The 144,179-nt window shown below is 38.5% G+C and overlaps 4 protein-coding genes across 6 annotated transcripts; 3 read left to right on the top strand and 1 right to left on the bottom strand.

The window, feature by feature from the left end:
* Window positions 1-6,153: 6,153 nt before the first annotated feature.
* LOC116267652 (disease resistance protein RUN1-like) lies at window positions 6,154-11,154 on the top strand. The gene is made up of 4 exons (XM_050075256.1): window positions 6,154-6,877; window positions 7,957-9,087; window positions 9,226-9,448; window positions 9,557-11,154. The coding sequence occupies exons 1-4, from the start codon at window positions 6,399-6,401 to the stop codon at window positions 10,892-10,894; spliced, it is 3,171 nt and encodes a 1,056-aa protein (XP_049931213.1). The 5' UTR covers window positions 6,154-6,398; the 3' UTR covers window positions 10,895-11,154.
* Window positions 11,155-29,355: 18,201 nt separating this feature from the next.
* LOC116267533 (disease resistance protein RUN1-like) lies at window positions 29,356-36,046 on the top strand. Its single transcript, XM_031649306.2, has 4 exons — window positions 29,356-29,962; window positions 32,286-33,390; window positions 33,482-33,775; window positions 34,475-36,046. Exons 1-4 carry the CDS (start codon window positions 29,511-29,513, stop codon window positions 35,798-35,800), a joined length of 3,177 nt encoding a protein of 1,058 aa, XP_031505166.1. The 5' UTR covers window positions 29,356-29,510; the 3' UTR covers window positions 35,801-36,046.
* Window positions 36,047-47,810: 11,764 nt separating this feature from the next.
* On the top strand, window positions 47,811-102,026 carry LOC116267556 (peroxisome biogenesis protein 1). 3 transcript variants are annotated; one of them, XM_031649353.1, is made up of 19 exons: window positions 47,811-48,069; window positions 48,224-48,397; window positions 50,817-50,916; window positions 61,320-61,805; window positions 63,348-63,704; window positions 63,849-64,073; window positions 64,190-64,281; window positions 65,602-65,675; window positions 65,781-66,003; window positions 66,167-66,260; window positions 66,363-66,517; window positions 92,716-92,943; window positions 93,756-93,956; window positions 94,505-94,630; window positions 94,716-94,777; window positions 100,455-100,572; window positions 101,198-101,482; window positions 101,563-101,680; window positions 101,841-102,026. In XM_031649353.1, exons 1-18 carry the CDS (start codon window positions 47,866-47,868, stop codon window positions 101,599-101,601), a joined length of 3,243 nt encoding a protein of 1,080 aa, XP_031505213.1. In that variant the 5' UTR covers window positions 47,811-47,865; the 3' UTR covers window positions 101,602-101,680; window positions 101,841-102,026. The 3 variants fall into 3 exon arrangements, with proteins under 3 accessions (XP_031505213.1, XP_031505212.1, XP_031505215.1); XM_031649352.1 differs by having other exon boundaries at window positions 63,348-64,073; XM_031649355.1 differs by lacking the exon at window positions 61,320-61,805 and having other exon boundaries at window positions 63,348-64,073.
* A 14,578-nt stretch (window positions 102,027-116,604) lies between these two features.
* Window positions 116,605-120,266, bottom strand: LOC116267437 (LOB domain-containing protein 4). Its single transcript, XM_031649151.2, has 2 exons — window positions 119,701-120,266; window positions 116,605-117,151 (listed from the first exon to the last, which is right to left on the bottom strand). The coding sequence occupies exons 1-2, from the start codon at window positions 119,875-119,877 to the stop codon at window positions 116,825-116,827; spliced, it is 504 nt and encodes a 167-aa protein (XP_031505011.1). The 5' UTR covers window positions 119,878-120,266; the 3' UTR covers window positions 116,605-116,824.
* Window positions 120,267-144,179: the final 23,913 nt, after the last annotated feature.

Genomic DNA, 144,179 nt, shown 5'->3' with positions numbered 1-144,179 from the left:
TTGTTAGAAATGGGTAGTCAACTCAGTTTTGAGTACTCCAAACTTGTTTTAAATTCAGATGGGGTCCAATTGGTGGGCAACGCCTTCTAGTGCACGATTTAGGCTTAAAAGCACATTTTGGCATGAGGAAGAAACATAACAAATGGGAAGGTCCATAAGCGCTCATAAATTCAAATTTTGTTGTCTTCATTTCAGTTTGGATTTTGAGCTTGAAATGATCAATTTGGATCTAGATTTGGATTTTAGATCTTATTTGGATTCGATAGTTGGATTTTGGATTTAAATCTCACGTCCAAAGTTGAGTTTCCAATTTGTATTTGGGTAAAAAAGAAATTACAATCTTTTAAAAAAATTTGAGGTGATAACGAAAATAAGAATTTCAATATCAATATTTCCATCAGTTCCATAAGGAGAGTAGCTAGGGATGGAAATGGTTTGGGATTTGTGTTGTATCCAATCTATACCAAATTTGAATAACAATACCAGTTCTTTTTTTTTTTTTTTTTTTTGTAATTCTATTTGAACTTTGCTTTTAAACATCCAACATTTTTTGGAAATTGAATCTGCATCTGACTTCTAAGTCGAATCTAAAACCAACTTTCAAAATATATGGATATTAGATGTAAAACGCTTATTTGAAACTAAATTGAATATGAATCTCATCTAAATCCAATCAGATGTCATTTCTTAAATCCGATGGATATTGATTTAAATCTTAAGTTTACTGCCCAATATCCAATTTTAATAGGGCTTATTGACATACCTAAACATGTTGTCGTTAATGTTAACAATAAAATTGCCAAGACAGACGACCGTTGTTTCTTCGAAGAGCCATGACGACCATATCTTCAGCATAGTTCTATTTGTTCTATTTTTTAGCACCTTGGATAAAAAAAATTTCTCTACATTCCAATTCTTTTTTGCAGAAACAGATCTGCATCCTTTCCATTGAACATTCTCTTCTATTAACTTTGCCTCTCTCTTCATGAATTAATGCATTTCTTAATTTCCATGTATTCCATATGATCATCGAGAAAGACAAACACCAGCATTTTTTGATCCAGCATTGCTTCAATGGTTTCTGCCACCACCAAATCCAGGCATTTCTGAGTGAATCCATTTTCTCAGCTTAACATTGAATTTTCTAGCAATGCAATTCCAGGCTAAGACCACCACTTTCAATTTGACAAACAAATGATTTATAAGATGCTTCCTCCCTTTTACACATAATGCAATGCATCTATTTGCCAAACAAAGAATTTGAATAATACATCGAAAGATGCTATATGCTGTATTCATAGTAAGAGTATTAACCACTTCTCCTTCCTTTACAGGGTTACAAAGCACTGAGATGGCATTTCTTTTTGTTATCTGAGTCACTCCATATAAAACTAGAGCATACTTTCCTAATAAAATCAAGAATGCATGAAGGCAATTTGAAAAACATAGACTAGCAGCCAACTAATTGTTGAATGACATGTCTAACGGGACAAATTATGCCAGTAAATGAGAGTAATTTAGTCTTTTAGAGATTTTCAAGTTCGGTCTTCATGTCTCACAAGTAATTTTGGGAGGGAAAATATTTTTCTGCATCACTTTTCATATATGCCTTCTAAACAACAATTCTACCACACAAATGAATAAAAGAGGGGATAAAGGGTCGCCCTGGCGAATACCTTTTCCACACGGGAATTGTTGTCCCTTACGCCCAGTAGTCAACATGGCAAATGATATAGAAGATACAACTTTCATAACTCTTGAGATCCAAAAGTCTGCAAAACCCAAAGAATTTAGAGACCACTCCAAGAATTTTCAATCTACATTGTTGTGTGCTTTTGAAATATCAAGTTTCATAATGAAGTGTCTTTTCTTTTGTAATTTCTAAACATTTCAAGTTTTAACGCTGCATTAATTTTCATCGGCCGCAAAAGAGGGTTTTGACTGGTTGAGCCCCTTTGACCTCTTCTCCAATTTGAATTAAAAAAGAGAAAAACCTTGCCTGTTTTGTTCATTTGAACCAAAAAATTCTCCTGTTGTCTCTCTCCCTCTCATGCTCTCTAGACAACGACTAAGCTGCCGGCACTCCTCTGAGTCTGCGATGAACGCCGGCTAGTGTTTTCCGGCTGCATACGCGAGTGCTTTCTATTTTAGTTTTGAACATCTCTCAACCGGTCTCTCTCTCTCTCTCTAACTTCAGTTCTCTCTTTATGTGCTGCAAGCCGAAAATATGAGGCTGGCCTGTTATTGGTTCATGCTGGTATCTCTTTTCATTTTTTTAAATTTCTTTTGCAATGTGAGTACTATTAAATTTTGCAATTTCATAAAGCTGATCAGTTTTTTTTTTTCATGTTTTGCAGGCAGTGGTCATTCCCTCTCCCTTTCTCTATCTATCCCTCTCAGCTTTATGAATTATTGGTTGTGTAAATTCTTCATTAGAGTGGCTGCCCGTTCCATAATCCTCAAGTTTTAAAATGAAAATCTTAGGACATTGCTTTAGAATGGGGACTTTTAGTTAGAAGAAACCAAAATCATGTCCTCATGAGCATTCTGCCATTGTAATTCCTCTAGCACAGTTGGTCCTTTAGAATTAACTCCATTTTAGAAAGCATGTAGTTGATAACATGTTTCAACTTTACTCTTTATACATGTTGATGATATTGAGAACTGAAAAGTAACTATATCGTTTCCCTAATCCTTTCACTCACATACACACACACATTTATGTATGTGTTTGTGTGTGTGTGTATATATCACATGCCCAGCTCTACTTTTCATTAGTTATCGCAATGTGGTTTCCATTTTGTTTGTCTACCATGCCTACTTTTGGTTCATATATCCAAACATGAATATGATTTTCTTTCCCGAGGGCATAAATCTAAACAAACCACATATCTAAACATGGATATACATATACGATGTTATGAACGATGATTAATACGAGCAAACATGTTTTTTATCTTGGTCTTTACTAACATATTTGTTATTTTAACAGTTATTTTCAATTTTACATTATTTTTATAGATACTATGTACTTGAAGATTTTGGTCCTCATACTTACACTTCACCTCACCTCACCTCAGGTTGTTCTGCTTCACTTCATAGGCATTATGCGCTTTATGCTTCGCTTTGCCTCATCGCATTTAACAACATTGCTCATAAGTTTTAGAAAAACCTTCATTTATGAAAACTTATCATCTTTATCAAGATGCAAGACATATCCAGAAAGAATCTCTCCATCCTTCCAAATGATCCTAACACAAAATCCTCTTTTACCCTTGAAGTCTGATGTGATTTAAATGGCATAGCCATTTACAGATTTCCTCCACCAATATGGGCTAAAAATTCCAGATACTAGTCAAATTGAGATTATGAACATGGACAGACCAACCCTGTTTGAGGAACAACTCCACAAATGTAGACCAAATTTCAGTTTTAGCATCACCAAATACTTAGATGTATCATTATGAACCAAGAAATTTCTGAAAGTACATAATTTACATATGATAATGCTGAAGCAAATATTTCGACAATGTTTGAAATCCTTGTAGGGAAATTTCCTTTTGAACCACCAAGTAAGGCAAGAACAAAAGATTGCGTAACACAAGGTTGATACCAAACTTGGATGCTACATCATTCCAAATGCTAACGGAATAAGGGCATGAAAACAATAGGTGGTGTTGGTCCTCACCATTATGTCTGCAAGTTCTACATATGAAGGCCAAAAGAATACCAATCCTTTGGAGTTTGGAATCAATAAGGAGCTGATTATGGCCATTGATATATACAAACCAGAAAGCTCTTGGTATGGATTTATTAATCCAAACCATCTCATCCATTTTACAACAAGTCCTTTAATGTGTAAGTGTTTCCATATCTGTCATTTGGAATGAATGGGTACTTTGGAGTCTTTCCAACAAAGTGAATCATAACAAGAACTCAAGTTAATGACATTACCATTAGAGAGATGCGATCATTTGGGCCAGACCTAGAGTACATCTGACCCATGGATTAGACCAAAATCTAGTGAGATCTCAACTATTAACATTTCCAGCTGAAAATCAACATGAATCCACAATCCAACTTCCTCTATAGGCAATGATAACACTTTTGTGGAAATAAGGTGAAGTTTATGACTCATTTCTACCTATGAAGTTTACGGCTTATTCTGTGTATCCCAATTGAAATTTGATCATGACATTCTCCATTTTTTTTTACATAAACGAAGAAGGCCATTTCAAAATCAAGAGTCAATAGTAGGGAAGAGCAGCCAAAACAGATTTAGTTAGACACAATTTGCCTGCAAAAGACATCATCTTACATTTCCAATGAGAAAGCTTATTCTGCATCTTACGCAAAACCACATCCCAATATGAAACCAGAAGTTGATTTAGAGATAGAGGAAGTCTCAAATATTTCTTTGGAAAGACTCCTCTAGTCCAACCAAATTGATTGGAGATGTTGTTCACAAGGCCAAAGGAAAGAAACTAGTTTTAGGCATATTAATTTTCATACATGCACATGATTGAAACTCAGCCAGGACAATCATAAGCTTGGAAAGAAATTTCTGGGAAGCTTTAACAAATAGGCAAATATCATCTACATGTATTTCTGCAGGGACCCCATGAATTCCTCTACCCAAGCTAGGAATATCAATCATCTTCCTCATATTCTCAACCTGGAATCACCTTGAAAAAATCTCCTTGATGATCAAAAAGAGGTGAAGGGACAGAGGGTCCCCTTGCCTTAATTCGCTCTCACTAGGAAAAAAGTTCACATCCTCACCTATTTATAAACATGGCATAAGAAAACCTAGTGACGCAACACATGATTCTATCAATCCAAGTTTTGGTGAAAACCCAAACATTTTAATGTAGTCTCAAGAAAATCCCAATCCACTTGATCATAAGCCTTTGTTAGATCGATTTTAGCACTAATAGAACCAGTCCTGTTGTTAGACATAACAAAGCTAATCTCATGTATAGTAAGAAATGTCTGTTGGACACTTTTGCTGGACAAGGAAGCCCCTGGCTGCTATGAAATTAAACGATCTAAGATTTATCTTGCTCTTAAAACCATCACATGAAATATAAGTTTGAACACACTGTTGAGCAATGTAATGAGTCTATAATCCGTTATGTGATCTGAATTCTTCTTTTTAGTAATCAAAATCAGATGATTCTATCTCAATTTCTGCAACATTTTTCCGTTTGAATAAGATTTTTTAGTTGCATTAGAAATATCCAGCTTGACTATATCCCAATAACATTTGAAAGAAATAGCAAGAAAATCCATCCAAACCTGAAGAACCATCTGAATTGGATTCCATGGCAGCCCACTTTATCTCGGCATCATAGATAGGACAAAGTAAAAATTCATTTTCAGCTACAGTAACAAGGTTCCTAGGACACAAATCCCCCAAAAGAATACCAGAAGTGTGTCCTTTTGCAAAAAGCTTCTTGAAGTGTCTAGCACTGGCCTCAATAGTGGATGAATTCCGATCCTTAAGCCATTTAGCCCTGGCCATTTGCTTCAGCATAACTTCTTCTTCTAAAGGCTGAATTAATGAGCAGCGAATTTGTCTTTCTCTGACCTCCCATTCGAAAGTCTGGTCTCAAAGAACTGTTCCAATCTGAACTGGAAAACACTTTTTATTCTACACTGAAATTATTGTGAAGGTCCTTTTAGTTAGCTATTTTTCATGTTCCTAGTTATTTCAAGTTTGAAACTTTCACCTTTAGCTTCTTCAAGAAATGCACTAAAAAAGGGCGAGCAACTAATGTTCCGCAAAAAAGAACAAAGGTAAGCAGATAGCATTTCAGGCTGGCCTAAGCGAGCTAGCCAGTTCTCATATTTAAATTTTTTTGTTTTATCTTAAATCTTCATTGCAGGAAATCTATTTTCACAATAATCGTTTAAGCAAATCTAATTTAAAATCTAAAGGACCCTTAAATAGAGTGGCAAATTCAAGATTTGGAGACAGTTGACAAGAAGAGTTTTTTTTTTTTTCTCGTTTGTTTTAGCACGGATATTTGTGAGTGTTTTATAAATTTGTCTTAATAAATTTTACCAAATGATTAGACAAATTTGAAACACTAGTAGTCTGTTTTAATATTTCATGAACCATTCGTGAAAACCAAGTATCCCTGCCACCAAACAGCTCCTTAATAATTTTTCTGAGACGGAAAGTGGACGAACAGCGTTCCACATAACGACGACGATCCTGTTCCAACGTTTCTCGGCGATACAAATACGGCGCGTTCCACCACCAAAGTTCTGGCTTCCTGATTTGGAATAGAAACATCAATTGGGTCCTTTTATGGGCTCCATCTGCTTCATTCTTGCGCATATTCCGGTTCCCTCCTGCTTCTACATGTAGAGCTTCTCTGTTGCTCTATGTAATGGCGATGGCATCCCCATCCTCTTCTTCTTCTCCTAGGTGGGAGTTCAAGGTGTTCCTCAGCTTCAGGGGAGAGGACACCCGCAGTCGTTTCACAAGCCACCTCTATCAAGCCCTGGACCTCAAGGGCATCCACACGTTCATGGATGAGGAGGAGTTGAGGCTCGGAGAGAAGATAGGAGAGAATCTCTGGAGGGCGATCGAGAGATCGGGCATCTGCATACCGATCTTGTCTGAGAACTATGCCGAGTCCAGGTGGTGCTTGATGGAACTGGCTATGATGTTCCGGTGCAAGAAGAAGGTCATCCCCGTCTTCTACCACGTCGTTCCTTCTGATGTGCGCCATCAAAAGGGGCCCTTCGAGAAGGCGTTTCGAGACCATGAGTCGCGCTTCGGTAAGGAAAAGGTGCAGGAATGGAGGGAGTCATTCCGAAATGTAGCCGAATTGAAGGGATATGATCTCAAGAACATTGATAATGGGTAAACATCTTCCTCTCTCTTGGCAACGGGGAAAGTTTTTCTCTGTTTTTCCTGTAAGTCAACAAAAAGGGGGTAGTGAGTTCCCTCTCTTCTTTTTCTTTTGTTGTCGAAGTAGGCAAGTCTATTCATTTATTAATATTATATAAATGTTATTCAATTATGGTTATTTGGTAATATAGTATGTTGGCCAGATTTTTCGCTTTTTATTACCTTCGTATAATCGCCATTTTTAATTTGTAATTTTTAGTTTGTTACTATTGATAAATGCTTACTGGCCTTGGTTCTACTCTTACTATTGATGTTATGGAATTTATTGATTGTATAATATGCGTCTGTTTTTCCCTTAAATTAATTCTTTTTCTTTTTTAAACTAGACTACCATGTGTTGGGTTCTTAGACCATTTCTTAGATTTCCTGAATTTATTATGTTTGATCTGTGGATTTTAATATTTTAATCACGATTTTATTTTGGACCGCTTAGAGCTGCCTTGTGCCAGCCATGCTTAGCGCCTTGGCAAACATGAAACATCTCCTTGTTCTCTTGAAAAATTAAAATTAATAAAATGAAAAAATTATGAAAAATTGAGCTTTGTGCTATTTTCTGACAAAAACATTTATAAAGATTCAAATAGTTGTTAAACATATTAAAGAAACTTCAAAAATTTTAAAGAAAACAAGATAAATATGTAATATTTTTATGTTGGCTTTTTTTCAAAAAGATCACGGTTTTTTAGATTTTTTTTCCGGTTTCCCCTTTTTGCATATTTTGTTTCGGAAAAACGCCAACGTTTGTGATTCACTCGCGCGCTATGTTCTTGAGCGATGACTTTTCCCTGTTGCAGCGTCAAAAAAAGAGTTTCATCCACATCGATTGTCGAAACACTTTCACCGACTTGTTGTAGAGCATGACCTCCAAGTCTCCAACTGGAGTGTGCCTAGCAAACTTCTGTTGGTTGTGTGGTGGTAGAACTGGAGTTAATGAATTTGATCATTTTTTCTGGAAATGATAATGAGACTAACGGCAAGCCTGTGCACCTTTTTTGTTGTTGTTGTTCTGACTTCTGATGCAAAACAAGCAGTAACGAGGCCAAGTTGATCCAGTTAATAGTTAAGGAGGTCTTGAGGCAGTTTGACAGTGCACCATTGGATGTAGTTGAGTACTTAGTCGGGATTGATTCTCGAGCAGAAGATGTGATGAAATTATTGTCTCTTGAAGTTAAGGATGTTAAGATGGTAGGGATCCATGGAATGGGCGGTATAGGAAAGACAACGCTGTCCAGAGTAATTTATAACAGGCTATTTGATAGCTTTGATGCATGTAGCTTTATTCCCAATATTAGAGAAGCAGCTGCGCAACACAGGTTGGTCAATTTGCAGGAAAAACTTATTGCTAATATTTTAGGAGGTAAAGAAATTAAAATCGATGACACTAGTCGAGGGGCTGTCATAATCAAAGAACGTTTTCATACAAAACGAGTTCTTGTTGTCCTTGATGATGTTGATCATGAAGAACAGATAAAAGCACTGGCTGTCAGGGAAGAATGGCTTGGTAAGGGGAGTAGAGTTATTGTTACAACAAGAAATGAGCATGTATTAAATGTTCAGAACATACAGGAGCGGTACCAGCCTGATTACTTGAATAATGTTGAATCCCTTCAGCTCTTTAGTCACCATGCCTTTGGAAGGGTCTATCCAACGGAAAAATATGTGCGGCTATCTAAAAAAATTGTATCTGCTACTGGGGGGCTTCCTTTGGCACTAGAAGTATTTGGCTGTTTTTTGTTTGATAAGAACGACGTAAAAGAATGGCAAGATTTTCTGGAGAAGTTGAAGCGCATCCCTTTTAATGATGTCCAGAAAAGATTGAGAATAAGCTATGATGGACTTGATCATAACGAACAGAAAATTTTTCTTGACATCGCATGTCTTTTGGTCGGTATGGATAAGGATGATGCAATTTATGTCTGGAATACTTGTGACCTATATGCCAATTTAACTGTCAAAGTACTATTGCATAAGTCTCTTATTAAGGTTGACAAAAGCAAGAAGTTGGAGATGCATGACCAGCTTAGGGACATGGGCAGATGGATAGTCAGAGAATGCCATCCTTATGAACCTAGCCTGCATAGTAGGTTATGGCTTCATGAGGAGGTACTGGACGTACTGGGAGAAAACAAAGTATGTACTAATGAAATGATACATGTTTTTTAGCTATTTCTGCCTTTGGAACTTACACAAAATCTGCTGAGTTGTTTTGACTTGTTTATGAGCACAGGGAACAGCTTTTATTGAAGGCATTAGCTTAGACCTCGAAGGACTTTTGCCGATGAAGTACTTCAAATGTGAAGTTTTCAGAAGTTGCCTAATCTAAGGCTGCTTCGTGCAAATTTTGCACGCTTTAAGGGATATGAGCACATGCCCAAGGAGCTGAGATGGTTAGAATGGCATGGGTGTCCGCTAAGATCATTGCCAGATTATGCTACTCTTGATAAAGTTGCAGTTCTCGACTTATCTAAGAGTAAGATTGAACGACTTTGGCATACAAAGTGGTGGTGGTGGTCAAGGAAGAAGGTTGGTAAAGCTTATCCGAAGTGTATGATTTTTTGGTTGTAACTTGTTTTCCTAATTCTTCGCCCACCTCCCTCCCAACCCCCACCCCCACTCTTCTGTTTCTGACAGGTGTTTGCTTCACTAAGGGTGCTCCATTTGAGTGATTGCCTGCACCTCGAAACGACCCCTGATTTCTCTACCATGCCATTGTTAGAAAAGCTGTCACTGGATGGCTGCGAAAATTTGAGGGAGGTGCATGAATCAATTGGTGACCTTCAGAGATTGGTAGTCTTGAACATGAGTTCATGTTCAAAATTAATAAGACTGCCTGACAGTTTCTGCAGGTTGAGTTCCCTAGAAGAACTTTCTCTTATGCACCTACGTGTTAAATTGCTTCCCAGCAAAATAGGCCTTTTGAAGAACCTTCACCGGCTTTACTTGTATGGGTGTTCCGACCTAGAAGAGCTGCCAGATTCTATTGGGAACATGACCAAACTTGAGGAGTTAGATTTAAATGGCTGCGAAAGATTAGGAACATTGCCTGCTTCTCTCGGCAATATGGAAGATCTTACTGAACTTGACCTCAACGGGTGTGGAATTGAATCTCTTCCTAGTTCTATATCATCTCTCAAGAAGTTAAAGGAACTCAAGTTATGGTGCTGCAGACAATTAAGCAGTCTACCAGCTTCAGTCCAAAGCATGACCTGGCTTGAGAAGTTGGACGTGAGAAGCTGTTCTAAGTTAAAAAGTTTGCCTGACTGTATTGGTCGAATTGAGAACCTAGTTGAGCTTAACTTTGATGGCCAAAACATGAAAGAGCTTCCTGACTCCATAGTATATCTTAAGAACATGAAAAAATTGCGACTATACTGGTGCAGCATGCTTGAGCGGCTGCCAGATCAAATTGGTCGTATGACGAAGCTTGAGAAGTTAGACCTGAGGTTCTGCAAGTCCTTAAGGACATTGCCTGATTCTATTGGCAATATGACAAACTTAGTTGAGCTTGATATCTCATTCACTGGCATTGAACACCTTCCTGGTTCCATTGTGTACCTTGAGAAGCTGACAACACTCAGAATGTTGAGATGCACAAAACCGAGAGGCCTTCCATTGGGGAGGATGAAGGGCTTGCAGCATTTGCTAGTCATGGGGAATGGAGAAAAGGAATTTAAACATGAGCCCTACTACGAAGTTTCAGAAACAATTTCACAAAAGAGTGGGTACTGCCAACAAACCCAAGAATTCAGGATGATCCAATTTACTAGTTGTAAGGAAGAGCATTCTGTTTGGGAAGTTCAGTGGAAGTTGTTCATTAGGTTGGGTAATCAGGAAAAAGTGATCCAAGTGGAGGAAACCCACATGAAAGATTGGGGTTGGAACAGGGGCATGCAATGGTTGGGACTTCTTTTTACTGAGGATTTTGTGCTTGATGATGAGCCTAGTCGCAAGAAACAGCGAACCCACTGAGACACGCTTTTGTTTATCTGCTGAATTGGCTCAACTCAGCATGGCTGCTATAATCCATTCCATTATCTTTATCCTACTTGCATCAGGACTTTACCATGTATAACAGAAAAAGAAGCAGCAAATGGGAACTCGGTAAGATCCAGGCTCCTCTTCCATGCAGGATTCGTTTGTTACAGCCAATAGTATTCTCCTTCCTTTTCTAAAAGCAAGGACCTTCATTTTCTAACACAGTTCCGTTGGTAAATGAATTTTTTTTCCCACTTGAATAAGTGAATGGACGACTGTTGGAAATAATGCCTTGCATGTGGTAGCCAATAATGTGGAAATTCTGTCGCTTTATTTTAAAAGTTAGTACCACATTAATCCAACCGATCTCCAGCCCTCCAATTTCCGTTTCTTTTATTTGTTATAGCGTGTCAAAGTTACAGAGCATGAGACCATCAGGCACCATAATTCGGTTGCAAGGATGTGCAATCCAATTTTATCAGATCTCTGAGCAAGGACGTTGCAGTCAGGAGGATTGAGTCCCAGTCGCTCTCTTCTTCAGCACTAAAGGCTATTGACAGAGCCACGCAGCAACCCAACTGAGGATGATTCTTAGCAGAACTGTGAGGAGCTTGAGCTTGTTTATGCATTGAATCACATGACCAACCGCCCATCTCTTCCTAGGATTGAATTATGCCAGACGTCCAGCACCTTCATTGCCACCAATCCCAAGACAGGGTCATTTACAGGAACATGTGAAATTGTGGATGCCCTTGCCTTTTCTGGTTCCCTTTGTGGGTATATCTCAACCATAATGTCTCGAGTTGTAAATGGCGATGGTTTTATCGAGTATAATATGGCGAGCTTTAAAAAAATGTGAAAAATATAGTAAATCTTTAAAAATTTTAAAAAACTAGAAATAAAGGAAAAATAAAATAAGTGAGAAATTAATAGCAGAAACATTGAAAGAGAAAGATAAGTACATTTGAAACAAATAAAAAAAACTGTTTGACATTAAAAAATTAAAAAAAAAAGATTCATTATTAATGTTTTTCTTTTAAAAACGTGTTTTTTTTTAGTTTTAAATGGCCAGTTAATTTATCATATTTTTTTTAAAAAAAAAAACACGTTTTCTGTAACTATGGACTCTGAACCCAACTTAAAGCCTCAACAATTAGCCACCCTGAGATGAGTCTTGAAGTTCCCATATCTGGTTGATTATGCAAAATGCTGATCTTGCGCATATTTGCCAAAGATGCATGTTGCTGATTCTTAGGGGCTGTAGGCCTACGGATCATGGCTTCTTTAGTCTGTAGCAGAGCCACATGTGGGTTGGTGTGGCATTTACCCCATATCAGTCCCACAAAATCCTCGGTGGGGGTGTGTGTGTGTTTGTCTATATGTATGTACATATCCAAGTAGCTACCAGATTTTCATATGCTAGATGTGATGAAAATTTTTTGGTCTGTTGATTTTGTGATGAAAATTTTTTGGTCTGTTGATTTTGTGAAGATCGAATGATAAAGTTTATAGTAATATTTTCAAGTGACTGAAATATTCCTCAAAGGAGGCAAGAGGTATCAATTAAGGAAACACATTTGTTTCCTCCCTCAAGGGGTTCAGTTTCTTGAAAATGCATTTGGGTTTTTATTTCTTTTCAACTTCAATTATATGATCTTCTTAAAACAACAGTCGAAGCAATTCACATCTGGCATAGTTCATTAGCTTATATATATATGTGTGTGTGTGTGTGTGTGAGAGAGAGAGAGAGAGAGAGAGAAATTGGAAGGTATTAGACACTTAAATGCTCAAAAGATAAAGGAACAATGCACATACCATTTTTTTTCCTCTCTCTTTCTCTCTCTCTCTCTCTCTCTCTCTATATATATATATATATATATATATATATATATATATATATTGGGGAGAGAGAGCCTACCTACATTTCCAATCCTATGATGCACATTTCAAAAGATGGGAAATACATAGATGCAGCTTGTGAGAAATGAATAGAAAACTAAACAAATGCTTCAGGATATTATACTTTTTCCTATAAGATACTATTTATTTCCCACATACATTAAATTGAGATGCATATACATACAGCCAAGACATTCTTGGGGAGAAAGCAAAAACATCACGGAAATAACTTTTCTTTGGAAAAAGGAAACAAAGAACTTGATCAAATGCCTGCAAAGATTTCCTCCTAGTGCAAAGTTACTTAAATTGTTGTGCAGACCTGAGAGGCAAATAATGGACTGTAATTGTTCCCTAGATTATCTAGGAACTGGATTTAATTCCAGAGAAATGAATGAATAAGTCTTTCCATTTCTCGTATAATCTCAAAGCATCACCTAGCCATTTTGATGCAATATGAAAGCCTAACCAAATCTTGTATAGATGTTCAGTATTTGTAAATGGATCCAAATCTGCAATCTATCCCTTTCTCTATATAAAGGGACGTTGGTTCATTTTGTAAGTCAGTCAATAAGTTGAAAAAAATGAAATGCATAGCCCTACTCGACGACGAGCATTCACTTACTCGTCCCCGCGTGACTCTACGCGATTGTGGACGCAACGTATGTGTCCACCGGAGGAATTGCCCTTAACCCACGTGCACTCTCGTACTCATTCAAATGCCACGTATGGGGAACCCTACTAATTCCCCGATGACGGACTTGCACGTTTCAAGAGACTAATGACCATGATGAACTTATACGTCTTGTCTTTGCTCTACCGCACTGCACATTTCAAGTGCATTGCTTTCTGTTCGACTCAGCGTTCGATTGGATCCCACATGCTTCCCAAGCAATACCCAAGCTGGCCAAGCAGCATTTCATACTGCTGAATCAGCCCCTTGAAACGTGCAAGTTCATCATTGGGGAATTGGTAGGGTTCCCCACGCGTAGCGTTTGGATGCACATAGGGGTGCGTGTGGGCAATTCTCTTGGTGGATGCATATGCTGCATCCACAACTGCGTAGAGTCACGCAGGGACGAGTAAGTGAATGTTCGTCATTGAGTAGGGCGCCTTTCTTAGTGACATATAGTCGGCAACTGGCTTTGGGTGGGGACTTCCTCCCAATGAAAGTCTACCTTACCTAGATTTTGTATGGAAGTAGATAGGCACTTGGAGGAATGGCGATGTTTTGATAGGGCCTCATAGCCACGGCTTGCCGATGGTCTACTGTGTGATATTCCTCATCTAGTCCACGGTCCCAGAAAATTGATGAAAGCTTTCGCTACCTTAAGATGGAGATAAAGATGGTCAAAGACTTGGGGAAACCTTCGATGTTGCACGGGCCAAATAGGCTTGAAAAAATCAACACCTCCTTTTAGTTTTCTCTCTTCCAATTAGTAGAGTCGTTTGCTTAAAGAAGTAGTTTGCTGTTTTTCTCTCCTGTTCTTCCCTTTCTTCAGTTATAATTAGTGTTAAGCATAGTTTTAGCTTAGTCTTGAATGCAATTGGATTAAGATCCGTTAATCTTGATCCTTCATGCATCAATTGGTATTAGAGCGAGGTTTTAAGAGGAGCAAAATTCTACTGTTAATGGAGGAACAAGTACAACAGATCTTAGCAAGGTGTGTGCCTCTTTTGACTTGTAATGTTGCTGATATGAACAAGAACTTAGATCTCATCGATCAAAAGTTTGATGAGTTCAGGGACGAGATTAGAGGAATGTTCTACTCTATTTTGTAGAACACACAAAATCTTCATGGACATCCTTTGACATTGGGTCGATCGCCCTCTTTTTCAACCCAAGATTAGGCACCTCTTGTAACCTACAAATGGGTGTCGTCCTCAACCTACGAGCAAAGGGCTCCCCCCATGCACGACTGGTCGACATTGGAACTTGCCGCTGTCGCGAGTGACCGCTTGGAGAAGAGGAAGTCAGCCGCCCTGTTGTTGTTCGTCGGAGGAACCAAACCCATAGCCGGCAACGACGGAACGACTGTCGCCCCAACTGTTGTTCATGAACAAAAGCAGGGGCAGTGTTGCGCTCGATCCAATAGACATTGCCTCCAGCAGCCAACCTCGTCGTCCCCGTGGGTAGCCGACTGGTAGTGTGGCAGATGCCGGCGGCTTCATCTTCTGTCGGAGGTAGTGCGGGAATCGTAGCCAGCAACAACAGTACCTTCACCCTTCCGCCTCCTGCTTGTGTGAAAGTCCTGGTGTCCCTGCCTCTCGAATGGACTCCGCCCATGGATTCGCTGGCCGCTGACAAATCGGAGGCGATAGGTAGCCGCCTTCCGCCTCCTTTTCCACTCAAACAAGATGGGGTGGCGGCAGTGGGCGCCCCGCTTCCACCCTCTGGTTTGCCCCTACAGCCTTTGTTTGGGGCAGAAAGGAGGAAACTCGAGCGGTGCTCCGAGGGCTTGGGCCAATCCCTTTTGGGACCGATTCAAGCCGAATCGAGTTTTGGACTCAATTCGGGTCCGTATCGTCCTGGATCCAAACAAGTTCTTTCCATCATTTGGGACTGGATCTGATTCGGGGATGCCCTTAGATCATATTCAAGCTTGTGTTCCTTCTCCAAAGCCACCACGTAAACCGCCACCTTGATCATCATCAGAAGAAGTGAGTGGACAGCCACTTTAACATACGTAGGCGAGCGGTGGGACCTTTTGTTTAGTAGATCCAAACCCTCTAAGGTGAAAAATCATTTTGGCAAAATAAAAGATTTAAACTCGTCGAGGACGACTCTTCTCCAACTAAGGGAGTTTGATGCAAGACGAAAGCATTACCAAATCTTGTAATTGGTTAGTTAGATGTTTAGTACTTGTAAATAGATCCAGATCCACAATCCATCCCTTTCTCTATATAAAGGGTCATTGGTTCATTTTGTAAGTCAGTCAATCAATTGAAAAAAATGAAATGCAATCTTATTTTAGTTTTCTCTGTTCTTCCAATTAGTATAGTCGTTTGCTTAAAGAAGTAGTTTGCTGTTTTTATCTCTTGTTCTTCCCTTTCCTAAGGCCCCGTTTGATGACAGGGAAGAATTTAACGTGATAAATTTACCATGAAAAAAATGCTAGGAAAAAATACTGGATGAAATTTTTCCTTCTTCCATCTGAGGCCCTGTTTGATGACAGGGTAGTTTTTTACAGGGTAAAATTAACTGTGTTTGATGCACATGATAGTTTTTTGCAGGGTAAAATTAACTACTCTTTCTCCTCTCCTCATGGATGTTTTAGAAACAACATTCTTCAGTTATACATGATTGCAAGAAGGGGCTAGGTCCATAAGTATAATAAGAATGATTGATTCCAAAATGATGCAAATGTTGTGGGAGCGATCTTGACAGCCCTACAATAAAAACACAAGTACCAAATCTGACCACTTCATACGCCAATCCACAAATAACCGCTCCTAAGTTCAGTTCAGCCATGTAACTAGAGGAATTATGAACATAAAACTACATTCTCAAGAACATGTAAATTTGGAAACATAGCTAAGTTCTAAATCATCATAGAAACCTGTCATTCCCCTGTTAGGTGTAGCTGACTGAGATGAGATCATGCAATTTTGCAATCCAAGTAGCCATTGTAATTGAATAGAACCAATCAAACAAACTAGAATTCATAGTTGTGCAGAAGGTTCATTTCAAATTCAATTGGAAAATTGTAAAACATAACCAAAACAAATCCTTTCACTGGAACCAAATCAGCCCCGGTGAACCTAGCATTGTGAATAAAAACTTCATACACTTTCTAGGGGAATTGACTTCGTAGACCAAATTAAATTGCCCCAGTATCAGAGTCAATTGCAAGCTGAAACTGGATAACCTAGTTCCCAATTTGTGTGGTCATGCAACTGTACTAAATTTCTGATTTCAAACTCGACGGATAATTCAGGGAAATTGAAAGGAAAAAAGACAATGAAGCATGCCCACGGAAGGAATAGTGGTGGAGTCTCCGCGGTATCATCGGCATGATAAACCAAGCAATCGCCGTGGCAATCCCCATGCCACCAACTGGTACCGCCACATCACTGAGAAACGGGGAAGAATCGATCAATTGCTGACTATGAGATGCGAGAGAGCAAGAGAGGAGAGGAAGGAGAGAGCGAGAGAGGAGAGGCAGCGAGAGAGCGACAGAGGAGAGGAAGGAGAGAGCGATAGAGGAGAGGAAGGAGAGAGTGAGAGAGGAGAGAAAGGAGAGAGCGACAGAGGAGAGGCAGCGAGAGAGGAGAGATGAGACAAAGTGTGCAAGTTGAATAAATCGTTGTACAGATTGAAGCAGTCGCCTAGACAGTGGTATTTTACTTTCCACAAAGCAATTACAAAACTTGGGTTCGTTGCAAACCAACTAGACCACTGTGTATATATTTGACTGTTGATATTCAAAACGAAGACTTGGCTGAACAAGAACTTCGAAATGAAGGACTTGGGTGAAGCATCCTATATATTAGGAATAAAGATCACTCGAGATAGAAACTCAAGAATCCTGAGTTTAAGCCAAGAATGATATATTGATTATATCTTAAAGAAATTTCGTATATTATACTCCAAACCAATTGAGACTCCTATAGCTAAAGGAACAAATTTGAGTAAGAGTGATTGTCCTAGTGAATGACAACAAAAATTAAATGTTCCATATGCACAAGCTGTTGGTAGTCTGATGTATTTAATGCTTTGTACCAGACCAGACATAAGGTTTCTCATCGGTCTAGTGAGTCGTTATCAAAATAATCTTGGCTTTACTGGCAAGCAGTCAAATGGATTTTTCGATACATTAAAGGAACGAAAGGACTGAATTATCCTACCAAACCGATGAGCTAACTTTAGTTGGCTATTCCGATACAGATTTTGCATGATGCAAAGATGACAGTAAGTCTACTTCATGGTATGTTTTCCTCTTTGGAAGTGGAGTGATAGCCTGGTTCTGTAAGAAACAATGATGTGTTGCTCAACACACTCAAGAAGCAAAGCATGTAGCATGTAATGTTGCAATTACCTTTGCTGTCTGGATAAATCGGTTCTTGAAAGACTTGAAATTAGATCTTGATCATGAACCGGTTCAACTGTACTGTGATAATCAGGCAGCGATATCTCTTATGAAGAATAGAGCTATTAGCTCAAAGAGTAAACATATAATGGTGAAATACCATTATGTTCATGAAATAATCAAGAAAAATAAAATCTCATTTGATTACTTGCCTACTAATGATATGGTAGCTGATCCCTTAACTAAAGGAATATCTGAAGACTTGTTTTCAAAACATGTAACCCATATGGGGTTAAGATATATTTGAAAAGTTGCGAAGGAAAAACCATTGAATGGAAAACCTCACTATAAACCTTGGATAAAGTTTTGATTATGATGGATAAACCAATTATGGAAAACCACGTAACTAGTTAAATGAAGAAAACCTACATATAGTGAAAGCAAACTGGTGGTCTCATGATCAAGTGGGAGATGTTGAATAGTGGTCATTGAGTACGAGATTAATTCAAAAACTTCTCATGAGATAAAGTTCATCTTTATCTAAACCTTTTTCCTAAAAAATCTCTCAAACTAACCGCCGCTGGGATTTGGGGAAAACCTAAGGGACTGACTATTTATACCTAGCAATACTTAGTGTTTTGGCTTATCTCTAGAAGATTACCCGAGAGGAGCCCCTTAGCAGGAAACCCCCAAATCTGACAGTATCCACTTGCTCTTTTACTTCTTCTTTCTCCTTTGCCTCTGTCTATTACATCTCTGTTGTTAGTCACTTGAAGCCTAAGTCTGGAGCATCTGATGGTGAACCAGTTGAGGAGCTTGAGACGCCATTCCGCTGCCTTCACTTCAACAGTGACTACTATTGTTTTGCTTCTGTGATGATTTTTTGCAGTAAAACAGAATTTGGAGTTAAGTTTGTTTGTCTGTCTCTAGCTGAATCTTATGGACCTGTTTTTGTTCATGGGGTTTCAAGTTCTTCTGTTACTAGACAAATCTGTTAATCAAATTTACATGTTTTTGGATTGAAACTAGAGTCTATCAATTTGTGACAATTCTGTTTCATTCATAGAACTCATTTTTTGAGCTTTTTCTCTTGGGACCTTTACTAAATGAAATGTCAAGAGGTCTTTCATGTAAGATTACTGCATGCTTTCTTCTTTTAATACGTTGCTGCTGTTGGTTCGATGATGGTTACATGTTTTTGGATTGAAAGTAGAGTCATTTAATAGCAAATGTTTTCTCTTTCTCTTGTCTCGTTCATTGTATAGACATTCTTCTCATGAAAAAGTGATTTCTACGTGAAAAATAACACTATTTGTGACAATTCTGTTTCATTCCTAAGTTAAATTTTTAGAGCTTTTTCTCTTGGGACCTTACTAAATGAAATGCCGTGAGGTCTTTTATCTGTAAGATTACTGCATGCCTTCTTCTTTTAATAGGTTGCTGCTTTTGGTTGGACGATGGTGCTGTGCTTCCCTGTGAAATTTGGTTTCTCCAAGACTCTACATGTGTTCAATCTGCAAGCGGACCATCTTTTTTTTTTTTTACAATTTTCTTTTCTTCTGTACTTAGCGTGGACATGCTAAAGTTTTAAGCTGTTCTAGTTAAAAACTTGTTTGGTGTTTCACAGGCAGCTAATTACCTTGACGTTCAAAGCAATATGCCTAAAGTTTTTTCAGTCACTCACTGCATAGCAGCAGAAAGAAAAGGTTTGCTGCTGCCTGCCGTGGATATGTTATTCTTACTAACAGTCTAGGAATGACTGACATGCTGTATTTATATTCTTACTAACAGTCTTCATCCATGTCATGGAAGAATTTCCAATCTTATAAATATGCATGTTTTTTTCACTGCTGATCATAAAATTATCTATGTTTTTTTGCTTTTACTTATTTTTATTAAAGCTAATCCCTGCTAGTTTCATGACAACTAGACCGTGCTTATTAGCGCATAGGTAGAGGCATTACCCAGTGTCTTATAAATCTGCAGCCCGCTTAACAACTATCCCCTTCCAATATTTATCTTTCAGGTAGTGAATCATTGTACGAACCATTGTACCAGCGAAATCACAATCTTTCTTTTGTTTGGATTTGGCAACAAAATAATTTCACAAAGCGAAGAATGCTTACATATCTTTATTTCATCATAAAAGAATCATTTACAAAAAGGTTGCAAAAAGAACATGTAATTAAATCGATGACCCCTCAATAAAACCGTATGAGAATTGAAACATGTTGACACAACAACGTAATGAAATAATGTGTGACCAGGAAAACAGAAATACAACAACGTGATAAAAGATTATGAGTGACCCGGGAAAGTAAAAACCACTGAAGCCAAGAACTTGAGAATAGGGGCTTCTTCTTATGACAATTAGCCTCAGAATGAGGAGAAGAAAGTCGACGACATGATGGCATCTTCCTCTGCGCTCATCTCCAAGAAATCCAAATCGTTGTTCCACTTCAATGAGGATGACTATGGCGAAAACAAAGCCTCAATCGATGGCAATGGAGGTGGAAAAGGCCAAGAATAACAACAATTATTGGTACTCACAAGATCGACAGAACCACAGCTGCTTGAGTCAACCAGGCCTTCCTCCACTGGTTGGGCACGGGCCAGCTCCAAGAGAGCCGCCTCCATCTCGTGCATGCTTTGCAACTGAGGTCGCAGCCTCATTTCTTGCTGCTTTCCTTCCCCCCAACTTGAGATAGGCATAATTCCGTGGCATTTCGGGCCAGGAGCATCAATGCTACTGGCATACAACAGCTCTATTGACACCCACGTCCTCTCATCGTCAGATGCTAATTGTAAGAGGTCCATTGCCCTATTTTGATATTCCCAATCGATTTGGGTTCACCCACAGGTGCTGATTGGAAAGGAGCAGCAGTGATGGTGCAGCCACCCAGTAGTACTGCTTCATGATGGAGAGGAATCGTTGGTGGTCATCATAACCTTTGGCAGAAGGAGGACGGCAGAAAGTAAAAGGCTTCCCTGCTTTACTGAAGCATATGATGACAATGGTGGCACCAGTAAGAGAGCAAAGCTCAGGCCATTCCTCCTCTTGAAAAAGGTGACGTGCCTTTTTTGCTTATCAACTATCATTTCCATGTTGATCCTCTTTTTTTCCATCTTCGATGTCCAAGGCTGGCTATGGCTGCCGATTGAACTTGGAGGGGGAAGGGGAGAGAGAGAGATTGTTAATTTGGTTGGGGTGGAGAGCCCGACTAGTTCCTTTAAAAGGTTGTTACTTCATCTGCACACGCAAAGAAGAGAGGGAGAGCAACCGCCATATCTTCCCTCCAATGCTAACGGATAGTTGTCAAAGTAGAAAGCGTGTTCAAATTTTTTTGAAATCGCTGAGAACTCTCGTGCGTTATTCTCAGACGTGTTTGGATTTAGATGACACTCCAAAACGTGGTTTTGTATCTTTAAAACTGGGTTTTGGTTTGTCGTGAAAATATTATTTTGTGAAAACCCGGTTTTCCTAAAACAGTGTTTTTATATGTAGATCAAAAACCTGGCCGTCCCCCAAATTTTTCATCCAAACCTCATCTTTGGTGCTGGGGACAGTTAAAACGAAATAAAAAACAAATGAAGATGCCCTTAATTACCGAATGCTTTCTTGGTGGATGGTGGCCTGCCTAGATCACACTGCGGACCCCTCCATCGTTGTAAGAATATTGAACAAACATGAAGCAAATCACTGTGAGAAGTAGTAGAAACCTGATGAGGCCACAAGGCTGGCTCTCTTTACTTTCTTTCAAGCGACAAGGTTTTCTACAACCACCATCAAAAACTAGGTTTATGTCATCCAAACAAAAACCTGGCTTTCGAAAGGTGAAAACCTGGTTTTTATCTTGTCATCCAAACTGATAAACCTGGTTTTCAAAACTTGTTAAAAAACCAGGTTTTTGCAAAACCAAGTTTTCAGAAAACCAAGTTTCTAAGGGTGTCATGCAAACACCCCCGAACAGGATTTTCAACCACCATCATACATCTGCTAATATTATTTTAAGACGATAATTTGAGGAAGGTAGGATGTCTTACCCTATTCAGTTCTTGCCTGGATCATCTTTACACAAACTCAAATTTGATGGAGAAAATACAAATCAATCCCAGCAGCTGCCCAGAAGATAATAGTTTGTTATGAGATTTAATCGTGTTCATTTCCTATTCATTTGATTAACCAAATTCCATTAGGAAAATACAAACTCAGAGTAGTATATATATCTTTCAATTTGGTTTAGACCATAATCAACTCATTTCTACTACTTGGTGCCCTTGCATATGTCTGACATATATTGCTTGATTTTTCTCAAAGCTACCTTTTAATTCAAATGGACATTGTGCAAAATCAGGTTCGATGGATTTGTATATATATTTAGTCCTGGTTTTCATTCATAAATTTGGATGTAAATGTTAGAAAAATTTAATAAATTGGACCAATCTAATTCGATTTGAATAGGATATCTGATACTATATGGACAATTCATAATGTCTCAGTGCAAGAACTTCAGGGGAGGAGCCAAGTGGGGGGCGCATGGGCCTTGCCCCACCTCAATTTTTTTTTAAAAAAAATTGTATGTAAATTTTAGAAAATTTTACTTGTCCTAAATAAAAATTTTAAAAAATGATATTTGAGCCCATGTCAAAATTTAAAAACTTTAATTCGGCCACCTTCATGAAAAATTTCTGGTTCCGCCCCTAACAAGAAGTTGTAGCTTTCTCCTCCCTTTCCTACATTCTTTGTGGTTGCTGTCAAGTTTATAGCTTTCATGCCTTCGTTTCCTTTATTGACAAAGAAATTAGGTTTACCATCTATTTGTTTTAATCCAGCTTGTAAAACTTGGCCCTTTAATAAAATGTTGCAAGCTAAAGCAACTTTTTTTGCACCATTAATTTTTTGGTAGATACCACTAATTTATGAGTCACAAAATATAGTGTCCTTTCTTTTCAACTATAATTCAGAGCCATAACCAAGAATGCAAATTTACTTTCAAAATTCTCATCCTGAGCCTAGCGCTAAGATTACTTTGCCTCATTACATCTCTTATTAAGAAAAACACATGATGTGGTCCCTTTTTACAATTATAGGCAAATGAAGTCTCAAAATGAAAATTTCCTAAAATTTGAACCATTCATATGCTTTTTTTCTCCTACCCATCTTTGCCCTAGCTCGGCGTTCTTATAGTCCAAAATGACGCAACCAATCTCCTTAATATAATAGTTTATAGCATAATCCATATTGCATCAACCAGTATTGACATTCCAAGGAAGTTGCTGCAACGATTTGAGTAGGAAGTTAGTAGGTGGCTAGTCTCTGGTTCATGCCTTGGTGACCTCTATACCCAAATAAGAGGCTACCAATGCGCAAGTTAAAGTGCATTAGAGACGGTATCTCAAAGCATCAAAAGCAAATTTGGTACCATACATAGATAGAAGGATGAGTGGAGGCTTAGGCCTAATGTTCTATTGTTTTAGGTAAGTCTGGGTATCGGGGCGGCCCAGCCCGATAAGGAACCGGGCTCGGGACGGCCCGACACCTAAAACTCGAGCTCAGGCCCAACCCGACTATTAAAACCTGAACTCGAGCCCGACCCAATTAAATTAAAAAATATTTTTGTTAATATAAAATAATATATATTTATTAATAAAATAAAATTAATATTTAAAAGTTATTGGACCTGATCGGGCCCCCGTCGGGCCGACCCGAACCAGCTCGGCACATTATCAGGTCGGGTACCGGGTACCTGATGGGTACCCGGCCCGACGCACAGGTCTAGATCCACCCAGAAGCGAGTCAAAACCTTGTAAACATATAAAAAGATTGAGTAATAACCCACGTACCTTACCTTCAGCCGTGTAATAAGTTGCTAAGATACTATTTCAAAAGATGCACATATATACGAAGGGGCCGTGCACATTGTGTGGGCAACTGTCCATAGAGACCTACAAAAAGTACTTATTTTTATATTGATACCTCACAATAATTTTCTCATTTACATATTAATGTCACTTAAAAATTTAACGTTTATTATTAGTGCCTTTAACCAAAAATTTTTTGTTTTGTCCTTATCAATGGCATCTAGCAGCTTGCATTAATAAGTGGCAGGTCCCTAAGGTTGGAGCGAAGGCCAGCATGATGGACAGCACCTTAAGAGACAAAAAACAGACCATATACCTGAGGGAGATAAGGGGTTGAGTGGAAGCTTTGGCCTTATGCACAGGGTGGTGGGAAACCACGCACACCCGAGCAGAACCACGTTCAAGGGTGCGCAACCTAAAACAAAATTTCAGATTGTCTTATCACTAGAGGATTGGCGATCTTGAGTGCCTAGTCTTTGTGAAAATGAAAAAAGCCAAACCTCAAATGACCAAAGGCAAATTTGAACTACCATGGACGTGATGCATGTTCGTTTATGTCAAGGTTAGGGAGGACGTGCTCTCACTTCTCCTTGCTGTAGGGAGAAAGGTTGGTGGAGTCAAAAGATTTTTACAAAAGTGAGGGTTGTTATATAATTTGTAAAAATTCATGGGCATAAAATATAATTTTTTTAAACATTTAGTAGTAAATTATTAAATTTTCAAAAGTTGAGGGGGCGCCTGCTGGGCCCTGGCTCAGCCGCTTGCCTACGATCTCATCCCATCCGCCCATAGACACAGCATGTACATAAATAGAACTCATAATATTGGTGCACGAAGTTTGTTGGTGCATGAAGTTTCGTGTGCCAACTGCCAACACGGTTAATGTTGAAACTATTATTTAAATGAAAAAATTTTGTAAAGACAAAATAAGAAATTGAAAAAAGTGAAAAAAACACAAAAGCACATTTTTTTCAATAATTCCAAAATTGTATCCTTTTTTCATGTGGCATGTGTATTCTATAGGACTTAGGAGTGACTACTGTTTGCGACTTGTGTGCCAATTAGTAGGCCTGGGCGTCGGGCAGGAAGCCCGGGCTCGGCTTTTACCCGATCGATACCCTCGATTCTGGCTCAGGCCCGACCCGGCCCGGCCCGTTTGACCCTTCATCCGAGCGATGGTGTCCAGAATCTTCTCCTCCCGACGACCTCCCCTTCTCCTTCTCCGGTTCTCCCATCGCCACATACGGCTGCTCCTCCTCCTCAATATTCTCTCTCTTCCTCCACCTCCTCACCACCACTGCAACCCCAACCAGTGCCCTCCTTGCCTGAGTGCCCTCCTCCTCCCTCACCACCTGTTATCGAGTGCCTTCCTCCCCCTCCACCTCCTCACCTCCTGTTTGACGACGGCGATTTCGACGCCGATGCCGACGGCTCGATTTAGACAACGGTGACCGCGCGAAAACCTTGACCCTGGGTCCGCTGCTCCTCCTCCTCCATATTCTCTCTCTTCCTCCGCCTCCTCACCTCCTCTGAGGTCGCCGCCTCCGTCTCCCTCCTCTCTGATTCCCCTCTCCTCGGAAACGCCGATGGCTCGATTTTGACGACGATATCCCCAACCCATCCACTCAATGCCATCCTCGACGAGAAAGCCCTAAAAGTCGAGATGGAGTCTGTGAGTTAACGGGCCGGATCGGGTCGGGCCTGACCGACCCGAGCTGCATCATCTGGCCCGGGCCCGGCCCGAGACCCGGTTTTCTCAACCCAAGACCTGGTTTTCTCAGCCAGGACCCGGGCCCGACCTGAGACCCGGTTTTCTCAGCCCGGACTCGGGCCAGATACCGGGTACCCGATGGCAGCTCGGCCCACACCCAGGCCTACCAATTAGTGGAACACTTTATCCTCAATTAATGTATGTATAATAGGGGTCTGGTTCATTAATATATGGATATAACATTTATGGAAATCTAACTGACAATGTATAATTTCAGGAGAAGCAACCGATACTGTAATCCATAAATAAAAAAACGTGAACAGCAGAGTGTCTGTTGCGAGAGTGAGCAGGACACCTTTTGGCTTGCAGTCCTTTGGTTGGCTCACAAGCAGTATGGTCCTTTGGGGTTGTTTGGAAGTATCAACCCAAAAAAAAATGAACAGATTCATGAAACATTTTTTAAAGTATATAATGAATTTAGCTAATATTTGAGGTTGATGAGTAACATAAAGAGCTGTTTAGGAATAGTAATAGGATGTTACTGTCCATGTATCTGCTCTAAAACTTGGGGCAACTTCATGGAACTTCAAAAAGAATGCAACACCAGCCATTCCACCAAGCAGCCATGGGACGTTGTGGAATATATAATACTTTTATACTCTTGTTCCCCATATTGGGCGTTCCTACTGTTGCATGTCCAACGTTTGTTTCATTTTTTCATAAACAGAATGCCTCTGTTCCATTTTCATGTGCTGCTGCGCAATCAAACAGCTTCTAAAGTTATTGTACATGCCCAAATAGTTTCTTGGGGGTTGTTTGGTGACAGTAACACATTGTTATTATCCCATAAATCTATCACAAAAACGAGAATAGTTGTTTGTTGTAGTGTTTCATGAATCTATCTAATTCATCTAATTCATTTCAAAGATTCACAAGACAGTAATCATGTTTTACTGCTGTGAAGCGACCCTTTGAGTTCTTTAGCAAATGGAACACTCTCACAACGTTCTATTTGCCAAACGACCCCTGGTGTCCCAATTGGTAAGCCAAATGGGTGAACACCAAACTGCATTGTTGTCTGAAAACTCTCTTCATTGATACCCAATAAGCTTTCTAAATATTAGGGCATGACAGTAACTAATTTGTTTTCTTTTTTAATTCGAAATCAATTATCAAATACTGCTGGTGCTGTAATAGTTGGTGACTGATAATGTTGGTGTCATATTAATTGTTGACAGTTCAATGATCCACAAGAGAACACTGTGATATAAGAATGCATGTATTTGTAGAGAGAGAGAGAGAGAGAGCCGATAAAATGGGAATATATAACAAAATTTGGGGACAAGAAGTCCCCTAAATACAAAACAATCCGCAAAGAACAAAATTAAGCAAAAAACACAAGCAGGAGGAAGAGAGAGACAAAGAGAGAGAGAGGGAGAATGAGTTTAAATTGATCAAGAGTTATCTGAATTAGTACATAGATGTTCTTCTCTAATTAGCTGATATTTTAGAGCTGATTTAAAAATAAAAAATATTTTTGTTAGTAATTGGGGTAGAATAATTTTCAGAAAAAGGGTAAACTAATATTTTCGAAAACATTTGATAATAAGAACTTTTTCTCCTGTTTTATGGAGGTTTAACATAATTGGTCGGATAGGTACGTACACAAATTACCATAAACTTTTGGCCTTTAGGAGCAAGTTGGCCCTCTCTCTCTCCCCCTCTCTTTTTTCTTTCTCCGGCCTTAGAAAACAAAAAAGAAAAGGCACAAATGTTTATTTATGGATTAAATTGCCTTGATTTAAGTTAAGCAATCAAGTAGACTTATACCAACACGGATGCCCATCAAATTCATGAAGAAAAGTGTTCAAATAAATTAATATGTTTCCTCTGAAAAGCGTTTACTTGCTTGCTGCCTTTCTCCTTCTTTATTATGAGTTATCCATCTTACGGCACTAAATCTTAAAAGACATTGGAACCCTTGAAGGCGTCGACCAATGTTGTCTCAATTGGCCCAATCGAATCAAATCAATTAGCAGCAAACCCATTTAATTAATTGGTTGATACCGAGATGTCATGTGTTACCCATCGTTTAACTGTGTCATTCGTTGAAATATTTTATGTTTTCTAAATTTAATTTTTTTTAAAGAATAAACATGCTAATATTAATTAATATTACATATTCACAATTTATTCAATTTCTAACTATTGTTTGAATTTATTTTTTTTTTTTAAATGAATGTCATATTTTGTTTATCTATTCGCAATCGAATCAGCTAAAATGTTGAGTCAAATCAACAGCCTGCGAGATTCTCAATTTATTTTTCAAATTTTTGTGACACTGGCCTGGACGGCCACTGTGGCTTTGAGGCCAGAACCAGTTAAATTTTCTATTGCTTCTGTTTACTAAAAAAAAAAAAAAAAAGAAATTTCTGGTTAAACTCCAACCAAAGGCGTTACCAACATGTAGCTGTAAAAGAAAGCTCTAGAGTGAAACTGGTTATGTTCTTTTCATTATGAACAAAAAAAACTGTTCACAGACATGTGTAATGACCAAAGCACCCATGAATATGAAAAAGAAGGCCTTTTTTAGGACAAAAAGAGTTATAAAAAAAGTTAAAAATTTAAAATCTGCATTTCTTTATATATATATTTTTTTAAAATACTGTAACCCTCCTTCCTTTTTCATTCTATGTATATTTGTTTGACGAGACAAGTGAGCAGCAGAGCAAAGCTGCTTGGCCAAAGATGTATGAAGAACAATTCTCTGTCACATATATCCATCTCTCACAAGGCAACTTGCCCTACAACCAATTTATATTTAATTGAAAATAAAATCAATCATGTAATAGACTTTTTATGGTGTGCCTAAAACCATAATGATTATATAAACGCTAAAACAACGTATCCGGCCACCGGTCCAGCTTTATATTGATATTATATTTTAAGTTTATTACTTAAACCAATGGTTATCGAGTAACAAGAGAACCTGAAGAAAAAGAACTTCCTTCCTTCATCCATTGGCAAGCCATCTGACCATATTGTTTTGAATAATTTGGATGTGAAAAAATTAGCATCTAAGTAAGAATTTGGATTGGATTCAGTTTGAAAAAAGTTATATGAGATCGAATTTAGGTTCGGGTTTAGTGATAAATAAATATCTAATGAGATAATAAACATCAATATGGTCAGGTAAAGTTTCCTATATCTAATATCAATACGGTTGGAAAGTCAGTTTTTAAGGTATTAGCATCCAAATTGGGTGTTGGGTTGCATTCTTTTATGAATCTAAAGATGTATTCCAAATTGGATTCAATTGTGAAAATAGTAATTGTATTTTAGATAAAATATATAAATTTTTCTTTATTTGCATTAGAACATGGATATGTATTTGTTCAGTTGACATTCCTACTACAAAGAGTGTGTATATATATATATATATATAGTGGTTTAATCATCTAAGCAGGGTGCATATGAAATAGATAATGATTGAGAGAAAAGATTGATAACAACTTGTGAACTAATATGAGATGACATCTTTTTTTTTTTTGTCTATTAAACGTCCATCATTTGGATCACATGTTCCTCGTTAAATGGTTGAGTGATTAGAATTATCATTTTTTATATAAAAATTATTTTAAAATTTTAAAACAAAAGTCTCTACACAAAATAATTTTTCGATTAAATAAAATTTAAAAACTTATTATTAAAAAGATAATAAATTATTATTATTAAAACCACGATACATGTTACGCATGATAAATCGAAGCTGATATAAATTTAGTGACGGTTTTTGGAAAGAAATCTTTTTAATTTAAATAGTCATGGCAGCATTCAACTCTTCGAATATAATAAATATTCCTTTTACTGATGTGTGAGATGGGCTTCACATATTCGGCAAGTTATAAAGGGCAAAAGGCTGCATTTATTCTGATACCATTCCCTCTTCGCACGAAAATGGCCTCACAACCTTTCCCTCCCTCTGAATCTTCTTTCCTTCCATCCCCACCTCTACGTAAACTCTCTTTCTTGTGACTCCTTTAATAATGCATTAGTAGCATTCACTCCATTCTCTCCCACTCTCTCTCCCTCTGTTTGATCTTCGCGATTCATGACATCTTCTTCCGCTGCCGCCGTCGAATTCGATGTCTTATTGAGTTTCGGCAGGGGAGATAAGGGGAGCGGGATCTTTGCAGAGCAGCTCATTGAGGCGCTCCATGAAAGAGACGTCCGGGTGAGGCCTGCCGGCAGGGATGGTGGCGCCGATGAGGCCAATGCGATCGAGGCGTCGTCCGTTTGCATACCCATTTTCTGCAGCAGCTATGCATACTCCAGGCGGTGCCTCAGGGAGCTATCCGAGTTCGTTGCCAGAAAGAAGATCATCCTCCCTGTCTTCTATGGCGTCGATCCCTCCGACGTGCGGCGGCAGAGGGGGCCCTTCGAACCGGCGTTTCGTGACCACAAACTGCGTTTGGACGGGAGGACAGTGGAGGGGTGGAGGGAGGCGATGGAGGAAGTGGGCGAGATTGTTGGGTATGTCGTCGCTGATGTTGCCGGAGATGGGTAAGCTCTCTTTCTCCCCTCTTTTGTGCTCTAAATCGGTTTCGAGTTACGATGACCAGGGTCGAGTTTTCGGAACCTGGTTATATACTAAAATTTTGTGTCATGGTTAATGGTAAAAATACGGTCTTCCGTTTTGATAGAAAGAAATTTTTTTGTAAAGACAAAAAGAGAGAATTGAAAAAAAGTGGAAAGATTAAAAAGGACATTTCTTTCTACAATTTTAATAGTATTTCTCTTTTTCTTTTGGTGTGTTGGCTACTCAAACTCCGAGTTTTGAGGAGCTTCTGTCGAAGTCGATGCTTAAAATCGAAAACTTCTCTCACTTAACCCATGCATAGGGGTGATATCAAAATATGTTTATTAAAATATAATATATATATATATATATATATATTAAAGGTAGAAAGGGATTATAAAGAAAGTGAAAACGTTTAAACTATCCACTTTTTTTATAAAAAATTCAAAAACACTTCCACCCTCCTTTGTTTGGTGCATATTTGTTGGGTGCGCCATCTTTCTGCGCCAACTTTATTAGGAAGATCGGGAAATTGGCTTAGTGAGAGACTGATTTTTTTATTCTTGTAGATTTTTTTGTTGAGTTTGATGTCCTTGGATCTTAAATCCAAATCGAATAAAAAAATGTGTTCAAAAGATCTTCAGTTTAAACAAATTGATCATCTGGATTTACTATATGTCAAATTGATGAAAGAAATTTGTGCCTTTTAGCATAAGGTATGTTTGTTATTAACTTACTTTACATCAAAAATTAATGCACAGTTCTTTACTAATTTGTCTCTAAAGTTAAGCACTTGTTTGTTAATTTAATAAATTGAGTGGTGATTTTTTTCGCATGCCCAAATTTTTCCGCAATTTATTTTCCAAGAAAAAGAAAATGATCTCACTTTTCTCTCTCACGGCAACATTTTTTTTTTTTTGTAAGAAAAGTGCTTTAATGTGGGGCCGATTCAGCTCCATACTAGCTGATATTTCAATAAAGTAACCAATATTTTTTTCTTTTTTTATTTAGAAATATCCCCATGGCAAGTATTTTTTATGCGAGTTGGCAACCAATATTTCGCCAGAAGGTCGCCAGAGGGTCAGGCCCTGTATTCTGCAAGGTGTTGTCCATAGCCTGATATTGCCACCTTAACGATGACATTTGTGGAAGCAATTTTTATTCTTGGTTTTAGGTTATAACACTGTGGATATGTACATAAACTCATTTATTTTGTGGTTATAATTTTGAATTTAGTTATTAAGTTTCGGTATAATACAATTTCGAACTTCGAACAAATAACATATATATATATATATATATCTTTGCTTAGTTTAGTTTTGGACATGTAACTTAGATGGTTTTATTGTAAGTAGGTATATTTTTTGCAGATATATTTCTGATTTTCGAAACTAATTTTAATCATCAATTAGAAAAATGTTACACATCTTCACCGACACGTGGAAATGTGTTGATGAAGATTATTGCTGACATTAAAGAGAACATCGGTCAAAGATTTACCGATGCTAAAAGCAAACGTCTATCTATTTTTTACCGACATCCAGACGAGTGTCATAAAAATCTTTACTTTCATCCACCGTCAGTCAAAATTATCACCGAATTAGAATAAGCATCGCTAAAACTATTATCGACATTCAACCGACATTGTTAAAAGTTTATTTAACTATGTTAGCCACGTGTTGGTAAAGATATCTACACCGATGGGTGCAATGAAAATGTCGATGATAGGTGCAATGAAAATGTCGACGATAGAGTCCATTGTAAACGTCAGTAAAAGTTTTACCTATGTTCTTTCCTCCTTTACCGATGTTTTTGGTCGTTCATAAAGTACTAATTTTTTTGAAGTGGAATGCAGTTCTGCTGAAATTTTGAAAACTTAAGTGTATGTTTCATGTTGATCTGCTGAAATTTGGGCACATTCTTGAAAACAGACTGAATTAAGTCTGGCCTTCGTCATTCTACTGTTATAATTTATTGTAATATTGAAAAGAAAAAACTAGAAACTTATCAAGAAGAAAATTTAAATCTCATTTCAAATATCAGAGTCGCAATTCACTGAGCTTGTTTGGACGATTATCAACCAACATTTCTAATGGTCTTCTTCAGTGCATTGCATATTTTTTTCTTCGTTTTGCAGGCTTGGAGTTCTGTTGAATCGTCAACCAAGTTTACGAACTCGGAGATGAACTTTATTTTATTACTCTTGATGCGATCAACCATTTACGGACAGAAGCACACAGACACACGCACAAAAGAAGACTACTTTTTGTCAGTTCTTCCACACTGAATTTTTGATTTCCCTTGCAGGGATAAGGCCAAGTTGATCCAGTTAATCGTTAAGAGGGTATTAAGGGCAATGAAGCATGCCACCATGGATGTTGTTGAACACCTTGTTGGAATTCAGTCACGAGTGGAAGATGTCATGAAATTATTATCTCTTGAAACAGAAGACGTTAAAATGATTGGGATCCATGGCATGGGAGGGATCGGCAAGACCACGCTGGCAAAAGTAGTGTATAACCAAATGTTTAAAAGCTTTGATGCAAGTTGCTTCCTTTCAGATATTAGAGAGACATCAAAGCAATACAAGGGCTTGATCTTGTTGCAGGAGAAACTTATTTCTGAGATACTAAACTTTGAGAAATTTGAGATAACTGATGTCAGTCAAGGGATTGCAACAATCAAGAGTAGGTTCCACATTAAGCGTCTTCTCATAGTTCTGGACGATGTTGACCATAACAATCAACTTGATGCCTTGGTTGGTTCTCGAGATTGGTTTTGTGGGGGGAGTAGAATCATCATTACAACCAGATATAAACATGTTCTAAATGTACAGAAATTGAACAAGGATGAGTTTTACCAGCCAGGCGAATTGAATCGCGTTGAATCTCTTGAACTGTTTTCCTTGCATGCCTTTGAAAAGAGTCAACCGGCAAATGATTACATAGAACTCTCTGATAAAATTATAAAAGCTGCTGGTGGACTTCCCTTGGCACTTGAAGTCCTTGGTTCATTTCTATTTGGTAAGAAGGATGTAAAAGAGTGGGAAGATCTGTTGGAGGGATTACAGCATATCCCATTTGATGACGTACAGAGGAGGCTAAAACTAAGTTATGATAGTCTTGATCCTGAAGAGAAAAAAATATTTCTTGATCTTGCTTGTTTTTTCATTAGCCCGACTAAGGATCGGGTAACTGATATATTGAAGAGCTGTGGCTTCTATGCATCTCTAGCGATAACAGTATTGCAGCACAGGTCACTTGTCAAAATTGATAAGAACAGGTTGGAAATGCATGACCAACTTCGAGAACTGGGGAAAGGTATTGTTCGAGAAAATAGCTCTTTCAATCCAGGCTTGTGTAGCAGGCTGTGGGTTACAGATGAAGTGCTTGATGTATTGGATAATCAAAAGGTAAGGGATCAGTAAAACACAGTTAACTTGGTCTTTCACTTTTCGTATGTTGACAAACTTTTTGTCAAGCAAACTAGCTTTTTACTGCCAGGGAACAGGAAATATTGAAGGCATTGTAGTTGACCTTAGAGGATTACTCAGCAAAAGACGTGTGAAAACTAAATCCTTTGCCAGAATGATGAACCTGAGGCTGCTTCGTGCCAACTTTGCAGAATTTGAAGGCAATTTCAAACATATGCCTACAGGATTGAGATGGTTAGAGTGGCATGGGTGTCCACTAAAATCACTCCCCAATGGCTTCAGCCTTGAAAAGGTTGCAGTTCTTGACCTGTCACTTAGCAGCGTTGTTCAGCTTTGGAGCTCAAGATGCTATTTCAGAAAGAAGGTTAGGCTACCTTTCACTGCATCTTCATGTTGAATGTTCTGTTTATCTTGATATCAGGGTGTGTTGGCGTGTGTGTATGTGTGTTCATATGTATGTATATACCCAACCACTAAAACATAATCATTTGTCATGAATGAACCCTTTATTCATTTTCTCTGGGACAAAAAGAGTGGCCTTCTAAGGTGAAAATTGGTTGTTTATAATTTCTCAACTCCATATTATGTGTTGAAACATGATGATCTAATAATGGATTCCTTCTCATTCAATTATCCAGATCACTTCCATATTATGTGTTTGAATATCTCTCTTTCTCTCTCTCCCTTTCTCTATATTCAGTGTTGTTAAAATCAATTTGAATAAGCACATATAGGCCTACCAAAATTGAACCTATGAATAAAGTGTCCATGATAAAGGTCATTTTTGTTTAAAGATATATTTTGTTTATTTTATATTATTTAATTAGTCCTTTTCAGTTGCTTGAGGCTTGCATGTTATTGTTTATTTTATTTTATTATGTTCAACATCTATTTTCAGTTTTTGCTGAAAACTTTTATCGTTTTTTTATTGGTTGCATTGAAGGTATTCAAACCTTTGACTTTCTTATTTAAAAGCAATCCAATTCAATACAATTTGGTTATTTGCTGAATCATTTTGAAACATGCTTCTTTGTGATTGTCTTCGTCTGCTTTTTTTGCTCAGGTCTTCAATGAGTTGAAAGTTCTTATTCTTAGTGGCTGCTCACATCTCAAGAAGACACCTGACTTTTCAAGCTCACCCAGATTAGAAAAATTGATTCTTAAGGGTTGTCAAGAGCTGGTCCAAGTGGATGAATCCATTGGGAAGCTTGATAGATTGGCAGTGCTAGACTTGTCTTTATGCTCTAAACTAGAGAGGCTGCCTAATGCCATATGCAGCTTAAGTTCTCTTAAGAACCTTGACCTCTCCAGATGCACTGATCTGCAGATGTTGCCAATGCAGTGGGGTGTAATGGGTTCTTTCAGAAGTCTTCGTCAATTATCTTTGTTTAGGTGTAGCAATCTGCAAGAGCTGCCAGATTCATTTGGAGTAATGCCTAGACTTGAAAAGCTAAACTTGAGATACTGTCAATCATTGAAAACATTGCCTGACTCCATTGGAGATATGAAGAGACTATCCGAGCTTTACCTAACTAATGTTGCTCTTGTACAACTTCCCTCTTCAATAGGCTCTCTTGTGGAGCTAAAGGGATTATGGATGTTTGGGTGCAACAAGCTGAAAAGCTTGCCAGATACTCTTGGCCACTTGATGAAACTTGAGAAGTTGGACCTGAGCTATTGCAAGTCCTTAAAAATGTTACCTCCTTCAGTTGGTAGTATAAAAAATCTAGTTGAACTTTACTTCAACTTTGTTGATATTAAAGAGCTCCCTAAATCAATGGGATCACTTGGTTCCCTACAGAAGTTATCCTTGCAAGGATGCAACAAGTTGGTAGTATTACCAGATGGATTTGACAACCTGACCAATCTTGAGAAGTTGGACCTAAGAGGTTGTTCATCATTTAAAAAACTACCTGATTCCATTGGAAATATGAAAAGCCTGACTGAGATTCTTCTAGCTCGCACCAGCATTGAGTTACTTCCTGATTCATTGGCATCTATCAGGAAGCTCAAGAAATTGAATATACAGAGCTGCACAAAACTAAGAAGCCTTCCCTTGGGGATGATGAGAAGTTTGAGATATTTGTATGTCAAGGGAAGAGGTGAAGAGGAATACAAAGATGATGATTGCTTTGAAGTACCTGAAAGCATGGCATCAAAGAGTTGGCATTCTCACAATTCACAAGAATATCGGAGATTGGAATTCACAAGTTGTGAGGAAGCATATGGCCATTTTAAGATCCAGTGGAAGTTGATTATGAGGGTGGAAAATCAGGAATGGGTGGTTCTTGTGAGAGATGAGCACAAGAAAGAATGGGGCATGCATAGAGGCATGCAGTGGTTGCGGCTTATTTTCCCTACAGGTTTTGTTCTGGTCAATGATAGCTGATGTGAAGGATGAAGGTAGGAAAGGAGGCACTTAGTGGCTAATCTCTTCTGATGAACTTTGTTTTCAGACATGATCCCTAACTCAGATGGTGCAGATACCATAGACCTATACTTATATCTCATTTGAATGCACTTAAGTAGCTACGTCCTTGGGTCTACACAAAAAAATGTTATTAACTAAGTGTTTTTTTGTTGAAAGTTGAACGTATGTGTTTCTCATTCTTTAATTGATGAAAATTATGAACTAGATTTGGTAGTTTTTGATTTTCTTGTCTTCTAATGAAGTAAAAGATGAATGGTCTTGAATAAATTTAATATGGAAAATGGAGTTTCTTCATAACCTTACCCAAACCTGTCATGTAAAGGACCTCAAGACAAGGAAGGTGATTCTAACTAGTGGGCATGAACATGAGCTCTACATGGTCACTTGGAAGTAGAAGAACAAAGTAAAGCCAATGCATTCATTAGAAAACATATTGTGATTCAACAATGGCATGACTGGAAGGGTCGCCTTTTATTCAAAAATGTATAACATGTCATAAATAAAGATGGGTTACCTGCATACTTTGAAAATGCTGCTGATTAATTTTTGTGAAGCTAGCCAGGTAGGAAAAAGTCATTATTAATATTTGCTTCTTCATCTCAAGAAATCCATGGATCATTCAATGTGATTTTTGCAAATGTATGTGGGCCAGCCCGATCCAATTCCTATGATGCATGGCCATTTTTTATTGTACTAATTTTGTTGATGATTTTTTTTTTCATGGGAATTTATTAATAAACATATTAATTTTGATGTATTGCCTACTTCTGAAGACTTTCATAAGTTGATCAAGTAGTAACTAGGAAGACAAATCAAAGGCTTCCAAGGTGACTAGGGGGTGATTATTGAATTATGTAGAAACACGAACCACAAAGAGAGAGAGTGGAGAACGAACACACAATCTACGTGGAAAACCTCAGAAAGAGGTGAAAAACCACGGGGAGGCTCTGACCTAGGGGCTCACCGCAACCGTAGGAGAGAGAAAATATATTTCACTTAATTCAACACTAAACACAAGTGACAATATAAAGAGGAGGGAGAGAGGAGAAGCCGCCTAGGGTACCGAGCCCGCCTCGGTACCCACGCCCCATAGAACCGGGTCCAGGAATGGATCCGGTTCCCACAGCAACATATTCTAACACTCCCCCTCAAGCTTGGCATACATGTCAAACATGCCAAGCTTGCTAACATTCTTTTCGAATGAAGAAGTACAAAGCCCTTTAGTTAGGACGTCTGCAACTTGATCTTCAGACTTCATATATGGCAGAATCAGCTCCTTTGAGTCAATGCGTTCCTGGATAAAATGACGGTCAATCTCCACATCTTTGGTCCTGTCATGCAGAACTGGATTATTGGCAAGATTAATCGCAGACTTGTTGTCACAGTACATCTTCATTTTATCCCCCAGTTCCACACCAATATCAGTCAAAAGAATCTTCAGCCACAGCATCTCTGTAACCCCCATTGCAACAGCCCTGTACTCAGCCTCAGCACTAGACCTCGAACATACTTCTTGTCTCTTACTTCTCCAAACAACTAGGTTACCTCCAAGAAAGATACAATACCCTGTAGTAGACCTCCTTGTGTCAGTGCAACCTGCCCAATCTGCATCTGAGTAGCCCTCAATAGTAAGTTTGTCTTGTCGAGTATACAGCAGTCCTTTTTCTGGGTCATTCTTTAGATATCCCAACACTCTTTCTGCACTCTTCCAGTGACAATCCGTGGGAGCATGCATAAATTGACTTAGCACATTTACCGCATACGTGATATCAGGGCGAGTTAGAGTAAGATAGATAAGCTTACCTACTAGCCTCTGATATCGCCCTTTTCCTTCCTCATCCAGAATAGTGCCCGTCTTGATACTTATCTTAGTTCCCGACTCTATAGGAGTAAGATAGGGCCTACAACCAAGTTTGCCTGTCTCCTTTAGTAAGTCAAGAGTGTACTTCCTTTGATTCATAACCAGCCCTGTCTCTGATCGAGCAATCTCTATCCCCAGAAAGTATCTCAGCTTACCCAGATCCTTGAGGTCGAATTCTTTAGCTAATCTCTCCTTCATCTTTCTGTTTTCTTCTTCATCACTGCCAGTGACAATCATATCATCAACGTAGACAAGGAGAAGACTCACCAGACCATCTCTCTGCTTTATGAATAGGGTATGATCTCCATTTCCTTGCTTGTACCCAGTAGACTTCATAACGATCCTTAGTCTCTCAAACCAAGCTCTAGGCGACTGCTTCAAGCCATACAAAGCTTTCTTGAGGTGACAACATTTTCCCTCTTGAACATACCCGGGAGGCATGCTCATATAGACTTCTTCCTCCAGATGGCCGTTCAAGAACGCATTTTTAACATCAAGCTGGTCCATACGCCACTTCCTGTGCACAGCAAGAGCAAGAATAACCCTCACGGTCTTCAACTTTGCAACAAGGGCAAAGGTCTCAAGATAGTTGATCCCATACTTTTGGCTGAACCCCTTTGCAACCAGACGAGCTTTATATCGATCTACAGTGCCATCAGGTTTGTACTTCACGTTGTAAACCCACTTAGAGCCAACTAAGTGTGTCCCTTTAGGGATATCAACAACTTCCCATGTTTTGTTCTTAGCTAACGCACCCATATCCTCCGTCATTGCATGTAACCACTTGGGATCATCCTTAGCATCATCCACCGACCTGGGAATAACAACTTTGGATAAGGTTGTGATAAAGCACTTGTAATTTGTACTGAGCTTAGCATAAGAAACAAATCTCTGAATAGGGTGAGAAGTACATGACCTGGTGCCTTTGCGCAAAGCAATGGGGAGCTCTTCATTCGATGGACTTGGGTCATCCGGGGAGATCACAGGATTGGGATTGGTTCTATCCTCATCACCACCATCTTCCACTGTAGCTTTCTCCTTTCTGACATAAACCTGGCCAAACAAGTGATCCCGGGCAACAGTGGGCTGAGCATCCACCGTGACCCCTTCCATATGACTGCCCTTCTCATTACTGACCGTGACCGTGTCAATCACACTGGGACTAACCTTGTAATCCAAAAACTCCATAAACTGAATCAGCTGATTAGAAGAATACTCTTCCCCTTTATTCCCAAGACACTCCCCCCTGAAGAGGATTCACCGGAAAATACGACTCATGTTCATGAAATGTGACATCCCTCGAAACATACACTTTGGAAGTAATGGGATCCACACATTTGTATCCCTTCTGAGTGGAAGAGTACCCCAAGAAAACTCCTTTAATAGACCGGGGATCGAGTTTTTTGAGAGTAGGGCTATGATTATGCACAAAACAACTGCACCCAAAGACACGAGGAGTAAGAGACCACGGATTCTGAGTAGGCCACAGGGTAGAATAAGGAGACTGACCATCCAACACCCTAGTAGGCATACGGTTAATAAGATGTGCACTAGTGAGAAGTGCATCACCCCAATACCGCTTAGGGACATGATGTTGGAACATAATGGCCCGGGTAACATTCAAAAGATAGACGATTTTTTCGTTCAGCTATACCATTTTGAGGAGGGGTATAACTACAAGACGTTTCATGAACAATACCCTTGCCTTTTAAGAAATCATCAAGAGATTGGGAGACATATTCCCTTGCATTATCCGTACGGAAAGCTTGAACAGTAGTATGGAATTGAGTCTCAACAAAGGCAACAAAGTTTTTCACAACTGCTGGAACCTCACTACGTTCTCGCAACAAGTACACGAACGTACATCTAGAGTAATCATCAATAAGCGTCAAAAAATAGTGACAACCACCACACGTGGGTACTCCAGATGGACCCCAAACATCGGAATGAACTAAGGCAAACAGATGAGTGGTTTTATTCAAAGAAATAGGGTACGAAGCCCTGACATGTTTAGCCAATTGACACACTTCACAAGCGAAGGAGTCAATGGAGACAGAAGCAAACAAATGAGGAAACAACTTCTTTATTAACTGGAAAGGGAGATGTCCAAGACGCTCGTGCCATCGCAGAACAGTAGATCTATCGTTCACACCAGACAAGTGACCACTCGTGGCAGAAATCAATGCTGAAGCAACTTGTACCGGCAACCTGTAGAGCCCATCAGTAACCGAACCAATCCCAATCTTCCTCCCCGTCACCAAGTCCTGCAGGGAACAATGATCAGCAGAGAAAATCAGATTACAGTTTAGTTCTTTAGTAATACTGCTGACAGAGAGTAAGTTCACAGGAATATTTGGAACATGCAGGGCATTGTGGAGACGGTATTTGTTCAACAGGGACAAGCTCCCTTTCCCAGCCACAGAGATAGAAGACCCATCTGCCATAGACACGCGTTGCTTGCCAGAGGAAAGTTGATATTCTTGAAAGAGTTTAGAGTCCCCTGTCATGTGGTGAGTGGCTCCACTATCAACAATCAAATCACCAAGAGAAGGGTTACCTTGATCAGTCGAGGCAACGAGAGCTTGGGCTAGCTGAGCCCCTTCAGACGTGGAGGACTCCTCAGGGGTAGTAGATAGACGGCTGATGTACGCCTGTAGCTCCTTGAGTTGAGCAGGGGACAACTTGGACTTTGCACCACTAGAAGAATTGCTCTGACTGGAATCAGACACAGAAGGGCTACGCTTGCCAGAGGGAGGACGACCTCTGACCAGTCTCTTCTCGGGATGAAGATCCCAACAGAAATCCACCGAATGCCCCAACTTGTGGCAATGAGTGCAATGTCGGGCAGGACGCTGCCCAGTCCTTGAGGCACGGCTGACAAAGGCAGAAGGGCCATGACCGGTGTCAAGATGCATCACCTGGCGACGTTGTTCTTCAGACTCAACACGAGCATATACTTCCTCTATCCCCGGAATCTCATCACCATTAAGAATCTGGCTACGAATAGACTCAAATTCATCCCGCAGGCCTCCCAGAAACAGAAACGTACGGTCCATCCATTCCTTTTCCCAGTAGAGGGAATGATCTGAACCGCACGTCCACTCATCAGTCACATGATAATCTAGCTTCTCCCATTTGGTCTTCAGGGCAGCATAGAAGGCAGCAACAGACAAATCACCCTATGTCAGAGAGTAAATACTGCGTTTAATCTGATAGGTGCGCAAATGTCTCTTCTTGCGACCATACATCTTTGCAAGCACAGTCCACATATCAAAAGAGGTCGGCTTCCGCAGAATGAGGGGCTGGATATCGGATGACACGGAGCTGATAATCCACACCTTCACTTGGCTGTCCTCCAACGCCCACGTCGCCCATTGAGGATCAGATTTGATGGGCGCAGGTTTGTCGCCAGTGATGTAAGAGAGACGCCCACGGCTAGTAATCCCAATCTCGAGAGCGGCAGACCAAGATAGGTAATTGTCCTTGGTCAGACGGATGGAGGTGACCTGGATCGGCACGTTCTCAGTCTTGGAGGCGCTGCCCGTGTCAAGAACGGCATCTTTTTGAGTCCCCATCGCGTCTGCCATCACAAACAAGCACACAGCAACAAGAGGCACAACAGCGGGACAGAGGCAACGGCGACGGGAAGGAGGCAGCGGCGACGGCGGCGGGAATGAGGCAGCGGCAACGGAAAGCAGGCGACGGCGCAACACAGAGGCCACCCACGGTGGCAGAAACAAAGAACGGGCCGAACAGAGGACGGCGGCGGCGGAACAAAGGACGGCGGCGGCAGAGCAGGGCGACGTCACAAGGGCAGCAGCGGCGCCGGAACTTCAACGGCGTCGGGCGACAAAAAAACTTGACGATCCTCGGAAAAAACGCTTCTCCAACTCCGCTGGCTCTGATACCATGTAGAAACACGAACCACAAAGAGAGAGAGTGGAGAACGAACACACAATCTACATGGAAAACCTCAGAAAGAGGTGAAAAACCACGGGGAGGCTCTGACCTAGGGGCTCACCGCAACCCTAGGAGAGAGAAAATATATTTCACTTAATTCAACACTAAACACAAGTGACAATATAAAGAGGAGGGAGAGAGGAGAAGCCGCCTAGGGTACCGAGCCCGCCTCGGTACCCGCGCCCCATAGAACCGGGTCCAGGAATGGATCCGGTTCCCACAGCAACATATTCTAACAAATTATATCTACTTTTCTAGAGTTACTTGAAATTGAATGGCACATTACTTGTTCTCACACCAATCAAATAGTCTTATTGAATATGAGGTATGTTGTGGCAATCACAAACCGAATGTGTAATGATCAGCAAGCTCATGATGTATGTTGACAGATCCACTTCTACTACTCCTTGATTTGTTAATGATGATTAGTCTAAACTTCCCTACTGTGCAAAAAAAAAAAAAACTATTACCAGTGTCCAAGTTCACTTAGAGACAACTTTGACAATTTCAAATTCACCCAGTGATTTCTCTATTTAGAACTTGTAGATGGGGGAAGCACTTCTGTCTAGATCAAATAAAGATGGACTACATGTCTGGTCTCCCATTTCAAGTCGAGTAATGGAGAATGGAGTTGTTGGTGTGTTTCTTTCTAGCCATCAATAAATGTCAATAGAAACACACCAATATCAAATAAACAACATTATAATGTCTTCATAATGTATAGTCCTTTAGCTAGTTTATGATATTATTGTCTTGGCCATGCTCATTTTTATATGCTTTGTAAGTTTGAACACTAGAACTAAACTAACTTTTGTTGATGAAACATTTGTGCTTGATTTTTGTTCTACTTGTACATTAGCAAAAATGCTTCATTTTCCATTCCAAGAATCAATTTTTCAAGCTAGTGCTCCCCTAGAATTCCTTCATGCTGACATTTGGCATCCAGCAACATGCTTGCCATATGATGATCAAGTTTATTATTTGCTCATTGTGGATCAATACTCATTGTTTACCTAGAGTTTGTTTTGTTGATAAAGAAAGAAAATATGTTTGCTTGTTTCAAATGTTTTATAATATTGTTTAATGATAGATGCAACACAAAGTTAAATTTTTTCATAGTGGTAGTGAAAGGCAAGTTCATGAGCAAACAATTTTCAGATTTTGTTAATGCTAATGAAGTTCGAAGTTGGCTGTTTTATCTTCATACATTCCCAACAAAATAGGAATGTAGAGAAAATACATCACATGCTTATTCATGCAAGTTTGTCATTATGTTTTTGGGTCGATGCTTCCTAAACAACTGCTAAATTAACAAATCAATTGTTGTGATTGAATTGAATATACATGTTCGATTGCAGCTAGTTTCAATTTTTTTGAAAAAAGCATCTCATTGACAAACTCCAAAGCTTCAAGCAGGCTATTTTCAAGATTTTATGCATATCCAATTTGGGAATTATATGGTGTACCTGTGAGAATCAGGTCTATGTTGGTAAGTTTTTTGAATCAGGAGATTCTACTAAAATAACAAATCAACTGCCTTTGAAATCCACCAACTTCATTCTCTTACCCTTAAGACTCATCCCATAAATGCAATGTCACAAAAGAGAACAAGAAAGCTACAAAACACCCAATAATTTTCTATGATTGAATTGAATATACATGTTCAGCTGCAGCTAGTTTTAAATTTTTTGAAAAGAGTATTTCATTGAAAAACTCCAAACCTTCAAGCAGGGTAATTCAAGATCTTGTGCATATCTAGTTTGGGAATTATATGGTGTACCTTTGAGAATCAGGTCTATGCTGGTAAGTTTTTTGAATTAGGAGTTTCTGCTAAAATAACAAATCAATTGCCTTTGGTACCCACCAACCTCATTGCCAAACCCTTAAGACTCGTCCCATAAATGCAATGTCACAAAAGAGAACAAAAAAACTACAAAATACCCAATAACTTTCTATGAATGAATTGAATATACATGTTCAACTGCAGCTAGTTTCAAATTTATCGAAAAGAGCATCTCATTGACAAACTCCAAACCTTCAAGCGGGACATTTCAAGATTTTGTGCATATCCAGTTTGGGAATTATATGGTGTACCTTTGAGAATAAGGTTTATGTTGGTAAGTTTTTTGAATAAGGAGATTATGCTAAAATAACAAATCATTTGCCTTTGGAACCTACCAACCTCATTCTCAAACCCTCAAACCCATCCCATGAATGCAAGTTCACAAAGGAGAACAAGAAAAACTACAAAAACACCCAATAACTTGCTGCGATTGAATTGAATATACATGTTCAACAGCAGCTAGTTGCAAATTTTTTGAAAAGAGCATCTCATTAAAAAATTTTGTTAAAATAACAAATCAATTGCCTTTGAACCTACCAACCTCATTCTCAAACCCTTAAGACTCGTCCCATGAATGCAATGTCACAAATGAGAACAAGAAAAACTAGAAAACACCCAATAACTTGTGTGATGGAATTGAATATACATGTTCAACAGTAGCTAGTTGCAAATTTTTTGAAAATAGCATCTCATTGACAAACTCCAAACCTTCAAGCAGGGTATTTCAAGATTTTGTGCATATCCAATTTGGGAATTATATGATGTACCTTTGAGAATAAGGTCTATGTTGGTAAGTTTTTTGAATAAGGAGATTATGCTAAAATAACAAATCATTTTTGTTTGGAACCTACCAACCTCATTCTCAAACCCTTAAACTCATCCCATGAATGCAAGGTCACAAAGGAGAACAAGAAAAGCTACAAAACACCCAATAACTTGTTGCGATTGAATTGAATATACATGTTCAACTGCAGCTAGTTTCAAATTTTTTGAAAAGAATATCTCATTGGCAAACTCCAAACCTTCAAGCATGGTATTTCAAGATTTTGGCATATCCAATTTGGGAAGTATATGATATACCTGTGAGAATCAGATGCAGTAAGTTTTTTTAATCAGAAAATTTTGTTAAAATAACAAACCAATTGCCTTTGAACCTACCAACCTCATTCTCAAACCCTTAAGACTCGTCCCATGAATGCAATGTCACAAATGAGAACAAGAAAAACTATAGAACACCCAATAACTTGTGTGATTGAATTGAATATACATGTTCAACTGCAGCTAGTTGCAAATTTTTTGAAAAGAGCATCTCATTGACAAACTCCAAACCTTCAAGCAGGGTATTTCAAGATTTTGTGCATATCCAATTTAGGAATTATATGGTGTACCTTTGAGAATAAGGTCTATGTTGGTAAGTTTTTTGAATAAGGAGATTATGCTAAAATAACAAATCATTTGTGTTTGGAACCTACCAACCTCATTCTCAAACCCTTAAACCTATCCCATGAATGCAAGGTCACAAAGGAGAACAAGAAAAACTACAAAACACCCAATAACTTGCTACGATTGAATTGAATATACATGTTCAACTGCAGCTAGTTTCAAAAACCTATCCCATGAATGCAAGGTCACAAAGGAGAACAAGAAAAACTACAAAACACCCAATAACTTGCTACGATTGAATTGAATATACATGTTCAACAGCAGCTAGTTGCAAATTTTTTGAAAATAACATCTCATTGACAAACTCCAAACCTTCAAGCAGGGTGTTTCAAGATTTTGTGCATATCCAATTTGGGAATTATATGATGTACCTTTGAGAATAAGGTCTGTGTTGGTAAGTTTTTTGAATAAGGAGATTATGCTAAAATAACAAATCATTTGCGTTTGGAACCTACCAACCTCATTCTCAAACCCTTAAACCCATCCCATGAATGCAAGGTCACAAAGGAGAACAAGAAAAGCTACAAAACACCCAATAACTTGTTGCGATTGAATTGAATATACATTTTCAACTGCAGCTAGTTTCAAATTTTTTGAAAAGAATATCTCATTGGCAAACTCCAAACCTTCAAGCATGGTATTTCAAGATTTTGGCATATCCAATTTGGGAAGTATATGATAAACCTGTGAGAATCAGATGCTAGTAAGTTTTTTTAATCAGAAAATTTTGTTAAAATAACAAACCAATTGCCTTTGAACCTACCAACCTCATTCTCAAACCCTTAAGACTCGTCCCATGAATGCAATGTCACAAATGAGAACAAGAAAAACTATAAAACACCCAATAACTTGTGTGATTGAATTGAATATACATGTTCAACTGCAGCAGCTAGTTGCAAATTTTTTGAAAAGAGCATCTCATTGACAAACTCCAAACCTTCAAGCAGGGTATTTCAAGATTTTGTGCATATCCAATTTAGGAATTATATAGTGTACCTTTGAAAATAAGGTCTATGTTGGTAAGTTTTTTGAATAAGTAGATTATGCTAAAATAACAAATCATTTGTGTTTGGAACCTACCAACCTCATTCTCAAACCCTTAAACCTATCCCATGAATGCAAGGTCACAAAGGAGAACAAGAAAAACTACAAAACACCCAATAACTTGCTACGATTGAATTGAATATACATGTTCAACTGCGCTAGTTTCAAATTTTTTGAAAAGAACTTCTCATTGGCAAACTCTAAACCTTCAAGCAGGCTATTTCAAGATTTTGTGCATATTCAGTTTGGGAATTATATGGTGTATATGTGAGGATCAGGTCTATGTTGGTAAGGTTTTCGAATCAGGAGATTCCATCAATTTTTCTAGTCTTCCATTGAATTGTTCAATTCCTTCCTCTCCCTAGTGCATTTATATTCTACAATCTAGTTTACATGCATTCTATCACCTTCTTTTGCATGTTCATTGTCCACAATAACATGTTTCTAGAATAATTTCATGTCCTTTCCAAACATAGTATTTTTTTCTACTAAAAAGCTTTCTCATTCTCAGTTTATATCAGGTAAAATCTTCTTGGATTAAAGTTCCAGAGAAACTTCTTCCTTACCATCAAATGTCCCCTTGGGAAAACCGTCCTCTTTTTTCCATCAAATAAATCAAAACTCATTGCTTGTGGTACACCCTCTTGACAGGTTCTAGAAGGCAAAATTTCTTTAGACCCAAATTATTACTGAATAATCAGTAAGACAAACCTCACATTTTCAAAATTTTAATAATGGAGCATTGTTTTTTCAGAGCAGGTTGTTTGTTACGACCTTTTATCTATAATGCTTAAGAGCCCTCACCACTTGATGACACATGGCAAACCATACTGCATGTCATCAGGTGGTTAAGCCGTTTCACCATCGCATGAAAAGGCACAACACCCAAGTCACTCATAATTTTCCTTCATAGCAAAAAATTAACTTATTGTCTCCGGAAAGAAGCAACCGTTCTTTTGTTTCTCATGGTTCATGAAGAAGAAAGGGTTGCCTTGTATAAGGAAATGCACCAACTTTCTATGGACAACAAAGAAGTGTTACTTATCGTTTGCCTTGGGCATTATTCATGCACTAAATAGATGAGGAGAATGAATAGGCCACCCATTCTATTATGATATCATATCCAAAAATGAATTTATTGTTCTCAGCTCTACTGCCCGTTGAGGTCACATTCCTTGTTATGGCTGCAAGAGAGGCCGAAGTGAAAGCGGCCCCTCTTTGTTGGCAAACAAATAAAATAGGCTCTGACTATTGTGAACCGACTATGTCTCGCCCGGCCAAGCCAGCATCCTATAAGAAGTCAGCCTGTGACACTAACAATGGGTCCGCTCGCCCGGCCAAGCCAGCATCCCATAAGAAGTCAGCCTGTGACACTAACAATGGGTCCGCCGTCAGTAGGGGCGAACTTTCACGCTTGTTCCTGCAGGCCATAACATATAACTTGCTTTCCAATCAAAATAGCAGAACAACCAAAATGTACTTTGATTATGGTTGGATGAGTGCTTGAAATTAAATCAGTTGCAGCTGATAAATCAAATCCATATCCAAAAGCAAATGTCAAGATGTAAAAGGTCCTGCTATTAAAGCCTTTATGTCATCAGATCCAAAATAGACACGGATCCAAAGTCAAACTGGATACCTGGTAATGATCTCATGCAGAATTAGGATTCTGGACCCTGAAAGTGTAAATATTTCAAAATTATAAGAACATAAGAAGAAATTTGATACTTGGGGATCCTTCTGATGTAATTATTGACAAGACATTGGTTCACTAGCAATTTTCCGAAAACTAAAACCGCTACTTCTCTTTCGCGCACGGGGAAATAAGCACCAGAGGAGAGAGAGGGAGAGCTTGAGCTTGTTATCAAAGCCATGGAGGTGGAGGTAAGGCCGGTGGGAGGTTTGGAGACGTGCTTCGTCTCACTGCCTCTCCCCTTAATTCACACCCTCCAATCCACCACCAGCTCCGGCTTCCTACCACCAATCCTTGCTCTTGAGCTCCGGCCACTTAACAAGAGCGACCGTCGCTGGCACGTCGCCTGGTCCGGCTCCGCTTCTCAATCTGCTGCCATCGAGGTATCCATCCCAATCCATCTTCTTGTTCTCTTCCTTCTCCTAAGTAGACCTTATTCTCGTAATCTACTGGGTGTCTCTTAGCCTTCGTTAGGATCCCAAAATCTGGCACCATCTTTGTTTGGTATATGATCTATCGTTGTGCTTTTCGGTTTAGGTGGCACAGCAATTGGCAGAGTCCATTGGTTTACCAAGCCATGCTAAAGTTCAGGTGAGGGCGATCGCTACTCTGCCGCGAGCTACTGGGGTGACTATAGAGCCTGTTAGTGAGGATGATTGGGAGGTACTTGAATTGAATTCAGAGTTCGCCGAGGAGACAATATTGAAACAGGCAAGCGCAATAAATTTGCGAACAGTTTATTTTTTCTTAATGCGTTGGAACTGTTTGTTAATTCTTTGATGCAACAATCCGAAGGCAAAACTTATTTTTGGCCAACTTCTTTTGGTAGTAGATTTCTGATCAGGAGCATAATTGTCATGCCTTGCTCGGCTGAAGTTCAGAAGTCGCTTCCGAGTTCAAATATAATGGCTAGACTTTAAACACCACAGATTACATCTCAAAATTCAAAATTTACTTTTCAATTCCCTGTGTGAATGCATCAGTTGAAAAGCTGTACAATTATACTTGCACTAGATTCTTACATCGACATGCACACACAGAGACAGACTAAGTTGGGGGATGAAGAAGCTGCCCTCCCCCAGCACCTTTCCGAGCGGAGTTTAATCCCGGTCTGGCAGAAACCAAGGTTTTCCGAAACTGTTTTGTGTCATCCAAACAGGCACAAAACCTAGTTTTACTTTTTAAACTGGGTGTTGCCACCAAAACCAGCATCTAACCTGGTTTTACTGTAGGGCGTATTTCCATGGAGACTCAGACTACTTTATGTAAGCTGATACAACGCAGCTGCTTTGACCAATGACTGTTTGATACCTTACCTGTAAAAGTAAAATTTTAGAACAAATATGAGCCTTGATGACCAAGTGAGTTTAATTGAAACCATTTGAGAGAAAAAAATGCTTAGTTTCCGTCCAAAAATTTAAGATAAATGCAGTGACGTGAAATTTGAACATTAATTTGAAATATATACATATATATACTTTGGAGTCCTTTTTTTACTACGACATCCTTATCAAAATCTTGAACTTCCTCTATCACCTTGTGAATGGAAGAGTTTCACCCCCATAGTCATAGTTCCATTAATAGAAGAGTTGCTCCCCCATCCTCGAATTTTTGTCGCAGATGACCGAGAATTTTTCACTAGGTTATCAAAAGGGTCAAGAACATTGCCTCACTGAGAGCCTTCCGTTTGAGCTCATTGAGCATCCAAGCTTGGCAGATTTTTAAACTAGCTTGTAAACGTTGTCAGGGGCATCTGTTCTTGCTCCTTAGCTTTTATACAAGTCATTGCTCATGTTCGTGGCACTTGCGGATACTAATCAATAGCCACTTGATTTGCTATTTGTTACTGTTTTCTGAGTTCAACTTCTTTTGAAAGCTTTTCTATAAAGAGTATTTCTCAGTTATAAGTAATACTAATAGCCAAACATAGTTGAAACCGTGGCTCTCCAGACCAATAATTCAGTTGAATTAAGGAAAAACTATATTAATCATGCAAAACTTAATGTACAAAAAAAACATGCTCATAAGTCAACTTCTTTCCAATGCTTTCAAACTCACACTATAATGACAACAAATTTATGTAGTAACTACTTTATCTTAAATAGCAGTCCACCTATAGCCATAAATGCTCCAATTTTCAGTTTTAGAAAAGAACATGACCACGATGTTTACATGCTATTCAAAGTAAATCAACTGATCTAATACCTTAATGTGCTAATTAGAAGAGAAATTGCTAGAATGTCATAAAATATCATATTATGCTCACTTAGAAAAGAAATCCTTACTCATCATTATCTCTGGGTGCATTGGAACATGTGCCGTCATGTTCACAACCACATATTAACAGATGGACATATATGAATTTCAATTTAATCTGCAATTTACCTATAAATTTAATTAATAAACCCCTATCCTTGTACTAATCCAATCTTAAGAGAGCATTTCTTAGCAACAACCTAGGTACAGTTCGAATAGGGTTTTCCCTAAAAACCTAAATAAAAGAGGAACTTAAATGTCCTTTCCCTTAATATTTCTCCAAAGAGAAGTGTTACTAGACTCATCCATAAGTTATTTCATACGCGACTATGGGTTGTACTAAAATTAAATATTTTAAACACCTCCAGTAAAGATAAGTAATCAGGTTGAGGAATGAAGCAACTCCTCTTCTACCCTTTCTTCTTCTTCTCCTCTCTCTCCCCTCCCCCAACCTTGTGTCTCTTTTTTGCTCACAGTTTGTCAAAAGGAAAAGAGGGTGGACTAGGAAAATAGCAATAACTTCCCCCTCCCCTCATAAACATATACTCCATGTTTCATTTCTGGGCAAGAATAGAGTTGGTCAAATTTGAATGACTCCAATTTTTGGATGAAAATAGTCATGGCAGCTCTGACTGGCCTATATATTTGGAGCTACACAAGTGCCTGGTCGTTCCATCACTGGTGTAGGACCCAAATTGAAGTGCCCTGTGATGTTGGGATTTTTATTTCCCTATTTTTATCATGAGCTTGATCTATGTACTAATAAAAAATGCATCACACCGTTTTTTTTTTAAATGGTGGAGATGTGTCTGTGGCACATTTGCTACATCTGTTCTTTTAGAAATTTTATGTTTGTTCATCTTCCCTGATGCAGGTTGGAGTCGTGTATGAAGGAATGAAATTTCCATTGTGGCTACACTCTCACACAGTCGTTCTCTTTGTGGTAATTTCAGCCTTACCTAAGCAATCTATAGGTAAGTTGTATTATATGTACACATTTTTTTTTCTTTCTTAAATAAATAGAAGTCAATGAGCATAATTACCTGTTTCCTTGGTGTTAATCTCCTGTTATTTTTTTTTATTTATTTTTTTGGGTGTATGCATTGGGGAAGAAGGGGAGGGCCGAGGGGGTGGTTCTGGTTTGAAGATATGGAACTATCCAGGAGGAAAAGCCTAGGTGCAAGTTGTGTCTACTTAATGAAGAACATGGATGTGGTTTCATCCTTTATATACTGGGTCAAATTTTCAAATGAGCTTCTTACTAAAAAATATCATTTGCAACTTTATATACATTTTCATGACAAATTTCAGATGATTTCTTACTTTGACAGTCACTCAGACACACCTACATCCTCGTTTTGTGTTAAAGACATCATGTATATTACTTTTATACAATTTAGTCTACAAAAGTTTGAAGTTTTGAACACAAACGAAAATTGATGTTTATGCATTTTTTACTTCCAAAAAATTTTGTATCGATAAAAGTTTTGCCTATTGCAAAACTATAGTAATAAACATCTTTGTTAGGTTTTTCTGGAAAATTTTCTGAAAAGGTTTTGTTCTTCCCAGGAAATTCTTGAGAATTAAATTAGAAGTATATATAAACAATAGAAAAATTGATGGAAGTATGAGTTTTCTACCATTTCTATGAAAAATAATGCCAAATATTTGAAATAAGTTTTAAAATTCCAAATTAGACCAAATCATGGAAAATATATATTGAAGACGCACACACACAAATGCTACTGTTATATTATCTCAATATTTTTTTGCAATATTTTGAATATATCATCATATTCTTCCCGATGAAGTCATTTTCCTTGCTTTTAGCATTAAGAACCACAAATTTTTCAAAAGGTCATTGGTATTTGTGACTGTTTTAGACTTTGGCCAACATTTGAACATCCCCTTATTATTAAATGAACTATAAGGAATAATATGTAGGATCTGATGATGGGGAAAATATTGCAAAAGAACATTTTATTGTGTCATGATTGGTTCTGCATGTTGTACTATGTAAGTATAAAGAAACAAACACATAATATACATATATATATATATATATATATATATATATATATATATATATATATATATATATATATATATATATATGTAAGCAAACAAACAAATAAATAAGAAAAGGAGGAGGGGCTTGTGAGAGAGCAAGAAAACCAGTCCGATACCCACTCCCCATAATATCCATATGCTGTATATATCTTATGAGTTTTAAAATTTATTTCTTTTTTTCTATTTCTGATAATTGGAAATAACTAGCTAGCCAACCGGCAGTGAGATTTCTATATGGTGGACTAGTTCAATGGCTAGCCTCTTGCTACCCCTGCATACATTTAGGGGTTGATGCTGCTTGTTAACTTCATTGCGCTATTTTAAGTGCTTGAGATTAATGAAGTGTTTGACCTTTTTATTTGTGTTATGAGGTACATTGTTCTAAAGTGATTATTGTTTGTGAACTCTTATATTGTTGAGATTATGACAGACTAAGACCATTACTCAGTTGTGCTGTAGTGTGATTAAAATATTTAAACACCATTTGATTTCACAGATTAGGTGGGAGACGGTTGTTTTCTACATGACTGCAAATGCAATGGCTCGAGTGAAACCCAAGTATGGGGAAACAGTTGGGTGTTGTAAATTGCACAACAAATGTGGAATTCTTGAACTTTATTTTGACACAAGTCACATCAACTGGTTGCACAGACCTGTGGCAAGTCCATGTAACAGGGATCACAATTAATATTACCTTATTGACCTAAAACAAAATGAATCAATTCTAACAAAAGAAGGAAGCGTGCTTTTTAATTGTAAAGAATTAAGGAAACAAAAGACGAAGCAGATTAAAGAAAATAGGCTTGGAGATCTAAAATGCTACTAAAACTTACCATTCTAGAAGAACTAATATGGGATATTGACATGGACATGCTTTATGAAGATAAATAAACTGCTCCAAGAACTTATTTCTGTTGACCACAGAGGTTCAAAATGTAAACTTATAAGGGAAAAATTTTACCTTTGTAAGTAATTTTCGACTTGTTTTAGAATAGGGATCTTTTTAAGGTTCAAAATGTAATAAGGGAAAAATCGTGCTTTAGCAAGCAGTTTTTTACTTGTTTTAGAACAAGGATATTCTTGAAGAAACTAGAATATGAACCAATATCAGTTGTCACAAATGTCATTATTGAGTTTTATACTTTTATTGGCAAGGGATTTATTAGGTATTAATTTGGAAGTTTGTATTTCTTGGAAAATCTTGGCAATTGCAAGACATTAAAAACTATAAAGATTTTAACAGCATTCAGCACAAATTGTCTACGAATGTCCTTGCAAAATCACTGATAGAATAGTTATTAAAATATTAACATAAAACAAAAAAAAATGTATTAAGACATTTTTTTCTGAAAGGTGCTTGGAAGGATGGAAGAAAACACAATATTCTCACTTTGTCTTGGTTCCAAGAAATTGCAAATTCTTCACATTTTTTTTTCTTTTCCTTGTTTTCCTGTTTTTGATGTGATAATTTAGTAAAACTGGTGATATTTGTGACAATGGTAAGAACACAATTTAATTGTAGAAACCAACACACAAAAGACAATCTTGCCCTTTGTACCATAGGTGACCATTCTATAGCATGGAAAAATTATAAATAACAAGATTTGAGTAAAATTAACAGGACATGTACGTTTCTCATTAAATATGAAATTTTTAGAAACTTTAAACTATATCTATCCAGCTTAAGGATTCTTTACGAGGCTTTATCCATAACCTCTTGATTGCAATTAATTTTTTAAAATGCAGTTTGTAGATGAAATTCTTTAAGGCTTCTTGGTAGCCACTCAAGCCTTAGGGAAAAAATGTCATAAAACCTATGTTGTCAAGGTGGCAAGGCGCTACCTGGGTGCAAGACAGCGCTTAGCGCCTAGGCATGCCTAAGCAAAGACGGCGACCAAACTTTTTTTTTTAAATTTTTTTAGTTATGTTAATATGTCAAGTTATATTGATTAACTATTACTAATATTTGATAACTATTACTAATATTAGAAATGTGGAGAGTAGTAATATAACAAGCATAATCAACTTAAACAATCAAACATTAATTGTTGCCTTCATTGAATATGCGAAATCAATAGAAGAAGTATAATGCATATTACATATTGCAGTATGTAACTGTATACATATTACTAAAGCAGTACATAACAATATATACGTATTACATATTACAGAATGTAACAGAATCATAAACAGAATAAATATAACAGTCTAAACAGTAAACAGCTATACTATAACATATTACAGCATATTACAGTATACATATTACTAGAAAATTAGAAATCAGAAGCAGTCATATATACTACTAGTATATAACAGAAATCATTTTAGAGACAGTCATATAACAGGAAGAGAAACATTACAAATTAACAAGTCAAACTGAAATAAAAAATAAAAAACAGAAACATATATAAAGCAGATAGACTAGTTACACATTATATTTATGTAGAAGTTATATAATATCACAATAGTACCACTGTACCTAAAGGAGATGTAGTATAATAAAAAAACTAACAGTACATATAAGTACCTTACAGTAACAATACATATGAGTACATCACCATACTAACATATACATATAACAGGTATCACAATACTACATATTATATAACAGGGCTAACATTATATACATATGACGCTATGACAATATGCATATAATAGCATAATCAACATAACAATATATAAAAATACGTAATCAATACAAAATAAAGTACATAACAATATATACTCACACAGCACAACATATAACAAAATAAATCGTTTAACAGTTTCCAAAATTCTGTTTCATAACCAATTAAGAAACGTTAATTGAAAGGGAAGGTGACTTTCACTTTTCCATGGACTAGGCATGCTGGCGCCTAGGCCAGCCTAGGCGCATGTAGGAGCCAGCACATATCCCATTGCCTAAGTGGTGGACTTAGGTGATGGGTGTGGACTCACGTGTAGTCCATGCCTAGGCATCGCATAGGCGACACTTTGACAACATAGCATAAAACCATTTTCATGTTTATTATATAATGTCGAGATTGATCTCCAAGAATCACCACTGGCAACCTGTTTATCACATATATGGCAGTATAGAAAGCCTCTTTCGATAGGGAGATAGGGGGATTTCTTCATGCGTTATACTCATCGATCCACTCTCGACAATATATTGATGCTTTTGTTCAACAATCTGACTTTGTTGAGGTGTTTGCAGGCAAAACACCCTTTCTCCTTGTTCAATGACCTTGAAGGTGACATGGAGTCACTAGATGTAAACTCACTCCATCCATCAGATTGGATGCATTAGACGAATTTGAAAAATTGGTTAAACTAAGATAAAAACGCTAAAAAAGGAAAAAAAATGGGTTTATGTTTTCATGAAATATGTACATGTATAAATAGAATAATTATCAACATAAAAAGATAATCTTGACTGTTAGAACTAAAAGCAGTGGGAGGAGGTCCCCACGCATCAGAACACAAAATTTTGGAAGACCTTGAATCTCTTTAATTTGTTGAGTAATAGATGGCACTTTGCATAAGTGGCAACTAGAACACGTTTCATCTTTCATTCTGTCACAAGGACTATCTGGATGGTCAAGTTTATTTGATACAAGTTCCTTAGGAAAATGAGATCTACAATGACCTAATCAATAATGCCAAAGACTAGAGAAGGCACACAGAAACATTGACAACAAACTTTTCTAGAGCAAGATGTGCAACATGAGGCTTCAAGGCAGAGGAATTGCTGGGAGCTTCTTGAAAGATGTATATATTGCTGTCTTATGCCCTTATTGTATGTCTTCTTTGTGTGAAGGTCCTTGACTTGCACATAAGGTGTAAATTCTACTAAAGTACAATGGTCATCAACTGATTTGGGGACAGAGGCAACATTTTTCATGTTATTGGGTGCATGGAGGGCATTAGAGATTTTAAGAGCGGAATGAAACATGGGGATGATTGAGTTTCCAACGTGAGTGGCTGTGACAGGGTGATGGGTTCCACTACTATTGACAACACTACTCATACTAGAGTAAGAGATGATATTAATGAGCTTACTTACATTACCTATCACACAAGTTGCACCAGAGTCAGCATACCACTTTCCATCAGGTTCAATTCAGCATGGGCAGATAATAACAAGTCTTTAACCTTTGTCATATCCTTATTGTTGTTATTGTGCTTTTTCATCTTTTGTCTAGGACTCTAGGGAGCTTTTCACCTGGTCCATGCATATCGTTCTTTCCAAGAGTTTGGCCATCTATCCTAGATCTTAATTTGCCTCCTTTTCTTGCAAAGAAAGCAGTTGACACCCTCCTTTATTCTTGAGTGCTCAAGGACATGTTAGGGATGGGGAGGATACCTTGGCGCTTTTGTCTGCTGCATTCCTGGCCTCTTCTACAACATATTCTAAAACTGTATTGTTCACACCTTTAGGATTTGTGTGGGTATGAGAGGTCATAGAAAAGCCCTTCAATGTCATCTCATATTGTAGCAGCTTTGCTCTAAACTCTTCATAGGTAGTTAGGACTAGGAGTTATGACAGGAAGACATAATAAACATGTAATACTCCTATTATATTCTGGTCCAAGCCTACTCAAATCTGTTGCGCCTTATCAGTGTCACTAATGAGACACCCCACAACAACAAATTGATCTGTGATCATCTTCATCGTGTATAGATCATAGCCACAAATATCGTGATATTGGCGAAATAAATAAAGAAAATGAAGAAAGGGAAAATATCGTGATATATTAAAAAATATTAAAAATGAATTTATCACGATTTTTTATTTATTTTTATTTCATTTTCTGTTTTTATTTGTTTCAATTTTTGTTTCATTGTTTTATTTCCTCTTCCGAAACAAACCCTGTTGGAGGATTGGCCTCCTACCTTTTATTAAACAAAACCAATATAAAAAAAATGCCATACAACTTGAGGCAAGAGCAGTGACATCAACTTGAAGGGTTGGATGGGAGAACAGTAAGTCTACTATGGAGTAGGACAACCAAAATGGGGAAAAGGTTTAGCTTCAAGGAAATGAACCAGCCGACTTCACCATGCCTTGTTGTCAGAGATAATAGGAAAGTTCAGGTCAGTAGAGGCTGAAGCTTGCAAAACAGTGTCCAACATAATCAATTTTGCATTGGCTTCAGTACTTGGGAAAGAACTGCTGAGAGAGCCAACATTATCGTGATGGCCGACCTTCCAAGAAGCCACAATTAATTTGTCAGAGCCCTTAAGCCTAGCTGATAATCAGAGATTTGAATGCAAAGGTCCTTGTCTCACAAATAAGGCCAGTCATCTACAAAAAAACCCCACTCAAATCCACCACATAAAGTCCTCATGCTCCTTACTAGACATTTTAATTGAAGAGTGGAAGCATTCAAAACAGCTAGCCTACACCTAGGTTGCCAAATCTTTAAGATGGGAGGGTTCACCTTTGTGGTATCCCTTATTCCTAGTTGACCAAAGTTTCCATATTACAGTATGAAACACACTTTCCAGCTGCGCATAATCCAACTTCGCTTAAAGCTAGATGTCAACCACCATTGCAATTCCGAAATGAAGTTCCTATGAGGTATTCTCTTTTTGCCGAATTTGTTAGAGATGAATCTCCATATTTTGGCTGCAACATGGCAAGTGAAGAGTTGGTGATTACCCTCTTCTTCATGTCTGTAGTATAAATGACATCTGTTAGCTAGATGGAGGCCCTTAGACTTTAAGCGGTCTTGAGTTTGGAGTCCTCCATGACTCGCAACGTAACAAAACCATTGTGAGCAGGGAATGCAATCACTGTGCCAGATCTAGCGTCTCCAACCATCAATGAAATGCTTAATCCTGATGTCTTCCCGGAACTCTAGCCTTGCAAGGTAAGGCTTGTTTGCCTTGGTATATAAGCTGATCACTATAATCATGAAGAAAGGGGAGCTCCACGTGCATTGTATCAAGGAAGTTATGAATCATACCATTCGCACTCCCTTGCATGGAGGCTATCTCAAGGATGGAGTGATTAATGAGGTACCTAAGAGCACAAAATTCCTCCACATTAAGCAGATCACAGAGGCAAGGGTTTGACCACCTAGCTGTCCAGAGCTCAATCCGACCTTCACCCACTATACAACTTACATCTTCATGAACGATCTTCCAGCCAGAGTGAATCCCTTTCATGAACCACAAACCATTGGCCACTTTCTTGTTTGTCCTGAGAGAGGGATGCTTAAGGTATTTTTTATGTAGGCTGTAGCCCATACACGCTCTCTGTGATAAAGGTGGAGAGCCGCGGCAGCTGTTTGAACATCATTGATAGATCCCCAAACTGCCTTCATCCAGGGGCCTACAACGGGTCTTCCAAGCAATCAGATGAGAGCCTTTAATCCATTGTCACAAAAAACGGCGTTATATTAAAAAAAAACGCGTATTTAACGCCAAAAAAGTTCCAGCCGAAAAAAACGGGAAAAAGACGCGTTTTTTTGAAAAAAACGGCAAATTTTAAAAAACGCGTATAAAACGATTTTTTGCGCTTTCTTTTAACGTGCGACTGTAAATGGCATAGCTTGTAATATTGTTTAAGACGTTGGCTTTTTTTTAAACTTGTTCGACCTTTTAGTGGCAAAAAAGTATTTTCACACAGGAAAAGAGGGCTTAGGGTTAAAAACTTGAAATCGAAAGAGGCGTAAGCGTAACAGGCGTTCGAAGGAAGTTTCGAACTTCTTCTTCGAGTGAGGTGAGAACTTCTTCCTTCGTCCGTTCCTCGACCTCATCTCTCAATCGGCTGAAGAGGGGCGTTTTTCGGCTGAAGAGGGGCGTTTTCATCCAGCTGAAGAGGAGGGCATTCATTCGACTTCCTTCGTCTCCGTCTCTTTTTCATTTGAGCGGTGACAGGTTCTCTTTCCAAGTTTCCATTTCGTTTTTTAATTTTTTTACAACGTATAGACTATAGACTATTAAGTATTAACTATAGTATACATGTGTTGTTCGATTTTTCTTTTTTCTTTTTGTCGTATGCATCAATGCATGCCTTCGTCTCCATCTCGCCTTCTTAACTATACTATAATGTTATGAGAGCATTTTGGAATCCTAACAAACCTGGACGTACAAAAAAATTGTAGATAATCAGTATGTGCAACTTCTGTTTCTCATTGTTAGCTCAGATAGTGGTTGGATTGCAGGGTTTTATTAATCTTGTGTGTATGATTCCTAGTGTGATGGGCACGTAGATACTGTTTTCATTGACTGTTTGTGCAACACAGTAATTGCTCTTATTCATTTATCCCGTAGCTACATATAAATGCTTTTAGACTGATATGTAGTATCTTACGATTTTGATGAATTAAGGCCGTAATTAGTTGATAGGCCATCATGGCTTTAGTGGGTATTCTTGCAAAGGAATCTATTGCTATGGAGTATGGTGGACCGTGACAAGGCTTCAATGGGAGCTTTGTTAGTTATGTATTTGTCATTTCATTATCTAATTTTAATGTGTTGCTTATCTAGTCATTTTTCATTGTTTCTTTTAATTTCTCATTTACTTTCTTTTTATATAATTATCAGGATTATTTATTTATTTTTTAAAAATTTGCCGTTCTTTTCCCGTTTTATTCCCGAGATTTTCGGCTTCGCCGTATTATACCCGTTTTTTTCATCGCCGTATTATACCCGTCCACGTCTTTTGTGACAATGCTAAGGATCACATGAAGCACAAATTTTGATTTCTAGAAAGCAGGTTTTCCGTGGTTCATAACAAAGGGAATGTTAAGCACCCATGCATTTGTATATATAAGTTGGATTTGGATTTGAGTCCAATCTAACCTGTAAACTGGTCTTTGTTATTACTCATGTAAATACTCATTATTTATAAGGGTATTACTGTTCGGTGACAGAATTTTCTCATTAGGGCTCACTCCAATCAGTCAAACAGATCACTGGCTCCCTCATGGGGACGTGTGACTTTTCTACATTTTCTTCCTTTTCTATATTTTCTTCCTTACAACAGATTTTGGAGAATTTTTACAAGCCTAAGTTTGTCACACAAACTGATCAGAACCATTTAACAGCTGATCATACAAGTCTTCGTAGAGCAAATCAATAGGTGTCAGATCAGAACCAAGCTGATTGACAAAGGAGAGAAAATAAACTATTGCATGACAGGAGAGAAGAGAAGACAGTCTAATCAGAGATATTAGGATTTGATTTTCAACAGAAATGGGGCTGAGTAATGTCTATTATCACGTGAGAGCCAAACTTGAACATCCACGTTTATTTGTTTTTTGATGATGGATTTCATTTGAAAGGGACAAGACAATAAGGATAGCCTAACCCCATGTTTCATATTCAGATTTCGAGAATAAAAAAAATTGAGACTTTGGGTAAGAAGGACAGTCTCAAACTGCTGTAGGTCTGGGGTTTTAGGGTTGTGAAAGAAACAAAACAGCAAACTTTTAAATCAGAGAAAAGGATCAGGGAAAAGATTTTAGAAGTGACCAAAGGAAATTTGGGGAAAGAAGAAATAATATTCAGGAGAAGGAAACTGTAAGAAGAAAAAATAAGATTTAGGGGAAAAATCCTGATGGATGACATAATTTCTTTGGCCTAGAAATACGATTCGAGTCTCCATGGGCATTCCTTAGCAATCACAATCTTGGGTCCAGCCTGTCCTCTGATGCCAGAGATTGTAATTCAGTCACTACAATTTCTTGTTGCAGGAAGAACATAAGGAGAAGTTGGGATGCCAATGATACAGTTCCAATATGAGAGCCATGCCCTAACTTCTTTCATTTCTACACTCTTTTATGATTACAAAATGACACAATGATCCCTGGTTAAATGAAAGTTTTATATCTGCATCCCGTATAAGTACGGCCTCTACATACTGTTGTTAATATGGTACAAATCTCTTCCAGGTCCAAGCGGTCTTTATTAATGCATCTTTAAACATTCCCCATCCTCATATTAATGGACACTTTAGTTTGTTTTCCCTATTCTTATTGCTCGGCGCTATATTGAGAACTGAGCAATATCTATTCCTGAGAAAATGTAGAATAATATAGTAAATTAAAAAATAATTTATAGGTAAAACTTATGTTTTCTATTATTAACGTTCTAGAATATATTTACTTTGAAAGTGAGTCTGTTCTAGAACTTTCAAATTGAACTTTAGTCTGCAAATTCTGTTCATGCTATAAGTTGGCTTTGTATTTGTTGCTATTTTTCTTCCTTTTGCAACCTCTATTTGGTTTTTCCTTCCAATCTATTTAGTACATTATTACATTGTGAACTGCTTTGGTTACCAGTCCATCTTATTATGTTTGGGGAAATTTTCTAGTGCAACTTGTGCCAGGAACTGAAGTTGTAGTTGCACCAAAGACACGTAAAAAGAACACCTCTTTACCGACAGATCTAGTGACCTGTTCCTTGAAAGATCATCTTGCAAGGAGAGCACTCATGCGTGTTCAAGAACTAGACCAAAATTTGATTAAGCAACAAGAAGTCAATGGATTTAAGTTGAGGGTGGTTCCAACTTCTCTTGCTTTCATTCATCCAGAAACTGCCAGAACTATAGAATTTTGTAATTCAGAGAAAGTTATTTTAACGTCTAGAGTATTGAGGGATAAGAACATTCAGAACAAGAGAGGGAACATCTCAGGGAAAAAGAGTAGTTACAAAGAGGCAAATGGCGGTTCTTCATCTTCCAGAAAGAAAACCTCTAGGCATTTGATTGTTCGCCTTGTTCTTTCTGATTCAGCAGCAAAAGGACATGTCATGCTTCCTTGGTCTGTTTGTTCTTATTTGCAAGCAGAAGTGCATTCCTGTAAGTGTACTGTTTCCGTTTTTGTGTTCATTTCTAGTTTATGAATGTACTGCATGTATATTGATGTCACTATACTTAGGAATGCCTTGCATTGTGACTATTAATTTAATTGTTGTGTGCTTTTCTGGAAATTTAAACAGCTAATACCTAATAGGTTCAATAGTTCTATTTTATGTATTCATTTTTTCACATTTAAGAATTAGATTCTTATTTTGGTAGTTCGTTGTTGTAGAAATACCCACTTGATCTTCTTTTTATGTTCGTCTTTGTTCTTTGTATGGTAATTGTTATAAGTAAAACAAAAATGTCATAACATTTGGTATTTCACCTTGTGGAAATGATTAACACATGAATCATAACTTATTCTATTGGTCAATATGTCCTCTCTGTTACTTCAGTTTCTGTGTAATTAGCTATTATTGCAGATGTTATACTCCTACTGCCCCAACCTATTAGTGTGGTTTCTTGAGCCACTTATACAACTTCATATTTCCTTGATATTATTGCTGGAATCAGATTCGTCATGCCTTCAGTTACATCTTTCTATAGACGGTTTTTCTGTGGCAGCCCAGGTGTAATGCTATTTATAATGCATTGTCACTACAGGTAAACATTAAGTTGCTAAAAAGGAGTCATGCACATATTGTCCCTTTGGAGTCATACACATATTGACACTTTGAGGACAATTTTTGTGTGGAATAGAACAGCCATACAGAATGGGGGTTTGGTTCCCTGTATCCCATGGTAATTAGAGGATGCATGGAACGCCCCTATGCATTCTTTTCTCCAATTTTGGATATGGCCAACTTTGACCAAATCCAATCTTGTCTTTTTCTTCCAAAGCCTTTAAACTGTTTAGTATATTTGAATCTGGTAAAATTGGTGGTCTTTCTCTTCTCTTGGATCCTTTTAACTGTGAATGATTTTATTGTAAATTTTTATCAGTGTACTGGCTATTTGTTTGACAATTTTATGGTATAAACTATAAAGCCATGCACTGTGCCCAAATATTTTGAAATTGCTTCACCTATGTGTCAGCACCTGTACTGTCACCTGCATGAATATTTGTAGAAAAATGGAATCATGAAAAGAGTTGGAGAAGTTGGACTTGGGGAGCAGTGCTGTAGGTTCACAAAGATATGCTGACAAGGACTCATGGATAGACAAGGAATTTGAAATAATGTTGGACTTGACAAATAACATAATTACTAATTTAAATTCAAGCTTTTCATTGCTGATTTTCATATGAAGCCTCATTCCTCCTTTCTATTATTCCTCGGCTTCGTGCCACTGGCATATTTTGGATATTTGCTTTAGTACATGTTGACTGACTGTTTCATTAGTTCTGTTACTTCTATGGGATGATTCCTGTATGAATTCACAAATATTGGTCCTTGTTACTGCCTTAAGTAATAATTTATCTGCTTTTCATGTCAATAATGTCGATGATTGGTGTCTGACAACTGACATTGTTTGCTTTGTGAGGATCTTTCAGACATGTTGATGTTGTGTCAATTATATAATGAACTTCCATGTATGCAGGGCTTTATGTCAAGAAGTATGACCAGCCTCTTGTCAATGATATTCCTAACCTGAATCTTTCACCTTGCTGGTTCAAGTTGTCCAACAATGAGAACTCTTTTGAAGCCAATAGTCCTAACATGTTTGAGAGGCAATTGAAGTCAAATAGTAGAAGGCTTGGTTGTAAAAGAGATTTTGCCATTGGCAACGAAGTGATAGATTGGTCATTGCATGAGAGACTTTTGGCTACTCTCCCTTGTATATATCCTCAAAATGAAAAGGATGTGACCGCACCCTTGGTGAAGCAAAACCTCATATGGACATGGATTACTAGTCAACTGATTGTGGAGGCATCCTCAACTTGTCAAAGCAATACAGGTTCTGTTCTACTGGGAAAGGAAACGTTATTTCATTTTGAACTAGATATGGGCTGTGGGATAGATCAACGATCCTCCCTAAAATCTAGTGAAGGGAACAGTAAGGCTGAAGATTCAACTGTAGAAATCCTATTTCTTTTGGCAGCTGATTTTGGGGATAGTGACCAGAAGAGCAGTTATGAGCTTTCTATACCAAAGGACATTGATGGGCAAAATAGGTCGGAAGGTCTAGAGCTGCTGCGCGGCAAACTATGCATGGGTAAGCCTGTTTCTTTTGACTATGTTGACCAAAAAAGGTATGCTGTAAGCTCTGGAGTAGCAATCTCATCTTTGCACTGGATGGAGGCAGCTGCATCTGAAGCTTTAAATAGTAAGCTTTTCTTTGATAATCTGTGGTACAAAGCTCTTCATTTTTGTGCTTGATATTATTAAGGTCCCAAGGGTTTTGTTAGCTTAAGTATTTTTTGTTGGCTTATTTCTTATCAGGGATAATGATGATACTGTCTCCCTTTGCTGGAAAGTTGTTTAACTATTACAATTTACCGTTCCCTGGTCATGTTCTCCTTTATGGACCTCCAGTGAGTTTCTGATATCACCACATATTCTATTTTGTAAATTGTTCTTTTCTTAATTGGAAAAAAAAAGTCCTTTTTTTGATATCATATGTTCTGTTTTGTAAATTGTTCTTTCTTCATTGGGAAATAATCCTATGTAGCTTCATTATCAACTATATCACATTGGTGAAGGTACGTGTGCATGTGGAGACTAGGCTGCAGAGCAATTTCAAAAAACTTGGGTGCAGGGACAACCACATATAGGATAATACTATATATTGCTGGATGTTGGATTGCTAAAATTTATAAATTTGTTACTGAAAAACAATCATGACATTGGCGGTAGCAATGGTTTATGATGGCTTTAGTGATGATTTATAGTCCTTTTAGCAACAATTTTTAAATTTTAACCATTCAACAACTATTTGGTGTTTGACAGCATTGACTATAGTCCTTATCGCTAAAGAATAATCACTAAATTGGTATTAACAATGGTTTGTAGTGTTGCGATGGTTTATGATGGCTTTGGTGGCGATTTAAGGTTTTTTTAATGATGAATTCTTGAATTTTAACCATCCGACAACTTTCCGGTATCTGGCAGCATTGGATTGGATTCTTATATATATATATATATATATAAATTGCCAACAAATAGTCAGTATATTGCTGAAAGTATATGTAAAAACGTTCACAGTTGTAACTCTTCAAGAGGAAATGGGAAACACCACTTAACAATGGAAAAACTGCTTGAAAGTTTTAAAAGTTTTGAGAAAAAAATCAGCGTAGGTTGCGTCGACCACATCTAACACAGCTTTGACCTTGACTCATGACTGGAACATGAACATGCTTGCACTGATGAATTTAAACGTTGATATGGGGCCCTTTTTATTTTTATCCATGTGAGGTAGACTGTTAGCACTAATATTACACAAGTATCTTGCCTATGCTGACCCCAGTTCCAGGTCTGCCAGACAGACTTTGATTTTCGCTATTTTTCTCTGTTTTCATCCACTGAATTTTGCTTTTTTTTTTAATAACTTTCAAAAGAGGAGGGTAATGAATTCTTATGGATTTTCTTTCTTGCTACAAAGTGCTCTGTCCACTTGATTTGGTGTGTTAGACTTGAGAACCTCAGGTTTGAAGGAACTCAGGAACTCAATCACCAGGTGCAGCTCTTGGCTTGTTCTGCTGGGGGTTCAGCTCAACCTCTGAATGTGGGTGTGCATGCGTGTATATATGTGTGAATAAATACATACACTGATGCATTTGAGGATCTATTGGAATGGTGGGGCTCAATTGTTTTGTCCTTATGCCTTCTTAAGATAAAATTTTTATCCTTGTCAGGGATCTGGGAAAACACTATTGGCTTCTGCTGTTGCCAAACATTTTGAAGACCACAAAGATATATTAGCGCATGTGTAAGTTTTGTTTTGAAAAATGTGGAATTTCCTACAAGCTCTATGTTAGCTTCAAGGTTTGTGGTTCTCCTACACTTTCTTTAATAAAGATTTTGATGCTGACAGAGTCTTTGTGAGCTGCTCAAAACTTGCTGTGGAGAAGCTTCAGTCAGTAAGGCAGGGTCTTGCTAACTACATTTCTGAAGCTCTAGATCACTCTCCTTCTCTTGTCATATTTGATGATCTTGATAATGTTCTATCATCATCTTCTGAACCTGAGGCTTCTCCAGCTTCTAATGCTGTCACTGCTGTTGCTGAATTTCTTTCAGATATTATTGATGAATTTAGGGTAATACAGTTGTTGGCTTTGCATTGTTGCTGGCCTTGATTTGGTTTGTCCTTTCAATTTCAAATCTCTACTGTTTTATTAACCATGAATTCTGTACTCTCACATTCATAAAGAGTTTTAGTCCCTGAAGTTAATGGAGATTATACCTGTTGATCATCTACAGGACAAGAGAAAAAGCTCTTGTGGAATTGGACCAGTTGCCTTCATGGCTACCGCTCGTTCCCTTGGTAGTCTGCCCAAGTGTTTGACTAGTTCAGGCATGCAACTTCTCTGATCCGTTATGCAGCCTTGTTTTGAATGAGGTGTAAAATTCTACGGGCATTTGCATAATATGTGACATACCACTTTATTCTTGACAGGTCGGTTTGATTTTCACTTGCAGTTGTCTGCACCAGCTGCTGCTGAGCGTGGTGCTATACTGAAGCATGAGCTCCACAGGCGTGCTTTGTTGTGTTCAGAAGATGTGCTTGAGGATATTGCAGCAAAATGTGATGGATATGATGCATATGACTTGGTATTTTCTGCGCTTACTGTTTCGTTCGCAAAGATAATAAGCTATTGTTTGGTTTGACATCAGTGTTCCACTGTTTTCATGCATTAGGTGTTTCCAGAATATCTATGAGCTGCTTTAAATGATTCTGTAAAAGCTTAGTTCTTAAATTGCTGCTACCTAGCTGGTTATAAAACCAAAAAAGAGAGAACAGGTGCATTTCTGCAAGAAGTTTGGGCATATAAAACAATGTAGAAAAAATCAACAATATATTTTGAACATATTGTGATATTATTTCTAAAAAAGTAGTACTGGAAAAATTTTGCAACAAACAATTATTGTGATTGTATCTTATATTTCCCCTTAAAAGAACTCAAGTCTATGCAATTTGTTTTTTCTTTCTTTAAAATTTTAAAATCTACTGAATCTACTGAATCTTTTTCTAAGTAAATAGTAGAAGGCTCATGCTTCCTAAATTGTTTTATTATTTTTGCATGGTGGGAACCTATCTATTATGTGTCATTTATAAGCTTCAAGCAACTGCTGAGTTTGACTTGGTATAAGTAACATGGTGAGAAATATATTTTCCAGGTTTCATCTAGAAGGTTTTGGTATTAATTGGGAAGTATTTTTATTCGGAAAATATCAGGAGCTTAAAAATTTTAAAAGTATGCAAAATATTAATAGGAAAAAAAATGAAATTATGAGTTTTCTACAATTTAATTGCAAAAAAATTACTGAAAGTTTAAAATAATTACCGAACTTTTAGAAGAAATAAGAACCTTTAAAATGTTATGAAAATTGTGTTTTTTTTAATATCAGGAAAAAGTCAATCACAATATTTTCGTGAGAGAGACGGACAATATTTACAAAATATGGTGATAAATTCCGATTTTTCATTTTTATTCTTTTGATGATATTATCATGATATTTTGAATGTGTCACCAATATCTTTGACTGAGTTGTACTAATTGATCTCAACTTATTGGCTTTTAGATTTCTTTTGGAGAACCTTTCTTTCAAAAAAAAAAAAAATAATGAATAGCTGAATATGCTTGGTTGATATTTGATATTGAGCTATGTTAAAGAGTGTTTCTGCAATATTAGAAAGTTGAATAGTAGTTCTTTAAATATTTTCTTATATTTAGTGGACTGATTTTGTAATTGTTATGTTGCCAACCCTAATCTCTTTTAATATGAGATTAGGGTCACGTGAATAAGCAAGAAAGTGTTTTCCTCTCTCTCTCTCTCTCTCTCTCTCTCTCCCTCTCTCTCTCTCTCGTCCCCTTCTTCCTCCAATATTCAACATGGTATCAGAGCAGGATGCTTGAAGAAGAAGATCAACACCCAATGATGGCTTGCAGACGACCAAAGAGATCGCTGCCTTCTTCACCAAAGCGAGGACTCGATCCTGTGAACAAAATATTCAAGAATCAAGCTTGAGATTTCTGAATTGCTGCCAGAGCATGATCTGCCCCCACAAAATCTCCATGGCAAATTTGGACTTTGTGAAAAGCCGTCCAATTTGAGGGAAGATGAAAAGAATGATGGTTAACGGCACACATATGATATGGATGCCAACATCATGGTAAGGATCGTTTGGAAAAGATCATGGCAAAAATCAACACGATAGATTATGGAAACAGTTACAGCAAAAATCAAGGAACGGTTTTGTTGATAATAAATATCTTGTAACAGCTCCTTAAAATAAGGTAATATCTATATAAGAGATTGACATACTTTGACAATTTTAAGGCCGATGGCCTTCTGTGGGTGAAGAAAATATCCTCCACGTTAACTCAAGTGCAGCCGTGGAAGATGTTCAGGCCAAAGAATGTCGGATCTGCTAGGGCAGTCTGATTTGTTTAGCCGTGCGGTGCCTGGTGGATTCTCACAGGCAAAGGTATGTCGTGTGGGCAGGTTCAATCTTTTTCCTGCATCGTTGAAGTGAGACAAGTTTGAAATTGTATGGAGTAGGCAGATTTCTGTTTTCTCTCTGCATCGTTGAAGTGAGACAGGTTTTCTCTACTGTCAAACTTGTGCTTGTTTGCTACCTATTATCGACATCTGAAAGTGCTGCCTGCTATCCACGTCTGAAAACAGTCCGCCAATTTGTTTTGTGTTTGTGTTCAACCTGATCCTTAAGTGGATCTCGTGGAGGTTATTGTTGTTGTAATCAGATTTTTATGTTGACCGTGTGGGGCAGAGTCAATCTACTGCTTGTGGATATAATTTAATGTGAGGAGCAGAATGATCTACAGATCGTGGATATGAAATCTATAAGTTGAGGTCTCATTAGTTGTGGACTGATGCTAATCATAAAGTTCCTGCTTGTGTTGCAGCCATCGGCTGAAATTATTTTGTTGAGTTGCTGCCTGAGTTAGTGCCTATGTTGCTGCCTGTTTTAGTGAATTTCTGAATTGATAATTAGAGCCATAAGTGTGTTCCAGATTCTTCTATGTTGTCGTGCCTTGATTGAAGTTAACTACTGCACCTTATACATACATATTGTGAGTACAATTCTGGTTGGAATTTTACTATGGCTGATGGTAATGTGTCTGAGGGTTCCTTTCTACTCGCGTTTTCGGTATTATCTTGTTTTAGTTGATGATTTTACTCGAGTCAGTTGGGTATTCTTGTTACGGGAAAGATCCGAAGTCATGTATTCTTCCTAAATTTGTCAAGGAAATAAAAACTCAGTTTGGTTTCATTGTCAAAAATATTCACAATGATAATGCTCTTGAATTCAAATCTTCCGTTCTACTTCAGTTTTATGCCAATCATGGAATTCAGCCTCAATGTACTTGTCCACACACATCCCAACAAAATGGTGTTGCCGAACGCAAACATCGACAACTCCTAAATGTGGCCCGCACACTCATGTTGCATTCTCACATGCCTGCATACTTTTGGGGGGATGCTATTCTTACTGCATGTTACCTCATTAACAGATTACCCTCGTCAGCCGTCCAAGAACGTATTCCCATTCAACTTTTATATCCAAATCGACCATTATTTCATATACCTCCCAAAGTATTTGGATGCACTTGCTTTGCACACATCTTAGGCCCAGACAAAAACAAACTTGCTGCCCAAGCCATCAAATGTGTATTTATTGGATACTCTGCAAATAAAAAAGGATGTAAGTGCTTTGATCCCCAGACCAAGAAAGAGATTATCAGTGCGGATGTTACATTCTTTGAGTCTCGTCCTTATTTTTCTCCTTCGAGTCCTCCGTCTGAGATGCCTATACCGGTTCCTCTTCCTATTCCACCAGTGTCACTTGAGTCGATCCCTCCATCTCAATCTATGTCATGTGAACGTTTCCTTGATCCTCCATTAGTTTACACTCGTCGTTTGGGTCCCTCTCTCAACCGCCCACCAGCGTCTTCTCAAGAGGTAAGCTCCACTGATAAGACTGACTCAGGTTTAAATGATGATCACACTGCAGATGATCTCCCATTGCTATTCGCAAGGGCAAGCGACAGTGTACACTACATCCGATTTCTAATTCTGTCTCTACTGACCATTTGAGTACAAGTTTGGTGCAGTTTGATCGAGTTTTGTCTAACCACATCATCCCGTCTTCTCACCATCAAGCCTTGTTAGATTCAAGGTGGCGGCAAGCCATGCAGGAGGAAATGGATGCTCTTATCTCTCAGGAGACTTGGGATTTGGTGGATCCACCGATGCACTGTGATGTGGTTGGCTCCAAATGGGTGTTCACCATCAAGTATCATTCTGATGGTTCAGTTGAACGGTTCAAGACACGTCTTGTTGCTAAAGGATATACACAGACTTATGGCGTTGACTTCTTTGAGACTTTTTCGCCCGTGGCTCGGTTGGGCACTATTCGACTGATTATATCTCTTGCTGTCCAGCAAGAGTGGCCTCTATTTCAGCTGGATGTGAAAAATGCTTTTCTGTATGGAGACCTGTCTGAAACCGTTTATATGCAGCAACCACCTGGTTTTGAGCGACAAGGGGAGTGTTTCAAGGTATGCAAATTAAAGAAGGCTATTTATGGACTTAAACAGAGTCCTCATGCATGGTTCCATAAGCTAACTGAGGTTTTATCTAAGTGTGGATTTTAACGATCCCAGCTTGATCACTCATTGTTTATCAAGCGAGGCACATCTGGTATAGTGATATTGATTGTATATGTGAATGATATTGTTCTCACTGGAGAAAGTAATCAAGAAATAGCTCAGACAAAGGAGTTTTTACAACACTTTGTCACAAAAGACCTTGGACAACTCCGTTATTTTCTTGGTATTGAGGTGGCTCGTAATAGTAAAGGAGTTGTAGTGTCTCAACGAAAATATGCTCTTGAACTTCTGCAGGAAACAGGTTTATTGGGAGATAAACCTGCCACACTTCCCATGAATCCCCGAATTCATATACATGATGATGAATCAGAGCCTTTTGACTCTAGATCTTACAGATCTCTTATAGGGAAACTGCTGTATTTGACGGTCACTCGCCCCGACATTAGCTTTGCTGTGAATAAGCTAAGTCAATTCATGGAAAAGCCTCGAAAGGTTCATTGGGATGCTGCTCTAATGATTGTCAGATACTTGAAATCAGCCCCGGGAAAGGGGTTATGGTTTAAAAAGGGAGAAGGTGTTGACATCGAAGTGTATAGTGATGCTGATTATGCAGGATCTGTAGATGACAGGAAGTCTACCACACGTTTTTGTGTCTTTGTGGGAGGTAATTTTATTTCTTGGAGGAGCAAGAAGCAGAATGTAGTGGCTCGATCTAGTGCTGAGTCGGAATATAGGGCTATGGCTCAAACTGCGGCTGAAATGTCATGAGTCAGATCATTACTTTTAGAGTTGGGTGTTTCAGTGAATCTCCCAATAAAGATGTATTGTGACAACAAGGCAGCTACCTATATTGCTAACAATCCTGTTTTTCATGAAAGGACAAAACATATTGAAGTGGATTGCCACTATGTTCGTGATTTAGTTCAGGAAGGAATTATTAGCACTATTCATGTCTCCTCTGAAGATCAGGCAACTGATATGTTCACCAAGGCTCTTCCTATAGGCGATTTCCTGAGAGGTTGTAACAAGCTGAACATGATTGATATCTATGCTCCAGCTTGAGGGGGAGTGTTAAAGAGTGTTTCTGCAATATTAGAAAGTTGAATAGTAGTTCTTTAAATATTTTGTTATATTTAGTGGACTGATTTTGTAATTGTTATGTTGCCAACCCTAATCTCTTTTAATATGAGATTAGGGTCACGTGAATAAGCAAGAAAGTGTTTTCCTCTCTCTCCCTCTCTCGTCCCCTTCTTCCTCCAATATTCAACAAGCTATATTAGCAGACATAGACAAATTTTTCTTCATGTTAATGTTTCAAGATCTCTACTTCATTGCAATGACCAGACTGCTGTCCATATCACTTATTCCACAATATGTAGGAACCTCTCAATAGCCACAATCCACATATCATATTCAGTTTAAGCACATTCACTTCATTTACATTCGTTTCATTTACATTAATTTCATTTATATTCGATTCAGTGAATTGAAAGCACCTGTGGGTGCAAAACATGGACGTATGCACACCACGGACGACCTACAGTCGGGAGACAACCCCCACGCTGCAACAACAGAACAATCATCTATGAATGTGTGAATTTCAAGGAGAGCTTCTAATGCAAGAAGGACCAAGATTAACGGATTTTAATTCAACTACATTCAAAACTAAGCTAAAACTATGCTTAAACTAACTAAAACTTAAGCAAACGATCAAGGAACAAGAAGAACAGAAGAAAACTAACAAAACACTTCATTTCTTTCACCCACAGTGGTGCTCCGCTCACCACGGGCGACCTACAGTCGGGAGACAACCCCCTCGGATCTTGTACTTCGGCGGGAGGCAGAGTGACGGGCGGCGGCTGGTCGGATGGAGGCAACTCCTGTTTTCGCTCCCAGGTTGCAAAAACGCTGGCGGTATTCCCTAAACCACCATCGGCCAGCGACTGAAACGGCGATCTCCGCCGCGCTTCACCTAGTCCACCCATCGTGATGAGAAGAGCTGTCGCCGTCGATGCTTCCTTCACTGGACAAACTTCTGCCTGATGATGGGAGGAGGGCGCGGCTGGTTCTCCACCTCCTCCAAATGGAAACAGAGGAGCTTTGGCGGGGAGCCTTCGCGTCAGATTTGCTACGCATCGGCTACGGACCTCCGGCAGGAACTCCTTCCATTGATGCATTCCAGATTTCCCCCAAAACCCTGACGCCTCTCTCAAATGGATGCTGTGACTGCTCGCTTCCTTCCACTTCCGATGTGAAGATGGCGTGACTGTCGTTCACAGTAGGAAGCATGTGGAAACTCTGTTCTTTCTGCAAAATTGAACGAAACTCGTCCCTAAACTCATTGATCCTTTGATCGATGAGATCTAAGATCTGTTGTACTAGTTCTTCCATTAACAACAGAATTTTGATCCTCTTAAAACCTCGCTCTGATACCAATTAGTGCAAGAAGGATCAAGATTAACGGATCTTAATCCAACTGCATTCAAAACTAAGCTAAAACTATGCTTAAACTAACTAAAACTCAAGCAAATGATCAAGGAACATGAAGAACAGAAGAAAACTAACAAAACACTTCATTTCTTTCAACTTTTTTGACCTCCTACAAAATGAGCCAACGTCCCTTTATATAGAAAAAAGGATGAATTGCGGATCTGGGTCCACTTACAATGTATTAAAAATCTAACTTGATCCAATTACAAGATTTGGTTATGCTTTCATCTTGTATCAGTTGCTCAACTTTCCTTAAGACACCCAGGTTGGAAAGGTGGGAGCCCAACGCTCCTAGCACATCACACAATGATATCCTGGGCCTTGCACCGCATGCGTTCCGAGCAGGCGAGACCAGTGGCAAGGGCAGGACATATCCCAAGCCTATTGCCATAACCCACTGACCTGCCATCAATTATTCTTTCTTAATTTATCATTATGAAGACATATTCACAATAAGACCGGCTAGCACATGAGGTTAGTTCACTTTATGAGTGCACCCATACCTCAAAACACCTCTATAAGAGGGTTCAACGTTCAGTCAATACTCTTAGCTAGCCACCATACTTTATGGGTACTTCTACCCTTCAACTTCATTCAATTGAATCATTACCCAACAACAAAGCAAACAGAAATCTCATAGCATTTACATTAGTCAAACATAACAATCACATCATACAAAAACTTAGCCAAACCATGGAGAGTAGTCTCGATCTGTGATTGGCTCGTAGTTGTTCTATGCAAATATCATGTTAGGATGCTCACTAATGCACAATTGGGGTTGAAGGTATACTCAACTCGATATCCTGCCTAATCTATCCTGCAATTATAATTTCTAACATGCATATGCCATCACATAATAATTTAAGAACAATCAATCAATTTCATAATCAGTCAATTCAATCTCACACATGCAACCACAATCCAATGAGCAATATCACACATCAGTCAAATAAAACGCAATCATAGGATCCAACGAACCCGAAAAACACACACTTGAAAACACAACACACACTCCATATTTGGCCCTAGGCAAGGATTTGCCTTGAATGCCGCCATACATGTCGCGTGTTACGTAGAGAGGTAGAAAAGACGGAGAAGAGAAGAACGTGAGGAAGGAGGAGAGAATAGGTAGCAGTCATCTGTTTTATGGCTGCTCCTTTTCCATTAGACTAAATAAGGATTAGGGTTATGTTTAACCCTTTACATAAAGAGTCCAACAAAATTTTAAAAATTCAGAAAGCTACCTAATATCAAATTCCAAAATACATAAAACTTTAATACCAAAGCCAAGCATGTTTCCTCAACACTCCCCCTCAAGCTGGAGCATAGCACTTCATGAAATTGGATATCGGAAGAGCTTTGGTAAATATATCTGCAGGTTGGTCTTCGGAAACAACATACTCAGTAGAAATAATCCCTGCTTGGACCAAGTCTCTAATGTAATGACAATCAACTTCAATATGCTTGGTCCGTTCGTGGAAGACCAGATTATTTGCTATATAAGTAGCAGCTTTATTATCACATTGCATTTTTATAGGCAATTCTACCTGAATTCCAAGACCTTCTAGCATGCCTCTTACCCACGTGATTTCAGTGGCTGTTTGGGCCATGGCTCAATATTCTGACTCTGCACTCGATCGAGCAACAACAACTTGTTTTTTACTTCTCCAAGAGGCTAAGTTGTCACCAATAAAGATACAGAATCCCGTAGTGGACTTTTTGTCATCAATTGAGCCTGCATAATCTGCATCAGAATAAGATTCTATTTGAAGTGAGGTGCTTCTTTTAAATAATAAACCTTTTCCAGGGGAGCCTTTTAGAAATTTCAATAATAACATAGCTGCATCCCAATGGGCTTTTGTTGGCTTATCCATAAATTGGCTTAGTTTTCCCACAACAAATGATATATCGGGTCTAGTAATTGTTACATATAGTAGCTTTTCAATGAGAGACCGATATGATTTGCTATCAACAGGTTCAGATTTGTCATCATATAAATGAGTGCGAGAATTTATAGGAATAGATGCTGGTTTAGTTCCAACCATACCTGTTTCGTGTAGCAAATCAAGAACATATTTTCTTTGAGAAAGGACTAGACCTTCTTTACTTCTTGCCACTTCTATCCCCAAGAAGTAACGTAGAGAGCCAAGATCTTTAGTAACAAAATGCTGTTGTAAATACTTCTTTGTGTCTTGTATTTTTTGTTCATTGTCACCAGTTAAAATAATATCATCCACATATATCACCATAACAACTATACCTCTTGAAGTCCTTTTTATGAACAATGAATGATCTAAAGGCTATCTTTGAAACTCAAACTTAGACACAACGTCACACAACTTCTGAAACCATGCTCTAGGATTCTGTTTCAAACCATATATAGCCTTCTTTAACAAACAAACCTTGGTACACTCCCCTTGTTTCTCAAAGCTAGGTGGTTGCTGCATATAAACCACTTCAGTTAAATCTCCATACAGAAAAGTTTTTTTAACATCGAGTTGGTACATGTTCCAACCATAATGAATTACAACAGATATAATGAGTCGTATAGTGCCCAAACGTGCCACAGTAGAAAAAGTTTCAAAGAAGTCAACACCATATGTCTGTTTGTACCCTTTTGCTACCAACCGTGCCTTGTAGCGCTCAACTGTACCATCTGAGTTGTACTTGATAGTGAAAACCCATTTCGAGCCAACAATATCTGCCCCAGAAGGAGGTTCAACGAGATCCCAAGTGTGACGAGATATTAGAGAATCCATCTCCTCTTTCATAGCCTGGTACCACTTAGAGTCCAACATAACTTGTTCATGTGAAATAGGAATAGATGTACTGACAAGACATCAATAAGTTTGCACATATGATCTCCCGCATGAGCTGTACTAACAAACTTAAAAAGAGGATGAATTGTGCACTTTCTAATCCCTTTACGTACTGCAATAGGTAGTTCATCAGGAACAGGAGCATCAAGGGAACACTTAGGCATGTTATGTAATTCAAAACTACTTACCTCCCGAGAGCAAGATGGTGCAGGGTCATTAGATGATGGATTCCTTCTTGAATATGTGAGAGGATGATCTTTAAACCGTGAAATGGAACATGTGGATAATGATGAAAAAGGAAGAGACTCAAGTGGAATTGGAGGAATTGGAAGTGGAACAGAAGAGGGCATCTCAAACTTTGGATATGAAGGACTTGCAAGAAAGAATGGAGACGACTCGAGAAAGGTTACATCAACACTGACAAACTCTCGATTAGATATAGTATCTAGGCATCGATACCCCTTTTGATTTTTAGAGTATCCCACAAACACACATTTACTTGCTTGAGCAGCTAGTTTATCTCAATTGAGACCAAGTTTATGTACAAAACATGTGCACCGAAATATACGTGGGGGTAAAGAAAATAAAGCTCTATTTGGGTAGAGAATTCGTATTGGAATTTTGTTGTCTATGGAAGATGATGACATTCTATTTATTAGGTAACATGTGGTCAAAATTGCATCTCCCCACAATTTGGAAGGCATATGAGAATAAATCATGATTGTGCAGGCTACATCCAATAGATGGCGATGTTTTCTTTCAACTACACCATTTTGCTGAGATGTGTGAGGGCAGGTAAAATTTGGCACAATACCATGGGATTTATAAAATTTAAGTAAATGGAAAGATTTGAACTCGAGAGCATTGTCAGTGCAAACAACCTTGACACAAGAATTAAATTGAGTTTTTATTTCCAATATGAAAGATTTCAAGATAGAAGGTGCTTCAGTTCTGTCTTTCATAAAAAACATCCAAGTGACACGACAAAAATCATCAACAATAGAAAGATAATAACGAGACGACAACCGACTTGGAACCCGACTAGGCCCCCAAACATCAACATGAACTAAATCAAATAGACTTTGACTAGACTGACTTTGACTCGATGGAAAGGAAGTATGACTATGCTTGCCCAGTTGACAAGCTTCACACTCAATAGACGTTGTGGAAGAAATCTGAGGACATAGCAGCCGAAGTTTAGGAAATGATGGATGACATAATCTGAGATGCCACTGGAAGGCACTTGAAGAAGAATCAACTAAGAGTGACGCCTCCTTATTGGATGTATCCAAGATGTATATTTCATCTATCTAATGGCCTCCACCAATCTTCCTCTCAGTCGATAGGTCCTGAAATACACAAGTACCCGAGTCAAAAATAACTCTGCAATTCATCTCTAGTTTGCTTACAGATAACAAATTCTTCGGGAATTCAGGAGTATATAGCACATCATGAACATGCAAAGATGGAGAAAGATAATCATCTCTATGTCCTTCTACTGGCGATAGTCTTCCATCCGCCAATCGAACATGTTGAGGTGAATCAAATTTCTGCAGGTTTGAAATACTAGTATCTCCACAAAAGTGTTTAGAGGCTCCAGAATCAATTATCCAACAACCTTTAGAAGTAGTTTTACCTGCAGACAACTGTAGATGCCGATGAGGTAGAAGGAGTAGCATTTAATCTATGCTCCATAATTAAATCAATTTCAGCTGGACTTAAATTAAGAGATGTAGCATCTACAAAAGCAGCAAGGGATTCGACTTAGGAGCTATACTCATAGACTGTGTGTTTGGAGTAGAACTAGATGAAGATGTCATAGTCGAAGAAGTGGATGAGTTAGGTTTACCCATTTTGTTCCAGCACCTATCCTATAAGTGACCAAGACGACCACAGTATGTGCACTGAAGTCTTCTATGTCCTCCAGGGCCTCGGCCTCTTCCTCTACCACGGAAAGAGTATAGTCCACTTCTTCCTCCTCCAAATGAGGCAAGGGCAGAAGGCTATGAGTTGTTCGAGGATGGAGGAAGAGTAACAACCAATCTGTTTAGTCTATTGAAGGCCTCATCAAGATCAGGAAAATCTGAACCTATAAGTATTTGAGCCTTGGATGCAGAATAATCACAAGATAGTCCAGCAAAAAATTTAACCACAATCATTTGCTTCATGTGAGATTTGAGACAATGCTTACAGGGCGGTTTTAAGGAATTCTTCTTTTCATAAGTAAACTTCAACTTTGTAAAATATTTCGTCAATTCCATGTCACCTTGCTGCATTTGTAACAATTCTTGGTGAACCTGTAAATTTTGCTGATGTTTTTATCTTGAGAGTACGTCTGCCGAAGAGAATTCCACATATCTTTGGTTGTATTATAATAACAAAGCCCTACTGCAATGTGGGGCTGAGTGCTATTCATAAGCCAAACACTAATAATGTTGTTTTCTTCCTCCCACCGTGCGTATTTACCAGTCTTTTCAACTGGTTCATCTTCTTCCAATATATATTTCTTTCCATGTCCAACGACTGACAACATGAAGGTTCTAGCCCATACATCATAGTTGGCTCCATCAAGTTTGATAGTGGATCCAAACGAGAATGGATTTGAGAAAGCTTTGTATTCAACACCTGCCTCTATGTGCTGATTTCCAGATTCAGTTTTATCAAGTTGTATAGATCTGTTGGCAGCCATGATAAAATCTCAAAATAGGAAAATATGAAAGTTCTCGACGGACTGAATATTGACAAATAAGAGATCACGTCAATCACCAACAATGAAGAATATCTCTGCAATCGTTATTTCTACAGCTAACGTGCACAGGTTTGACAGCAGACTTCAATACCAACCTGTCTGCTTTGCTCAACTTCAACGATGTTTTGACTTTGAGGATCCACCAGACATCACACGACCAAGCAAATCAGTCCACCAGGCATCGCACGACCAAACATATCAGAATTTCTTTGATCTGAACTTCTTCACCACAACAACTGAATCAGATCTAATACACCGCAACATGTAGATCTGAACAACGACATCAATTTTTTTTTTTTTCAGCAACTGAATCAGATCTGATACACCGCAACATGTAGATCTGAACGACGACATCCGATTTTGTTTTTCAGCAACTTCACGACATCGACAGCAACATAAGGGTGTTAATTACGTTTTTACATGTTAAACGTGATTAACCCCTTTCCACCAAACAGTCCCACCGTAGCTTTTGAAGGCAGCAGCAACTTTGGATGTCCAACCTTGTCGTGAATGAGGGGATGAGAAAAAGAGAAGAAGGGAAGCCGTGTGAAACCCTAGATGGCACGGTCCTAGGCCCGTTGCTCTGATACCATGTTACGTACAGAGGTAGAGAAGAGGGAGAAGAGAAGAACGTGAGGAAAGAGGAGAGAATAGGTAGCAGTCATCTGTCCTACGGCTGCTTCTTTTCCATTAGACTAAATAAGGATTAGGGTTATGTTTAACCCTTTACGTAAAGAGTCCAACAAAATTTTAAAAATTCAGAAAGCTACCTAATATCAAATTCCAAAATACATAAAACTTTAAATACCAAAGCCAAGCACGTTTCCTCAACATCGCGTGTTGTCACAAACGCCCAAAATCGCTTCGAGCTCCGAATCTTGTCGCTCAAGGTCTACTTGACGTGCCTGGTGCACCTGCAAAAATTCAAAGTAATAAGTTTTCCATTCCTTTCGCTCTAAAATCTGTTTAGGTATGAAGTAGGACCATTGAGGCATAGGTCATCGACTTGAGCATAGATCGATAGGTTGAATCGGCCCGTAGAACATTTATTCAAGTTTTTTTCATATTTAAAAAGGTCATTAAGCGTGAAGCCGTGAACCTTCCCGAATGCATCCTCAGGTGCATCATCAATAAATTAGACACTCAATAGGCGCCTAACACCCTGTTGAGGCATTTGCAATTGTAGAAACACGAACAAGCAGAGGAAGAGAAACAACGATCACGATGTAACGTGGAAAACCCTCAACAAGAGGGAAAAAACCACGAATGAGGAGGAGTCGGTGCCCACTAGCCGCTAGACTCCCTCTCTCCTTAGTCTTTCATTCACACCTTAAGGATTAGGGTTACACGACTTAAATAATGCCCAACAAGGGCTACAAGCTGGATCGGATCCGGATCCGGACCCGGTCCCGAGACCCATCTAACATACTTCAACACTCCCCCTCAAGTTGGGCATACATATTGTAGTAACACGAACCACGTAGAGGAAGAAGAGGAAGAACACACGATGTACGTGGAAAAACCTCTAACGAGGAAAAAACCACGGGAAGCTCTACCTAGGTGCACATCCGCAACCCTAGGAGAGAGAAAAATCTATTTCACTTAATTCAACACTTATACATAAGTGAAAATATAAAGAGGGAGAGAGGAGAAGCCGCCTAGGGTACCGAGCTCGTCTCGGTACCCGTGCCCCATAGAACCGGGTCCAGATATGGACCCGGTTCCCACAACAACATATTCTAACACTCCCCCTCAAGCTTGGCATACATGTCAAACATGCCAAGCTTGCTAACATTCTTTTCGAATGAAGAAGTACAAAGCCCTTTAGTTAGGACGTCTGCAACTTGATCTTCAGACTTCATATATGGCAGAATAAGCTCATTTGAGTCAATGCGTTTCCGGATAAAATGACGGTCGATCTCCACATGTTTGGTCCTGTCGTGTAGAACTGGATTATTCGCAAGATTAATCGCAGACTTGTTGTCACAGTACATCTTCATTTTATCTCCCAGTTCCACACCAATATCAGTCAAAAGAATCTTCAGCCACAGCATCTCTGTAACCCCCATTGCAACAGCCCTGTACTCAGCCTCAGCACTAGACCTCGAACATACTTCTTGCCTCTTACTTCTCCAAACAACTAGGTTACCTCCAAGAAAGATACAATACCCTGTAGTGGACCTCCTTGTGTCAGTGCAACCTGCCCAATCTGCATCTGAGTAGCCCTCAATAGTAAGTTTGTCTTGTCGAGTATACAACAGTCCTTTTCCTGGGTCATTCTTTAGATATCCCAACACTCTTTCTGCACTCTTCCAGTGACAATCCGTGGGAGCATGCATAAATTGACTTAGCACATTTACCGCATACGTGATATCAGGGCGAGTTAGAGTAAGATAGATAAGCTTACCGACTAGCCTCTGATATCGCCCTTTTCCTTCCTCATCCAGAATAGTGCCCGTCTTGATACTTATCTTAGTCCCCGACTCCATAGGAGTAAGATAGGGCCTACAACCAAGTTTACCTGTCTCCTTTAGTAAGTCAAGAGTGTACTTCCTTTGATTCATAACCAGCCCTGTCTCTGATCGAGCAATCTCTATCCCCAGAAAGTATCTCAGCTTACCCAGATCCTTGAGGTCGAATTCTTTAGCTAATCTCTCCTTCATCTTTTTGTTTTCTTCTTCATCACTGCCAGTGACAATCATATCATCAACGTAGACAAGGAGAAGACTCACCAGACCATCTCTCTACTTTATGAATAGGGTATGATCTCCATTTCCTTGCTTGTACCCAGTAGACTTCATAACGATCCTTAGTCTCTCAAACCAAGCTCTAGGCGACTGCTTCAGGCCATACAAAGCTTTCTTGAGGTGACAACATTTTCCCTCTTGAACATACCCGGGAGGCATGCTCATATAGACTTCTTCCTCCAGATGGCTGTTCAAGAACGCATTTTTAACATCAAGCTGGTCCATGCGCCACTTCCTGTGCACAACAAGAGCAAGAATAACCCTCACGGTCTTCAACTTTGCAACAGGGGCAAAGGTTTCAAGATAGTCGATCCCATACTTCTGGCTGAACCCCTTTGCAACCAGACGAGCTTTATATCGATCTACAGTGCCATCAGGTTTGTACTTCACGTTGTAAACCCACTTAGAGCCAACTAAGTGTGTCCCTTTAGGGATATCAACAACTTTCCATGTTTTGTTCTTAGCTAACGCACCCATCTCCTCCGTCATTGCATGTAACCACTTGGGATCATCCTTAGCATCATCCACCGACCTGGGAATAACAACTTTGGATAAGGTTGTGATAAAGCACTTGTAATTTGTACTGAGCTTAGCATAAGAAACAAATCTCTGAATAGGGTGAGAAGTACATGACCTGGTGCCTTTGCGCAAAGCAATGGGGAGCTCTTCATTCGATGGACTTGGGTCATCCGGGGAGATCACAGGATTGGGATTGGTTCTATCCTCATCACCACCATCTTCCACTGTAGCTTTCTCCTTTCTGACATAAACCTGGCCAAACAAGTGATCCCGGGCAACAGTGGGCTGAGCATCCACCGTGACCCCTTCCATATGACTGCCCTTCTCATTACTGACCGTGACCGTGTCAATCACACTGGGACTAACCTTCTAATCCAAAAACTCCATAAACTGAATCAGCTGATTAGAAGAATACTCTTCCCCTTTATTCCCAAGACACTCCCCCCTGAAGAGGATTCACCGGAAAATACGACTCATGTTCATGAAATGTGACATCCCTCGAAACATACACTTTGGAAGTAATGGGATCCACACATTTGTACCCCTTCTGAGTGGAAGAGTACCCCAAGAAAACTCCTTTAATAGACCGGGGATCGAGTTTTTTGAGAGTAGGGCTATGATTATGCACAAAACAACTGCACCCAAAGACACGAGGAGTAAGAGGCCACGGATTCTGAGTAGGCCACAGGGTAGAATAAGGAGACTGACCATCCAACACCCTAGTAGGCATACGGTTAATGAGATGTGCACTAGTGAGAAGTGCATCACCCCAATACCGCTTAGGGACATGACGTTGGAACATAATGGCCCGGGTAACATTCAAAAGATGACGATTTTTTCGTTCAGCTATACCATTTTGAGGAGGGATATAACTACAAGACGTTTCATGAACAATACCCTTGCCTTTTAAGAAATCATCAAGAGATTGGGAGACATATTCCCTTGCATTATCCGTACGGAAAGCTTGAACAGTTGTATGGAATTGAGTCTCAACAAAGGCAACAAAGTTTTTCACAACTGCTGGAACCTCACTACGTTCTCGCAACAAGTACACGAACGTACATCTAGAGTAATCATCAATAAGCGTCAAAAAATAGTGAACAACCACCACACGTGGGTACTCCAGAAGGACCCCAAACATCGGAATGAACTAAGGCAAACGGATGAGTGGTTTTATTCAATGAAATAGGGTACGAAGCCCTGACATGTTTAGCCAATTGACACACTTCACAAGCGAAGGAGTCAATGGAGACAGAAGCAAACAAATGAGGAAACAACTTCTTTATTAACGGAAAGGGGAGATGTCCAAGACGCTCGTGCCATCGCAGAACAGTAGATCTATCGTTCACACCAGACAAGTGACCACTCGTGGCAGAAATCAATGCTGAAGCAACTTTTACCGGCAGCCTGTAGAGCCCATCAGTAACCGAACCAATCCCAATCTTCTTCCCCGTCGCCAAGTCCTGCAGGGAACAGTGATCAACAGAAAAAATCAGATTACAGTTTAATTCTTTAGTAATACTGCTGGCAGAGAGTAAGTTCACAGGAATATTTGGAACATGCAGGGCATTGTGAACACGGTATTTGTTCAACAGGGACAAGCTCCCTTTCCCTGCCACAGAGATAGAAGACCCGTCTGCCATAGACACGCGTTGCTTGCCAGGGGAAAGTTGATATTCTTGAAAGAGTTTAGAGTCCCCTGTCATGTGGTGAGTGGCTCCACTATCAACAATCCAATCACCAAGAGAAGGGTTACCTTGATCAGTCGAGGCAACGAGGGCTTGGGCTAGCTGAGCCCCTTCAAACGTGGAGGACTCCTCAGGGGTAGTAGATAGGCGGCTGATGTACGCCTGTAGCTCCTTGAGTTGATCAGGGGACAGCTTGGACTTTGCACCACTAGAAGGATTGCTCTGACTGGAATCAGACACAGAAGGGCTACGCTTGCCAGAGGGAGGACGACCTCTGACCAGTCTCTTCTCGGGATGAAGATCCCAACAGAAATCCACCGAATGCTCCAACTTGTTGCAATGAGTGCAATGCCGGGCAGGACGCTGCCCAGTCCCTGAGGCACGGCTGACAAAGGCAGAAGGGCCATGACCGGTGTCAAGATGCATCACCTGGCGACGTTGTTCTTCAGACTCAACACGAGCATATACTTCCTCTATCCCCGGAATCTCATCACCATTAAGAATCTGGCTACGAATAGACTCAAATTCATCCCGCAGGCCTCCCAGAAACAGAAACGTACGGTCCATCCATTCCTTTTCCCAGTAGAGGGAATGATCTGAACCGCACTTCCACTCATCAGTCACATGATAATCTAGCTCCTCCCATTTGGTCTTCAGGGCAGCATAGAAGGCAGCAACAGACAAATCACCCTGTGTCAGGGAGTAAATACTGCGTTTAATCTGATAGGTGCGCAGATGTCTCTTCTTGCGACCATACATCTTTGCAAGCACAGTCCACATATCGAAAGAGGTCGGCTTCCGCAGAATGAGGGGCTGGATATCGGAGGACACGGAGCTGATAATCCACACCTTCACCTGGCTGTCCTCCAACGCCCACGTCGCCCATTGAGGATCAGATTTGATGGGCGCAGGTTTGTCGCCAGTGATGTAAGAGAGACGCCCACAGCTAGTAATCCCAATCTCGAGAGCGGCAGACCAAGATAGGTAATTGTCCTTGGTCAGACGGATGGAGGTAACCTGGATCGGCACGTTCTCAGTCTTGGAGGCGCTGCCCGCGTCAAGAATGGCATCTTTTTGAGTCCCCATCGCTTCTGCCATCACAAACAAGCACACAGCAACAAGAGGCACAGAAACGGAGAGGTGACGGCGGCGGGAATGAGGCAGCGGCGACGGCGCAAAACAGAGGCCACCCACGGTGGTAGAAACCTAGAACGGGCCGAATGGAGGACTGCGGAGGCACAACCAGCGGCGGAACGGAGGACGGCGGCGGCAGAGCAGGGCGACGTCACAAGGGCAGCAGCGGCGCCAGAACTTCAACGGCGTCGGGCGACGAAAAATTTCCACGTCTAACGATCCTCGGGAAACAAAACTCTTCTCCAACTTCGATGGCTCTGATACCATGTAGTAACACGAACCACGTAGAGGAAGCAGAGGAAGAACACACGATGTACGTGGAAAAACCTCTAACGAGGAAAAAACCACGGGAAGCTCTACCTAGGTGCACATCCGCAACCCTAGGAGAGAGAAAAATCTATTTCACTTAATTCAACACTTATACATAAGTGACAATATAAAGAGGGAGAGAGGAGAAGCCGCCTAGGGTACCGAGCCCACCTCGGTACCCGCGCCCCATAGAACCGGGTCCAGATATGGACCCGGTTCCCACAACAACATATTCTAACATATATCAAACATGCCCAACTTGGATACATTTCTCTCAAATGAGGTCAAAGATAAAGCCTTCGTCAGAACATCAGCCGTTTGGTCTTCAGATCTCATGTAAGGAAGTACAAGTTCTTTAGCATCAATTCTCTCTCGAATGAAATGCCGGTCAATCTCAACATGCTTTGTTCTGTCATGAAGCACAGGGTTGTTAGCCAAGTTAATTGCGGACTTGTTATCGCAATACATCTTCATTGGTTCTTCAATCTTTATACCAATATCAGTCAACAATACTTTCAGCCACAAAAGCTCAGAAACTCCCATAGCAACAACTCTGTATTCTGCTTCAGCACTGGAACGCGAACAAACATCTTGCCTTTTACTTCTCCACACTATGAGATTCCCTCCCAAATAAATACAATAGCCAGAGGTGGACCTCCTAGTGTCAATACAGCCTGCCCAGTCTGCATCTGAATAACCTTCAATCCCAAGAGTGTCTTGCTTGACATATAAGAGACCTTTGCCAGGATTCCTCTTCAAGTAGCACAAGATCCTGTCAACAGCCTTCAAGTGGGCATCCGTGGGAGCATGCATGAACTGGCTCATCACATTCACAGCAAAGGTAATGTCAGGTCTAGTGAGAGTAAGATAAATTAACTTCCCTACAAGACATTGATATCTTCTTTTTGCCTCTTCACAGAGTGGCTCCCCGTCTCTAAGACTTAGCTTATGGCCAGCATCTAGAGGAGTAGAAGCTGGTCTACACCCTAGTTTCCCAGTCTCCTTTAACAAATCTAGAGTGTACTTCCGTTGATTTAGCACAAGGCTAGTTCCAGACCTAGTAATTTCTATGCCAAGAAAGTATTTCAACTTACCAAGGTCCTTAAGATCAAACTCGATCGCCAACAGTTTTTTTAACTTCATTATTTCATCTTCATCATCACCTGTGACAATCATATCATTAACATATACCAACAAAATAGTAACCTTTTGCTCATTTCTCTTCACAAAGAGTGTATGATCTCCATTCCCTTGATGGTATCCACATTGTCTCATGACAAGTCTGAGTCGTTCAAACCATGCTCGAGGAGATTGCTTGAGCCCATATAAAGCTTTCCTTAGCTTGCAACATTTTCCAGGTTCCTCATATCCTGGAGGCATACACATATATACTTCCTCTTCAAGGTCTCCATTGAGAAATGCGTTCTTGACATCAAGTTGGTACATCTTCCACTCCTTCATCACAGCTAAAGAGATAATGACTCTGACAGTCTTCATCTTCGCAATAGGAGCAAAGATTTCCAAATAATCAATCCCAGGGCGATGGGAAGCTCTTCTCTAGCAGCAACAGTCTGAATCTCTTCTTCAACAGGTTGCTTCTGCGCACGACTTGGGTCATCCAGGGAAGGACTAATTGGATTGGGAGTAGAATTCTCACCACCTGTCATCTCATCTGTACAAACTCTTCGCCTAGAGTAAACTTACCCAAATAGACGATTGCACTTTTCTTCTGCCTCAGTGGAACACTCTCCATTTTTCTCCTGTTCATGCACCTCACTAGATGGACCATTTTTCTCCTGTTCATGCACCTCACTAGATGGACCAACGGAGTCACGCCTGTAGTCCAAAAAATCTGTAAACTGAATTTTCTGACTCGGAGAATACTCTTCCTGTGACATAGAGTACTTCCCCTGAAGAGGATTCTCACCAAAATAGGAAACATGTTCAAGGAAAGTGACATCTTTGGTAACATAGACCCGACTAGTGGAAGGGTCTCGACACTTGTACCCTTTTTGAGTGGGAGAATACCCTAAAAAAATGCCCTTAATAGATCTTGAATCAAGCTTTTTAATGTGAGGACTATGATTGTGAATAAAGCAAACACAACCAAAAACTCTGAGTGGAAGAGAGAAAGGTTCACGAGTCCCCGGTAACAGAGAGTGAGGCGTCTTCCCATTCAACACACGACTAGGCAACCAGTTTATAAGATACGCACTGGTCAGCACAGCATCCCCCCAATACTTTTTTAGAACATGACATTGAAAAAGAAGAGCCCGAGTCAGATTCAATAACTGACGATTTTTTCGTACAGCAACTCCATTTTGAGGAGGGGTATAACTACAGGAAGTCTCATGAACAATTCCCTTTTTTTGAAAGAAGCTATCAACAGACTGGCACATATACTCTCGAGCATTGTCAGATCGAAATGTCTTAACAGATGCTCCATATTGGGTTTCCACATAAGCAATGAAAATCTCTATGACAGTAGGAACTTCACTACGGTCTTTCAGCAAGTAGACAATAGTGTTACGAGAATAATCATCTATAAAAGTGATAAAATATTGAAAACCATGACAAGAAGGAATCCCTGCAGGCCCCCACACATCAGAATGAATCATGGCAAATACCTCATTAGACCGATGGCTAGACAAAGGGTATGAAGCCCTAACATGTTTGGCCAGGTGACAGACATCACAAGACACCATAGTCATATCTAACCTGGAACATATATCAGGAAACAACTGTCTAAGTAGGCCAAAAGGCAAGTGTCCAAGGCGCTCATGCCAACGTAGAAGCAACTGAAGGGAGTCCTCTCTATTCTTCGTGGCTTGGCTGACTGCCGTCATGAGAGCCTGAGCAGCACGCATAGGTAAACGATAGAGCCCGTCAGAAGCTAGACCAATCCCAATCCTCTTCCCTGTCACCAAGTTCTACATAACACAGCGATCAGCGGAAAATATAAGTTTGCAATTTAACTCCTTCATGATCTTGCTAACCAACAAGAGATTCAAGGGAATATGAGGAACATGTAGAGCATTGTGGACTAAGAACTTGTTCAAAAGTGGGAGACTCCCTTTTCCAGCCACAGAGATAGATGAACCATCGGCAAGGGAAACACGATCCTTTCTTGATGAAAGCTTATACCCATGAAAGACCTTAGGATCGCCGGTCATGTGGTGAGTAGCGCCACTGTCAATGATCCACTCCCCCATACGGCAATCCGCCATCACGTCTATAGATGAAGAAGCTGCCATAATCACAGATAGTCCAACAGGAGGCACGAGCAGCGATACAACAAGAGAGGCACCGGTGACAACGGAGAGCACCAACGGGCAGTAATATCCTTGGATAGAATCACAAGAATGAGAGAAAAATCAAGTTCTATCTAGAAAGGAACGATAAGGAGAGAGGGGTAATATCTTCACCGGATTCCCAATCAACCCCAAGAGTGAATGGAATGTCGATTGGGGGAAACGATCGTCGATGTCGCTGGACGGAAGCAGTTCCTTCTCTCTCTCGGGCTGCAATCTCCCACGGGTAGAGGTTGCGCCACACGTTCTCCTTGCTGGAATCAAGATTCAAGAGGCAAAACCCAGCAAGTATCAAGGTATAGAAGTGAATAGGAAACCAACTTCGAGATGAGGAAAGCCTTCACCCGTAAGACCAATTTAACCCCGGTCTTTTGTAAGGAAAGGGGGATGCGATCGCCGGAGCGCCGGTGGACGTTGAGGCAATCCTCAAGTTACGCTCCTCTCCTCCTTTACGTCCTCTACCAAGTCACGGACCAGCCACCTCTTCTTGCACGGTGGGCGCCAAAAAAAAACAAGAAGATGGAATCAAAGATCAACCAAGCAATATATTGCAGGTAAGAGGCGGATGCACTTCACCGGATTTGCAAAAGACCCCTAGGAAGTGACGTGAATAGGGGGAGACAAGCCTAGGAAGCGCCTAAGCACGCATATCTTCCTTCTTCTCCGGACCCGGTCCCGAGACCCATCTAACATACTTCAACAGCAATTTTACTTTCCCATTAACAATCTGAAGATGATATTGTACTATTTCACTAGCAATAGCATATATCAAACAAATTACCTATAAAAGGGTGTTTCCTTCGTACTCTTGTGTACATCCGGATCCTAATAACTTAAATGTTGTCTTTCCTCCAAATCGTAAATTTAACTTACAAAGCAACATTGGTGCTCCCTTCCCACATGCATCGTAACATAAAAAAAAAAATATACGTAGATCCTCGCCCCTCCAAAACAGTCCTAGACATTCTCCTATGTAATAAAATCTCTATCGTGCTCTTTAAATCATTCAATCTTGAATCTGACATGCTCAAATAATAATTATTCATGCACTTAAGGAAAACATTAGGCAAAGTAGTCTCAATTAGGCCTCGGTCACCCATTTTTTAGAGTCCTAGCTGCTGTAGGTGTCCCTGGCAGCTACACCAAATGCTCGACTAAGCACCAAATGCGAAAGATTATTTGCTGTTGTCGCCAACAACACGGCCTATTTGCTGGTATGAGGGGAAAGACGTATTCCCCTAGCTGCAATCCAACCCAGCAACATCAAAGAGGGTGAGAATGAGCAAAAGAGAGCGAAAGAGAAATCTAATGAGAGAAGAGAGCATTGGGTTGAGAGGGAGAGGGTTCGGCTGAGCAGAGACACGTGAGAGAGAGACACACAAGAGGGTGAGAAAAACAAAAACAGATGAAAGAGTGAGTGTGTGTGAGAGAGTGCTCGGCTATGTCACACGGATACGGCAGAATGGTTCAAGTACCGGCGTCGACACGCCGACACGGGGATCCCGACACGGCGATACGGCTGGATACGTTTTGGATCGGGTCTGGGTCAGACCCGATCCAAACCACTTTTATAACCGATTTTTTAACCCATTTTGTTTTACGCATTAACACTTACCCTCGATCGTCGACCTTCCTTTACCCTCGACGGCTTCCGCGGCAGGCTGGCAGCACAGTTCGGCAATGGCGGGCGACGGCGACGACCTCCGGCGACTTCCGGTGGCGTCCGGCGGCAGCCGGCGACAGACAGGTAAGTGTTTCTTTTGTCTATTATTTTCGATATTAGAAGTTAGGGTTTCAACTTTTATTTGGGGATTTTTTAGATTGGGTATTTCTTGCCGATTTTGGGATGTTTTCGGTTTAGAATCATATTCTTCAATGCTATGTGTGATGTTTTATTTCACTGTTTCATAAATTTTATGTTCATTATACGTTTTTTTCATCTTTTTTTTATGTTTAATGTATATTGGGCATTTCTTGCCGATTTGGGGATGTTTTGGTTTGAAGATTGGACGGTTTAGAATCATATTTTTCATCTTATGTGCGATGTTTTATTTCACTGTTTCATAAATTTTATGTTCATTATACGTTTTTTCCATCTTTTTATCATTTTTATTTTTTTTGAATTTAATATTCGCCGTGTCCGCGTATCCTAAAATTTTGAAACTTGCCGTATCCCCGTACCCGTACCCGTACCCACAGGATACCCGTACCCGTATCCGTGTGACATAGGTGCTCGGTTAAGGGGAGGGGGGGGGGGATACAACGAGAGAGTGAGAGTGAGACATGGTGCGGGCCAGAGAAAGGCTGGCGGGAGAGAAAGCAGAGGGCGAGGGACGATTTGAGATGGTGAGGACGAGAGAAGGCTGGTGGGAGAGAGAGCAAAGGATGAGGGATGATGAGAGCGAGCCACGAGAGAACTCAAGACAGAGGGGGATAAGAACAGAGATGGGATAGAGGGCGAGAAAGAGAGAGAAGATAGAAGAGACAAAGAGAAATCGAGAGGGGCTTACCTCAGTGCCGTGGCCCTTCACCTCCACCGCCGCTGCTCCTTCTGCTTCTCCTTCTTCCTCCTCCTGTTCCTCTACACCAAGCTCGAACCAGCAAGAGAGATGTAGAGGGAGAGCCCACCATCAGGCCTTCCTCTTCATGCGGGTGGAGTTCGGGTTCGGGTTTGGACCTCATCTAACCCAAACTGCCCAAAGTGCGCTCTTTACAAAATGAATCTTCGACTCAGCACTCAGCAGCAGCAAAATTGATTCACCATGGTGAACATCGGTCAAATGATGGGTCTGATTGTGCTGAACATCCCAACGGTTTAGTTCTATATGTGAAATTGTGAGGAATGTTGGAAAACTTATAAAAGAGGTTAAATGATTCGTTTGTGTGGTTCCTAGCATTCTTGGGCTAGAACCGAAGCTGTTAGGGGGCAGGATGGGATTCATTGGACAGTTGGTATTAAAGCTGGTTTAGTACTTGGACTTAGGGTCTTACACACACAGATGCGGGGGGTGGATTGTAACACCCAAAAACTTTAGGCCTATATTTGAGATTGTGAGCTAAGTCACATGGGTGGAGCCAAACATGGCACCAGACTTGGTCAAACTGAATCGGATGTTGCTGACTGTGCCCATTCTTCTTTTCTCTCTTTTTTTTTTCATTATTTTTCCTTCTCCTATTTTCCCTTCTTCGTTTTTCCCTCTTCTCTCTCTCCTCCCAATAAAATTTTGAATTTTATATGAGATTATGGTAACCTTGATAGAAAAGTTTAAAAATACAGACAAATAAAATTACTTATATATATATATATATATATATATTTTTATATATATATATATATGCTTTCGTTGCACCCGCACCCAATATTTTTTTGGCCGCATCCCGCACCGGCACCAGCACCTATACCCTGCACCCTTCTGATATAGATTGTGAGGAATCTTGGAGCATTTATAAAGACGGTTGTTAAACAATTGGTTGTCCTAGCTCCTAACCTTTTTAGGTTAGAACCAATGTTGATAGAAGGTAGGTTGGGTTGACACATGTATACCTATGACTTTCACCAGCAGAAATTAGGATCAAGGTGACATTAGGCATGTGGAATCTCCTATTCTGATGCCATGTTGAAGTTTACATTAGAAGAGAAAGAATGAGGCAAAGGAGAGGAAGAGAGAGAGAGGATGATAGAGAGAAAATGTGTCACTATATTATTTCTCTCATCCTAATCCTGTTATAAGTAAGATTGGGTCACAAAATCACAAAGGAGTCCATAATATGAAAAAATCATGGAGGGAGAGTTAAGAATATAAACTAATTGCAGTCAAATTCCCCTAATAACTATTTCTTTCGAAAAGGAATAAAAGAACAATAAAAATATTTGTTCGAGAGGGGGAGGCCGGTGGCATGGATGTGGTTGCATGTCTTATACAAATCTTTCTTAGAAAAACAACTGATTATGTATTATGACTTATATTAGGCAGTCTTTGCTTACTTTATGGAGGAAACTTAAGTTGATTATGCTTCTCTTCAGTAATTTGTTTTTCCGATGAGTTATCCCCTCTTTTTTCCATGCATAACAGACTAACAGTCCAAGACTTAACACAATGTTTTACCCTGGGGATAGCAGGAGAAATGAATAGCATGATTATGATGATATTATCATTCTGTATGTGCATGTTTCATGTAATTGCCCATCTGTTCTTCAAAAAGGTCAAGCTTGATTCACATCCTGTGTTTTACTGTGCTATATATGTTTAAATATGGCATGTTTGGAAACGATTTCCTTCAGTCATTATCTTGGTCTTGATGTATGATTCTTTTCATCAACTCATCTGTTCAGTTATGACTATTACTGGAAAGTGGAAATATAGCAGATGCCTTCCGGTATATAAGCACACTTCATTTCATATACAGGAAATTTTGGTTGATAGGGCTGTCCATGCTGCTGTTGGACGTGTGGTATCTCATCCAGCTATTGGAAAGCAAGAAAAAGCTTTCCTAATAATGGAAGATTTTCTGCAAGCAATGAATGATTTCCTTCCTGTAGCTATGCGTGATATTACAAAACCTGGTTTGGAAGGTGGTCGGCTAGGATGGGAAGATGTTGGTGGTCTTAGTGAGATTCAAAATGCTATTCAAGAGGTCTGCTTTTTCTTATTAGCTTGAAGCTGATGCTTACTTTATTTGAGAAAGAAGGGGATTTGTTTTATATGTAATTCTCTAGGTTAATAATTTTCACACACATGCACATACATACCGACACACACACACACACACACACACACATAGATATGTCTGAAGCTTTGCTTTCTCTTAGCTTGAAGCTGATGCTTATAGAAAAAAAATTTACAATGAGTCTCATAGAGAGCTTCAATAGTTGGTGTAACTTGGGGCATCCTACTTGGTCTTAAATGGATGAAGGTTGGATGCATCTTTTGTGCTTTGACCATCTTTTTTTAAGTTCAATGCTGTTGGATAATTTTGCTAATCATGCACTTACGATTATTCTCTTGAGCCAATTTCGTGCTTTTTCTCATTTTCTTTGTTTTAAGTCCATATTTTTAACCTGATTCTATGTGAAATAGCATGCATGTTCCCACCCGTATGAACATATTTAGACGCAAATGCTTGGTGTTCGTTTACAACCTCTAAGCCATGTTCCATCTCAACCAAGATCAACTTTTCTTCTGGTTGATGCTCAAGCTTGTGGCTGATATAGGTGATTGTATTAACACTGTCAACTGTCAAATTTTTTTTCATATTAATTATATGCTGGACTAGATCTACAAATTATCATTTACTATTTCAAAGAGTCTTTCCCCCTTTAAAAGGACTACTCATCCTTGCTTCTCCTAGCTTTTTTCTATGACACAACTGCCACTTTTCTTCTAATTTAGTGATTTTTTTATTTCTAATGTATTGGTCACATCTTCTCTATGCTGTTCTTACTGCAGATGATTGAGCTACCTTCGATGTTTCCAAATATCTTTAAGCATGCTCCTCTTAGGTTACGGTCAAACGTACTACTATATGGCCCCCCTGGCTGCGGAAAAACACATATAGTTGGTGCAGCAGCAGCAGCTTGTAAATTGAGATTTGTTTCTGTCAAAGGTCCTGAACTTTTAAACAAGTATATTGGTGCATCAGAACAGGCTGTAAGCATCTCTGGTTCCTTTATTTTCATGTCAAAGACAGTGGTGGTGGTTGAGTTGTGGCTTCTAATTGTTGTGGCAGTATGACAATATCTCTCATGCTAAAGTTGATTGTGAATTTTGTATTTTGTGGATGATAAATTACAAAATTAAAGTTATTTAGCTGGGGATGTTAGAGAGATTGATAGTCATTAGTCACTATGAAGCTTAAAACAAAATTGTCAAATTCTAAGGTCAGAAGATGCTAGATGTGGCTTGGTCATGATTGAAAAGATCCACAATGTTTGAAAGCATGGTTACAAATATTACCAATATTTTGAAAAGATTGTGTATTTTGGCATTTCAAAGCTAGCTGATATTATTGGTGAATATCAGGATGATTCCAAAATATAAGCAGATGACCAATGTTGCAATATTGTCACAACATTTGTATGAATGATACTGTGACTAGAGTTGAAGCCATGTTGCTTGAGTTTCTTGAAATGTCATTTTTGTTCGCATCTCTTCTGTTCCCGGTAATCTTAGATGCTCTACTCAAAATATTCTTTCAGGTTCGTGATATCTTCTCAAAGGCATCTATATCTGCACCTTGTCTTCTATTCTTTGATGAGTTCGATTCAATCGCTCCAAAGAGAGGACATGATAATACAGGGGTTACTGATCGTGTTGTCAACCAGGTATTTTTGTAGGTTTCCTGATTAATGATGACCACTTTTGCATATCCATTTTGACTTTCCTAATGTTTTCTTTTATGGTTGGCAGCTATTAACTGAACTTGATGGTGTTGAAGCACTAACTGGAGTCTTTGTGTTTGCTGCAACTAGGTAGCTCTCTCTCTCTCTCTCTCTCTTTTTTTTCATTTTCTCTATAGATGAGTGGAGTATTGCCTGGTCCACAGGCATGCGTTGTCCCAGGCAATGCGTTGGCAAAATATTGCTGTTCTTAGGAAATTTGATGTATTTACAAGCACTCACTTTGTTGAGAAAAATAAAGATCATTAACTGTTTTGTGCTCATTGGGGTAGCTTGTGTATCTCTCATTTCTTCTTTTCTCTGACTAGATTTTGGTCCACTCTTTGCATCATTAGCGAAGCTGGTCTTGCATGTTATGCTTCTTTAGCTATGAAGTATCTTGCATTCTCTGCTTCTACCTCTGAATGTGAATGGTCTTGCTGAGCAGGTTCAGATGAACCAAAGGCATACACAATGTCTTCAAGCTTTCAAAGAGATAACCTCACATAAATCATATGACAGATTGGACCTTGTAGAAACACGAACAAGAAGAGGAAGAGAAACAACGATCACGATGTAACGTGGAAAACCCTTAACAAGAGGGAAAAAACCACGAATGAGGAGGAGTCGGTGCCCACTAGCCGCCAGACTCTCTCTCTCTCCTTAGTCTTTCATTCACACCATAAGGATTAGGGTTACACGACTTAAATAATGCCCAACAAGGGCTACAAGTTGGATCGGATACGGATCCGGACCCGGTCCCGAGACCCATCTAACATACTTCAACACTCCCCCTCAAGTTGGGCATACATATCAAACATGCCCAACTTGGATACATTTCTCTCAAATGAGCTCGAAGATAAAGCCTTCGTCAGAACATCAGCCGTTTGGTCTTCAGATCTCATGTAAGGAAGTACAAGTTCTTTAGCATCAATTCTCTCTCGAATGAAATGCCGGTCAATCTCAACATGCTTTGTTCTGTCATGAAGCACAGGGTTGTTGGCCAAGTTAATTGCGGACTTGTTATCGCAATACATCTTCATTGGTTCTTCAACCTTTATACCAATATCAGTCAACAATACTTTCAGCCACAAAAGCTCAGAAACTCCCATAGCAACAGCTCTGTATTCTGCTTCAGCACTGGAACGCGAACAAACATCTTGCCTTTTACTTCTCCACACTATGAGATTCCCTCCCAAATAAATACAATAGCCAGAGGTGGACCTCCTAGTGTCAATACAGCCTGCCCAGTCTGCATCTGAATAACCTTCAATCCCAAGAGTGTCTTGCTTGACATATAAGAGACCTTTGCCAGGATTCCTCTTCAAGTAGCACAAGATCCTGTCAACAGCCTTCAAGTGGGCATCCGTGGGTGCATGCATGAACTGGCTCATCACATTCACAGCAAAGGTAATATCAGGTCTAGTGAGAGTAACTTAAATTAACTTCCCTACAAGACATTGATATCTTCTTTTTGCCTCTTCACAGAGTGGCTCCCTGTCTCTAAGACTTAGCTTATGGCCAGCATCTAGAGGAGTAGAAGCTGGTCTACACCCTAGTTTCCCAGTCTCCTTTAACAAATCTAGAGTGTACTTCCGTTGATTTAGCACAAGGCTAGTCCTAGACCTAGCAATTTCTATGCCAAGGAAGTATTTCAACTTACCAAGGTCCTTAAGATCAAACTCGATCGCCAACAGTTTCTTTAACTTCATTATTTCATCTTCATCATCACCTGTGACAATCATATCATCAACATATACCAACAGAATAGTAACCTTTTGCTTATTTCTCTTCACAAAAAGTGTATGATCTCCATTCCCTTGATGGTATCCACATTGTCTCATGACAAGTCTGAGTCGTTCAAACCATGCTCGAGGAGATTGCTTGAGCCCATATAAAGCTTTCCTTAGCTTGCAACATTTTTCAGGTTCCTCATATCCTGGAGGCATACACATATATGCTTCCTCTTCAAGGTCTCCATTGAGAAATGCGTTCTTGACATCAAGTTGGTACATCTTCCACTCCTTCATCACAGCTAAAGAAATAATGACTCTGACAGTCTTCATCTTCGTAACAGGAGCAAAGGTCTCCAAATAATCAATCCCATATTTCTGACTAAACCCCTTGGCCACAAGACGAGCTTTGTATCTTTCAACACTCCCATCTGGTTTGTACTTGATGGTGTAGACCCACTTAGATCCAACCAAGTGAGCCGCCTCAGGAATCTTTACAACTTCCCATGTCATGTTTCTTCGCAAGGCTTCCATCTCTTCTTGCATTGCATAAGTCCACTTAGGATCACTCTGAGCCTCAGCAACATTCCTGGGAATCATAGTCAAAGAAAGAGAAGATACAAAGCATTTGTAGTCCTTGCTCAGTTTAGAATATGAAACAAAGTTACCAATAGGATGTTGAGTACATGACCTGACACCCTTTCGCAGGGCGATGGGAAGCTCTTCACTAGCAGCAATAGTCTGAATCTCTTCTTCAACAGGTTGCTTCTGCGCACGACTTGGGTCATCCAGGGAAGGACTAATTGGATTGGGAGTAGAATTCTCACCACCTGTCATCTCATCTATACAAACTCTTCGCGTAGAGTAAACTTGCCCAAATAAATGATTGCACTTCTCTTCTGCCTCAGTGGAACGCTCTCCATTTTTCTCCTGTTCATGCACCTCACTAGATGGACCATTTTTCTCCTGTTCATGCACCTCACTAGATGGACCATTTTTCTCCTGTTCATGCACCTCACTAGATGGACCAACGGAGTCACGCCTGTAGTCCAAAAAATCTGTAAACTGAATTTCCTGACTCGGAGAATACTCTTCCCATGACATAGAGTACTCCCCCTGAAGAGGATTCTCACAAAAATAAGAAACATGTTCAAGGAAAGTGACATCTTTGGTAACATAGGCCCGACCAGTGGAAGGGTCTCGACACTTGTACCCTTTTTGAGTGGGAGAATACCCTAAAAAAATGCCCTTAATAGATCTTGGATCAAGCTTTTTAATGTGAGGACTATGATTGTGAATAAAGCAAACACAACCAAAAACTCTGAGTGGAAGAGAGAAAGGTTCACGAGTCCCCGGTAACAGAGAGTGAGGCGTCTTCCCATTCAACACACGACTAGGCAACCGGTTTATAAGATACGCACTGGTCAGCACAGCATCCCCCCAATACTTTTTTGGAACATGACGTTGAAAAAGAAGAGCCCGAGTCATATTCAATAACTGACGATTTTTTCGTTCAGCAACTCCATTTTGAGGAGGGGTATAACTACAAGAAGTCTCATGAACAATTCCCTTTTTTCGAAAGAAGCTATCAACAGACTGACACATATACTCTCGAGCATTGTCAGATCGAAAAGTCTTAACAGATGCAACATATTGAGTTTCCACATAAGCAATGAAAGTCTCTATGACAGTAGGAACTTCACTACGGTCTTTCAGCAAGTAGACAATAGTGTTACGAGAATAATCATCTATAAAGGTGATAAAATATTGAAAACCATGACAAGAAGGAATCCCTGCAGGCCCCCACACATCAGAATGAATCATGGCAAATACCTCATTAGACCGATGGCTAGACAAAGGGTATGAAGCCCTAACATGTTTGGCCAGGTGACAGACATCACAAGACACCATAGTCATATCTAACCTAGAACATATATCAGGAAACAACTGTCTAAGAAGGCCAAAAGGCAAGTGTCCAAGGCGCTCATGCCACCGTAGAAGCAACTGAAGGGAGTCCTCTCTATTCTTCGTGGCTTGGCTGACTGCCGTCATGAGAGCCTGAGCAGCACGCATAGGTAAACGATAGAGCCCGTCAGAAGCTAGACCAATCCCAATCCTCTTCCCTGTCACCAAGTCCTGCATAACACAGCGATCAGCGGAAAATATAAGTTCGCAATTTAACTCCTTCGTGATCTTGCTAACCGACAAGAGATTCAAGGGAATATGAGGAACATGTAGAGCATTGTGGACTAAGAACTTGTTCAAAAGTGGGAGACTTCCTTTTCCAGCCACAGAGATAGATGAACCATCGGCAAGGGAAACACGATCCTTTCCTGATGAAAGCTTATACCCATGAAAGACCTTATGATCGCCGGTCATGTGGTGAGTAGCGCTACTGTCAATGATCCACTCTCCCATACGGCAATCCGCCATAACGTCTATAGATGAAGAAGCTGCCATAATCTCAGATAGTCCAATAGGAGGCACGAGCAGCGATACAACAAGAGAGGCACCGATGACAACGGAGAGCACCAATGGGCAGTAATATCCGGATGCCCAATCAGCCCCAAGAGTGAACGGAATGTCAATTGGGGGAAACGATCGTCGATGTCGCTCAACGGAAGCTGTGCCTTCTCTCTCTCGGGCTGCAATCTCCCACGGGTAGAGGTTGTGCCACACGTTCTCCTTGCTGGAATCAAGATCCAAGAGGCAAAACCCAACAAGTATCAAGGTATAGAAGTGAATAGGAAATCAACTTCGAGACGAGGAAAGCCTTCACCCGTAAGACCAATTTAACCCCGGTCTTTTGTAAGGAAAGGGGGATGCGATCGCCGGAGCGCCGGCGGACGTTGAGGCAATCCTCAAGTTACGCTCCTCTCCTCCTTTACGTCCTCTACCAAGTCACGGACCAGCCACTTCTTCTTGCACGGTGGGCGCCAAAAAAAAACAAGAAGATGGAATCAAAGATCAACCAAGCAATATATTGCAGGTAAGAGGCGGATGCACTTCACCGGATTTGCAAAAGACCCCTAGGAAGTGACGTGAATAGGGGGAGGCAAGCCTAGGAGCGCCTAAGCACGCATATCTTCTTTCTTCTCCGGGAAGCAAGACTACGGCGCAAAAGGCAGTGGCGCAGGGGACAACGGTGACGGTGACGGTCAACAACGCAAGAGCGACGGCGCAAGAGTGGCTGCGATGGCGATGGCGCAAAGGGTGACACCGGCGGCGGCGGAAACAGCGACGGTGGTATTGGGTACAGCGGCGGCGGTGGCTGCTGAAGCAACGGCGGCGGCGGCAGCGGCGGTGGCTGCTGCAGCGGCGGCGGTGACTGCAGTGGTGGCGATGGTAGCGGTGAGAGATATTAGGGTTGGAACTTCACAAACCCTAAAAATTTCCCAAACTCGTCGGCTCTGATACCATGTAGAAACACGAACAAGAAGAGGAAGAGAAACAACGATCACGATGTAACGTGGAAAACCCTTAACAAGAGGGAAAAAACCACGAATGAGGAGGAGTCGGTGCCCACTAGCCGCCAGACTCTCTCTCTCCTTAGTCTTTCATTCACACCATAAGGATTAGGGTTACACGACTTAAATAATGCCCAACAAGGGCTACAAGTTGGATCGGATACGGATCCGGACCCGGTCCCGAGACCCATCTAACATACTTCAACAGACCTGAAGCTGAATTTTATAAATCCATCTTCAAAAGGTTAAGAATATGGGGAGGCACTCGAAGAATATACGGCAAAGCACAATGAGGCTAGCAGTTGAGATTGCGAGAATTCTATCAATTGGAGCTAGTCAATGGAAAAAAGGAATACAGAAAAATAAAAAAGAAACAAAAAAATACAAAAGGAGGAAAATGAAAAAAAAACTAAAACGTTACAAAGGAAAACATACTATTATATATATATAGATCCATGTATAAGCATATAAATGCACACAACACTGTTAGATATTTTGACAATGTTCAATCGCTATTTCTATGCTCTTGGGCTTGCAACTCAAGTTTCATTTTTGTGCACATTTTGACAGTCGGCCAGACCTGCTTGATGCTGCACTTCTGCGTCCTGGAAGACTTGATCGACTTCTTTTCTGTGATTTTCCTTCAAAGCATGAGAGACTGGATATTCTAAAAGTTCTCTCTAGAAAGGTTAGTTATGATATCATTGCTTAAATCCACATAATAGATAATACAATATTAGACGTTTTACATGCTTTATGTCAGAACTGATCAACTTAAACTTGTTTGCAAAATGGTCACCAATGTTGAGAATATTGTGTCTTTATTTCCTAAACAATATCATTTGGAAAAATAGCATGATATTTTGAAAATGTTGCCAAAAGAAGTTTCTCAATAAAACGCAGTAAAAATCATCATATTTTCCTCATTTTGGAAACAATATTATGCATATATTTGTGTATGACATGTCAGTTTTTTGTTTCGTTTTATAATTTAAAGTATTTTATGAAATGCTGTAGATGTTTTTTGTGGGAAGAGAAGAGCATTCATAATTTTGTGATCTGTGTCATTTGTATGTGTTTTTTGCTTTCCAAGATTTCTCCAAGCAATTGTGGAGAATGATATCGTTGACATTTGTCTGACTATTTTTTTATCAATACAAATGATGATCCTGCATATCACTTGCACATGCCAACTGATGCCTGCAATAGACTTTTTCCTCATAAAATTTGTTAGCTGGATTGTTTTTCTTGAAGGTTTTTTGTATCCCCTTTTTTTCTATGCGCTTACTTGTTTATTGTGTTTTCTTGACTAGCTTCCCATGGCAAGTGATGTTGATTTAGATGCTATAGCTTCCGTAACTGATGGATTTAGTGGTGCTGACCTCCAAGCTGTTTTATCTGATGCACAACTTGCATCCGTTCATAAACTTCTAGAAAGCATGAATGGTCCAGTAAATGGTAGAGTTCCAGTTATAGACAACTCAACTTTGAGGGCGGTGGCTTTGAAGGCAAGGCCGTCCGTCTCACAATCGGAGAGGCAGAGACTCTATGGGATCTATAGTCAGTTCTTGGAGTCTAAAAAATCTGTTGGTACACAGGTCTGTCTGCCTCTCTCCTTCTCTCTCTCTCTCTCTCTCTCTCTCTCTCTCTCATATAGATCTCTATTTTCTGTTGGCAGTCGAGAGATGCAAAGGGCAAAAGGGCTACTTTAGCTTGACAGATCAGCTATAAGATTATTATCTTGCTTCATTAGTGTTCTACACTCAGGTAGCGGGACGATGGATCCTATGCTAGAGGTAAATGTTCCTTGGTAAATGAATGCAATAACATAATTTATTGTCAGAGATCATGCATATTACAATCTAGGAGCTGCTGACTCACCCTGTTAGTGGGGATGCTTGTGCAGTTCTACTTGTATCCTTATTCTTCTTTTCCTTGATGATTATCATTATTCAGGTTCGTTAGCAAGCACTGTCAGCGGCATGGTACATAAAAATGGGCAATGGAAGTTAGTGTACACATATAATATCTATCTTTTATTGATTTTTGCACCCTTCGAGGCTGTGTATCAGCTTGTATAGTCTATGTAAGTTAATGCAAAAGTGTTTCCTGTGCTAATGGAAAGTGTATATACTTTTTTTATTTTGTGGAACAATTGATCACGGCATAGTCAAGAAAAACTCGAAGCTTTCACAGCTCCAACCTATGGGAAAGTTTCCCTTTATAAGACGCAATTAATTTTTCTGAAAGTTAGCTCTCGGTTTACTCTAGAAATTCATATATTCTTCAATAAGAAAAAAGGACGTGTTTTCCTTGGTATCTGATACTGCACGACTGCTCAATACCTTGTGGATCAACCCATTACATAAATTTATGCCTAATTTTTGTATCATATTATGACATGCATGAGTAAGCGGGTTTCCTTGTATCGACAAACGAAAATTTTGGTTGAGCAGGAAATACAAAAATGAAACACTTAGGTAAAATGGAAGAAATGTTTATAATTAGCCAATTAGGAGGTTAATTATGCCATCTAACGGCTTGAAAAAGCAAGAGAAATAAAGAATACACGGGAATGAGTGGTGCGGCACCTCTCTATGTATTTGTATTATCATGAATGCGTGGAACTGAACGAACGCCACTCCCAGCCAAGTTCTAATGCAGCAAACCCTATACGGTCGAAGGCAGCTCCATAGCTTTTTGATGGACAGTTCAATCTTACGTGTGGAATGACTTGAGAATATTCTGCCACTGAAAATTTTGAATGTGAATGATGATCAAGTACGCTGAGTCCAATCGGTTTCCTGTGACGTCGTTGGTTCACCTTTCAAGTGATGATTCTAGGAGACCATGCGACAGTTTGAGACTAGTTAAACTAGCCGTTTGTGTTAAATTTGGGTCGTCTTTTAGATTTAGGGGTTAACATGTCATGAATTCCATGGTCTATTTGGAAATTTTAGAAGAGAATGATCACTCTGTGTTGCTTTGTGGACTTGTTAGGCTATGAGAGAGATGGGGATCCAACATCTCAGCACTTTGGTCAGCTTTAGGCCAGATTGTTACAGTTATACTTCTAAAGATTAGTCTGTAACACTCAAAGCTTTTGCACAAAAGCGACTTTTGTATGCAGTTATTTGGCCAATATGCTATAAGGTCATCACAGGCATTTGTATATCATTCACGTGAAGGTACTTTTGAACTGTGAAAGGTTCACATCTAAATAGATAAGTGGCAGCAAGTGAAACATATACGATGATAAAATTATACATGCCACAATAAGGAATTACACTTGAAGGGTTTGTATGAAACAGGTAATTAGCTTAAGGGCAAGTTTTTAGTGATGCTTTTGCAAACAATACTCAGGTTCGGTGCATGGAACTGTATAGCAGTTGGTGCAACTGGCTTTGGTATTGATGAGAAAATGTAGAAGCTTGGGCACACGTTCCAAACAGTAGTTTCCAGGATGTTTGGAGAAAGGGCTATGTATCAAGTGTGATGCCATTTGGTATTTGAGACAGATTATCCATGCATGATCTGATTTGGTGTGTCAGTCTCATGGGGATGCAATTAGTTGAAGTTGCCGACAGTAGCGGAGCTACAGTGTGATCCTATTACAGTGAAGATAGAGACCCAGCTTCAGTCACATGTGATGCCCACACCAAACACGGGTCGGTGACTCAAAGTGCCTCTCAGCCAAAAAATCCTGGCTTCACCACTAGTTGTCGAGCATGTTATTTGGCATCTCTAATGTTGGGTTTTTGCCTTAACGATCTTCAAATTAATTGTGTTGCAAAGTTGGCTTAAGTTTTTTGGTCAACAAATGACAAAAGTAAGGAAGCAGGTTCGTGTTCATAAGGGCTGTAAAAGCCATGAATGCTAAAAGAAGGGCATACAATCTTAGGGATGTCAATATTGGATTCAGATAAAAGTTGCGTTCTGGCAAATCCCATTAATTGAATAGTCACGTACTTAAATTCAAATATAAAGCGAAGAAAATTCATGTCATATTCAAATCCAATTGCCAATCTCAAAACCACAACAGCATCTGATCCTGGAATCTAACTTGGGATGCTAATTCTAGTACATCTCAATTAGCCTGCATTTATTCTGAACAAAAGAAATATTAATATTGATCGAGGACAAAAATGGAAAAAACAGACACAAATAAGGCATCCATTGGCGGAACAAAAGGTCTTCCTCTCAAGTAAACAGCGTTACTCAGTCGAGGAACTTCGCCTGTCGATGCAGCTGCAAAAAAACAGGGCTGTAACGGTGATTCATTTTACCAGCATAGACAACAATTCGCACCTGATTGTCATCGGTATAAGTTGTGATACCTGTGAGAAATTCCACGGGGATAATGTCGAACCAAAAGGCAAAACCTATACCGGTGATTTTACTTCACCGCTATAGTCTTTTTTTTTCCCCCCTACCAAAACCTATTTGGCTGGAGGAGGTGTAGTTTTCCCCTACCAAAACCTATTTGGCTGGAAGTCTACACCGTTAGAACAAATATATATTACCATAGTTGGCAAACTCTCTGCGGCAACCCACGAGTCAGGGTCTATCGAGGCAACTAGGATTATCAACTAACTACATGTTCCTTTTTATTGTCATAACTGAATATATAATTTTTTTTGTTGGGAAATATCACAAACTTTACTAAATATAAACAACTACTCGTATTGGATATTATTCAGTTTTCGTTGGGGAAAAAGTTAAAACTTGAAGTCCCCGCACACTTACTTTTTCGTCTACTTATATAAAAATGCATTATTTAATTTTATAACCTAACCCAGCTGTGTCACTCAATCAACTCTCCCTGACCTGGTGATCAGTGAGCTGACGAGTTTGCCAACTATAGAAATTATGGATTTTGGAAACATAGACTGACGCACAGTCCATGAGATCCTGTCAATGTTCGCATCAACTCCGAGGAAAAAAAACTGCACAAGTTTCCTGTTCCAGAGGACAAACTACAACAAATCATTGATCTCTTCTTCCAGCAACGTCCGGTCATTCAACGAATCGTTGATCTCTTCTTCCGGCAACGTCCGGACATGCATCGTTGATCTCTTAGCACATGGCCTATGTAACTAATTGCCATTAACAGAGACAGCCTATCAAATCTTTACTCGTCTGCTAAAAAACCAAAAACCGTTTGATCTTGTTTGTTTGTCTTTTTTTGAAAAGGAAAGTAATGGGTATTAGATAATTTTCTGTCCAAGCAAGAAGAGTGACATGTCCATGTCTTGGCCTTAACCACTTGGGCATGAATACAATCTGCAAGCCTTGCAACAACACAGAAGTTTGGTTTTTGTCATTCAAACCTAGAGATTTGAGCGCAGAGAGTTACTTCAGCTGGCTATAGGCCCATGGCAGCACATGGTTGGTCATTGTCTCATGCGCTGCCATTGCTCTTTTCTTTTTTATCATCGCTTGGCAGAGCCTCTGCATGTCTGATGGGGAAAAGGTTTTTGGGGTCTATGTGATCTTCAATCTTGGAGTTTTATGGTGACTCTAGTGTGAGCCTAAACAAACAGTGGCTTCTTTGTTGCTTCAAACAAAAAAGAAAAAAAAAAAAGCAGAAATTTATGTCCTGAATATACAAAAAATGATCCTTTTTAGCAGTTTGTTGTTATGAAAAGGCTAAAAAAAGGGGCCGAGCTAAGAATTTTTTGTTGGAGACCGAATTATAACTTCAAAATTTTGATAGGAGGCCAAATATAATCTTTAAATTCTTTTTGTATATGTTAAACAGTCAGCCCCTTGGCTCCTCCCTTGGGTGAACAGATGGAGCACCAAAAGTTTGGAACAGTAGCAGATGTCAGTACCCTTCAGGGAATAGGAAATTCTAAGTTTCTCCAAAAGCCTGGTGCCCCATTTTCCATGTTCTTCCCAATTCAACCCATGCACTTATGCAGACCTATAATTGGAGAAACTCCTTAGTTCATAATCTGGGTCTCATTTTCCTACAAATACCAAACATAAGGGAGGAAAACATCCCTTGTTTGTGTACCAATTGAAGTGAGCCATTGATTTCAAAATCTATATGATAGATCTATGCAAGGCCTAGATGAGGGGAGGGAACACATAGGTGACAATTTAGGTCTAGGTTACCAAGTGGTTCATGAATTCAGAGACAAGAATTATGTTGATAGTGCATGCACAGAAGTGGACATTTTTGGAAGCCATCATCTTAGTGCTATTGACTTGATCAACATCATGGTACAGTTCATCAATTATCACAAAAAGGTGGTCATGCATCAGGGAAAAAGAAGAGCCTAAAAGCCCCAATACATCCAACCTAGCAAGTACTGAGAAAAAAGAATGCAGTTCTTTGTTAGGGAGGTGGGGTAAAACCTAGCTAAGAATTAAATCTACTAAGAAAACATGAATGTGCAGGTCAATTTCAGATCTACACATCAGATTTTCCTGAAACTTTGCTTTTACATATAATTTTTGTCACTTTGCATCCATCCATATGGTTATTATTTGTTAAAACCAGGCCAGAAATGGATGAAGCAATTGAGATGGCCTCCAGAAGTCAAATAAATACCAACAGCACTATATATATATATATATATATATATATATATTATATATATATATATATATATATATATATATATGTTTGAGGTAGATTCAGGAAATAGTTTGTCACTGTTTCCATTACCAAACAGCCCCCAAAGGATGGACGAGGAAACAACTGTATCTTTGTTGAATCATTTCACCATCTCCACTTTCAGAAGCTAAAATCTTTGTTGAACAGTCCCATGACAGCTTATGAGGGTCTAAGACTAGATAAGTTCCCCCCTTCAACAATGGAAGAAAAATCAACAAAGCAGTGAAGCATAATGATAACTGATAAGTGCTAGAAGAATGTAGATACATATCGAATGTGAGTTGCCAAGAAAGCCTTGAAGGCAAGCAACAATGACTCATTTTTCTATCTAAGACCAAAGTTGCCCCTGGAGTTAAGACCTAAATGCTGCAGCTATATGGTCCACAATTTCACTTGCGTGATGCAGCCAGACATGCAACTTTTCATGTTAAGTCAGTTATCTTTTATTACTAACATGATGGCTCATAAAAAGAGCACAACCTTGAGCAGCTTCAGCATGATAAAAGTGGGGTGGAAAGAAGAAGAGATAGAAAGTGGTAGTAGACTTTTATAGAGAATATATGGCATAGGACATATAGTCTTTCATAAAGTGGCAACAGCATTGATACGAAAAATCAATGACGAACATGCGGCCGGAGGACCACAAAGCTAGAACATGGGCACCTCAAAACTGATCAACATGCATATATATATATATATATATATATATATATATATATATATAGGACTTGGCCACAGACAGATTAATGGGGGCAAAAACTTAGCTCAAGACTAACTTTCAACCTAAGATGGTCAATTGCCAAAAATTTAGACTAAGAAATCAACTTTGAAGACAACCTAAACCATAAGTGTGTGTTAAACAGGGTCTAGATTGGTAAAAAGAGTGAAAAAGAAGAGAATAAAGCACAACATTCAAATGGCCTTTTCTTCTAAAAGGATCATTTGCACTTCTATGTTTCTTATTCTATGTTGGGTTGAGAATTTTCTTCAAGTAGATTTTCCCTATAGAACTGATTTTGCATATAAGCTTATAGGGAACACACACACACACACACACACACACACACACACACACACACATATATATATATATATGTGTGTGTGTGTGTGTGTGTGTGTGTGTTTGGACCATCCTGCCCAGCCCTATACTAGGTTCGAATGACTTCGAAAGGAACATATCCAAGTCCAACAAAATGTGCATAAACCGGACCGGTCTAGACCATATATACCCATTACGACAGTACAGGTTTTATGCTTACATTGAAAAGTTGCAGATTTTAGTGAGCAACCGAGTCAGATGCAGATCAGGTCCCTTTTCTTCCTTCTCTTTGCATTTTATGTCTACATAAAAGCATTTTATACACCCCCAATTTAGAGAAATTAATATATTTTTGCCTGATCGATATTAGATATAAAACTAATTGGGGTACTAGTATATAAATAAGCAAAATGGTTAGGGCCAAGTAATATGGAAATACTTAGATTCGTAGGAGTGTGTGGGCAACTGCCCCGCACAGGCCCATATGCGGCTCTGTTCCTGATTTGACCGCTGTTTGAATGGGAGAAGAAGCAGAAGTGTGTCGTTCAGAGGTGAAGCCCACTGACTGCAAACAAGCATGAGACGACAGAACATGTGGAACACATCAGAAGATTCAGAACTCTCTTCTTTTCTCCTTCTGTCTTCGAGATAAAGTAAAGTGCTTGAACACTTTTTCCCACTCCAGTTAAAGCCAAATGTTTGTTCCAAACTCTCGCTGATCAATGCGTTGATTAATCAGTCAAAGGAGATCGATGACCAATTGGCCATGTTGCTGGGTGACTCCAACCCGAGCTCGTTATATGTTAGGGCCCGAACACACCACGTGTTCGAGTGCTTTCACTTATAAAATGATTTACGGGCATAACAAAATGTAAAAACAAAAAGTCAATTTCTTTTTTGTCTGTGCAAGGGAGCAATGGGTAGGAATTTCAACGGATTGAATTCGGATTAGATATCTGACCCAACTACCTCCCCGAAGTTACATATTGAAGGAGATATAGAAAGAGAAATAACATCAGGATCCAAAAAATTGTATTGGATTCAGTTTTAAGAAATGACATCCAACCATATTCGGATCTGAATTTGATTTTAACTAAATATTTCATCAAATAACAAGGAACTAGTTGAATTTCTTATATCTAATTGATATCCAATATCCTGTTGTCAATATTGGGCCGCTGGTGCTGGGCCATGGGTGCCCGTCAAGGGGGTGTTAAGCATGTCATGGATCGGATTCAAATCCGATTCAAATACAAATGAAAAAAGGAAGTCATATTTGAATCTGAATTTGAATCTGAATCTGAAATCTGATTTTACAATCTGAATCGAATTCTAATCTCTTTTTTATATTCATATCTGAATCCAAATCCAAATTTTGAATCAAATCCAGCCGATTTTTAAATGTAAGAGAATTTTGATATAAGATATTTATTTAAAACTAAATCTGACCTGACTTTGAATCCAATAAGATATTTATGTATTTATTCTATAAATTTAAACCTGATCGTATATCTTATTCAAATTAGATATATTAACATCCCTTTAGGCAAGGCAAGATTGATCCCCAAAAGCACATCATAAACTCGAATAAAGAAAAAAAAAAAAGAAACCTTTGGAATAAGGACGCCAGTGCCTAATATAAGAAGGAAAGGTGGTGAGAATCTCATGAGTAGTAACGGTGGAGGGAAGAAGGGGATGTTCACTCATGTGGTTTGGAGGTGGGCCCCACATGCTGCATGCATGATTTCACAAGCCACCACTCTCACTCAAAGAGAGTCGGCCTCAGTGGGGCCCACGGTGCATGTCTTCATCATGGTTGCGTGCGTGCAGCACATTATTTTCATACATGCAACTGATTGCTGTTCATATATTAAGAATATTAACCAGATGCCAACTTATTCGTATATTGAAAATGTTAACTACATGCCAACTTATAGTAGTACGACAGCAAAAGCCTTACATGTTACATTTTGTTCTCAAGGTGCCCCTCTCCCCCAAAATAATAATAATAATAATAATAATAATGTTTTCTTAACAAAATAAAACTACTTTAGATTTGGAGAGATCCAAACTTAAACATTTTCTAGCGATAGCCGCAACCTCGACCACATAGAGAACGTTCATCTAAGCGAGTACGGACAAGCATGGCCGTCTACAAAGTTATGATGAGATTTGAAGTTCTGACCAGCTGCCTATTACCCTCAAAGGCCAAGAGCTTGAGTTTGCAAAGTTGGTTATAGGTAAGGATGTCAATGGATCATATTCAAATCTGATATACCTTTAATAGTCTCTGTTGTTTTGGATATTCGGATTTGAATACTAAAGGTTATATCTGAATTTTCATAGTGCAAATCCGATCTGAATCCGATTTTTACATCCGTATCTGAATTCGAATACAAATTTTGAACTATATCTGAATCCGATTTTTACATCCACATTTTTCAGTATTTGTTTATATCGAAATGCGAATATGATATGATATAAACAAATACGAATATGATCTGATTTTTTAATTAGATATTATTTTTTTTTCATATCTGATTTTTTTAAAACAATTCGGTTGAATATCTGATCAAAATTGAATATATTAACATCTCTAGTTATAAGATAGAACTTGAAAGTTTTTCTTATGGCCACAAGGATCAATCCACTTCGTGTGGGCCTTAAAAGGCGAGGGACACCAACCCGTGGGTTTTGAACAAACGATGCCGTGTCAACTTAGGGGAGAGGTTCACGAGAAAACCCACATGAGCCTTTTTACATGCTTCATCGATACAACGTCAATTATTGATGCATTATAATCATTTCGTGGCTCTACTTCATTCTATATTTCTTGTCTCCATAACAAAACGCCCATTTCTCCGTATGAAAATGCCCCAAGAATTTGCATGAGACAAGAAAAATATATGTCATCTTCCTATCAATTGCCGCCACTTCCACTTCATTATTATTGATATCCATTCTAATCAAGTATATCTTCCCGGCCGTCTAATTGTGAGTAGTTTATCTTGTGGAATCTTTTCATTGGAACAACTTGCATACCGTGAATTTGATTTGTTTTCTTTAGTGTTTCCAAACAGATGATAATCTTCGGATGCATTCGGCGTAATCTAAAGTTTAGTGAAGCAAGATTCCATAATATCTATTACGTATATCTTAGGAAGTTCTTCACTTTTGGTGGACGTAATAAAAGAATATGTCCATACCACAGTGGTATATAACACAATCTATGTCATAGTTAGGTAAGCAGAATAAGTATTTCATTGTACAATCTCACTAAAGGGCCAAAACTCTCATACTTCCCCTAATTCTCCCAACGTTTAGATTTACTTTCAGTGCTTTAGGTAAAGTGTCATGCTATGCTTCAACTTGCATATTGGTGTCTTCCTTTACAGCATAAAAAGTAGACATTCTGAAGATTCAGAATACATACTAACCACCTACCAGGCCCCACTTGACCCACGGCACCAACCACCTTGGGATGCAGTGTATGTCATAACACGAGATATAGGCAGTTCCAATGTTTTTGTTTAGTAGTGTAATGTCCAAACGATGAATATTAGAAAATTTCAAACATGAAGATCTTACGTGGATCTTGCTTGTACTTTGATTGAGAAAGTAGAATTTGTTATTATGGACATCTGGTTAATAGTAGCATTATTTTAGAGTTCAATAATGCTAAGCTGATCCTTTTTGGATCATGCTCATGAGCTTCCGTATCAATTAAGACATAAGACGTGTATTGGGAGTTCTAGGGGACGTAATTCTCTTTTTTATTTGTTTAGAGATGCCATTCATTAACCAAGAAATAATACTAAAAACAAATGAAACACCAGAAGAAAAGTTAGAGTATAATATAAATGAAACATTTGTATTGTCACAAATATCACAATATTTTAAAAATATCACAATATTGATTATAAAAAGATGAGAAAAATGAAATGGCCGTGCTTTTGGAAGAAATGGGAAAATATTTTTTTTTTTCAGTTTAATGCTTTGCTTCGCATTTTTTTGTGCTTCTTGCTTTTTCGCTTTTTTTGTAGTGATATCATCAATAAATCGAATTTAAATTGAAATCTAAATGAGATTATTTGTGATCATTTTTATCATCATGACACATTATTTTTGTAATTAATTTGTTAAATATCTTATTAATTTTTTCATTTGTTTTCGTTTTAACTAACTTTTCCAAGAAAAATAATTTTACCAAAAAATACCAAGAAAACGTTGCTGCTAAAAAAGCTGAGAATGATATGTACGATAACGATCTGAAGTGTCCAAATGAATGTGAAGAAATGAAGAGTTTGATGCGTGTGAGAGCAGAGATAGGGAGTTCAACTTAGTCTCATTATGAGACACTGTTCTCTCCTTTTTCCTTTCAATGTCTACCTGCTTCTCTCTCTCTCCCTTCTTTTTTTGCCATTTTTCAACTATTATCTTTACCCTACAACCTTTTTTTGTACTATAAATTTTCATTTGTTTGGATAGCCACTTAACAATGACACTTTAAAATTCCTTTTATGCATGCACATACACATGATCTTTTAACATTGGACTAACACTTGTATGTACTTTTATAATTAAATCTCTAAAAATAAATATTTATGTGGTAAAATATTTACGTAGTAATGGCATATAAAGTTAAGTGATAAAATATTTAAAAGTCATTTAAAAATATAAACAAAAAATAAATAAAATAAAAATTAAGTTATATATAAAATAACTTTTGCAATAACGTATTTTCTTTTATCTCATTTCCATCCAAACAAGCTTTTACATTAATATCTTTCATTTCCTTTCCATTCTTTTTTTTTCTTTTTCTTTTCATTTTCTTATTTTCCTTTCTTTCCATCCATTCCTTTCAATCTGTCATCCAAACAGGGTGTTAACACTTTATTTGGATGAACGGGAAAAAACGGAAATGAAAAGTAAAGAGAGACTCAGCAATTATTACTCTTTCTTTCCTTTTTAATTAGCTTTTCGAACACAGAATGACCACCTTTTCTATTCCTTTCCCTCCATCCAAGCAAAGGTTTGTAGGCAACAAGAATGAGACTTTTCATTTATACACACAAAGAGACACACTTATGGCAATTCTGCTACTTTTATAAGGAACCAGCTTATGTATGAGGTTGCAATTAAACAGATCAGATTAGCATGTCAGATCTTATATTACCATACTCCGCTTATGATCAAATGCGATACTTTGCAAAGTTACGCCTACTTTAATTCATATAATGAAAGGAAAAATGCATGGTGGTTTTGCAACTTCAAAAAACAAATGCCACATTATTTTCATACAAAGTGATCTTTTTCACAATTGTACCATCTTTGTTAAGCTCAGAGACACCGAAAATTGGTCATGTATCCTATGCGAATAAGAAGCAATTTTTTTTATAATTGTACCTTCTTGGTGACATTCCGAGACACCAAAAGCGGGCCATGTACCCTTTGCAAACATGAGGTTGGGTGAAAGCTTTGGCTGCTGTGCAGTGAGTTTTCCAATACTCACCCAAGAAGACATCCCTCCCATGTTTGAATTCTGAAAAAAAGCAAAACCTACATGTAGAAGTTGTCCTTCTATGCTTGCTTCATTTTTAGCCACTCTTTCGAACTAAAAGATTAGTAATTAAGTTTCATAAGCAATATTAATTCAAAAGGGATAGGAAAAAATAAAATTTAATTTTTGACATATATAAGAAAAGTAAATTGTGTCATTTGGACTTGCAGTATTTTTGAACTAAGGGTATATGATTTCATCGAGAGAAAAGAAGTAGAGGAATCCTATGTATTCCCAATGGGTAGTTCATAACACTAAGACCGCATGCATCAGATTTACAATGTACTTTAAGACTCTGAGAAGTTATATTTGTTTTTTTAATCAATTTAAGGCCTTTGATATACTTATCGTTTTCATTTAGCACAAAGCAGGTGTTAGAATATGTAACCAAAACATACTGAAATTACATTGCATAACTTCATTGCTTTATCTTTAGCACGATTAATGTTTTGTTCTAATGCATGCATGAACCTGTTATGATATATCCATACTCGATTGATCATATCAACCAAACGGAAAGAATGCTGTTGTTTTTTCCCAAAATCATAGTTAGCTCTCCAATTGCCTACAATTATATAATGAACAAAAACCAGAAACTTTAACTTTTTTCTAACAAATTATTTTAAATAAAATATAAACATCTTAACAATTGCAAAGTTATTAAACAACAAACTTTTAGTTTTTAATCATCGGGCAACATTCAACACAGCAAATTTGATTCCTTGATTGACCAAGACATATTTGACAAAAGATGGCATTATAGATCAGTTATCAATTATTGTTAAGGTAACACATATTCATTATCAAATTCTAAAACTTGAATTCAATTAAAACGTGTATATCGATCTACATGCACGGGGTTGGACGAAGAAAAAAGTAGCAATATGAAACCAAATTTGCAGGAAATTGTTGTGCGTCATGGTTTTTATGGTAATTCAAAAATAAAAATTTGAAAGTTAATTAATGGTAAAAAATTTATGTGCTCAATAATGCATTTTTGGCCAAATAAGGACAAAGAACAACTGATTTAAAGGTATCTGTCATGCTGATCACATCTATGCCATTGATTGAGTTCAAATTACATTATATATTATATAATGACTAGCATACTTTTACATTTTCTTAAACTAATTGTACCGATGTATTCTCTAGAAACTAAACTATGAAAATTAGCATAAAATTTTGTACTTTTTGGAGACACAATGAATTTTATAAGCTAAAACTTCTAACAGATGATCATTAAATTTCTATAAAATCTGGGAACACACACAAATATGCAAATTTATAATAAAAAAGATATATATATATAGGGTGAATGCCTTTGGTGAAGGATTCCCTCCATAAAAGCCACCTGGTGGTTTTCACCGGCGGCCTCCTTTCATCTGTCTCCTAAGTCAGGTGTGCAGAAGGAAATCTCATTGCTTGAGTGAAGGCCAAGCACCTACCCTTTCCCATCCTTCAACTTGCACATAAGTACCTTCTTTTTTGCAGTACATAGAAGTGATGAGACTCCAAAACAGGAACTGGTATGCATACCAGCCCCGCCTCAACCACTGCACCAACTCCCTCAGGGATGATTGTGTGCTAATTAATCACCCGAGGAGAGAAGAGTGAAGGACAAAGTGTGAAAGACATGGATATCAAAGGACTCAGTCAATAATGGCAGCATTCTGCTTTTTAAAAAGGTTTTGGTACTCTTTTGGTTGTGGTAGGGTACGGAGGAAGAAGAAAGCATGCCGTGCTTAATTAATCCCATGGTTTTTTGTCTAATTGGTCGATCCTTCTATGCCAAACTTTGAATCTTCTTGAACAAGTATTTATAATAGAGAGGTTTGAAAGGGTAGAAGAATGAGAGGCGTAGCGCAACTGGTCGGACTCAGGTCAATAGCGTGTAAGTAGCTGGTAGTTTAGTTTGAGTAGCATGGGCACTCTCCTCTTGTACGATAGGTAGAGGAAAATTAACAATGCATGTATTGAAGTATAGCATGGATTCCCGCATTCAAAAAGCTCTGGACCTTGGGACAAAGGAAGGAGGGGAGTGTTAGCGCTCATTCGAGCGGTGGGATGTTCGTTTCCATAAAATGGCGAAGTGAACTACAAAAAAAAGTCATGTATGTATTATTTTGAGAAGAATATATAGTTAAACATACTAATTAAGTCCTTTACTCTTTTGGAAAATTTGATTTTTAACCTGATAGCAGTCATTTGTTATGATCTTTCACTTGCAACGGTAAAAAACATGGGTAACGGTATTCAAGTGGCTAGACGGGTGAGATGACATAACACTAAAGCTGCCTGCATACATTATGCTCATAATTTCAGAAAAACAAAAATTACCTTTTGCAATTTTTTGTAGTAAAAGCCACACTTTTGATAAAACCATCTAAGTAAAAGATCGAAACAAAGTTTCGTTAACTTGAGAAGCCAAAATCATTAGTTAATGTGGCAAGAATGTAATGTTATAATATGAAAAAAAAAAAAAAACTTATACAGCTAAGATTCTCCTTTTATCCAGGTTAGAGGAGTTTAGTTCAGGCCTTTATTCGACAATTTCTTGTCAACAGTGTATGGTCCTTATTAATAAAAAAAATTACAAAAGGTTGTTTTTCTTTAGATTATAGGCAAAAGATGGGTATAAAACTGTCCTATTTGTATACAAACTTGCCATTTAACTTTTATTTATTTATGTATTAGTGCTCCTTAAATTTTAAAATTAATGCTACTAGTGCTTTTAACAAAAAATTTCCGACTCTACCACTATGAGCTTATATTAGATAATATAATTTCCACACTGAAGGTAAAATAGACACTTTCCAATTACTATGAAGATTCAAACAAAAAAAATAATCATAATTGGGTTTGAAACATAAAAAGCCCGACAGAAAGGGACGTTAGAACAAGTAATATTTTTGTTGTTTATAGGCCTACATAATACATTTGCTGTTGATTTTTCAATCTCACATGCACACACGAGAGTAGCAATAGGTTGTCTCTATTATTTTCACTTACATAAGCAGTTCTTCTTCTTCCGCGTGAGTGAGAAGGTTGAGATGTGAAATGTCCAAAATGCCCTCCAACAATATCTTAATAAGGACAAAACCGGACAAACTCGAAAGGTCTTTTAAAAGATAAAAATACCCCTCACGCTAGCTTGTATGGCCTGACATTGTATCCATCGATGGCGGCGAAGCCAGAAAATTTTATCAAAAGAGCACTAACCTAAGTAACCTTTTTTTAGTAAGTTTGGTGCTTAAGGACTTGAGTTGGCTGGCGTGAGCACTGGCCTACACCAGTCCACGTGTACCTCTACTACTGAACGCAGGGACAGAGCCAAGGGGGGCGTATGAGCCCTAACTCTACCTCAAATTTTTATTAAAAAAAAATTACATGTAAAAATTTAGAAACTTTAATTCGGCCTCAGCTTATTCTAGGAAGTAGCAAGCAGTCATCCAAATAAATAAACAAACAAACTCAAAGCAAGGCCAAGGATAGAATATGAGCTACCTCAATCAAGCATAAACTCTATGATCAAAAGATTTATGTACAAAAAGTGTTGATAAAGGAAACCAACATAAGTGTAATCTACTGCTCTTCAAATAACATAAACACGTAGCCACGCCCTACAATAAATAACAACTTCATCATGAGAGAGAGAGAGAGAGAGAGAGAGAGAGAGAGAGTCGCTTAAAGTAGGTGCTGGTTGATGAGCTAGCTAGCTAGCATGACCAAAGCGTCTCGCCAATGTTAGCCTGATGGAAGCTGTCCTCCAGACCGAACAACGTCCGGCTCGGGTGGGCCAACCTGGGCTCGCTGGGCGGGTTCTCTATGAGGTTCGATACGGCGGCCAGCGGCGCTGCGGCCTGGCGCATCCGCATGTGCAGCACCTCGGCTCGCGCCAGCGCCAGCTGCGTCTGCAGCACGTCGATCTGCCGCTGGAGGGACGTGATCGCGCCCACGCACCCGTAGACTGGGTCCCGAACCCTTGCGTTCGCCTCGTACACCATGCTGCTCACCGCGTCGCTCCGCTGGTGCACAGGCAGCTCCTGCAACACACACACACACACAGATATATGGGCGTCCTCAGCACCAATAGAAAACTCATCCCACTACCATCTTAAAATTGCAAGTTTTTTACTTGCAAACTAATCAAATTAGACAAATGGATACCAAAGGCTAATAATTTCTAGTTTACGTCATGTATTTATAGGCCCCACCGAAGTCAGATATGACATATATTTTGTATGTCCATTATACTCAATTGGGCGGGCCTCTTAATAGAGGTAAAGTTAGAAAATTTTGATTAAAGGATAAAAAAAACTATCAAACTTTTTATGCATTTGTATGGACAATTGCCCACACGAGACTCCCCTCCTGCCCCTCAAAATAAATTTAGGGGCATCAAAAATTAAGCAACCAGACTTAAAAGATAACAAGAATATATATATATATATTTATATATATATATCATTAAATATTAGTCCTATTATTGATGCTAAATGAACTATTAAAAAAGTATAAATAATTTAAAACAAAAGCCATGCTTACGAAAAGAAAAAGCACAAATAGTAAAAAGGAGGAATGGAGGGTATCAAGCTAAAAGATTGGGTTATGTAAGAAAATAGTTGAGATTTACTTTAAAATGAACGTATTTGAACGACGGTACTATAAATATTTCGCTTATAATTCATATTTAAAAAAGAAATATTTATTATAAATATTTTTTTTCATATTTAAAAAAGAAATTTTTTATTTCAAGAAAATGATTGAAAAAAAAAAAAATTTTAGGCGGACGGCACTATGTAGCCGTATGAAAAACACACGTGGAGAAGTACTGCTACCGACCGGCACAGGACGACAAGCAGTTGTGTCATTTTTAATAAAGCGGAAATTGTTCTTGACTTTGTGGCCTTTTTGCGGAAATTGCAAACTACCAAAATACCCTTTCAGACGGCCGCTTCTCCGCCCCTTTGCACGTGACTTTGGTAGGGCTTCAAAATCTCGCTTACGTGATTGTGCAGCAACTTGCACGTGAGGGCCTGAGTCTGGGGCGCGTGGTTTTATACATTGACGAGAATGCCCCTGCGTTCGATGGCTATACGACGGCAGTCGACAAATAAAAAGCTAACTTGCGAAGGAAGGAAGACAATCGAAGCGGACGGCCTAAATTTTACTTGATCGACACGGAGCCAAAAAGGACGACAAGGGTTAAAAGACCATAAAACCGAAACGGATACCGAAATTTACCTGCCTTAGATCCTTCTCAAGGTAGACAAGTGATTTTCAAATTCTATTAGTACATAAGTTATACTTAAATGAAATGTAACATTTCCTATTTTTGTTTTTATAAAGGCCGTTAGTGCATTTTTCTTACTATTTATCTATACCCGGCCTGTAGAGTAACTGGTCAGACGTGTGGTTCGTATACAATGTGTCTCATGTTCGATTCTCATTGTCGTTACATGTTTATCCACATTGAAACAAAGAAAATGAGGACATTAAGGGGAATCACCGAGCTCATTCGTAAAGTTGTTTAATCCATCGTGTGAGATGGACGGTTAAAAAAACAAATAGAAAAATTTTCTAATAACGAAAATGTCCTTATTTTTTTTAGTTGAGCTCATCAATGAATGACGAGCAAAATGATGCCATTGAAGCAAAAGGTTGCAAGGTTTATTTTATTAGATAATTGAAAGAACGTGCTGTTTTTTTTTTTTTTTTTTTTTTAATTGGGGGAAAACAGGCTCTTGCATATGACTCGGATAGCACTCGGTGTCGTGCATCCAAATGGGTCGGACTAGGTATTCCGTATCGGATTGGATTTGAACCCAAGTTTGGGCCGGGTTTTAGCTCCCTCTTAACCAAAACAGTCCTCCATTTTGTGTAAAAACACAAGCTAGTAAGAGTTCAGACACGGTTAATTCCGTTTAGAGGCCGCATTCCAATCAACCGAAAACTCGAGCTTTTCACCTCACATCAAACGCCATTTTAAGCGGCCGCGAAATGAAAAAAACAAAAAAGCTTAGAAAACCCTCCAGCCAGGAGGCCGGCCACGTCAGCTTTTGACGTGCCACGTCAGCTTGGGTCAGCCCATTGTGCTCCATCTAAAGGGAAGGGATTAAAAATTAGGAGCAAGAGATCGAACGAAAGGCACAGTCCTTTTTCACTTTTTAAAAATGAAGGCAGAAGGGCATTCCTGTCATTTCACAAAGGTGGACGGTAGCTAGATTTCGCGTAATCTCAAAGAAAATATTTAAATGCGTTGAAGGAAGTTCGTAGCACCGAAAACCGTCCTACTTATGCAAGGAGAGAGAACGAGGAGGAGGCAGAGGGAGACTGGATTTAAATAATTCTAAAGAATCAATGTCCGCCATTAATAGAACTCTGACGAGTAAAAGAACTGCTCTAGGATGGTAGCAGAAGAGAAGAGAAAAGAGAAGGGGGCCGGGAAAGACAGCTCCAAGAGCTCCGTCCACTAACAGCGTTAAATAATTTAGAGAGTTTAACAAAAGGGAGGGAAAGAGAGGGCTTTGCTTCACATCTTTATCAGTTAAAAGAAAAAGCAAGAGAAAGCAAAAGGCAGAGATAGAGGGACCTGGAGCATCTTGTTGACGTTGCTGGCGCCGAAGACCTTGTGGACGTTGGCGAACTTCTGGGGCTCGTCGGAGGGGAAGTAAGGGGCGAAGACGCAGTCGAGGGTGCACCTCCTCCTCAGCAGCTTGCAGGCCGCGCACGGCGACGACGTCCCCTGCTTCCTCCCTCCTTCTCTCATCCTTCCCTCTACTTTTCTTTTTCTCCCTCGATCTTTCCCCTCCTTCCTTCTGTTTTCCGACAGCAAATGAACCGATCGCTCAGGACAACATACAACAAATACACCAACAATTACAAACACTGGACACTCTCCTCTTGGGGACCTCACACTCGCCTATAAACCTCTCCCCACTGCTGCTTTTACTGCTACTTCTACTGCTACTACCAATGTCGTCAGCTCTGCTACCACCCACCAGAGAAGATGAGAAAATGGAAGAAACTAATTAAAGATCTACAGACGACCCCCCGATCGCAACAAACTGCTTGCCTCCCCAACATTTTCTAGAGTGAAGCAGAGAGGGGCCTCTCATAAATGGGGGGGAGGGACAGCATATAATGAAGAGAGAGAGAGAGATCGATGATATCTATGGCGGGTCCTGCTCGAGGAGGACCCGCACTGGATTTCCCACGACAAATATGTCTCTTTTGACAAGATGTCTTGGCCATCTTTTACTCCTCCCCTACCCATAAATAATAAATCCTTTTTCCTCCCTTTTTTATTGTGAAATTTCTTTTTTTCATGAAATCAAAAGAATACCACAACTAAAATTAATATTATTAGTATTAGTACAAAGCTGCCGCTTTAGTCGCCAATTGAGACCAACCAACCAATCTCAAGACAAAATAGTGCTGGAAATGTCCACCATTTTTTTTTTTTTTTGAATTTTAGACCGTTGGATATTTGAGATATTTTTCTCCCTTTATGTATCAAACATGAATGACATATCAAGCCAACATTTCAAAGTTTAAACGGCTGTTCTTAGAATTTCCTTTTATGGGATGAATATGTTACCGTTAGAGAGGAATAAGCAGTAAAAGGTATTTGCCAAAAATGTGATCATCTTGCTGCACCCATATGCACTGCTTCCCAGTTTCTTTTTTGATCAATCTTCTCTTTCTGGAAGAAATCGGGCTTCAAGCTATTTATGAACATTATGATTATCATCCAGAGTTATTTAAAAGTTCACTCGTTTGATCAGACTGAAAGTTAAGAAGGTCAGCAAACATTCGAGATTGCCAATGGCGTTTCTTCTTGGGCCATGTTGTCTGCTCTGGGTCTGCCCAACCCTAACCACATTGAGAAGAAAAATAAAAAGAAAATGAAAATGAATGTAATATAATATGATCTTCAATATATATGTTGGTTGTATTGGTAGAGGATTGGAGGGGCAACCTTTGTGAACACTATGATGATTTTTTTAAAATTATAAAAGTGCCCATATAATGAATGTTCAAAAGTCCCTCTTATAACGCCAAAATGGGAAAGCAAAATATACCTTTTTCAACTTTCATCTCTGATGTACCATCTTGTTAGGTTCCATCTTGAATACATAGCTTTCTTTCTAACCAAGTGATGGGTAGCGCAAAGGGTTGAGTTGGGTGGTTTGTTATAGTCATGTCCTTAGTTCTATTCTTAGAGGGTGTCTTAATGATATTGAGTAGTGTTGATCTTGAAATTAATGATGCTGTTGTGAGACTAAGTGGACCGATTATTGTTCCTCTCTCTCTCTCTCTCTATATATATATATATATATATATATATATATATATATATATATATATGGTGAAGTATCCTAGCCATTCGATTCTTCTTCCAACCACGGCCATTCAATGCATTGCATTTGAGGGGCGTGATGGCACTTATCACCCAATGCAATGTAACAAATAGTGTGTTGTGTGAGGCTGAATGATTTCTCCATTCAAACCCAGAGAGAAAAATCCAAGGAACATATAAATATATATGTATAAGCTGAATCCTCCTACCATCTCGAACTATGAACATTCACAGCCACCTACGCATTGCCTTGGATGGGTGTGATTCAACATCTTGTCCGTGCAAGTGCAGATGAAAAAATCCACAAATCCTAGGGACACACCCACATGAAAATGGTCAATCTCTTTAGCTTTCTTGCCTAAAAGGTGCATAGTTTGTTGGGTAGGTGGTGCGTGTTGGTTCTGTCTGTGGAATCAAACTGAGGAGTGGTTTAGAGACAGGGTTATTGGTTGTCCCCTCTTTTCCCTCTCTCTCTCTAAAAGCATGCACGAGTGGAAGTGATAAGCACATATGCATATGGCATGCACTTGTGCACAAACACAAAGAGCTTAAACGCACATGTGAGGGCCAGATCACACGCACACACACGTATACAATATCTTATGCTGCTAGCTCGTTTCAGCTTACAATGAGAACATGCATTCAAAAGTGACGTTGATCATGCATGGTGTTACACTGTTTAACACCTAGCTTAATTAGACCTACTCCAATTCCTACTCAGTCGAGCCTTTTTCTATTCAAGAATAAGTTGGCGTTATAAGCAGATCCGTAGTCAGCATATTTGCTAACAAAAACGTGAACGCACCCGGGACAGATCAAGTTAAACAGATCGCCGGTCTAATTGATTTAATTTATATAACAAACCGGGGGAAAATAAACGTTAAGAACAATACAGTAACATCTCAAGTAGATGATATTTTCCAACAACATCAAGTCCCCAAACGTAATGTAGTATTTTAATGGTCTTGTTTTAATTTTTGGATACAGGTAAAACACTCTAATCATCAAGAGAGTTGATCTTAATTACTTCTACTCTATTCTCCTCACTAGAGGTTCTCTTCTAAGGCATTCAATTTCAAAGTAGGAGGCGGTCTAGTTAAAATTATCTACTAGAGAATAAAGTAATTAAATAAACTCGATCAGTCTACATTGCATAATTTTAACTAGTCATCCTTCTACTTGAAATTGAATCCCCTAGAAGGGGACTCTCTAGTAGGTTGAATAAAACAATTAAAATCAGCTGGATCATCAAGATACTACCTTATGTTTCATGATTTGATTGTGTTGGAAAAGACCTACTTGATATGGTACTATATTGTTCTTAACATTTATCTTTTATCTTTCCCATCTTGGTTGCATAAATTATATATATATATATATATATATAGAGAGAGAGAGAGAGAGTGATGTTGATATTTTTTTGCTTATGTAGGTCTGTTTAAGGTAATGTATTTGCAAGGTAAGGCCTATTTCTCAGCACAAGGTCATATCAAAAACTTCTTGAACGAGTAGGAGCAGTGTTACATTTAGAGCCAAACTCTCTACCTTTCCTCTCTCTCTCAGGAGTATCAGGCCTACTTTTAGTCATGTTGGATGACATCATTGCTATGTTTCGACTTACATATCGATCCACGTCTCATTCTTTTATAGTACACTATGAAAATTTGCACAGAAAACTCTACAAAGTTCATTGTATAAGAAGCTCGTTAACTACCTTTTATATGGGCTTATATAGGCAGAAGCATTTTGATTGCTGCTTATAAGTTTTAAATTTTGTCTTACGAGAAAAGGAGATTTATGATAAATCAGAGCGCGAGGATTTTGAAATGCTGCGAATGGCAGCAACATCGAGAGGGCTTCCAGATTCTGAGCCGCGGCGACCAATCAGAATTACATGGCGGCATGTAAGTTCTAGGTAGCTAATGGCGAAGAATATTCTCTTTTCAGTATCAGCCACAAGAGAAGAATGGAAAAATAATTAAGTGGCTTCGCACGTGGGGAGGACTACACGGCTGTTGATCTCTCAAGCGTCTCCAAAGTGCTAAATTGATAGACTCCATGTGCACCTCATGCTTCAACGCGTAGAGAAATGATCTTCCTTTTCCTTATGTTTTCTTTCTTTGCTTGCTCAAAGATGAAGCAAACCTAATCACCTTTTCCAGGAGAGAAAGGCATCAAGAGGAGGGACAGGAAGAACGGGGACGCCGTGTTATTGACAAAGGAACTGCAAGTAAGCAGCCAAAGAGCGTCCAAACAAGCTATCTTCAATGAGTTGGGGGCCCCTTGGACATGCTCTGCCTTCATATATAGAAGCAGAAAATATGAGCATCCCAGGTTTCCATTCTTTAAAGCAAATTTGGTCTTTAATTTATGCATGATATAATATAGAAAAAATTATCATGGTTAAGCACAAAGGTTAATAAGTTCATATCTGTGAAGTCAATTGCTGCATTTTTGCTCTCCAGAATTAACATGAAAATGTACATGTCTTCGTGAATAAGCCTCAGTTAGGTAATTATCTTTCTACCATCTTAGTAAAGAAGGATATTTAATTAATTAAGAAGAGCTGATTGATTTAGCCTCAGGTTAATTTAACTAGTATAACCTGAGTTCAATTAATGAAAGATTTTATTTTTAATTTATTGGGAGAGTAGAATTTAAATAATGCAAACAAGGATAGAAATGAAAAGATGGACGTGAATATGTCAAACCACTCATGCTCATGTATATGTCTGGTCATTTTATTACATAGCTTTGTGTTTTCCATCTATAATTGCTAAATCTTTAGGTGTATTTATGACAATTTTATTTTTTAAACGGCATTGCATGTCAATAAGAGGCAAAACATGAACTTGTATGTTCAAGACAGTTTTTTTTTTTTCTTAAAAGGACTATTGAGGGACATATCCTGATTTCTCAAAAGAAATTTAAATGTTATCTTTCTTTAATTCTTCTTTTAAAGAGATAAAAACAGTCCATAATAACTGCTCTTGTTCTTAACCCTGATGTTAATTTATTCATAAAATTCAATGGAGGTTGGCCGAATCCTGTGGGTCCCTGTCGATGCATACTTCTCTCTCTATATATATAATGATCTGCATTTATCATTGGATTTTCTTTTGTTGCACCTTTTGGCCAACCAAGTTCAGATGTATAAGATCGAGCATATCTGAAAAATACATGCATGCAACTTATAATATATTCAACATGGCAACATATAAAGATTATGATCGGTGATATTATCACATATATATTAAAATATATTAAGGGCATTAATTTTGATGACGAGAGAGATGAATTATTGTGTTTCGTGCAATGCTTTGTCACTTGTTCCTATGGGCAAGCGTGAGCTAAGGCAAGATACTTCTGTTAAGATGTCAAATTCATGCAAATTTATTATTATCGACCAACACTCTTGTGGAAAAGGCAATAAAAACAAAGTGGGAGGCTAAGAGGAGCATCTTTGTCCAAATCTTTTGAGTTTGGGATAAAAGTCAGATTGGTAAATGTGAAGTTGGATATAACAAAATTTTTTCATGAAGAAGGCCGAATTAAAGTTTCTAAATTTTGAAATATCATTTTTCAAAATTTGTATATAGAACAAATAAAATTTTATAAAATTTACATATGAATTAAAAAAATACGGTAGGGCGAGTGCATGCTCTTAGTGATCTCATCAAAGTTATTTGACCAACTTACGATTTGTTAAAACTTCAACTTAATAACCTAAACACGTGATCATAGCCACAAATCTAAAAACAGTTTGACAATAGCTTGAGGACAAATTTTGTCACTTTTCAAGAAACTTTCGAGTGATTTTGAGCGTGTAAAAATACATATAAATACAAAATATCAAAAAAGTAAGAGTAGATATATGAGTTTAAATAAGCAATATCTTAACTCATCTTGTACGCATGGACCGTATCATCCCTTAGAAAACTTGCAACAAAAGCCAATGCTAGATGCTGCCGCAAGGGGCTTTCGTACAAGGGAATCAACTTTATGCACACGGCGAAGCATGTATAAGATGTAATTCACAGATTTCATATAAGATGTAATTCACAGATTATCGGCTAATAATGTTGTTGGTATCATTAATTAATATACACGCTTACTCTCGTTTGTCGGATGATGCACCAAAAAGGAGGCCGATATAAGTATTATTGAATGGCCTAGCTATGTACTTTCAACTAATAATTTGCTCAAAAAATAAAAAACACTAGTTTAAATCAATCACTTAGAAAAACAATAAAAGCTAATAAGATCCATATAAAGGCTTATGATTCTTCATCGAAGGATTTTAGGTCACATAGATGCTGGTACTGGTACCGGTACGAATATGGGTACCACAAAAAGTATACAGGTGCACCAGTTTTGGTAAATATAGATACAAGAGACATGACAATTATATTACATAGCATATAAAAAATCCCCTTTAATGTATACATACAAAATCTTACAAAAACTTCATGTATTTTTTTAAAAAGAAGAAGGATTTAATGTGTTTCGAATCAAGTCTACAGAGGCAAATTTGGTGTAGATCTTTCGCCAATGATGCCGATGGGAGCATCATGTTTCATGTCCAGACGTAACAAGGCTGGAGTGGAGCCAGAAAGTTTTAACAAACGAGCAGTAGTTATATATATAGTTTAAAATTTTTAAGGGGCACCTATATGTAAATTCAAAGCCAACTATGAGATTTTAATATAAAAATAACCATTTTTATGGGTCTGTGTGGGCAATTGCCCACACTATACTCACACCTCCCTCCGCCCCTAAAACGAGGGCAAATTTGCCCTAGATATGAGGATATAGTGTTTCATGTGGACGTGTCCCGGTACCATTATCAGATTACAAGAGGACCGACACTGATACGAAGACAAATTTGCCGTAGATCTTTCGCCAATGACACTGATGAGAGAACCGTGTTTCCAATTTCAGCATTAATATCATTTCTTCCACTTTGGCACCCGTTCCATCTCTTTTATGAGCCAAGCCAAGAAGCGCACCAGTTTTTACTATTTACCCGTCACCGTTTTCACCTTAACGTATACAAAAATATGAAACAATACTGATAAGAGAGCTACAGTTTTGCTCTCGGTCGGAAACGTAAGGCGCGCTGCTCGAAAAAGATATGGACAATTAAGTTTGTTCTCTTTGAAGCAGACGAATTTTACCTCTCAACGGGGGCGTTTTTTCCCTTCTCCCTCTCCTCTTCTACCCTCTCCTTGTCCTTTTTTTGGTTTTTTTTTTTAACCCCACTTAAAATAACAGCACCTAATGTACTTGGTGCTTACAAAGAACGGCAAAGACTTTACTCTCCTGCAATAAATTAGGGTACTCCTCCAGAATGACACTTTTTTCTTTTTTGCCTTTTTACTGTGGTACTTTTTTTTTTCTCCCCTAATTCCACTGCAAGATATTATCCAGAGGCTCTGGTTGGTTGTACCCTTCTTTCCACCATGGCTAAACCCCGTTGAACTCAAACAATTTATAACTTTATTGCCGACGAGTTTTGTGGATTCGGCAGATCGGGTCCATCCTGTTTGATACGAACAACGACCATTAAGGCTGTGCATTGGACCGACCAGGAATTTTTTGTTGCGTTCAAAATTTTCACAAAAGTCAGAATATAATTTTTAAATTTTTTATATAAGTTAAACTAAATTTTAAATTTTATATATATTTGAATTTTTAAAAATTTAAGAGAAGGGCTTCCGGTTTCATTGTTTGAAACCTGGGCTGACTTCATTAAAATAAAAAAATATTTTATATAATGTAATATATAAATAATTATAATAATATATATAATTATGTATATATTTAAATAAAACAATATCAAAAATAAGTTATAAGGCCAAGTCAGATCGACTACCGGCAGCCCAACGCCCAATTTTGGGGCTCAAGCTCGAGTCAAGTCAGGTACCAACGTATTTCCGATGCCCACTCTTAAAGTTGACAGGTATAAGATATTATTATATTTATTAATTGTTAAACAATATGTACATTTTAATATTGTTTTTTGAAAAAAGTAAAAAATTGTTACAATCGATTCAATAAATTGACCAATTTCAATATGGTTTTAAGTTTCTGTAACACTGCTTTGAACAAAAGCCAACCGATACCTGCCACTGGTTTTTTCATAAATTTAATAGTAAATGTTAAGTACCAGTTCCAAGCAAATGCAAACCGCTCCGGCATTGGGATGCACACTTTTTTGAATCGCGTTTTGGGTAACAATGAAATTAGCTTTTCTTAAAATAATTTTGAAAAATTAAATTCATTTTTTATTTTTTAATTCAAGGGATGCACTGTAGCTTTGGGTTGTGATGAGTGTTGCTTTAGACTGTAAACGATGTGATTTCTAGTTGATCGGTGCATCGTAGTTAACCCAAGTCACGACGCAGCTTAAAAAACCAGAGAGAGAAGAAATGAATGGGAGGAAGGAGGGGCTCTCGGCTTATTTTCTTGAGTTGTGAGTTATTAATCTCCTCTTCACAAAAAAAAAAAAAAATTGAAAGGAGAGGCAGTCCACAAATTAAAGTCATTTTTTAAATAGGTGCCAAAACAAATAAGCTCCCACTTACATTGTTTTTTTTTTTTTAATAAAATATAAGACCTATTTTCGGTGTCTCGAGTGCCACCCGAGACATATACAGAGAGACCGACCGATGTAAAAGGGGGAACTAAATAATATGTCATGGCGTCGATATGGGGTCCCGTAATACATATACGCGGCCGGCTACTGCCATGCCATGTAAAGGAAGAAAAAAAATAAATGACATCAATATTCAGGCGTCCAAATAGGGTCCCTCTCAATTATTGATGTGAAATGATTTTACATTAAGACACCAAAGATCCCCTTGTCTAGGGAGGACCATGCATGAACATATCACTTCCATAATGCATAAATTGGACGCCGATTGTCTCTCAAAATTGCACGACCAAACTATATATGCAATCACAAACGCACACGTACGCACTTAAACATAAAATGAATTGACCAGTCTCTATTTATTATACATACACACAAAAATAAAGAGAAAAAATATATTGTAAACAACGGACATAAAGCTGATTATATATGTATTAAACATTAAGGACCCGTGTAATACCAAAAAGCTCGAAAATTTTGCTGTAAAATCTACTCGGACCAAAGCATGGCTTAGCTGCTACCAAATGAATACTGACGGATGCATCTGCGCATAATTCGGAATACAGTAATTAGAAATATGTCAAAGTAATTAGAAATATGTGGCCCTAATAAAATGTTCTAAATAAATGAAGCTAAAAAGAAACCAAATATTAAATCAACTTGTGGGGTTTTCTTTAGTTTCACAGCAATGTGGCTGGTCAACAATTAGCTTAATTAATTATACTTTCAACTTCATATTTCAGATGTATATAGTTGATTATTTTTTTGGGAAGAATGGTGTTGATCACCTTATGGATGAAAGCTCCCCCACGTTAACCGTTCTTACTTGCTCAATTAGATGATTATCTAAATTTATCATGGTAATTCGTATTGTAACTAGGAATGGATTTTCGTTTACTTTTTGGCTGCTAATGAACTTCATCAATCCTTTTCAAGTGGTTGGCAATAAAAGCATATATATATATAATAAATCTGGCATTTTGGAGTCACTAAGCCATTTAACAAGGACTGTCCGATTCAACATGATTGGCGGTTAAGAGAAGCAATGAAAAAAAAGGTGATGGACATATTTTTGTTATCTAATATTAGTTCACATTTTTTTTTCCCATCTTTTTTCTTAACTATCCATCTACTTTAGTGGGATGGTCCAGATTAGATAGCTGGGTGCTTCTACATAATTAAAATCATCATTATATATATATATATATATATATATATATATATATATATATATATATATATATATATGTTAAGATTGAAAAATTTATCTATAAATGCTCATGTGATGACTATTTTTTAGTTGCAGATTTTTAATTTTTATCATCATTGACATCCAGGCTACGTTAAAGAACTGCCGGTAGAAAACCATGGAGTGCACGAATCAATTTAAGAACGCGGTTGATACCTTTCCCATCTTAGATGACAAATAATTTACGTGATGTAAGAGTAGGATGAAGATCTCTCCTGCAAATGTCCTGTCCACTGCATGTCAAATAGCAATTGGTTCAGAGTCCCTGTTATGGTTTTCGTTCCTCTGGATGGAAATTCCCCCAATTCTTCTAGTATTGTTGAAATATGACAAATAAAGGTCGCAAAAAATAAACTCGGCTTTTTTGAAGACTACCCGAAGCAATTTTTCTTTCTAAGAGGGGCATTATATAATTCTAAAAATCTTCACTGTGCTGGAATTTTTTTTTTTATGAATTTTATTATTTGACCTGGCTCCCAAGTCTAACATGTGTGTGTTTTACTTTATTCCTATGTTACTAGCGCCACTACAATCGCCTGAATTTATATATGAACAAGTTAATTTCTTTTTCAGTCTATAAAGTAGACTACAGTTAGAGGTATGGTTTCTTAAGAAATGAATGCTTCGAAATCACATTTTGCACAAGCTTTAGGAAACCCAAAACCATTTGACAAGCAAAGAATATAGGTGCCTGGCTAATGCGAAAAGTTTTAAAAGGAACTATCTATACAAAAGTTTCAAAAACAACCCTTCTTTTTTTTTTTTTTTTTGACTCTGTGGTGGGTTGGCACAACAGCTGAAGGGTGAAGTTTTGAAAGGAATTATGTATACAAAAGTTGAAAATGAGCCTTCACAAAAAAAAAAAAAAGTCTTTAAAGGGGTTGGTGCAATGACTTGGGGGTGGGGGTTGGTAGTCAGCCACTCTTTATTTCAAATGCTAAGAGTATCAATCCATTGGATTACAAAAGGAAGGTTACTGAAAGCGGAACTTGTATCTTAAAAGGACAAGGGACTGGGTGAAAGTGTCAGTTCTCGATTGGGCGGTAGGTCTTCTCTGCTCACATAGAATGCTTCACAAAAAGGACTTTTTAACTGAGCAGCTTAATTCATTAAACTCCCGCTAGGAAAGGATTGCGCATAGACCAAACTTTAACAAAGCTGGTCGGGCAGACTATAGTATAAAAGACACATCATCGGTTCAATTCCCATGGTGATGCTTTCCTAGACTGTAAGTACCCTACCTAGGTGCCGCCCATACAGTTTAGGACTCAAGGGGCAAGGGGGGAATGGAAAGGAGGGAGGAAGGCCTTGCAGTTTCTTTTTCTAGTGGTGGGTTATTAACCTTATACTCACATAAAACAAAACAACTCAGTTCATTAAAAACTGAGACAACCAATTCTCGTGGATTCTAGGGCTTCCATCATCTCGTGTGCTATAAAGAGCTAGCTTTCCCATAAGAAAGCCTTACTTGGTTCAGCAGCAACTACTGTCAATATTTGTTCAAGCTTTGTCTATGATTAAAATGGAGAAAGAAAAATTTACAGACAAATAGTGGGAGTGGTTCCTATTTTGGATCTGGACCTCGATCTGAATCCACTCCATTCATTACTGGTGATATTTCAGGGCACCACAAGAAAATAATTTCGGTGGCGCAGCAGTCGGACCAAATGGTGTTGGCCTTGACTTTCAAATCCGACACTTTATACTATTTATCATAAATGATGTTACACGTCTATCCTACAAGAAGCTCTGCCATTAAACTACATGTCTCCTGTATATATTAATATCGATGATCTTAATGCACCTCATGCGTGACCAAAAAGCTTTGAAAATCGAAGTTTTAGAATATCTGGATTTCGTCGGCGTTGAGAAGAGTCAATATTTGACTTTCCAAGTACAAAAGAGCCGGTGGTTGTGTTGTAACATTTCGTTTCTTGTGGGTGCTGCGGATTTTCATTTCATGGCTCATATTTTTGGCTATTTATAGTTTTGAAATAGATATCTAATTTCATCTCCCAATCTTCGAATATTGTTTGATTTTATTTCTAATTTGCATATATATATATATATATATATATATATATATATATTATGGATTTGAATAAGGCTAAGAATCTGACATTATTGGAATCCGTGAAGAAAAAGAAAGAAATCTGACGGATATGAGGCAAAAATATGAGGCACGTACTTGAAAGTAGAATTAAAAGGTTGGTGGATCCATGAAGTAACTCAAAGCTGCTTTGATCAGACACCCAACCTTCAAAAGCCATGAAAATGTGTTTAAGGCAGAACAGGCAGGGGAGCTTGCCCTAGGACATTTTTTTTCTGATAAATAGAAATTCACAGAACTTGAAATATGTCGAGCAATTTTTCCAAGAGGGACGAAACTACCTTTGACAACATTGTTTGTCACATTTATTGCTAGAGACTACAGGTTTTCCTGAGAATTCACAAGTTTCATGTTTCCTATTATTGCAAGAGTAGGTCATTAATTTGTTATGACATTTTACTTGTGACGGTAAAATTTCCCAACCATTGACGCCACTACACGTGGTTGGTTGTTGGGGCAAAATTTTCCAACCATTGATGCCACTACACGTGGTTGGTTGTTGGGGCATTGCACCGACGTATGCGGAATGCCTTAACATCCAAGTCGCCGTCTACTAAAATGTGAATCACATGCAAGGCAAACGAAACATAACTTGCTAAACACTAAACACTTTTGCATGGCACAGTGGATCCCTGATAGTAAATCCGGCCATGGGGCCATTTTTCCAGCCCCTATGGACGTAAAATTGGTCATGGGACATGGCATAACAGCATGGGTTGTCGGAAGAAATCAGTTTAATTTGGAAAAAAAGAATTGAAAATGTTATTTTCAGATCTTGGTCCTCCAATATTTCCAACCCACCAACCCCCGGAAAATACCTTGATCGTTAAGAAAGCTAGATATCTTATTTTATGCCTCCTAATAAACTGACTTCGTTGTTTGAAACCAGGGGCGGAGGCAGAAATTTCAGGTGAGGAGGCATTAATAATAAATTTTAAATTTTTAAGGGACATCATCATGTAAATAAGAAAAATTACACTAAGATGTCAATGTAAACGTAAGTACTTTTTTTGTGGCTCCATGTGGGATGTGTATCCAATCGGTTTCCGGACCGAATTGCTTAGGCGAGTCTGTCCTTTAGAAAAATTAAACCGGTTGGGCTAGTTGAGGGCAGCTCAATCAACATGAGTACTGTCCTCTGTTTCTTACGAGCTTTGTATTCATTCACAATGCAAACATGAATCTAAAAGTTGCAAATCCTACACCTTGTTTTGAACAAAAGTTGATTACCATGTAGTTTAAGGAAAAAATCGCCCTAATGAAGCAACCATTGTTGAAAAAGAATATTTGTTCTAATTAATCCGTCCGTTTTGTCACTCCATTAGTGAAAGCATTGTTAATTTCTGCATAATATTGCTTCCAAACAATGCATTTCTAGTCATTTTCAAAGCTAGGGAATGCCAAAGATACATTGGACCGAGTCATTATAGAATCCCAAGATTGGTCCTCGGATTCCCAAAGGAGTGGGGACTAGGAACTTGTCATGGTTAATTGCAGAGCGTAGTTGCATGGGAAACAAATTGATCTGCTGTTGGCTCTATCCATCACACCGAAACGCCCCAAAATAAATTATAAGGCATTGAAGAAAAGAGAGGGATGGGGCTCCTACTCAAGTAATCAATAGGGGAGCATATATTACTGTTGAAGATTTAATGATGGCTCCGCTCTACCTAACGTGCCAAGAGCTTGTTGCTTTCTTCTTCGAGCGCAACGTCGCCATAAAAAGGTCAGAAAATGCCCAATAACATAGGGGTTCCGTTCGACATGGTATATAAGAAATAGGAGCACTTAATAGTTTGGTGATTCCCTGATATACAATCATGAATCATGTATCCCACTTTGTTGTAAAGGAGGCATGAAATTTTTGAAAAAAAAAAACTTGCTTTTAGTTGGATATGGTAGCTAGAAATGTATATGATATGCATGCTTGGAAATTCAGATGAACTTGGTAGCTCCATTGGGGAGCATTGTATAAGCTACAACCTTTTTTGTTTTTTTTTTTTTTTTTCAATTTGAGTGGCCCACCTAAATTTTTAGTTCTATGTGGAGTATGGCCAAAAGCTGCTCTTCAATTATACAAAGTATGGCTGATCAAATGTCATTTGGAAACACTCTCTGTCCTCTATTAGGATGGTTCTTTAACGTATCTATGTTTGCGGATCATGATGCCCAGGGAGCGTGGAATCTCCCCTCATTTTCTTGCTTCTAGAGTCTAGGGCTTCATTCGGGCCTCGATGTGATCAGGATTGTGGATCTTTAGTTCGATCGGCATCGCACCTTACCTTATATATAAGGTCTACAAGAATAGTGCTCACAAGAATTGAACTGACCAAGAATATGGGATATGAGCAGAAATCTTTTAGAAAACACATGATGACACAACGATGTTAATCTTAGATGATAAGTTGTTCACAAAGATGCGGACGACCAAATAGATAGAGAAATAGGACTGCCAAAATCCACAGTTTCTAACTGAGATAAAGATTCAATATCGAGACGAAGATTCCAGCTAAGGGATGCTTGGTCACGGTAAATTGTAGCGGCGTGTATCCTCTTACAAGCAGCCAGTCTCTCCACATTACACTTGCCAAGATGAGGGTCCCCAGCAACTAAGGGCTTTACATTGCTGAGAAGATAAACGTTCCAACAAGCTGTCAAACCACCAATCTCAGAGCTCTCGCTTGGTCATGAGTGATATTTTGTTCATGTCAAAAGGAAAAACTTCAATTCTGATGATGTAAAGCTTGGTTGGTGTTCTGGATCAAACACCAACTTCAGTTTCCGACCCCTCACATGCTACCACATGACAGCGTGAGTGCATTTTACACTTTATGAAAAGGTGCTTTCTCTTTCACCTTTTCATTTTTGACCTGATAGGAGCTGGCCTGGTTCTAATATATCTGTTTTGATTATGAGTGTTTTGATCATTTAGGCACACTCAAACATTCACTTCAGTGTTTGGGGCCTAAACACCAATGTATTGCACGAACCAAATCACTTTTAGGATGATAATTAATTGGTATGTTGGTTATCCGTTGTGCAGGATCATGGCCGAGAACAACCTTGGCAATCTCATCTTCTGCACAGGCACAGGCACAGTAAATCATAAATTGTGCTGTCTTAAGGGGTAGTATAGCACAACCAAGTGGCAAGGCGACTTACAGTCAAGGGGTTTGAGGTTCAAATTCCATGGTCACCGTCATGCTTCAGTATATACTCTTATGAGCTGCAAACAATGACAAACACAAATATCCAAGTTGAAGGATGTATCATAAGTCTACCCAGACCTTGAAGCGAGCCAGAACCTTGAATGTATAAAGCATGACATTGGCGGTTTAGCAGTGAAGGTGGCTTATCCGAAGTAAACATTTAACAAAAATCAAAGGATGTGCCTGCCTTGATTCTTAAGCAAACCTGAGATGCCCGTTATGCTTAATGCACCAACATGATGGTTGGACAAGGTGATGGTTCTTGAGTCATGCTAACCAAGCAAATGATGTGATATGATTGGTGTGGGCCTTGCTCAGAGATTCTAAAATCTTTGGCTTTGTCCAGTGTTCTACTCCTTGATCCAAAAGTAGATCTACAAAATCAAACATATAAGGGCAAGAGAACTGCTTGTCCGCATCAAAGATGCCCGCGAGGACACGTGCATTGTACGTGCACCCATGCGCACGATGGATGGCATCATGCTTAGGCATGTGCCTCAGGTGGAACAGCAACCTGTTTGATTGTGGGGTGTCTTGGACCACTTGAACTGTTCACGCTTGATTCCCATGAATGGCACAATCCAGGGCAGGAAGAAAAGAAGAAAAGCATGTAGGCAGGCAGTGTATATGGATGTTGCATGCTTTTGATTGAACGCCGACCATGGGGTCAGCATACCTCTCATTGGCACACCAATTAAGTAATGGAAGCCAAAAAATCTTAGTGACTTTATCGATCTCGAACATGATCACCAGGAAACTAGTGGATTGCATTATATTTTGCTAGCAACTAAATGTATATATACACACATTTATTTATATTTGTATAATGTAATTACTAGCTGCTCAGCAATGTACATAACAGCCATAATTTACATTTTTAAGCCGCTAAGTGGTGTATGCTGGCTATGACATTGTAGACTAACTTATACACACACATATATGTACATATATAAAAAAAATAGAAATCTATAGGTTTTCAGATGTTATCAGATGGTTAAATATTTAAAAGCTGTAATTGAATGCAACATAAACTGTCACTTTACTATAAACCATTGCTAGTTGCTTCCATTAAGTCTTATTTTTGGTTTTAAGAATTTTGTCATCCGGTATCGACTGGTAGTTAGCTGATTTCAATTCCATATATATATATATATATATATATATATATATATATATATATATATATATATATATATAGACACACACCCACCCACCCACCCCTACACACACACACACACACGCAGACACACACAAAGCTTGTATTCTTCCAACAGTCCATATGTCGAGCCTCTCAAGCATGCAGACCAATGCAACACATTGGCCTGCACTTTTGGGAGGCTGTATATACATAAAACACTTGAGGTTGGGGACAAGAGTGAAACTTAATTTCCGGTTAAAAAACTATCTTAAGCAAATTTCAAGATGATTGCATGTTTATGGTTAGTAATTTCAGTCGTTGTACAAAACAACTTTTAATTACAGTACACATTTACAGAAATATATTGTTTTTTCAACAACCAAAATTTTAGCTTTTAAGAGCTGTTAATCTTTTGTGATTAAAACGAGGCTCTAATTAATTGTTCTAGTTGATCATATTTAAAATGTTAATTAATTGTTCTACTTGATCATATTTAAAAGGTTAGATTGCACAAAGTATTGATAACTTATTTTAAAGGGTTCGATTTTTGTCCGTGACCTAACCGGCTTAGATAATAATCATCACCTTTTCTTTCTCATTTTTAAAAATCTTTCTTTCACCTCTCTGGCCTACGGCCACCTCTCTTCCTATTGAATATTCAATAGTCAGCACACTAAAAGTGTGCCTGATCTACTAGATTCGGGTGTCAGAAGCGCCTCCCTAAGACACCCTGCCAGTGGGACAAGATGTTCCATGACAGCAGAAATAAATGACTTAAAACTACAGTTCGGGTCTTCGACACTTTCGCGATGTTTTATCTTGCGTTATGTGGTTTTGTGCAGTATCTCAAACGTACACTTCGACACGCTCTAAAGACACAGGTCAAAGAGGGAATGATGGTGTGTTTGAAGGTTGATCTTTTGCCTGGGACAGTCTATTTGAGATAGAGCATCCCACACTGCAGGTGAGCATTCAAATTGATTGCCATTTAGGACTGAAAACATTCTTTTTCTTAGGGCTGTGACTGTTATCATGTGATAAGCAACTCCACATCAGAAACACTTAGTGCAGATCACTCCCTTTGAACTGCTCATGCCCTCATTGTTAAGGCACATATCTTCTACCTGTGATGACCATCGGCGGAGCTAGACATTTCTGGTTAGGGGCACTGTTACATTAAATTTCAAATTTAAGGGGGCGCTTATATATAAAGAGTTGAAAATTAATCAATTTTCTCTATGTAAATAAAAAAAATTCCGTAGACTGGTGTGGGCAATATTTACAGCAGCCACAACCCGCCAACAAGATCACATAGTCAGCTCATTAATTTGCTATGAGCCTAGCATCTTCGCCTCACTTGATCACAGGCCTCCCAACAATAGCTTCCTACATACCAATCCTTTTTGATAGGGATGGAGGCAGGGGGCTGACAATGGCCATGGCCTCTCTTAGACTTTTTTAAAATAAAAAATTTACATATAAACTAAAAAAAAATCTATATACAAATTTTGAAAATTTGTATTTTGGGCCCTATTATAAATTTGAAACTATATTTCGGTCGTTGCAATGCAAAATTCCTAGCTCACCCTTGCAATAAAAAATTTCTAGCTCCACTCTTGCTTTTTTATATATGCGTGCATCCACAGGTTTGAAGGGAGCAGAAGAGATCCAGTTAAACCTAGTTGCAGTATCTCGCCAGTTATGGAGACGGTGATGTTAAATTGTTTTAATGTCTATTCATTTATCAACAATTGGACCAAAGGGTAAAAGAAGCAAAGTTCTAAACATCAGAACTAAATGAACACGATCTCAATTCTTCCTCCATTGTAATTTATGTCTCAAATATCAAACTTCACTTCATGCACAATGTTAATGCGGCTTGCATATGTATTTCCAGTTTAAGCATATCTTCCCATTTTATTCAACTCAACTTCATAATATGAAGTGGTAGAAACTTTGTGCAGTTTCAATTTTGCAGTGGTAAGTGCAACAAGTTCTATAATACAAGAAGGGAACCTATTTATGGTTCTGTTCCATTGATATAAATAGGGATGTCAACGGATTGGATTTGAATTGGATGTACTCTTAACCATATTTGTTTTTTTCAGATATTCGTATACTAGAGTTCAAATTCAAACAAAGAAAAATAATACCGAAATCTGAATCTGAAATCCGATTTCACAGTCCGAATCTATTTTTTACATTCATATCCGAATCTAAATCTAAATCTGATTTTTGACTGAATCCGGCCGATTTTCAAAAGGTAAGAACATTGGATATAAGATATTTATTTAAAACTAAATCCAAATCTGCTCAGATATTTATGCATATTCAAATTTGAATTTGATCAGATATCATTTCTTAAATTTGAATCACATCTCATTTCTTAATCAGACGTTATTTGTTTTTCCATATCCCTTTCCTTTGAATGGGTTCAGTTGGACATCTGATTCAAATTGAATACATTGACATCACTAAATATGAAGAAGAAGACATTAAAATTATCCAACCACAAAAAGAAAAAAAATGTCTCTAGGTTATCACAATTCAACTAGAGAATATGCAGTGTTTTTGTTTGACCCAATCTTTTGCATCAGTGTCTCAAGAAACAAAATGGAATGCTTATTCTAGGTCTAATGCTGACTATCACCAAGTCGTCAACATTGCCACCAAATTAACTTAGATCCAATATTTTCTTCAAAAAATTTACATTCAGAGTTCCAATATGCCTATCATCTAGTGTAACATGACTAATATAACCTATAAGGTTGCTCATCCTATGTTTGACAAAGGTAAGCACATCAAATTGGATAATCAATTTGTTAGAAATCACTTATCCAAACAATGACTACAAGTCAAACATGTTCCTACATCATATCAAATTATAGATATCCTTACGAAGGCACTATATTTAGTACAATTTGAATGACCCATTTCCAAACTCAATTTCTCCCATGGGAAAGTGAGTTCTAGAGGGGATGTCAAAGCGACATAGGCCTCTCCCTCAAACAAGCACATAGCTGAAGATGGAAACACCATAGATTCATTGAACCCCATAAAGAAGGGCATCAAGAATGTCTCAATAGGGAACCACTAATTTGAAAGTTGAAATGCATATCAAAGGCAATGTTATAATTGTTAAGAATGAAGAGAGAAAGAAACAAAGAAATGCATACTATCACCAAGGGATGCCATATTCATCATATTAATCAAAGAGAAAACAATAACTGCAAGAATAGAGGAAGAATGTACATAAACAAATATATAATACACTTCATCTTGTACCGAAGCTTCTTTTCTTGAAGGGAAAACTCTTTGCCCACCTGTTAATGGTGAGTTAGACTATCCATCACATATGTCCTAGGTGATTAAAATGAACTTCTGTATATAGTGCTTTTGCAATGAACTGCATTTTCCTTTAATTTTTATTCTTTGATAAACAAAAATGATACATTTTCATTAATGGAATCATATCTCATGCAATGTAAATGTCGGTACCATTTTCTGAACAACCTTGTTTATATATTGATATTCAGATTTATGCAGGAAATCTTATCAAAAGATATAGTAGTGATAAAATTACTACAATAGATATGAATAGATGACAATGACAAATATCATAGGCTCTATAGTAGTGATCCATATATAAGGTTGCATTGGTGATACAATCACCAATATAGAGTCTAAAGCCACTAATCCCACTAGTGTAGACTTATTTAGCAGTGATTTGATAGTTGGAACATCCTGTGAGTAGTTCACGAATCTATCCTTTTGAGACATATTCATGGAACACTATAATTAGGTGTTCATGATCTGCCCCAATCTTTGAGAACACTCACAAAGTGTTCCATTTGCCAGCCAAATTAACCCTTATATGTCTAAATTATGATCATAAAATCAACGCTTTAAGTAATTTTTTTTTTAACTTTATAATAGTGATTGCAGTGACAACATTGATCTCCAGGATAGATATTATATGCTCGTGGCCATTCCAATGAAATTTGTTGCCAGTGTAGGCCCTACGTTTTGCAACGTGCCTTTAAATTTGTTTATTTTTTTGAATTCTTATTAAACTTAAGAAAATTTGAAGTATAAGTTTGGCCATTAATGTATACAACCATGTCCATTATGGCTATAAATGAGCCAAGATTGTGCATGAAGTGCCCCAACTAATGCCATCTTATAATTTGGTAAAAATCTAAGGATTACATTTGACCTTAGTATCAACTTTGAATGGCTAATTTCGTAATATATGATATCTAATTATTCTGTTCCACACCATCTCAAAAATATTCTTGTACAGAGAACTAACTATTCCCACTTCGTCTAGCCATTGCAGATTTGCTCACTTCTCATGTTAGCAAAACCTGTTTTTCTGTAGTGATGTCAGACCATTGTGGTGCTAAGTAAAACGTCAGTCTCCATCAAAGGTACCTTATGAGATGTAATGCAGCATTGCACAACTTATAGTTGACAACTTGAAAGGTCTACTTCTACAAGCATTGAGAGTTTAAGACACTTTGTACCTTGCTCTCTAGTTCCAAGTGACAAATATTTTTGGAAAACAACAATGGTTCGACTACATTATATATGGATAGACGATGCTCTATTATATTCAAATGATAGTGCACAAAATGTATGCATTATTGAAAAATGTGTATTTGATTCAATTTTTAGTAGATTATGGATTGTGAACATTTTTTTGAAATCCATTTGCCTATAAAGATGAAAATTTGTGAAATGAGGTGTTGGTCATTTGGAACTTACTAGAAGTGCAAATAAGTTGGACATACAATTACTGAAAGGCCAATGAAGTGGAGCACAATATTGGGAGCAAAATTAGTGACACTGTGGCTGCTGATCCCTAGATCTAATGATCCAATTCTTGTGCATTCTAGAATAATAAACTTTCACATGACAGTACCACTGGTTTTAGTTTTACACTTGAATTCATCAATGGGAGCAAATCAAAGAGATTTTTCTAGTCTAAAAATTCTCTCTATTATGAACCTAAATTGATAAAGTTTTTCATTCATCTTGCAACACTGAATTGTCTGAAATATCACATAATTTGTGTTTTAATTTATGATATAGGATCCAATAATAGCCAAAGTAAACATAACTTTGATTGCATCATATAAACGACCTTGGTGGTGTCACCCAAGAAAGGCAGAATAGGTGTGCTTGCTATAGGCAATATGTGCACGTGAAATGTATAAAATTAAGTATTTTTTATCTTATTGATATGTCTAAGGTTTGCATGGTTCATGATGAATGTGTTATGGTTTGAATATGCTTTTTAGAAAAGACAAATATATTGATAGAGGTTCAAACAAGTTAATTTGTTTCTTTGAATAGTTAAACAATGCATAAGCTCTTACCTTGCTTAAGGACCTTCACAATACTAGTTGAGCCAAAATTTTAAGGCAAGATGATTCTTGAGATATAGAGGAAGCCAATGTCAAAATTTTCATAAAGAAATGTTGCTTGATTTGTAAGAAATCAAGTCCTTCAAGCAAATAATGAATATATTGCCTTGTAAGACATTCACTAGTTGTGACTAAATAATTTGCTACCACAAATGAACTGGACTTTTTGGCTAAACATTTAGAGATGTATCTTCCAATGTGCCAACTAACTATAAATTAAGGAAAAATCTTCAAAATGAATGACATTCATTACAACTAAATCAATAAGTGCAAATTGTATATTTACCAGCACAAATGAATTGAGATATTTTTTGCTAAGACTTTAGTGTATGTCTCTGAATTATATCCCAATGTTATAAAGGGAAAAAACCTTAAAAAATAAAGGTTCAAAAAGTGGTCAGCATAACAAATTGTGATGACTGACCCATTAAGGGTCATTTAAGAATAGTAACATTATGTTATTATCCCACGCATCTGACTCAAAAATTAGTTAAATTCATTGAGCACTTTAAAAAGTGTTAAATGAATCTGTCTCGGTTTTTGAGATAGATTCATGAAATAATAACAATGTGTTACTTATGTCAAACAACCCATAAAGAACTTCTCGAATCAATAGATTGCACTTATGGATATATAAAGCATGCAACTAATGTACTAAAGTCTAATAATATGTGTAACAACTCGTCTAGCAGATTCCAACTTGCCTCTTAGCAGTTTTGGTTTCAACCCGAAAAAAGCTAAAACCAGAGCAATCAACCACTTAACAACCTCTTATAAGTCCTTAAATATTCTTCATAATCGTAGATACGAGATTATACTTTTGGGGTGTTATAATCCACTGTCCCTAAAGCACACACGTTTGTGTATGTGAGACCGTAGGCCCGAGTGTTGAACTGGCTTTGATGTCATTATAACAACGTAGCTGGTAGATACAGATCTGCCCTTAGTAGTTTCAGTTGAAGACCAAAAAATTTAGAAACCAAAATAACCAAGCACTTAACAACCCCTTTATAAGTACTCTAAATTCCTTACAATCGTATATATGAGATTAAATTTTTGGATATTATACTATGTGTTAATATAATTGAGCAAGATCATTGAAAAAAAATGGAAAAAGCAAACTTTTAGGTAAAAATGTACACAACATGTGCCAATATATAGTAATGTACTCTTTCCAATGTTCAAATGAAATGTTTTTTTGCTCAGACGCCATGAATTTATATGCTTGGTTCTTTTCAACTTTGCTGGAAGGGGCAAACTGTCCATAGATATTTTATAGATTCAATGTAGTGTCTACAGGTAGCAGAGGAGATTTTGATTGTGTAGGTATGTTCCTTGGGTAACCTAATCACCTAAGGTAAATAATGCATTAACTAGACTTGATTTATACATGAATAAAATTATATTTGAATTGTATGCAATCTGAATCATGATTCGGGTTAACTTGTGGTATAATCCAGCCCAAATTTGAGTAATATGTCAAGCCCAAATTTGAGGTGTCATATCAATACCTGGTCTGATTTTAGTAAGTCCTGCGGGACATAACTTCACCAATTCCCATATGCTAGAAACTCGGCCATACCTATAAGACGCCGCCTGTGGATGTGAAATAAATTAAGAGTACTGATAGCAGCAATTGCTTTAACTAAGGCATATATTTGTTTGTCAGTTTTTCCTTTTTTTTTGTTGGGGTGGGGGGTGGGTGGGGAGGTTGGGATAGATAACCAAAGAGGTCAAGCCCCTCCTCACTTCACCCTCTCCCTGGGGTCATGGGCCGCTTCAGAACCTGTGTAAACTTATGTTGACTCCCTTCAACTTGAGAGTGGCACCTCATATCATTTGCAGTTTAGAGGAGTAGAGTTCATGGGAATTACCGGATTTTAGTCAGCCCACACACTATACTACGGCCATCCGTGCTACTTGTTTGTCAGTGATTTAGTCACTGCTGGTAGAGGTTTTAGCACATTTGCATGTGCTTGCGTGTGTGATGTATATATATATTATGGTGTGTGTGTGTGACAATCGCATGGTGCTCAACGTCATGGATATGAATAAACAGAGATCCATTTCGGCCATTAGTTACAGGGGAACCATACCAAATGCCAGCCATTTTCTAATGGACGGCCAGATCCAGGTACAATGATGAAGGAAAATCAAGTGCCCAAGCTTTTCTCTCAAGGAAAGACAGGCAAAGGTAATGTCTCTCAAGGAAAGACACGCAATGGTAAAAGATTGATGAGGCAGGGAGTACGGGGTCCAATTGGGCCCCTCGCCTTTGACTAGAAACAATCAGGCATGGCCAACCAGGCGGGGGCCATTTCCTCACATGGGGAGTTCACCAACTTATCACGCTATATATATATATATATATATATATATATATATTGCAGAGAGCATAGACTTATATTGGATCTCTTCTTCTTTAATCACCACCCCTTCAGTTAGGCGACAATGTACTTGTCAGATTGAACAAGTGAAAGTGATAATTTACTCAAAAATCGTGTCCATGAGTCTTCCAAAAACAGTAAGTTTGGATTGGACTTTCCGAAAAGGGTCGGCTCAAAGCAAGGCTAGTCCTCAAGGGTTGTCAATCCCTGCTGTGGACAAATTTAATTAATTATTTTGTTTTTCTCCTTAAACCATCTTCCTAATTTCTAAGCTTCATCGCCATTAATGATAGGAATTGAAGGCAACGAGATCTAGTATGAAATATGATCCGCTAATATATACAGCTACACTGATCTCCAACAGGTGATGCGACCTCGTTTGCTTTCATAGTTCTCTCTTTCGCTCATCTACAGTAGCTAATTTTCCATTCTTTAGCAGGTGGGCGGGAGTGAACCCACTGCCCGCATGCAGGGAAGAAGCTCCCCTTCCTTCCCCTTACTTCTCAGGTTAGAACTATGTCGGGATCCAGTG

The sequence above is a fragment of the Nymphaea colorata genome, chromosome 14 (assembly GCF_008831285.2).
Source record: "Nymphaea colorata isolate Beijing-Zhang1983 chromosome 14, ASM883128v2, whole genome shotgun sequence".
NCBI lineage: Eukaryota > Viridiplantae > Streptophyta > Magnoliopsida > Nymphaeales > Nymphaeaceae > Nymphaea > Nymphaea colorata.
Note: the sequence above shows the minus strand (reverse complement) of the source record. Positions and strands in the feature narration are given on the sequence as shown.

Bases quoted from the DNA above. Each gene is read 5' to 3' on its own strand.
- LOC116267652 (XM_050075256.1), top strand. From the start codon at position 6,399: ATGGCGATGGCATCCCCATCCTCTTCTTCTTCTCCTAGGTGGGAGTTC. The intron at 6,878-7,956 runs GTAAACATCTTC...CAAAACAAGCAG, and splicing joins CTCAAGAACATTGATAATGG to TAACGAGGCCAAGTTGATCC. The intron at 9,088-9,225 runs GCTATTTCTGCC...TCAAATGTGAAG, and splicing joins GAAATGATACATGTTTTTTA to TTTTCAGAAGTTGCCTAATC.
- LOC116267533 (XM_031649306.2), top strand. From the start codon at position 29,511: ATGACATCTTCTTCCGCTGCCGCCGTCGAATTCGATGTCTTATTGAGT. The intron at 33,391-33,481 runs GTAAGGGATCAG...TTTTACTGCCAG, and splicing joins ATGTATTGGATAATCAAAAG to GGAACAGGAAATATTGAAGG. The intron at 33,776-34,474 runs GTTAGGCTACCT...TTTTTTGCTCAG, and splicing joins GATGCTATTTCAGAAAGAAG to GTCTTCAATGAGTTGAAAGT.
- LOC116267556 (XM_031649352.1), top strand. From the start codon at position 47,866: ATGGAGGTGGAGGTAAGGCCGGTGGGAGGTTTGGAGACGTGCTTCGTC. The intron at 48,398-50,816 runs GCAAGCGCAATA...TCCCTGATGCAG, and splicing joins AGGAGACAATATTGAAACAG to GTTGGAGTCGTGTATGAAGG. The intron at 94,778-100,454 runs GTAGCTCTCTCT...ACATTTTGACAG, and splicing joins TTTGTGTTTGCTGCAACTAG to TCGGCCAGACCTGCTTGATG.
- LOC116267437 (XM_031649151.2), bottom strand. From the start codon at position 119,877: ATGAGAGAAGGAGGGAGGAAGCAGGGGACGTCGTCGCCGTGCGCGGCC. The intron at 117,152-119,700 runs GTCCCTCTATCT...TGTGTGTTGCAG, and splicing joins ACGTCAACAAGATGCTCCAG to GAGCTGCCTGTGCACCAGCG.